General features: G+C 45.4%; 2 protein-coding genes across 12 annotated transcripts in view; both read left to right on the top strand.

The window, feature by feature from the left end:
* The first annotated feature begins 868 nt into the window (after positions 1 to 868).
* DENND2A (DENN domain containing 2A) lies at positions 869 to 94,125 on the top strand. 7 transcript variants are annotated; one of them, XM_070617972.1, is made up of 21 exons: positions 1,148 to 1,243; positions 1,413 to 1,604; positions 25,459 to 25,560; positions 28,447 to 29,610; positions 43,788 to 43,915; positions 45,185 to 45,306; positions 52,520 to 52,717; positions 58,087 to 58,180; positions 58,671 to 58,721; positions 59,865 to 60,052; positions 64,411 to 64,520; positions 65,510 to 65,579; positions 66,684 to 66,761; positions 71,196 to 71,336; positions 72,782 to 72,930; positions 83,932 to 84,109; positions 85,779 to 85,820; positions 88,870 to 88,987; positions 89,354 to 89,599; positions 91,258 to 91,344; positions 92,238 to 94,125. In XM_070617972.1, coding segments are annotated over exons 2-21 (3,300 nt in total). In that variant the 5' UTR covers positions 1,148 to 1,243; positions 1,413 to 1,602; the 3' UTR covers positions 92,270 to 94,125. The 7 variants fall into 7 exon arrangements, with proteins under 7 accessions (XP_070474070.1, XP_070474071.1, XP_070474073.1 ...); XM_070617969.1 differs by lacking the exon at positions 1,413 to 1,604 and having other exon boundaries at positions 869 to 1,243; positions 52,517 to 52,717; XM_008526796.2 differs by lacking the exon at positions 1,148 to 1,243 and having other exon boundaries at positions 52,517 to 52,717.
* A 22,956-nt stretch (positions 94,126 to 117,081) lies between these two features.
* The window catches only part of MKRN1 (makorin ring finger protein 1), a 22,047-nt gene continuing 17,232 nt past the window's right edge, over positions 117,082 to 121,896 (top strand). The window contains exons 1-2 of one of the 5 annotated variants that reach the window (XM_070616629.1): positions 117,089 to 117,355; positions 117,426 to 117,474. Coding sequence is in view for 1 of the 5 variants with exons in the window: in XM_070616625.1 (XP_070472726.1) it covers positions 117,290 to 117,474 (185 nt within the window). In the remaining 4 variants the exon portion in view is untranslated. Of the gene's footprint in view, positions 117,475 to 121,896 lie in introns of all 5 variants that reach the window. The other 4 variants (XM_070616628.1, XM_070616626.1, XM_070616627.1 and 1 more) reach the window with 4 other exon arrangements.

Raw genomic sequence — 121,896 nt, 5'->3', positions numbered from 1 at the left:
CATCAGGGAACTCCTCTGCTCAAAAACCTTCTGTCACTCCCCATTGCTCTCAGCATAAAATCCAAATCCTGTCAAAGCCTTTTAAACTCGGGGCAGGCCTACCTCCCTGACCTCATTCACCTCTCACTCCTTAGCTGTTCCTCAAGTACTCGTTGTCCAACCTCCCCGGCAGGCCTCTGCTTGAGCTCTTCCCACCCTGGGAACCGGCTTTCCCCGTCCTCTCCACTTATCCAAATCTAGTCGATGGTCTCGGCCTATCAAAGTTCCAGGGAAGCTTCCTCAAATACCCTGGCCTGTATTTAAGACTCTTTTCCCTGCGGCCCGCGGCATTTTCACGTGCACTTTTTATTTGGCAGTCCTAATGGCGTAGTCTGTGTTCCTTGATTGTTTGTCCTATGCGAGCGGGGGCAGCGGGCATTATAAAGTCATTCCTCCTCTGGGATGCTTTTTCAGCACCCACTCTCCGCCCGGTTTGGGAGCCCCAGTGCTCCGCGCGGGGCCCCTGGGCCCTTTCCCAGCCCTTGTCACTTTCACTGCCAGTCTCGTGGCTGTCAGTGCCCCAGCCAGACTGCAAGCGGCAAGGGACAAGGGTGGCGGCTGACTCATTGCCTAGGGTGTCCCAGCCCCCAGTCCCGAGCCTGACCCGTAGTAGATGCCCCCAAATGCATTAAATGACTAGAGTGAACTGAGGGCAGGGAGTGTCGCCGCCACTTCCGTTGCATCTGTCTCAAGTTCTCAGCCCCGGGCTGCGCGCATCCCGCGAATCAATCCCGGGCCCGGTGGAGACGGACAATGCCGCGCGGTCGTCTCCAGCACAGAAAGGGTTAAGCCTTCGTATCCCCACCCCCCAAAAAAGGCGAGGGGAAGAGTCCGGCAGAAGGTCCTGTTTACGGGAGCTGCTCGAGCCCGCGCGGCCCTGGGAGAGGCGTTGCCGTGGCAACGGGCCGGGCGCCCGCCAGCTGCGGATGAGCTCACTGGAGCGGCGGCGGGCGGGGGGCGGCGGGCGCGCGGCCCGGCCCAGAGCCGCCGCGCCGCCGGGGAGGGAAGGGGCAGCCGGCCGGCCCGCCTGCACGCGCCCGCAGCGGAGGGCGCGCGGCTCGCCGGGAGCCGGGAGAGGCCCGCCGACGCCGGGGCGGAGGGCTGCGGGCCATGGCGCCCCGGGCCCCCGCCGCCCGCCGCCCACGCCCTCCTGGGCGCCCCCGAGCTGCGCCTCGGAGCCCGCGGAGCCACGGCCCGCCAGGAGGTAGGGCCGGGCGGGGGGACGCCGGGGGTACCGAGGAGGGGACTTGCGGGGAGGGGGGGGGACCGAGTCGGGGACGTGCGGGGGAGAAGGGAGAAGACGGCTGGAGTTGCCCCGACCCGGAGCTGGGAAGTGGCTCTTGCAGACTGAAGACTGGGTTTCCCGTGTTCAGACGTGGGGACCGAACCGCTTCTCGGGACCTGTGGGACTTGAGCAAAGTGGTGTCCAGACTTCCTTCCGGGGCTCGGGGCTCGGGATGACTTCCAGAGCCGAGCCGGGGAAGCCGTCGTCCCGCGCCTCGGAAACCTGCAGAAACCGGACAGAGCCCCCGCCCTGCGCTTGCTGGGTCCCAGGGGGCGTGAATGTGAGTGTGTGTGTGTGTGTGTGTCTCTGTAGAGAAAGAATCGAGAGGGGCTGACCGCCCTCACTGTGGTCAGAATTTGCCGTCTTGGAAAAGCAGGGAGATAAAGATGCTTGACTGATCTTCTTTTTCCCCTAAGGATGGAACTGGTGGCAGAGCCCAGGGGGGAGTTTGTCAACAAGACAGGATACAATGAAGTTTAGCAGGGTCATGGAGAACTGGATTCAAACCAGTGAGGAGAACCAGACCTGAGCGGTGGAACCCTGTCCTTGAGGGGACCGGGTGGAGAAGGGGGGCAGTGCCCTCCAGGAGCATAGACTGGGGCAAGGGAAGTACTCTGACTCCCTTTAGCCGGCTGGTGCTGGGGAAGGAGCGGGCACACTTCTGGCTGGTGCTGAGACGTGCTTCAGAGATGGGGCTTCTCTAATGCTCCAAATGACACGGGGTAATAATGGCCCTGGGGAATGGGGTTATAATAGGCACTCTGCAGTGATTTTGTTATTAACACTCTCGGTGGTTACTACATAAAACAAAAGAAGAAAGTCCTTTCTGCTTGCATCATCAAATATCAAACACACCAAAGTAGTGGAGTAGAAAGTCTTGGAGCCGGCTGCTTAGGATGGAGCAGAATTCTGTGAGAAGTCAAGGGCAAACAGTGACTGTTTTTGAGTAAGGGTAGTGAAAAGGCTGGTGGAGATGCTGGCCTCCGGTCCTTTCCTTCGCGAAGATTTGAACCCTGCCTGTGTTGTGTGTTCGTTCACTCCTCAGCTCTGTGTGCTAGGTATTAGGGACACAGTGGTGAGTAAGATTTCTCCCTTCCTTCCTATCCTAGTTGGGTAGTCAAATAAAAAATTAAAACCGGTTCTGGTCTGGCTGGGCTGAGTGCTGTGTGGTAGGGAACCCAGAGCAGGGCCACCAGCTCAGGGGAGGCCCACAGAGTACACCATGCTGGGGCCCAGCCCTGAAAACCTCTTCACCAAGAACACAAAGCGAGGAAGGTTGTTTCAGGCAGAGAGAAAGGCCTGTGCAGAGTCACAAGGAGGGAGAAAGGGGACAGGCAAGTGTGGGGAGAATCATGGTGGCAGTGTGCCCCCAGAGGGGAGCAGGAGCTCGCTGAGGCAGGAGTGATGGGATCAGCTTGGTATCTTAGCACGCTCACCCTGGTGGTTGGCTGGAGGCTGGAGGAGGACAAGACCAAGGCCTGGCAGTCCCCAGGCCAGAATTACTGACGTGCAGGATGACAGCAGTGATGGGTGGGATGGGAAGATCTGGAAGATAAAGACATAGGACCTGGTGACAGGCTTGGGCACACGGTGAGATAATGCAGACCAAAACTGAGTGCAGAAAAGCTCAGGAGAAAACAAAGCAAAGCAAAAGGAGTGGATATTTTGAATGGCCTGAATTTAGCAGATTACGACACTTGGACAATGAGTTTGGCTCTCAATTTTCTGGCAGCTTAGAGACAAATAAAAATACACTGGATTGCATGGTTTTGGATTTTGGACAACAGAAATCATACAAATTAATTTTCAGAACAGAATTTTTCTTGGAATTGAATGCAACTGGGAATTTGTCACGTGGATCTTTATGTAAAGACTAAAGAGTGGCACAGGAAAAAAATCTTCATTGTGGGTGTTACAAAAGGTGGGAAGATAAAATTCCGCATGGCATCTTCCTATACCGTGTTCCCCTTATGACTTGGGAATGTATTGCATTTCTGTGGGGGGCTGAGTGTCAGCTCAGCCTCAGACTGCTTGTGGGCAGTCATGGCACAGGGCAGCTAGGGCCAGGAGAGCCCTCTGTGGAGAAGCCCATGGTCCCTGTAATGTAGGAAGAGGTGACATGTACCTCTATGAGTGCAGAGAGCCACCACCCAGGGTGCCCAACCATGAAGGGGGAAGCAGGCACATCATGGTATGGCCTGTAGGTGGGTGGGCTGGGACTCTGGTCCAGAGAAGAGGCCAGGTAGGGCAGAGTGTATTGGGAGGGTCAGCAACCAGAAATCCTGACCAAAGGAAACGGGGAGAGTGGGAACAGCATTTGAGATTCCATCCTGATGGGCAAGCCCACTTCCCCGAGTGGTCCAGGTCTTTCTGCCCTCAGACCTAGGGAGTAGGGAAGTGTGGGACTCAGGAGGCCAGAGATCCTCTCCAAGTGAGGCCAGGGAGGGTGGGAATCTTGTTGCTGCAACACAAGGAATGCTGCAGAGGAACAGGGACTGCGAGCTGAGAGCTGGGAGGGTCTACAGACTCAGTCACATCTCGGCCAGGCCCTTCCCATTGGTTTCTGCAGAAGAGACAGAACCTGCAGAATCTGTGTCAGTGCATTGCTAATGTGCCCCCTAAAGTTTGAACCATTCCTTGCCAACTATAGATGGCTTAAATTTTAAATTGAGTAAGTATGAGATTCTGCTCCCCCCTCAGCACATTTCTTAACCTTTTTAAGAAGGAATGCACATTGGAATACACCTTTAAATGTCCTGGGGTCGGGGAGGGGGATTTTTTAAACAACTGATGCTGGCCCCCCACCCCCTACCAATTAAACCAACATCTCTGAGAGTGGGCCCTCAACATCAGTATTAGTTAAAGGCCCCAGGTGATTTGAAGGTGCAGCCAAGGTTGAGAGTGGCTGCTTTAACAATCACCCACAGAAACCTCAGATTCCAAGAGCAGGGACACCATAGAATTTAAAATTAGGAAGGCTGTCACTCGTAATGAGTCAACTGGTTAATCAGCCTTCAACATCAAGATCTAAAGACATCTAAAACAGATCCAGATGAGGAGGCTAGTGACAAACACATTTATGTGAAGCTTGTGCGTGTGTGTGTGAAGCATTTTTCTGCGGTTAGGTCTGTCTGGTCTACTACTATTGTATGCGGTGCTGCATGTTAGCCAGAAGTGAAAAGCTTTGGCACCTTTCTCTTTCCGCCTGGAACCCACATAGGTCTCCCTTTCTTGAGTGCTGAGCCTCTGAGCTCGGTTCTTTTTACTGCCCTCCTGATTTTCATGTGTATTTATTCTCTGATCCATATCTTCTAGATTGGAAAGAAGCCAGGAGAATTAGTTTGCAATTTAATATGCATGAAGTCTCGATCAAAAGGAATGAGTCTCTAAGGGCTGAATTTCAGCAACTCTGACAGGATAATAGGGGAGAGATTTGAGGCTCGATGGCTTTCCCAGCAACCCTCAAGTACACCTTGTAGGCAGTCACTTCTTTGGCTACAGACAAAATTGATAGCCTCCTGCACTATCTCTGGAACCCCAGCCCCTTCTTTTCTGCTTGCCGAGGGCCCATAGAATGTCTCACAGGTAGTCCCCAGTGACCAAGGCTGACCCCTGCTTTGCCTTGTGTCCCACACAGCCTCCTGTGTCCAGGCATGGACCCTTCTTCCTCCACCAGGACTAGGGGGCCACCACAGGTTCCCAGGATCTCTTTGAATCCCCGGCACTGGCCACCCAGCAGAAGGACTGACAGGCACATCAGCCCCTTTAATTATAGGAGGCAGATGGTTAACTCGATTCTCTACATTTGATGTTCAAAAGACAGCAACATGTCGGGAAATCAGAGTCAGACCAGCTTTTACCCTTGTGGTAGAATCATTCTCTGATTTGGGCAAAAATGTATTCCGACTATCCGTTTGCCTGGAAGTTAAGCCCTTTGCCAGCTGGAGCCCTGAATTGCTTTCTCTTTGGCTTCCCTTTGACACGATCGTCCCTGGATCGTCCCTGGCCTGCAGTCGGCTAAAAGAGGTGAGCCCTAGAGATCCCCTTTTCTCACTGGCCCAACTACCAAAAACCAAGTTAGGGGTTATCCCCCTGGCCTTGGGGAAGGAAGGGGTGAGTGAGCCTCTAGCAAGCTTACGGAAGAGATTAGCCCCCCTCGGTGGGGGGGGGGGACCCGGAGCTTCCATGTTTCCCTTCAGAAGGAAATGAGAGCAGGATGGAGCCAGAGAGTGGGGTCGGGACAGGAAGCCGTGACCGCGAGCGCGACTGTTCTTCCCGTGGTACCCAGGCCTTCCCTGGGCTGCGTGTCTTATCAGGAGGCTTGTCAGACCAGTTCAAGCAGAGTGTCAAATGCATTTCCTCTTGTCTTTGTTTTCTTAAAAAATATACTTAAAAATCTTAAGGTTCCTTTTGTACACATACTTTTATATATGCATATATATGTTGTATATAAACTATGAAAATTATGCGTCTTGTAAAACATTTAAGCGGTACATAAAAATAATACAATGAAAAATGAAAGTTTATCCCATACTGTCTCCCTTCTCAGAGGCAATCCCTGAGTGGCAGATATACCAAATCCTCCTAGGTGTTTTTTTTCTTTGCATGTAATATATTATGTTTGTTTGTTACAAAAATGGAAGCACGCTATCATAGTGGAACAGTATTTTGTGAGAATGATTCCATGTGGGATGTACATAGTCCTCTCTTTCTACACAGCTGGCTTGTGTTCCTTTGTATGGATTGACTTCCTTTGTTTAACAAATGATCTATTTGTGAGCAATTGGTTGTTTCTGGGTTTAGTCACTACAAACACTCTCCAGCACTTGTTACAATATTTCTATATGATAAATTCATAGAAGTGGAATCGCTAGATTAGAAGAGATTTCAAAGCCAAATGCATCTTGAATATATTTGTGTCCAGTGATGGGCATTTTAAAAATGAGATTTCAATACTCAGTCTTTGAAAAATTGTAAAATGTATTACCTCTCTCTCCCTTAACCCAAGCGTCCCCACTGAATTTACTATGAGTTTCTATATGTTAATATGAAAATTAAAATTCATAGTGCAGTGCATTCAAAGAGGCAATCTACTATTTTGAGTTTTGTTAAATTAAAAAAGGCAACATATTAAAATTACAGTTTCTAAGAAAAGTTTTACGTTTTGTAGATTGTCATCAAACAAATTGTCCCAATTTTGTCTCTTGCTGTTGGTTTCGTGTTCCTATAACCTGGATCCCACATAACCAGGATTGCACATGTTGTTCAGGCTGAAACCTGGGATGGGTGGAGTGGGTTACACAAGAGCCAACCCAGTGAATAATCCAAAGTGCCTCCGTCATTCTCCCTCATACTTCCTTGCTTCTCGGAAGAGAAGATGGCGTAAGGGCTGAAATTGAGCACTGAGTTCTCTGCAAATCCACCATGGGTAATGGATAGGGTAACTGGATATACAAACTGGGACGCTTGGAAAGTCAAAAGGGAAGAAGAGGGAAGTCATTAACTGATGTACAAGAGGCCTCCCCTGGGACTGTCCCTGCAAACTGCTACTGTGGCCGCCCAGGTAAAGGGTGAGAACTGGACACGTCCATCCACTCTCCTTGCTGGTCCAGGTGCATTGACATAGGCAGACATGATTTTGTACCATCCCTCCACCCCTCAGCCTTTCTTAACCCCCCTAGAGCAGAGGTCCGAGTCCAGGGAAGGGGAGGGGGTCAGGTGGATGACCTGGTGCTGCGTGTTGACTTCTCGTTCCCACTAAATGAGTCAGAGGAGATGAGTGCTACCATCCCTGCCCTCCCCCACACACCATAGGAAAAAGAATAACTGACTGCTTTTTCCCAGCAAATTGGAGTCATGAAAGCAGGACACTTCTGTAATTTTATTGGTGCTTCTCACGTCCCTGGGAAATGCAGGCTCAACCCCCCTAGATGACCAAGCAGAGGCATTTGTATGGGATGATGCAGCCAATCAGGATTAAAACTGCCCTTGCCTGGTCAGGGGAGAAGTTAGTTGGGGGGGAAGCTGCAGGGCACTGATTTGGTCACTAGACAGGACAGATGGGGCAGTCTGAGACGTAGAACTTGCGTCCCCTGCAGCTGGGGTGGGACCAGTTTCTCAGCCACACAGTTGGTCAAGGTGAAGGCTAGGAAGACACAGAGGAGCTGGCCGGTGCTCTGGACTTCTGCCAGGGAGATGTCTCCAGCCCTCTGGGGGATCAGGGGGATTCTCTACTTAATACTCTGAGCTGCAGGTGAGATCTGTTCATTTGGAATGACGTATGGTCATCTAAGCCCAAGTATAACTCCTTGGCATCTTGTGGCAACTGTCATCTTTCACATCTGGTCCATTTCATCATCTGTTTGTGACAATCAACAAACATAGAAAAGCTCCCAGGACATCAAAAGGGGACCAGTGCTCTCTGTTTACCCTCCAGCTGAACTGATGCGTCTTATGGGGTGGAAAAACATCAGAGAGGAGAGAGCTCCTTGGTGCTTCCCAAAACAATGAGACTTGGAGAATCCGGCACCGCAGAGACAGGGCCGAGAGAGGCTCTTATTCCAGGCTCTCCTTTCACCTGAACACAGGACGGCCAAGGTCCCTGGCCTAGGACAGAGATGTGGAAACGGTCAAAGAGGCTGCTTCTAGGTATACACACAGCCCCCTGGTTCGGGCTGCCAGTTGCCTGGGGGGAAAGAGAAGGAGAATGCTGCTTTCAGGATGGGGAGACAGAGCAACTGGAAGAGCCCCTGAGGCAGGTCCACAAACTCCTCCCCACGTCCCTGAAATCTGGCTTCCTTCCCTAACCATCTGCTGAAACCTCATCCCAGGTTACTTGTGATGCACCCAACAGCCATTTCACTCTTCTCATTGTTCTTGAGCTGCCTAATGTACATGACAACTGGTGTGCACTGATGCATCTGTGCCACTTGTCAAAATGCTGAAATGCTTCTGTACTGGTTGGTAAACAGTTGCTGCCCTGAGCCCCCGAGTGTCCCACATTCCTGGGACCCCCTAGTTCCCCACCCATCTAGCCATTAAAGGGTTAACAATAAGGCCATTCTGATTGGCTGGTGTCCATGCCACACCTTTGTTAAGTATTTTGAATCTTGTCTCTTCACCTGAGACACCATACTGTTTTGGTTGTCCTAAATGTCTTTTGAGAAAGAGATCACTGATTTCTTTTCTTCTTCTCATTCAACAAGCATTTACACTGCACCCGCAACAGACCAAGATCTGGGCTAGACATAGTAGGGGAATAAAAAGGAGCTTAATGCACTTGTTCTGCCATCAGACCTTCCTGGTTGGAAGGCCCAGATAAAGAAACATAAAAAGAAACCGAGTCAAGAGTTGAGTAAGCAGGGCAATATAAGAGCACCACCCCCACCACCACCATGCCTCAGTTCTTCACTCTTCTTTTTCTTCTTTCTCCCTCAGAAGCTCATTCATGCTCACAGGTTCATCAGCTCCCTCCCAAATGTACACCTCCAGGGTTGTTCCTTTCAGTAGACCCTTAGATCTTTACTTCTGACTGCCTACTCTACATGTTTCCTCTTGAATGTACCATTTTAACCTTATCATGTCCAAAAGAGTGCATATCTTCAGTGTGTATCCTCTTTATTTTCTGAGGATAGCAAACCTTGACTCCTCTTTCTTAGTTTCAGAACATCTCCAAGTCTAGTCTGCCAACCCTCTTCTTCTTCATGGTTCCCCATCACCCATCCCAGTGCTCCGGTCCCCTCAGTCAGTCTTGTCCCCGGCAGGAGTACACCTTCTCCCTTTCTTCATGCTCTTGCCTCACTCTCCTTTCCCAACTATCGAACCCAGTCTAGTCTTTAAGGGCCACCAGATTCAACCTCTTCTTTGAAGCAGTCCATGAATGACTCCTCTGACTTTCATTGCCCGTCTCCAAATTCCTCCAGTTTCTATCTGTTTCACAACATTTACCACTGTAGTTCAAATTTAGTCCTTAGGCCAATCTCACGTTGTGACTTCTGTTAAACATGTGTCAGCATTCCCTGGACTGATCTAGTCTTTTTGTCTTGGATAATTGCGCCTTTTATTGCCCTTTGGTTGATTGGTTTGTATCTTTTATCCCTAGCTCTAGGGCAGGGACTGAATATTTTTGTATTTCCCAACAGCACCTCACACAGAGTACTGTGTTCAGCTCGTTGATTAGTCGTATTGATTCATTTCAAAGCCATCCACGCTGGCTCCGATTAGCTAAATAAAATCAGAGGGGAAAGACCATTTCCCATATCTCAGAACTTAGCTAAAATGAACACATTCCCAGGCATTGCACAACTTCTGAGTACAAAACACCAGGCACAGATAGTAAACAAACAGAAACAGGGCCTCAGATTATGAGGAGCGAGAAAACAGGGTGGGAGGGGAGGCAAGCCGGGATGAGCAGGCTGCACTGAGCAGGGTGGGCTCCTCCTTACCCTCTAGCGTCTGGCACTGAGGCTGAGCACTAGTACCACCCGGCTTCTACTCAAAAGGGAAGAGGGTCAGCTCCCCTTCCAATTCCAAAACCAACTTTTACAGATTACGTCATAAAAGCAATTCATGTTTGAGAGTGTTTTACAGCTTTATCACACTTGCTAACAGTTGAGGCTGGGTAAGCCGCCCTGGAGATGAGTTGAGGAGGTGGTATTATTATTATTAAAACAAAGTCCTGTATTATTACTCTTATCAGTATTATTTGGCAGAGTTAAGTTCAGCTTATAATGACAGAAGAGGTGTTGAGTGCTTTTTACAGGACACGCACCATACCGAATGCTTTACAGGTGCAGTCCTTACCGCCGCCTTTCCAAGTAGGTGCCACTACCATCGCCACTTTACAGAGAGACTAAGGCTTAGAAAGGTAACGTGCCCAAGGTCTCCCAGCTCTCAGGTAGCAGAGCTGGAATTTGAACCTGGGTCTGTCTTGTTTCCAAACCCTTTGCTTTTAACCCCCACCAGACACCTTCTCTCAAACCCTTTCCCAGAACTGGGGGCAGGCGGGGCAGCCTCAGCCCACTTCTGTCTCTCTGGGCGTGTGGAGCCACGGTGCTGGCCCCGGAAAGGGGATGGGAGGTGACGTCTCCCTCTAAGATTGCTGCCTTCTGTCCAAATGTGCTGGCCGGGAGCCAGGCTGGAAACTCTCTGCTCATGGAAAGAAAGAGAACAGAAGCCAGCAAAAGAGAGTGGGAAAGGGTCTGAGGGGGAGGAAAGGAAGAGGAGGGCAGGAAGGCGAGAGGAGAGAGGAGGTGGGAAAGCGAGGAGTGTGGGGCAGCACAGCTGGAGCCAGAGATGTCGTGCCAGGAAGCGGACAGAACTCAGCCTTCAGGTGCATTCCCTTCAAGGGGCTACTTCTGGTGTGGTGCGAGCACCCAGCCCTGGGAGGCACGGGCCTGGGGCTCTCCAGGTGCTCAGAGGCTGGGATAGATCACACAGGGGGGCCTTCCTCCCTTCCTCGGCATTACTGTTAGGTGAGGTCTGGTTAAAATGAACATCAGGAAAGCCTTCAGAGGGAAAAACTAGTCACAGAATGGCAGCCTGAGTGCTGCCTCGTAACAATTTTCTGAGTAGCTCCTCTGTATCCAGGAAGGGAAGGCCTGTACCTCGTGGGCGTTAGGCACTGGACTCTTGAGTCTGACAGCCTGGATTCCTTCAGCATCCTTGTGGCCTTGGGAAAAGTTAATCCCTCCAGGCCTTCATTTCTGCATCTGTAAAGGAGAGGCGATAGAAGGGCCGGTGTGAGGATTCAATGAAATAATCTGTGCAGAATCTTGCCTAGAGAATAGTAAGTGCTCAATAAATGTTAGCCATTCATTCACTATTGCAATTTAATTTGAAGTGTCAAACATTAATATGTGAAATCTTGAATAAAAAATATATAAATCACAACTAAAGCCAACTGTGGAAGAAATAACACGAGGTTATGCACATTTAGATTATCTAGTGTAGATATGTTAAGAAGTGCTGTAGAAATTCAGAGGAGGGGAGAAGATCTTCAGTTTGGGGTGCCCGGGGTAGGTTTTATGGAAATTGGGATTTAAGATAGATTTTGGAGGATGCATGGGAATATAATAACAAGGAAGAAGTAGGATGACAACTGAGTAAAAAAGTATGAACAGATATGTGGGGGCGGAGAATTCTAATTCACAGAAGCCCAGGCGTATTTGCCAATAGAACATTCTAGCTATTCTCTTGCCCACGATATGCGCTTGGACATAGTATTTAATTTCTATGCATTCCAGCTGCACAAAAGTTCATCCCGGCATGCTGCATCAAATGGAGAGGCATCCGGACATGACCGATGTAAGCTCCTGCTCAGTCGGTGTCTTGGGATTTTTGGTGGGTCTCTCCTTCTCTGTGGCTCTGACTGTTTAAGTACCATTTTCTCCCTGTTTCTTTGGTTTTCAGTCTCTGTGTCTTTTTTGATTCTCTGTCTTACCCTCAGTCTCCAGTTCATTTCCTCTAACTTGCTAACACTGAGTCTCTTTTCCTCTCTGGTATAGGGTAGAGAAGCTCTGAACACTGTATTTATTTTTTTATAAAAGAAAAGAAGAAAAAGTATTCAGTAGGAGCCAGTGGCTAGTATTACCTGGTAGCTGTGGGGCAAATTTTTTTTTTTTTTTTTTTTTAATTTCTCAACATCCTAATAAGGAAGAACATTTCCATTCCTTAAAAAAACCAAAGGACACTAACCCCGGGGATCTCTTTGGGTTTCTGGAGGTGGACTTCTCAGCTGACTTAAAAAAAAGAAAAGGAAAATAACCGTCTCATCAAGAATACGGAACTAGTAGACCCAGGCTCTCCTGGGACAGCTTCTCCATAGAAACATGAGTCACCAGGGGAAGGGAAAGGAGTGTGGAGGAGGTGAATGAGCCCTAGATGGGGTGACAGGAACAGTCCTGCTTCTGCCTGTGACCCAAGTTAGGTGAGTCGCAAAACTCCTGGGCCACTGTGGTGTCATTTCTAGCTCTGACTTCCTTCTTGTCACTTGCTGTGTTCATATTTGGGAGCTTCTCCATCACAGGGGCTTTTCTAGCTTCATTAGCTATCTTTTTTTTCTTTCCTCTGTCAGTTTGCTCACTAGACTGGGGCCTCTAAGAAGCACTGTCATTTACAGGCTGGGTTCCCAGTGACTGGCTGGGTCACGAGGGGAGAGCTGCTGAGGCCAGGAGGAGGATGTGGAAGGCTGGGTCAGCCAGTGCAGGCGTCATTCCCAACAGGGTCCTGGGAGAAGGGGCTCAGCATTTCCTGAAGGGAAATGACTCCCATAAATAGAGGGATGGGAAAAGGATTCATCCATCCTTTTCCTCCTATCAACTCAGCTCTTCTTCTGGTGTTCAGATTATGCAGCCTGTTGTAAATGTTTTTCATTCAAGTGTGTCTCTGCCTGTGTGTGTGTGTGGCTGACGGAGATGCTTTCTGGTGTATTGGAGATGCTTTCTGGTGTATTGGAGATCCAAAATAAGAGCTGAAGACAACACACGTGCCTTCTATTTGTTCGTTTACCCACAGTAACCTCTCATTGGTCTGTTCCAATATAAGGCCAGAGTTTTTTCAGTGGAGTTTTGTTGGGAAGGAAGGAAACTGTACACCTTCTGATGTACACCATGTCCTGTTTAATTTCATCCAAGGGTTCAGCAAATCTTTCTGTACTGATGTTTATAATCTGCTGTTCAGGTCCTTAGAAAGTTTAGGTCTCATGACATCAGCCTTACTAAGACTTCAGATGTTCCCCGCACCTCCTGTGTCGTAAAGAGTCTCCTCAGGGAAGGGAAGGGGCTTCTTGATCCTCAGCATTGTAATGGGAATGATCGGAGCACACCCAGCCTCCTGTTCCAGGCTGGAAGCAAACCTAACGAGGGCTTTAGTTTCCTTGGTAGCTCAAGTTTGCTCAGATTCAGCTATGTGGATGCAGATTCAGGTTTAAAACTCACACGCAATAGCTTTCCTTTTTCACTTTGGGAAAGTAGTTGAGCATAGTAGTTGAACACGAATTGAACGTGACTCTGTGTGTTAGTGGGGATTTTTTTGGTTGCTTAAGCAAACAAGGGTGTAAAGGTATCTTGTGGAACCTGCGGGCAGGAGTGTAGCCCAGCCTCAAGAGTGGATTGGATCCAGGGAGTACAAAGCCATCTTTCCACTGGCATCATTCTTCTCCCCCACAGCCCAGCACCCTCTATTCCTTAGTCCACAGGGCGGAAAATGTCTGCCTCACAAGGCCGTGTTTCCTTGTTCCGGCCACACAGATTGACGCAACTCCCTAGGATGGAATCTGATTGGCCTGACTTGAGTTACACCTCCTCTAGAGCCAATCAGCTGTGGCTGGGGGTGGGATCATAGTTCAAACATGGCTGCCCATGGATAAGCGAAGAGGCTGTTTGCAGAAAAAGGGGCCCCTTTGTGAGGTAGGGAAGCTCTGTGTAGTGCGGCGTATCTACTACCTGTGTTTTGTTTCTTTAACGATTTTGTGTTCTTTTATCCTAACCACTGTATTTATAAGAATCTTGGTTCGTCAGATTCACTCACTAAATAGTTTGACATGGTCATTACTAGTGAAGGAGGTAATAGCATCCTAGAACGAGGGCTTTGGGGCTAGACACATGTCTTAAGAACCCCGCGATGCTATTTTGACCTGGTATGTGGTACAAGGTGCTTAGCTTTTCTCTCTCTCCTTTCTCTCCTTCCTTCTTCTCCTTCCTCTTTCCCTCCCTCCCTCCTCTCTCTCCTCCCTTCTTTCTTTCTTTCCTTCTTTTTTTGCTAACAACTTTATTGATGTATAATTCACATTCCGTAGATATTCATCCGTTTAAAATTTAATGGTTTTTAGTATACTCACAAAGTTGTGCAACCATCGCCACAGTCAATTTTAGAACATTTTCATCACATCAAAGAAGAAATCCATACCCTTTAGCTATCACCTCCCAATCGCCCACATCCTCTTCAGCCCTAAGCAACCACTAATTTACTTTCTGTCTCTATAGATTTCCCTGTCCTAGACATTTCATAGAAATGGATTCATACAATATGTGAACTTTCATGATTGGCATTTATTCACTTAGCATAAAGTTTCCAAGGTTCATCCATGTTGTAGCATGTGTCAGTACTTCATTCCTTTTATGGCTGAATAATATTCCATTCTGTGGATATACCATATTTTATCTATTCATCAGTTGATGGCGTTTGGATTGTTTTTACTTTATGGCCGTCATGAATAATGCTCCTCTGAATATTAGTGTAGAAGAATATATGTGGACTGTGTTTTCATCTCTCTTGGGAGATACATTATTTCTATGACTGTGCTTGTAAAGTGCTTAATGCAATGCCTGACAGATTGTAGGATGGAACAGTGTTAATTTCCTTACCCTGACCCTCCCAAAGGTTATGAATGAAAGCTATTTCCTGCTTGCTGCCCTTGGAAGAAAGTCAGGCTCCCCCTAAAGAGCCTGACCCCTGTGGGTCAGACTCTGAGGTTACTGCCCCCCGGGGTCCTGGCATCACGGAGTAGCAGATTCTTGCATCGGGCTTGTGAGAGGTGTCTGTCTGGGGTAGTTCTAGTCGAAGGTACTGAGAGAGCAGATAATGAGGTTTGAGGGGTGAAATAGAGAATTTGGGATAGAAAAATAAGAATTAGATTCCCTAAGCTGCTGCTTGAACACTGTGATCCTGGGCAAGTCTCTGCCCCTTGATCTTCTCCCCTTCAAAATGAGGATAATAATAATTACATCTGGATATCAGAGAGAGGGAGGGGGCTTATGTATTGTATAATGTGTGTATAATATGGAAATCAGGTGCTATACAAATATATTTTAAGCTCTAGGGCTGCCATAGGAAAAGAATCAGACTTTGGAACTCCATTCAGATCACAGCAGGTTGAGAGGACAGTCGCAGCTCTTCAGGAACACTTGTCAGATCCTTCAGCGGTTGCTGTTAACCCCCTTGGGGCTGCGGCCCCTTTGTCAAACTAGTTCTTGCCTGCAGTTTTCTGGCTCTGAGAAAGACCAAAGTCATCCTCAGTTCACCAGGACTGCAAACATATCAGATCTGCAGTGTGATCTTACTTGAACACCTTTGGGCTGCTCATTTATTCCCCACCATTTATTAACAAGCCTGTCTTTGCCCTAGTGATGTAAGATGCCAACTTTATCAAATAAAAAGTTCTATGTGTACTTGGGTCTATGTCTAGACTTTTTCTTCTGTTCCACTGGTATATTTATCTATTCTCGCGGCAGTACCACACTGTTCTAATTATCAAGGCTTTATAGTATGTTTTCATAACTGGTAGGGCTAGTTGCCCCACACTCCTCTCCCCTATCTTTTTTATGTTTCAGTGTTTTCCTACTCTTCTTGCATGTTTGGAAATCTGGCATTAAAGTATTCAGTGTCCTCCTGGGAGGTCCTGGTGGAGGGTTGCGGGTGGGATGGGGGTTGAGCTGTCTTTTGGACCTGATGTGCTTACTTACTTCAGTAAACTGGATTTGTAAGATTCTGTTTTCTTTTTGGTTTATGAGCACTGAAGCCTTCTAGTGGCTGGATAGCATTCATTTTCCTTGAATCTCCAAAAGAACCTTTTAAAACAATCTTTAATTGAGAGAGAATGTCAAAACTTGGTAAATTTGGATAAAAGGTATAGAAGAGTTTTCTGTACTATTCTTGCAGTTGTTCCACAAGCTGGAAATTATTTCAAAATATAACATTTAAGGTTGTCATGCTTCTGGTAACATCTTGGTACAAACTTTCAGAAAATCTCCACAAGTTGTTTTCGCAGATTCTGCCTTGGTTCACTTATTGATTGACCCCTGCAGAGAACGCCAGCCAGTCAGTTAGCTGTCGTCTCCTTACAGAGTCCGTGCTGCTTTTTCCTTTAGTGGTTTGTGCTTCTGGAAGCGCTTAGTCATCCTGAGATTGTGGAAATATCTGTGCCTTCACTTTTACACCCCAAAGGAAATTCAGCCCATCCTTCAAGCCCAGATCCGCTAAGGGATCTCGCCTTCGCCTATTGCTTGTCATATTGTGTTTCGTATTGGAGACATTCATGTGCGCTTTTTTCCCCAGCTTCATTGAGATATAATTGACGTATAACATTGTGTAGGTTTAAGGTGTACAATGTGATGATTTGATATACGTGTACATTGCAAAATGGTTACCACAATAAGGTTAGTTAACATATCCATCACCTCACACAGTTAACTTGTGTGTGTGTGTGTGTGTGTGTGTGGTAAGAACATTTAAAATTTACTGTCTTAGCAGTTTTCAAATATGTAATACAGCCTTGTCATGTGCATCTATTTCCTGTACGAGAATGAAAACTCTTGAAGGGCACATAAATCTATTTGTTTTACATTTCTCCCAGGCTTCAGTCAGTCCCCTGTGTGAAGTAGACACAACTATTAGTTGGAAGAATGAATTACATGACTGTTTGCCTCTTGGCCGTAGGTCCCATATAATCTCTGTTTGGACCCATTGTAGCATCTGTACTGGGAAGTGGTTACTGGAGACCAGGATCCGAGTCTTGGTGGTCACTGGGGAAAGGAGGTGATAACAATAAAGCACCACTTACCCTTCCGCTCAGGAAATACTGTGGCAAAGCCAAACAAGTAGTGGAGTGATGGGCTCGGCTGAGCCCGGTGCCCTGCACGTGTGCTTGTGGCTGCGAGGCCTGTTTGGGGCGCCTCAGGGCAGCCCAGACACCCACAGACAACAGCAGGGTTTACATTTCCCCCTGTTAATTGTAATAGTAATAATAATACATGCTTGTTATAGAAAATTTGGAAATCTGGTATTTTTGTTGCTGAAAACATAGATAAGTGGAACGGAAAAAATTATGCAAAGTTGCTTACCCAATGACAAGTACTGTTAATCCTTTGTTATATTTCCTCCTACATTTTCTTATGTGTACAATTTTGAATAGATTCCTCTCTGCCTCCTTTGTTAAACACTGTTTTATTCATATTGGGCAAAAGTTTTTGGATCCTGTTTCTTTCCGCTAATATTACAACATGAGCATTTTTTCCATTTAGTAATAGTCTTTTTACCTTGACTTTTTAATTTACTTTTTTTAAATAACAGCTTTATTGAGATATAATCCACATACACTACAACTCACCCACTTAACGTATACAGTTTACTGGGGTTTAGTATATTCAGAATTGTGCAACCATCACCACAAGCAATTTTAGAACATTTTCATCACCCCAGAGAGAAATCCTGTACTCCTTAGCAGTCACGCCCTATTCCTCATGCCCTCCCGCTCCCAACCTAAGCAACCACAACCACTAGTCTTTCTGTCTCTATAGAATTGTAGTCCTCTTAAACATAATTTAATTTGCTTATAAAATTCCATTGAATAGTTGTATCATAGTTTACATTACCATTATATTGCTTGACATTTGAGTTATTTTTAATTTTTTAATGTTATAGATAATATAGGTATGAACATTTATACATACTTTTTTTCCATATTTAGGATTATGTCTTAGGATTGATTCCCAAAGCATAGAAATATATAATCACAGAACCATAAAAAGAGAAATCCACAAAAAACCTTTGCTCTCCCTCCCAGCTCGCAAGTGTGTATGAAATTTGGTGTGGTGTGAAAGAAGGCTGCAACAGTTGCTGATCTTGAAGAGCTGAACAAGACAGACACTCAAAATACTGAGCTCGAGGCTAGTTCTCATCTAGATTAGAGAATGTGATATGAGGCCACAGGGACATTGAATACAGAGTGACCAGATTTGGATATGAAACATATCCTCATTCCTGGCTCTGTCACTTAGGAGTTGTAACAACTTAAACAAGTGCCCTAACTTCCCTGTGCCTCTCTTTCCTTATTAGAAACATGGTAGGAGCACTGACATTGGTATCTGTAGAAGTTAGAAATAAGAAGTGGTTTATAGCCTAGCCAAAACAAAGAGAAAGAAGAGCAAGTTGAAGTGTTTGAGAGTTGAAAGAGGTTAGAATCTGAGTCCTCCTGGTTCGGTGACCTATAATACACAAAAGAAACTAAAGGAAATGTACTTTTTTACTTAAAAGAAAATAGATTTACCTAAATTCAGATTTTCAAACCACATTTTGGCAGTATTAGCATATTTCATAACTTTTATTACTCATACTTTCATGATTTATGGCAGACTCATACTAACTTGTTCCAGAGAGGTGACACTCGTAGTTATCGAGCATTAACTTAGGGCTGACACCACTAAAGCCTTACCCACACTGTAGTTTAGTATTCATCTGCAAGATGGCCACCTAACTGTACTTTTTCTTTTCTTACCTTCCACAAAATGGTGAACCTAAAGGCAACATATGGAAGTATTTTGACATTGCAAATGAATGAGGGAAAAAGCATGATTTGCAAATATTGTCAAGTGAAAAATGTGTTTCCATCCTACTAAGGTGGCCAAAAACATCTCTATATGTAGGAATGTTCTGCAGATGTGAAAAAATCCTTCCTGGATTTACGAAAGTGAGAACAATAAAAATCTTTAGTTGGCTCTGGCCTCAGGAGCATCACAAAGTGTGGTCCAGCCTGCACTCAGGCTGCTGTAGCCACAGATTCCCGGTGGCTTCATTTGTCAGACAAACTGACAGGTGTAGGTCAGGAAAATACTGATCAAGTTGTTAAAAGAAAATATTATTGTCAGTAACTGGGTATTCATACCGACAGAAAGTGTTAGAATTACTCAGGGTATACTCTTGGTCTTGAGACCTCGTTTAGAGTGAAAACAAGCCTTGATATTGAAGCCTGTGTAGGGAGGGATGTGTGAACAGCATCTTGGAGCGTTTATTCCTGGGTTCAGGGGACAGGAGCAACTCACTGTGTGCCGATAACACCTCCATCAGATTTCAAAGATGCTCTGAAAAAAAGGAGCAAAGAGACAGACTGCAGTAAAAGGTTGCCTTACAAAGGAGAGGGTGAAGCAGAGTATTTCTGTGGCTGACCCTGACACTGCAAGTGACAGGAAAATGAACTCCGTGGTTCTACTCATGAAGTCAGCCTATGAGTTCCCTGGGGAACGTAGAAATATAGATTCCTAGGCCCTCCTCGGGCAATCTGAGTCACTCAGTTTGGGGTGGGGCCAGGACTCCTCACTTTAGCAGTTGTCCCTGCTGATTCTTTTTTTTTTTTTTAAATAACAGCTTTATTGAGATATAATTCACATACCATAGAATTCACGCTTTTAAAGTGTACGGTTGTTTTTTAGCATAATCAGTTTTATGCACCATCACCTCTATCTAATTATAGCACATTTTCATCATTCCCCTCCCCCTAAAAACCCTGTACCTATTAGCAGTCTCTCCCCATTCCGCCTGCCCCAGCCCCTGGTGACCACTGATCTGCTTTCTATCTCTATGGATTTGCCTATTCTGGACATTTCATATAAATGGAATCAACAATGTGTGGTCTTTTGTTACTGGTTTCTTTCACTTAGCATGATATTTTCAAGGCTTATCCATGTTGTAGCTTGTACTTGTCCTTCATTCCTTTTTATGGCTGTATGATATTCCACAGTATGACTAGACCACACTTTGTTTATCCGGTCATCTGTTGATGGACATGTTAAGTGTAAGAAAATGGTATGTGTTCATTCATTCAACCAGCATTTCTTGAGCAATCTTATTTGGTGGGAGAATCTTCTGGGCTCAAAAGCAGAACTCTTGGAAACAGGAAGACTTTGGCTGTCAGCAGAAAAGTCATCCCTTGGCCCTACCGCTGTCTTTACCCAGCATAGTCTACTGAGGGCCTGGTGTCTGGTCCTGGTGTGTGGTGTTTTTGCGCAGGCCTGGGTTAACCATTTGGTTCAAGAGTGCAGGCTGCCATTTTGCCAAACGTGGCCCCTGGGTGTGGCTCTGAGGCCTCCCTCATTCTTCACCCACTCCACAGTCCTCCATCTTCCTCCAAGTGGGAGAAAATTGGTTCGTTTTTGAAAATACTCCAAAAACAAAAAAATAAAGCTATTATATAAAAAACTAGAGCAATCCATTTTAATTTTTTAGAAAACACTTTTGTTTAAAGAAGATGAAAAAAAGCATCAAGAGACTCAGGAGTGAGCTTCGCTAACCAGACACAGCAAGAGTTGTATAATGTGATTTCTGCTTTGTTTTTTCCCTTCTCAACGTATTTTCTGAAAACAAACACCTTCTCGATATGCTTGCTAATAAGAAGATTGCTCAGTTGAGAAAACAGCTTTTTGTTCTACTGTAATTGTTATGGTTTCTTCTCAGTTGTGTTGCCTACTCTTTATAAACTGATAAAACTAAGAGTTATTAGAATCATTAAAGTTGAACAGCTTGCAGCTTTATTTGCAACACAAATAAAAATTATTTAAAATTTAACTTTATTATTATGTAATCATTTATGATCTAAATTGTATTTTTTTATTCAGTATATCAAGTATGACCATTTTAGGAATCATTATATATGATATGTATTTACCTATATTTCAGAATTAACATACCAACTTTAGAGCAATAAAAGACACAGGAAATGTATTATAATTGTGTATGTTTTATTCCTCACTTCACCTCCTCCCCTGCCAAAATTTCTTATTTTTTTCTCTGAATATGCTTTTAATGTATTTTTTAGTTGAGATATAATTCATGTTAAATTCACCATTTAGAAGTGTACAATTTAGTGACATAGTATATTCACTATGTTGTACAACTATCACCACTATCTAATTCCAGAACTTCTCTATTTTCCCAAAAAGAAACCCTTACCTGTTAGCAGTCAATCCCAGTTCCCCCGCCCTATATGGATTTGCCTGTTCTGTACATTTCATGTAAATGGAATCATACAGTCTGTGGCCTTTTATATCTAGCTCTTTTACTTAGTATGCTTTCAAGCTTCATCCATCTTGTAGCATGTAATAGTACTTCATTCGTTTTTATGGCTGCATAATATTCCATTGTATGCATCATTTTGTTTATTCAGTTGTAAGTTGATCAACATTTCCAGATTTCACTTTTTATTTAAATCACTGTTTTTATTTTAAGATTTGGGGGAAATCATTTTTCCCCCCTGTGGCTTAAACATATCCAGATTATTTTTCTAGGAATTTCTAAAACAGTAATATCTGAACTGTTTTTGTAAGTGAGTTTGACAGCAAAATTTCTGTAGACAATGTATCACCTCCCCTGTTGCCACCATGAAAACCCACCGGAGTTAATAGGAAGGTTACTGCTGTTGGTGAGAGCTCAATGGCATCCTGTATGATTTATTGATTTATTATTTGTGTGTGTGTGTGAGGATGGTCGGCTCTGAGCTAACATCTGTGCCAGTCTTCCTCTATTTTATGTGGGACACTACTACATGGCTTGATAAGTGGTGCTAGGTCTGCACCAAGGATCCAAACCTGTGAACCCTGGGCCACTGAAGCAGAGTGCATGAACTTAACCACTACGCCACCAGGCTGGCCCCCCATATGATTTTTAATATAAAAAATGGATAGTTAATTAATGAACGATGCTCTAATGTAGGTAGAAGCACTCTGAGAGGCCAGGCCTGAGACCACGAGTACCGTCTCCCTGGGCTCCTAGCACTGTGACCATGCTGGCTTCATCAGACTGGCGTTTCTAGATTGCCTTTGCTGGTTCCCCATATGGCAGTGGAGGAAAGAGAGCAGGTAGGCAGGCCGGCGAGGGTGGGGTGTGAGGGAGCTGCCAGCTCCCCAGCTGGCTGCTCCCCTCCCTCCTTCAGGTTCACTCAGCCTCTCCTGTAAGAACTGCTCTCAGGGAAAGATCTGCTCTGTCGCTTCCTCCTTTCTGCCTGTGGGAAAACACTATATCTGTTTTAAAATCTTGCCCCTTTTGGGGGGAGGTATTTGTTTTTTAATTAATAATTTCACATTTTAGTGCTTAATAAAAGAAAAATAGTGTTTTCAGAGGTCATGCTGAAATTTTAAGCAGGTGAACTTACAGGGATTTAAAATCAATACAGGTTTTTTGATCTGGTAATCTCCGTCTGGAGCAGTTGTGTTTTCCGTAGGCTTTTGAGACCAACCAGAAGCATCTCACTATGACTTTCTCTCTCTCCCTCTTGAAAAATTAATGGTAATTCAGAGAGGTAATTAGGAGTAAGAGGTTTTCTCAGCACCAGGAGATCGAGACAGCAGAAGGCAGTTCCTAACAGTAAAAGCTGAGAAGACTCACCCACCGGGCTTCTTAACTTCGTCTGAGCCCTACAATCAACTTGACGTTGATGCCCAAAGAGAACCTTTGAATCAAGAACAGATTTTACAGTATTCACTTTAGCAGGAAGAAAAACGGGATTAGATTACGGACTTGATGGGTAAACATAATCTGCTACAGGTGTTGGCGTTTAAAAAATATTTTTCTTCAATTCGAAAGACAGTTTTAAAAACTTATGGAAATGTTCAAATGTACAAAAAATATGAACTTTCATGTACACATCATCTAGCTTCAAAATTTTGTATAACATTTTAATTCTAATTAAAATTATTAGTACTAATTAAGCCCATCTGGTGAATGGGAAGTTATACTTTTATGGAAAGCAGTTGAGGGGAAAACGTGTTACTACTAGTCATGCATTCATGATACCTCCTGGAAAACAGTCTGTTTGGATCACAAGGCCAAACTGCCTAGGAGAAATAAAGAACCTTGGGTTGTGTAAAAATCACCTGAGCCCTTGATTTACGATATTTAAATGCAGATTCCAGGCCAGCCCCCAGTCCGTTTTGGTGCATCGGAGAGGTGCCCAGGAATCTACATGTCTGACGAGGTCCCCAAGTGGACTGGGACAGATCCCCATTGGTCCACACTTTGGGAAATAGCTCCATCTTGCAATCCAAGACCTATTAAGTGACAGTGGAATTTATTATGGTAATTTAAGTGACAGAGTACTCCCAACTATCAAATTAGGCTAGGCTTGTCACCTAATTAATGACTTTTAAATATCAGAGACAAAAAGGGGTCAGTTTTGTGGGAGCAGCATTTTCCATTCCTCTTTGAATTCAGAAATGCTAGTGGGCTGATTCCTGAGTGTGCAGGAGGTTCTGTGCTCCCTCAATTCCAGTCCCTGAAGCACACTTGAACTTGCTTCTCAGAATATGGTATCAGCTGTTTCTCTGGGGACCGTGATTTTAGTATGGGATGTTATTACTGCCCGATAAGAAGCGAGTTCACTTAAGTACCATATTGTTTAAATGTTTCTTGGTATCTTTAACCTGAAAGTCCATACTTGGTTCTCTGTGCGTTAGACACAGTGGGCTTTGTCCCCTTTGGAAAAGCTATGGCTTCCTGGAAAGTATAGAAAAACTGTTCCCTTGGGGAGAGAGCTAGGATACAGGGCTGGTCATGACCCAAGCACAATCCTGCATGCTCTTCGTGAGGGCAGACACCATGTCTTACTCATCTTTGAGTCCCCAGAGCATCCTGCACAGGGTCTGGCACCTATTCATAGTCAGTGAAAGAGGAAGCCAGCTTGAAAGAAGAGGGTGGGTGGAAAGAGTTGCTGCTCACATGGAACAAGGCTGCATCACTGTGGGTTTGGTCTGTGTGGAGGCAGAGGGCAGGCAGGAGGAGGGCGGCAGGGAGTGGCCACTATCCTTGACGTCCGATGGGGCCCTCTGCCAGATGCAGGACAGAAGAGCAGTGTCTGTGAGCCCAGCCAAATGGAGAGGCTCCAGAAGCTTTGCAGAGCATTATGAGAGGGGCAGTGAGTTCCTTCCTGTCCGTGAAAGGTCTTTCAGGGCTCTCTTCCATGACAGGAGGGAGAGCCCTGGGGCCTGGCTTATTTAGACAACTGGGCTTGCTTTCAGCACTGACATACCCCAGAATGTAGGGTGCTGTGTCTCTGGGTAAGAGGACAACTGAGCTGCGTGGGCAGGCCCTAGCTCCATCCCCCTCCCCAAGTACACACAGTCCTGGAGCTGTCTGTTCCCTTCCTCGATTTTCAACTCCCTCTTTTTAATTTGTTGCCCATGTTCACTCTCCTTTTTTCTCTTTCTCTCTCTGCTTGTTCTTGAGAGTCATATGCAAGTCTTGAAGCCCAGCCCTTTGATTTCTTGGGGGAAGAGATGCCCAGGCCAGATCTTGGGCAGCCACCCTGTCACCTGGCAGGTAAACCGTCCTGGGAGGCGGGTAGGAGTCATGGAAACATGATATGGAGTTGGGAGAGGGATTCCCTGGAAGTCAGTAGAAAAGAACTGTGAGTCTCCAGTATCTCAGTACTTCTTGAACCTCTAGTCAAGGAGATACCTCCTCTCCATCAGGAGGGACCAGTCATGTGGTGTTTATGCTTTTCAGAAGAATTGCACAGCCTGTCCGGTTGGCGTTCTCTGGTGGGTCTGTTCTTCTTAGCTACGTCCACTTGACCAATGTCCATTTGTTTTCATGTTGAGAGATAGAGTTCTGTAGGGACTTGCTATTGAAATAGTACATTTTAATCAGTTACTTTAGTTCATTTGGATGTCAGGCACGGGAGTTTTATAAAACTGCTGCTTCCGCACTAAGGCCCCTGCTTTGGTGTCCACATGATCCTTGTTATCTTTCAGGTTTGAGAGGCTCAGTGGGATTCCTGGGTTTCCTGGGACCATCCCCTAGTTTTCCTGAGACCAGACAGATGACCTAGGGGTTAGGCCTCTCTTCCTCCTGGGTTTGGAGCCACTGGGAAAGGTTCTCAGTGCAGGGCCCTGAACCCAAGGACAGTGGGGGTTTACGCCCACCTTAAGGCCAGCGGAAGAGTAGAGTATCTCTGTGTATATTTCAGCTTTGGTGTATGGTTTATTTCTTGTTTCAAATAAAGTAACAACTCTTCTCTTCTTCGGGGATTATTCATCACAGGTTCTTGGAGAGCCTGAAAAAATGTTGGGCTGTGCTGGGATTTATGTTTTGCTTTCTAGGGGTATATGTTTTCTTAAAATTTTTGGTGACCTTAGCTAAAGAATATAAAGATACACACACACACACACACACACACACAAGAAGAGGTTGGCATGGAGTCTGAACCTCAGGATTTTGTGCCCTTGCCTCACTCGTGGGTCAGGGATTCCGAATGGTGCATTCCTGTCACACACCCCTACTCTTGGATGGACCCTCTCAGGGATAAATAGTTTGGGGTGTGGGCCCTAGATTTGCTGTCATGGCTCACTGAGTGTGCATCCCTGTTCTCCCAGGCGACTTGGAGCTCCTCTCGGTGCTGACATGATGACAGTGTGCAGGCGGGCCAAGGGCAGCCACAGCCAGCCTGAAAACCTGTGCTACAAATTGGCTGACAAGTAAGAACTTTTCTCCCCTGAGAGTGTAGAAGTTGGCCCAGATTCTCAGTCTCCTTCCTTTCTCTCTGGCCTTTCCCTCCTCACTAACCCCACTTCCTTGAACTAAAGAGGCATTCTTTTCTGAGTCATTGTGATACACCTCCTGTAAATCATCTCCACGCACTGTGCTCAGTTAAGAACTTGAGACCAAAGTGGTCCAGGGAAAGTCTGACTCGTGCCCAGTGTGTTGAGAAGATGATCCCAGGGCGACTTCAGGCCATATTCCCATTGATGCTTTCCAGTCCAGGGTTTGTTTTTCTAACTACTAAGATGCACAGATATTTTAATTATCATTGAGCCCTAAATCTTTGCAGCTGCATCTGTCCACATGGCCAGCTTTACCCATCTTTTATTAGCAGGGCTGTCTTCTCCCCAGATGGAGCCCTTTCCTCTGATTCTCTCTCTCATTCTGCAAAGGAGTTGGCGATCGCTGAGCTGTTCACGGCTCTGCGCCCAGTCCAGAGCCCCTGCTGGGGCCATAGAATCCCAGAAACAGGAACTCAAGAAACTCTTGGATGCAACAACCATGTGGAGAAGGCACTCTGTCCCTGGTTTTATCATTCTTACCTCTCTTGCTTGAGCTTTGTAAATCCAGCGTGGTCTTCCAGCAAGCTATCCTTTTTTCTTTTTCAGTTTTTAGATAGGGGATCAGTGATTGTGAAGTCACCCCAGATGATTGGGATCTTGGTCAATAACTGTAATCATTACAATAACGCTAGTTACCATTTATTAATATCAAGACATAATATGTGCTGTACTCTGGTTACATTACATATATTAACTCATCCATTCATTCATTTAATAAATATTTATTGACTGCCTACTATGTACTGGGCACAGCAAACAAGATAAATTTAGTCTCTGCACCAATAAATTTCTAGTCTAGAAAAGGGAGATAGGGTTCTTATTTTAAGGTGAAAAAAAGGGAGCCAAGCTTCAAACCCAGGTCCCTCTGAATCTAAAGCCATGTTTATCTACTGTCAATATTGTTTAACAGTACTTTTGGTATAAATGATTTTATACTATATCATCAATTGTCACGAAGCATGAACTAACCTGAATTGTGTTTTCCTGTGTCTGTCCTGTCTCTTTATCTTTCTTCTAGCACCGTGAGACCAATGGCTTTAACTTCTGCCTTTGAACTCTCAGTAGAATATCCACAAACTGATTCTGATTCTGACTAAAATCTGAATTCATGCTAATGTCCTCAGTGGTGACAGAACAATTGAAAAATGTATTTCTCTTTGGAAGCACTCTGTTATGAATGCTAATCATTTATTTAAGTAAAGAATTCTGCTTTGATAGCCATATTTAACATATGAAAATGTGTTTGCAATTTCACAAGTTTCTAATTTACGCTGAGCAACCAAGAACAGCAACACAGTTTACATGCTCGTGTCCCCATCCAGGGGCAAGTCTACGTAAACAACTGTTAGTCTTTGGAAGAGAGAGCTAAATTCTAACAGCGTGCATGAAACTGCTGAGGTTCATCCCTCAGGTGAACCTTAACTGGAGGTTCAGAATTTATGGGCTAATGTCATGTAAATTCCTGTATAGTCAGATCTATATACTCAGGAAATGTGCACCATGAGGTTGGTCTGTGCACATTTGCTGATCTTGGGACATCTGAGGTCACTGTGCTCAGTCATGACCTTTGCTGGTGGAAGAATGTTTTGCGTTTCAAAACACAGATACTCCCATTCTCATTAGACTAGCTTAAAATGTTTTTCTATTTTTCTTTCAAAATAATTTTTAACATCTTCATGGCACTAACTGATCTTCTAAAATCATATTTGGAGGTATATATCCTCACGTGTATATTCTAGGCCAGAACTTTCTGCAGTGATGGAAATGTTTTTCTACTCCATCCAATAAAGTGACCATTAGCCGGCAACTGACCATTAGTGGGCTACTGAGTACTCAACATGGGACTGGTGCCACTGAGGAACTGAGGCTTTAATTTAATTTGATTTCAGTTTAAAAAGCCACATGTGGCTAGTGGCCACTACATTGGACAGTGCAGTTGTAGGCCATGCCTGAAATCTGAACCTGCTTGTTTATTCACTCATTCATTCGTGCCACACATGTTTACTGGCCACCCACTCCACCAGGTCTTAGTGTAGGTGCTGGGGATGCAGCAGTAGTCAAAACATGCCAAAATTCAAAAGAATCCCTGTCCTCCTGGAGAGACCAGTCTAGCAGGGTTCACGTTCTAGAGAATTTTCAGTTCAAATGCAGCCAATCATGTGGCTTTTCCCACTCAAATCAGGACAACTTATCAAGCCCAGAATTAGCAAAAACTTCATGACTTATGGCATTGTTTTAATTTTTAAATAGTCATTCCAAAGGACCATCTGTTGATAACAGAAGCAGAGGAAACTTAGACTACGTAAGCTTTTATCTCATGAAATTTCTCCTATTTTCATCAGGGAAGAGAGCTAATAATAACGATAACCACCATTTATTGTATACCATGACATACTAGATGCTTTACTTGGGTTGGCTCATTAAATGTTTATAACCACCCTGTTAGATGTGTATTATTATTATTCCCTTTTCACAGAAGAGGAAACTGAGGTTTAGAGAGGTTAAACAACTTGCCCAAGGTCACACAGGTGGTCAGTGGTCTAATTAGGATTTAAACCCAAGTCTCTTGGGCTCTAAAATCCAGTAGCTCCTTTCGTTCCATCGTGCTATCTCCCCAAGAAAACCAAATTATTTTTTAAATGGTATTTTCAATGTTTGTGGTTTGCAATTATTATTATATCTAAGTTTTAGTAAATCTCTATGACCAGCCAGGAGCAGTAACCAAGAATCCCTCACCCAGTGTTTGTCTTTGTTGTTCAGGGTCAAGGTGGAAGGCCCAAAGGCTGGGGAAGACCCTCGAAGGCAGCCACTTAGGTCCTCCATCCCTTTCCTAGAGACTAATCAGGCTTCAGCCTTCGGAAGAAGCCCGCTGGAAAGCCTCAATAACCTGATGCTAGAGTCAAGAGTGGACTGTATTCAGCAGAACATGTTCAGCTCAGATATGACCATCAGCGACCCAGCTTCAGATGTCAGTGCTAAAGAAGCCAGCAGGGCTGGCAAGAGGCAGCTCACGGGCGTTCAGAACCCCTGCCCTCCTGGCCGAGGCGGGGCCCGGCACAAGTCCCTCAGCATAAAGGACAAGATATCAGAATGGGAAGGGAAAAAGGAGTTGCCCACTACTGCAGCTGGCAGGAAAGCAGATGAGCAAGAGGATTACCTGACGTCCTGTGTGATGGAGAGGAGAAGTAGTGATGGTGTGAGGACTCTGGTCACAGAGGCTCAGAATGGAACGAGGCTGGAAACAGAGAGCAAAGAGGATGAGAGGAATAAAGGAGTAGTGAGAGTCGAGGGACAGGATGCAGAGCGGAGGCAAGACCTAAGCCAGCCAGCCAGGGAGCCAGCTCCCAGCTTGGGCAAAGGCCGAGAGCGGAGGCTTGGCCAACAGCGCTTTCAGAATGATAGCCTCTCTGTGCTGAAGCAGGTCAAGAAACTTGAGCAGGCTCTGAAGGATGGGTCGGCAGGGCTGGATCCCCAGTTACCAGGGACTTGTTATTCCCCACACTGCCTACCGGACAAGGCTGAGGAGGGGCCCACCCTTCCTGAGAACCGTGGAGGCAGGAGTGGCTCAGAATTCAGGCCACACCGCTTCGACCTGGAAGCCAAGGAGCCTGCCCCTGAGGCTGGGGAGGAAAGGAAAGGCTCATGTGGGAGGCCCTGCAACCAGAGCCTGGAGAGTGTGTACAAGGGCTCGGAGGACTCCACCACAAAACCCTTCATCAACCCCCTGCCCAAACCCCGGAGAACGTTCAAACATGATGGAGAAGGGGACAAGAATGGGAACCCAGGCAGCAGCTTCAGAAAAGATAAAAGGAACCTGCCTCCTCTACCCTCTCTACCTCCCCCGCCTCTGCCCTCCTCTCCCCCACCTTCCACCGTGAACAGAAGACTGTGGAACGGGAGACCGAAACCCAGTGCTGACCACAGGTAGGTGACGGTGACTGTCTGCTTGAGTAGTTCACGCCGCATCACAACTGTCTGTTCTCAACCTATTTGTTTTCTTAAACTGATGGTTCTTGTGGTTAGTTGAGACTGTTCATAGTTTAAGAGAGTTTATTGATTAAACCTGGAAACATGGTAACTGATGCATGTGTTTTGTGTTCTCAGTCCTCAAAAAAGAGTATTTGCTCTTAAAAATTACCCTTTGGATGTGATAAGTACTTGTAATTCAGCTAGTAACCAAGAGTTACACGAAAATTTGTGTTAACACTGGCAGTCTACTAACTGGTGCTAATTGATGCTAATTCTGCTGTTACCATCCCCTACGGTGCGTGGCACCTTGAATCTTTCCTGGCTCTTCTTTGCGTGTTTTTCTGGGTATGGGTTCTAGAAACATGCGTGGGTCTACCCTGGCCCTGTCACAGTCTATCACTGTGACCCTGAACAAGTTACTTAACCCCTCGAAGCCACCGTTTCCTCATTTATATATAGATGTACACACTCTGAATATTTTATAGTATTAAAATAATACGTTAGATAATAAAGCCTGTGAATGCTTGAAAATCAAATCTGTGCTTTGGAAACAATTTATTTTCTGGTTTGAAATCTAATTTCTAGTTCACTTCTGTAGTGTGCTGATTGGTTTGGTACCCACTAATCTGGAAACCAGCCTTAGAGCAACGCTCCTCAAAGCAGTTGTCTCTACTTACTGTCATCACTTCTTTACCTCTGATTTTTGCCGCGACCCACTGCATTGGGGCTTTGGCCACTTATCCTGAAAGTACTCTTGATCAAGGCCACCTCTGATCTCCGTCTTGCTAAATCCCATTGCCAGTTCTCTGTTCTTTTCTTGATTGGCCTCCTGGCAGTTGAGAAACAACTTGACTCGCTCCACTTTGACAGACTGTGTTCGCTGGACTTCTCATGACTTTCCTGGTAGTTCTGCTTCACCAGTTTGTTTTCCTCTCCCTCTCCATGTCAGAATAACACTCCCCGCTAACCCATCCACACCGTATCCAAGGATGAGAGCAGAACTTCTCTCTTCCATCTATATACACTCCCCAAATGACCTCATCCAGTCCCGTGGCTTTAAATGTCAGTTACATGCTTATGCTTCCCAAATGTATGTCTCTAGCCCTGACTCCCTCCCCCAGCTTCAGGTTTGTATAGTCATCTCCTGCTTGGGTCTCTCTTTGGTTATCTAATAGTTTGGACGTAACATGTCCAAACCTAAATTCTCAATCCAGGCCACCACTAACTGTCTCACTAACTGTCTCCTCCCAGAATAATTGCCATCTTGTTAAATGGCATCACCCTTCATTTTGCTTCGGCCGAAAACCTAGGAGTCATCTCTGATTCTTCTCTTTTCGCATACCCCAATCTAATTCGTCAGCAAGTCCTTCGGTTGTAGTTTTAAATGTTATCTTGAATCTGACTACATCTCCACTGCTACCACCTTGGTCATCTTGTTCCAATCCCCACCCCCAGTATATTCCTCTGCAGCAGCTTGAGGAGTCTTCTAGAAATACAGATTTGATCATGTAACTCGCCTGCTCAACATGGTTTATCAGGTAGGATTCTTTTGGCTGCAAAAAACACAATTTGTTATGTTCTCTTCCAGGAAAAAAAAGTTTGTGTATTTCAGAATTATATAAATTGTATAAATATTATAATTATAATTATAATTATATATTATGTCCTTTTAAAAATGAAATCATGGGGCCGGCCCCATGGCAGAGTGGTTGAGTTCTTGCACTCTGCTTCGGCAGCGCAGGGTTTCGCTGGTTTGGATCCTGGGTGCAGACGTGGCACCACTCGTCAGGCCATGCTGAAGCGGCGTCCCACATAGCCCAGCCAGGACCTACAACTGGAATATACAACTGTTTACTGGGGGGCTTTCAGGAGAAGAAGAAGAAAAAAAAAAAAAGAGGATTGGAAAAAAATGAAATATATATATACTGTTTTTTGCTTAGGATATGATTGAGATCTTTCAATTTTACCACCTTCCTTTTTTTTTCACCTTCCTTTTTTAACTGCCACATTTTTTACATCCTGTGGATAAACCGTATGTTATTTAACCATTCCCCTACTTATAGACACTTAGGTTGTTTCCAGTTTACAAATAATGCTGTGGTGAGCAGTATACAGCATTAGAGAAGACTCTAGAGCCAGAGTACTTACTAGCTCTGTTACTTACTGCCTGTATGACATTAGATAAGCTACTCAATTTGTCTTGGCCTCATTTTACTTATCTGTAAAATGGTGATAATTATATTAAACATTTCATAGCTTTGTTGTGAAGACTGGATGAGTAAATATGTGTAAACATAAGTTAAAACAGGGCTTGGCATATAGGCAATGCTCAATGAATGTTAGCTGTTATTTTTTTCTGGCTCTATTCTGTTTAATTAATTAGGTTATCTATTTCTTTTCCAGTACCAAACTGCTTTAATTATTTTAACCTCATAATATGTTTTAATGTCTAGTAGAGCTTACAGAAATTTCTTGTTGTTGCTAATAATCTGTCAGGTGATTCTTTTGGACATCCTACATATACTATCATGTCAAACACATACACGAAAATGATCGTTTGGTCTCCTTTTTAATGATTATAAACCTCTTGTTTATTTCTTTATTCTCATTTTTCAAGAATGTCTTGACTATTCTTGCATGTATTTCTCTAAATCTTCTGTATATCACTATCAAATTTCACACATACAAATTATGTTAGTTTTTAATTGGGATTCTATGTGTTTGCTAAGTTTATTCCTAAGTATTTTATCTTTTTGTTGCCATTGTTAGTTTATCTTTTTTCTCACCATATGGTCTTTGTATGTAAGAAAACTATTTATTTTTGTATATTATTCTTTTAGAAGACCCCTTAAAGAAATTTCTTATTGTTTCTAATAGTCTGTCAGTGGATTCTCTTGGACTTTCTATATATATAATCATATTGTCTACAAAGAATTCTCATTTTACCTTTTCTTTTTAATTTATACCTCATAATTCTTTCTCTAACTGAATTGCACTGGCTACTACTCTCCGAGCAGTGTTAAATAATAGTGCTGAGGGACCGGCCCGGTGACAAAGCACTTAAGTTTACACGTTCTGCTTCGGCGGCCTGGGGTTCACCGGTTCGTATCCCGGGTGCGGACATGGCACTGCTTGGCAAGCCATGCTGTGGCAGGCATCCCACAAATAAAGTAGAGGAAGATGGGCACCGATGTTAGCTCAGAGCCGGTCTTCCTCAGCAAAAAGAGGAGGATTACCAGCAGATGTTAGCTCAGGGCTAATCTTCCTCAAAAAAAAAAAAATAGTGCTGATAGCAGTGGGCAGCTTTATCTCCCCCCTGACTTTACTGGTACTGCTTCTTGTGTGCCCCTCTCAAGCACTCTTGTTTGAGGGGTGTTTTTATGGTATCAAGGTAGTGTTCATTTATGTTCCCTTTTTTACTAAGAGTTTAAAAAATTAGGATTAGATGTTAGATTTTGTCAAATTACTTCTCAGCCACTTTATATGATCATATGGCCCTTCTCCTTTGATCTATTAATAGTGAATTTATGTTCCAATGTTAACCCATCCTTACATTTTGGGATGAACTCTCATTTGGTCATGGTTTATTGTTCTTTTAATGTACTGTTGAATTCTATTTGCTAATATTTTGTGTAAGATTTTTGTATCAGTATTCTGTAGATGAGTCTAGTCTCTCCTTGGCTTTTATTGCACTCTTTGCCAGGCTTTGACATCAGTGTTATGTGAGAGCTACAGAAGAATTCAGAGGCTTCCTTCTTTATGTTCTGAGAAAGTTTGTATCGATCTCCAATTCTAAATCCTTTCCCAACCCCAGGGCCCCAGTGCCAACCCCAGGGCCCTAAATACTCTCATGACTTTTCTGCTCCTGTCCCCATTGCTCCCCAAAAGCAGCCCTTCTAAGCCCGTTCTGGGCTGTTCCTCCAAAGAGGCCCCCTCTTCCACGGGCAGGTTGGTTCTGGGAAATGGGAGTCTTTCATCTGTGTCATCATTGGGCAGATAGATAAACGTGGTGAACAGTTATTCCCATTATCTTTTCTCTCTTAGCTACCATCTGCTCTTTTTAGTCTTCCAGCATTTTCTTTAAAACCGGCTAAAGTTACTTAATTTCAGTCCAAAGATGAAATTTTTCTTGGCGAGTTTGAATATGGTTGCATCAGCTGTGTTTTAAGAATTTTGGCTTTGGATTTTTCGTTCTGTTTAAAATAGAACAATGGGGGTGATTAGGGCAAGATGTTCCCTTTCTGCTCTTAAAAAATAAAGCAGGTTCTTTATTGTGGTCCTATCGCCTAAGAAAAAAAAAAGAAAGAAAAGGCTCAACTCTGAATTTGGCAGACTTACTGCCCTCTCTGAGGCAAGAAAGCCAAGCCAAGGCTGAAGAAAGAAATGATTAAGGATTTTGAAGTTCTGAGGGTTTAGAATTACACGGCCAGGCTGTGCGCTTTGGAGAATGTATTCAGCTTATTTTCATAGGCCGATTAGTCCACCTGAGCAAGAGCCAAACCAGTGGATTCAGATCCTCAGTTTAAGAAAATGTGTCTTCTTCGTTTCTTTTTCTCTTCTTAGTCTTCCTTTCCCTTTTTTCTCTTTCTTCTTTTCTCTTGTCTTCCTCCTTTCCTCCTTCTCTTCTTTCTTCCCTTTCTTCTCTCTTTCTAAAGCCTCAGGAAATTAAATACAAGGACTTATGCCTTCAATCCTAAAATGGAAAATGAGAAACCCTCAAATGTCAGGAAATTCCAAAGATAAGGTTCCTATAGCAGCATTAACTTGGTTATCTATGTTTTATGGCATACATTTAATATCTTTGGCAGAAATGCTATAAGGCCGACATTTAGCAAGAAAAGTTACTAGTTTTTAAGTGTGAGCAGCATCCTGAATTCACATCTATCTATGTGCCCAAAATGTTTTAACTTGAATACAGATTTTTTATTTTACTTTAATTTGGTCATATGACAGAGTTTTTAGATCTTTATGAAACAAGTAACTATGTTGACCGAAATTTCAACTTTTCAACTGATTGTTTTGGCGTCATATAGATTCAGCCTTTCCTTGGGGCTTTTAATGTAAGACTTTCAGAATTTTTGAGGACATGAAACCTCGGTCATTATATAGCTGCCAAATCATAGTGTGCTGTTATTGATTCCATAATTTCCATCTTCTATAGAACTGATAGGGATCCCCATAGCTCTCTGGCTGGGCAGCAACCCTTAGCTTTCATCGATTTAATGGTTAAGGTTAACTTACCAGCCACACTGTGGTCAGTCTCTGTCATTATGAGTCTGTCTCAGTCAACATGACATCCGTGAGGCAAATCTAACTACCATGTCTAAAAACTGAATGTTTAAAATCTTTAAAGGGGCAAGTTGTGTGATTAATTTTTGATATTTAGAGCAAATGTTACTTGGAAAGTGTCTGAGAAGCTTGATTTTATAAAATTATTTATTTCAATGGTAGTTGCATTGGAAAACAAAGAGACGAGAGTAGAGAGGGTGGTGCTTATTCTATATTAGAAGAGTGGTCATCATGTCTTATTTCTCATCGGAATGTGGAAATGGTTGGATTTTAGACACAGTGGTGGATAGAGAGAGTTGTTCTTCTGATATTCTATTTTGGATCCAGGATAGAGATAAGCAGAAACACAACGTATGACAAGGTAGTCATAGTACTCCATGGGGGAGATACCCGATAACAGAGTGCGAGCTAGGAGCTAACATAAGCGTTCTCCTGCTCTGCCCCTACTCTCTTCGCCTGGTTGTATGAATGGCCTTCTGGGGTGGGGGTGGGGGGCCATGGGGAAGAGCTGCCTGTGGCCACTCAGGATGGAGGCAAGAAGAGACGCTAGGGCAGCTGGAGGTGGAGGAGGGAGTCAGAGCCCAGCATCCCTGGTTTCTAGCCTGTGGGAATGGTGTTTTAAGTGGTGGCTAGGTCCCAGACTATCCAGGCTTGTTTAACCCATAGCTAAAAATAATTCTAGGGGAAATGTGATCAGAACAATTGACTAAAAATTAGCTCTAAGAATACAGCTACTTTATTTTTTTTATTCTAACGTAAGGATAAATTAGAAGCATTATATGTGGCCATTAAAACCGGCTTTTGGAATATTCTCTCACGTATTCAACCAACAAATATTTACCAGGCACCTCTGTAGTGTTAGAATGTAGCAACGAACAAGACAGACTGAGACCCTGCCCTCATGGAACTTACACACTAGTAATAGTTAGAATTACACAACTAGTTATGTAATTATATGTAATTATAACCATGCTCAGTGCTGTGAGGAAGCCCATGAGCTATGGGAATTGTTAGCGGGGATCTCTAGCATGTCATGGAAACAGGGCCAGCTCTGAGAGGAAGTGACACTCAGACTGAGGCCTGACCTTCCCAGGCAAGGGGAGGGTGGGGGATGGGTGTTCAGTTTGAGCCTACAAATGGGTGAAGGCCCTGGGGCAAGAAAGACTTTAGCATGCTGGAGGACCTGAAAGGCACGAGTGTGGCCAGAGCGGAATGGTGTGGCTGAGGCCTAGAGGTCTTCTGGAGCCAGCTCCGGAAGAGCCCTACAGACCAGCCAAGGATTTTGGCCTATTACCTAGGCGGGATGGGAAGCATTTGAAAGATTTTAAGAAGGGGAGAGACACAATCCAATTTGCATTTTTAAAAGCTCACCCCCCACAGTAGTGTGGAGGCTGGCAGGGGCACCAGTGGACAGGGTGGGTGGTTGTGGGGATGGGAGGAAGAGCGAGGAGGTATTGGGGTTACCCTCTGATCTAACTGCCATGGGCATTGAGAGAAGTGGGTGATGGTCTTTGCTGAGATGGCAGCACTGATGAGGGGTTGGTCCTCGTCGGGAGGGGAAATAAGAATAAGAGTTCAATTTTAGCCTTGTTAATTTTGAGATTAGGCAGCCCTCATGGTCTGGTGGTTAAGATTCAGCACTCTTACCACCACAGCCCAGGGTTCATTTCCTGGTCAGGGAACCACACCACCTGTCTGTTGGTTGTTATATTGTGGTGGATGCGTGTTGCTGTGATACTGAGTTGCTATGCCACTCATATGGACCACCCAAGGTGGACAGGTTTCAGCAGAACTTCCAAACTAACGCAGACTAGGAAAAGGACCTGGCTGCTCACTTCCCCCAAAATTGGCTATGAAAACCCAGGAATAGCAGTGGAGCATTGTCTGATACAGCGCTGGAAGGTACGAGGATGGCGCAAAAAGACCTGACAGGGTTCCACTCTGCTGTACACAGGGTCACTAGGTCAGAATTGATGGTACTAACAACTAAAATTTTGAGATTCCTGCGTGTCATCCAAATGGAGATGTGGGATGAGCTCTTGTTAGTATGTCATTTACAAAACTATGGAAAAATCACAAATAACATTCAAAATACTATTGAAATGACAGTATTTGGCGTTAGTTGTTGAAATGTGTTAGTTGTTATAAGTTATAACCCACTTCGGCAAACTTCAGTGGACCAATCAGATCAATCCAGCGTCTCTGAAACAAAACAGCAGCAAAATCACATGGTAATTTGAGGACCCAGGAAGCAAACTCAGGCAAAGGAAGTGACCCGCCTTCCCCAGGCTGTGGGCTCCCCGAAGGTGGGGACTTCTTGTCTTTGAATCACCAGCTATGAGCTCAACTTGACCCTCAGAAAGTGCTTATTAAACATGTGGGCTGGGTGTGGAATGAATGTGGAAATGTTTAAGTGAGAGAGAAGCCAATTTGGATGTGGTTATCATTAGCCCTTTGAAATTTCCTTTCTCTCAAAGCTAATATGTAAATAAAGGTATTAAAACATTTTTTCAAGTTAAAAAAATATTTTCCTAGAAAAGACTTAGCTGGATGACTGGATAATGAGTTTAATCCTATTTCTCCTCTTCGGGGAGCCTGTCACCTACGTGAGTCCCGGAACCAGAGGACTGCAGTCCCTGGAGGCTTCGTGTGGGTTATAAAACAAGTGCTTAGAATGAACTCGCCGCCTCAAACCATTGCTTGCTAATATGTTACCAACACATGAGGCGATAAATCAGACTGGAATTGGAATTCTGTTTTCCCACTGGCTTTAGAAATTGGGCGTGTGAAGATTTCCAGTTTCTCCTTGGTCTCCTATGGACAGTGGCTTCATGGTGATGTAAAAGTTTCTTTGTCTTGCAGGATTCCTGCATAGGAATTAGTCAACTGAAAACTGACATTTTAATACAGCAATGAAGCTGCCCGTTTGAGAAATCTTGTGATGAATTCTTTTGCAAATTAAACACGAGTTTTGCAATATGAATAACTGTCCCCTAATCAGTTTATTTTTTATTTTTTGATGAGGAAGATTCACCCTGAGCTAACATCTATTGCCAGTCCTCCCCTTTTTTTTCTTGAGGAAGACTAGCCCTGAGTTAACATTCATTGCCAGTCTTCCTCTACTTTGTATGTGGGATGCCTGCACAGCATGGCCTGCAAGTGGAGTAGGTCCAGGCCCAGATCCAAACCTGCAAACTCAGGCCACTGAAGCTGAGTGTTCAGAACTTTAAGCAGTCAGCCATGGGGCCGGCCCCTAATCATTTTTTTAAAGGAAATTTTTTTTTTTGAGGAAGATTAGCCGTGAGCTAACATCTGCTGCCAATCCTTCTCTTTTTGCTGAAGAAGACTGGCCCTGAGCTAACATCTGTGCCCATCTTCCTCTACTTTATATGTGGGATGCCTACCACAGCATGGCCTTCTGAGTGATGCCATGTCCGCTCCTGGGATCCGAACCAGCGAACCCTGGGCTAGCAAAGTGGAACGTGCATACTTAACCACTGCACCACTGGGTAGCCCCTAAAGGAAGTTTGTAATATTTTAAAATTGAGCTTTTCTAATACTATTTAGACTGCTGGAAACTTTTATGTGTTGGGAATCAATTGCAAAATACAGCTGAACTCTTGTATTAGCATCGTGCTCTTGGAAATATGAAAGGATCATAAAAAACATTCAAACTATGGCCTGAAATCCCAGGGTGTCTGACAGCAGCCATTTGGATACAGGCTAATCTCGTCCTGACAAACCCCAACAGACGATCCAGGTTCTCCGTTGTGTTCCATATGCTCTAAATAAGCGGGCCACTCGCTGGGACTTGGAGAGACTTTAACATGCAAACATCTTTATTGTTAGGGCATTTATTATTAAAACATTTGAACTATGCAGATATTATTTTATAGATACTTTATAATAATTTTATTATTTTAAAATTTGACTTATACAAACATTGCTTCATAGGTACTTCAAAAGAGATTTTTAAAAATCAAAACAATTAGAGAACTCTCTCCATGGTAGAGCAAGGCACAACTGCTGCCCCTTCCTGCAGCCAAAGCAGAGGCCAAACTTGGCTAGGGTCGTGCTTGAATCCCAGGCCGTGGAGGCTTGACCTGTAAGTGCTGGCTGCCACCCTCTCCCTCTGCTGCCAGGAGTGGGCTTCCTGACGTTGTGGCAGAAACTGCTTAGCTCCCAGTGAAGCAACCCTCACCTGTCCCGTTTTCCCTCTGAGGGTTCATAGCTTCTCTTCCTAGCGTAGGTTAGTTATATTATAAGGGAAATAGAGGGCTTGCCTGGGTAATGCTCGGTTATGTGTAATTTTGTATGGTTTTGTATGGAAAATTAGTTCAAGTTCCTAACAACAAACTTTGGAAACTCTACCTGTTTTAATTTGGGGACTGACTGCAGCTTTCATCCCGCGTTGCCTTACTTGCACGCTCTGCTTAATGCCCGGGTCATTAAGAGCAGCAGTCTCCAACCATGTGTCCTGGGTTCACACCCTGGCTCCACCACTTTCTCCCAGTGTGACCTTGAGCAATTTATCAAACCTCTCTATGCCTCTGTTTTCTCATATATAAAATGTGTATAGTAGTAGTAATTCGTCAAGGTTGTTGCAAAGTTTGAAAGTGCTAATCCAAGTGAGGCATCTGGTCAGTACTCAGTAAATGTTGTTGAATGAATGATTCTATGGTCTCTTTGAACAGCTTACATCTTCTCAACCAAATCTCTGTAGTGTGCGTGCTGAGGACTCCAGCTAACCTAATCTGATTAGCTCACTGGGGGAAACCCAGGAGTTGTGGCCCACTCCAGGCCAACTTCACTCTGCTCTCGGCCACAGACCACCACCCCTCCATCCCGAGTCAGCTGCCTGGCTAATGGCAGCCTGGGCTAATGGCAGTTCAGACTAGAGATGTTTGGAGTGGGCTCCCAGCACAGGCCATTCCCATCATAGAGAAAAAAGCTCAGATCTGCTCCCGCCTCCAGACCCCATCTCCTAGAACTCTGAAGCTTGCTCCTTCCTCTCCTGGCTGGACACCTCAAGGGGAGGAAGGAGGGGCTCATGGATTGGTAGCCCCTCCTTTTGGCATGATCTTCTGTTAGTAAGCCAGGCTCCCTGGGGCACGGGTGACAGTTTTAGCCCCATGGCCTGACTCAAGGTCACAGAGACCCAGCCTGGAAGCTTGCAGCTTGGCCTTTCTTTGTGCTTCTGCCCCAAGTGCCAAGTTCAAGTTCATGAAGGAGCGAGGGTGGGATGGAGGTAGATGAGGATGAATTCAGATGTGGAAATGTTAAAGTTTAGAGCCTAAAAAGGAAAAGACTTGGGAAATGCTCAGTGCCCAGAAAGAGGAAGAGGAAGAGGAAGAGAGCTTCACTGAAGGCACCAGAAGAGTTGTCTGCAAGGGGAAGTAGATTAGGGCCAAATGGCGCCAGGCTTCTCGAACCATCAGGAGGGCATGTATGTGTGTATTTCCAATCCTTTGCCCGACAGTCCTATTGTAAGATATAGTAAAAAATAATTACTAAAGGAATGAAATTTAAAAAGACAACAATATACAAGCCTCAGTTTTGTTTTTTAAAAATCTATCCTGTCAAATGGCTTGAAAAGTTTCTAAATGCTTACTGTGAATTTCTGTACTTAGCTCATCAAGGGCAAGTAACAAACAGTTGGCACCCAGCTCTGGCCCACAGATTGCACCCCGAGTGCCGCTGCCCACACTGTGGAAACCAAGAGGTATCACGTAGAGAAAGGACGGAGAAGGTGGTTAGGTTTTACCAGAAACTCACCGTGACCTTTAGGGGGCAGTTTCAGAAAAGGGATGTGTAGAGACACCAGGTTGAGAGGGTAAAGGAAAGAAAAACCAGGGAACTTCTGTAAACTAATAGACAGAATAGTCTGTGCTCCTCCTCCTCCCCTCCCCCCAGTTAAAAATGTGGGCGAGGAAGGTGAGAAATAGCAGAACAAGGGTCACTGCTTCAAATGAAAGTTTTTCAAGACAGAGGAAACCTGTGCATGTTTTTTTTGGTTGTTTTTTTTGAGGAAGATTAGCCCTGAGCTAACATCTGCCGTCCTCCTCTTTTTTTGCTGAGGAAGACTGGCCCTGAGCTAACATCCGTGCCCATCTTCCTCTACTATATACGTGGGATGCCTACCACAGCATGACTTGCCAAGCGGTGCCATGTCCGCACCTGGGATCCGAACCGGCGAACCCCAGGCCGCCAAAAAGTGCAATGTGCGAACTTAACCACTGCGCCATCAGGCCGGCCCCCGGTGCATGTTTGAAAAATGAGAAAAAGAAGCTAGTGGAAAGAGAAAGATTTAAAATGTGAGGAATCCCCCAAAGTTTGGAAAGCAGGCAAATGGCCTCTGCCTGGTTCTACCAGCTCACACTTGACATTTACCACCCTGTTCCCTGCAGTCCAGCCGTGCTGAATGTCTGTCTTTGTCATTTCCTCAAATGCACCAAACTCTCTGCACCCTCAGGACCTTCACACATGCCCTTCCCCTTTCTTGGAACACTCTTCCCTCCACCAAGGTCTTTTTATCCTTCAGATCTCAGCTTCAATGAGTGACTTTCTCAGCGAGGCCTTTCCTGATGCATCCTCCAACCTAAATGAGTCCTCCTTGATGTACTCGCTTGTAGCAACCTATACTTTTCCATCTTTGAACTTAACACAGTTTATAATTCTATTTGTTTGTGCATGTGCTGGTCGAATGTCTATCTTCCTAAAGTGTAAGCTCCTTGAGGCAGGGACACTGACCGTTTTAGCCACTCCTTGTTTATTGAACCTGGGGCACAGTGCCTCCTACACAGTAAATGTTCAATGTAAAACACTGGCTACATAAATAGTAACAGCACTGTGACAGTAATAGTAATATCTTACATTTGGTGAGCGCTTGTTAGGTGCCAATGACTTTACAAACATTCTCTTTTCTATTCTTTGAACAATCCTGTGAGATAATTACTATTTTACAATTCAAGACACTGAGTTTCAGCCCAGTTAAGTAGTTCATCCAAGGTTAAAAGGCTTCTGAATGGAGGATCTGGGATCTGTATCCAGGTTTGCTTAATCCTACAGCCACCAGAGGGGCCCCTTCCCCAGGGGCTGGAGAGAGATTGGAAGTTTGGGTGAAGAAACAGAGACCCTCTACATTTCTATTTATTTTTATTATTTTTTTTCTTTTTTCCTTTTTCTCCCCAAAGCCCCCGGTGCATAGTTGTGTATTCTTCGTTGTGGGTTCCTCTAGTTGTGGCATGTGGGACGCTGCCTCAGCGTGGTCTGACGAGCAGTGCCATGTCCACGCCCAGGATTCGAACCGACGAAACACTGGGCCGCCTGCAGCGGAGCGCGCGAACTTAACCACTCGGCCACGGGGCCAGCCCCAGACCCTCTACATTTCTAAGTAGTCGCCATCTAGCATGTGCAGAACACTGTGCTAGACATATGTGAACAAAATAAGAGAGAAGAGTGATGATTCCTGACCCATAGCAGGGTTGTGATCATCTGGACCCTGTAGGAGGAGGAGTGAAGGGCCAGGATCAAGTCAAGGCCAGCTCGGGGATGTGCCCTGTTTAATGTGGGTGGACTGCGTGTTCACCTAGATTCTATTCCAGGAAGGCCCAGGTGTGTTCAGCAGAAATTCCTAACCATTCTGCTCAGGGGTAGAAGGTGAGCCTCTGGAACCTGAGTGGGCAGGGCCGTTCTGCTCCAGACGCGGGGAAAGTTGTGGGTTACTTTGCAGAAGGATAGGGAGAGAGAGAAGAAAAAGAGGGGAGGTGGAGTGAACCTGTGCGATGGCTGATGTTTTGTGTGTTTCATGATATGACCCACCTCGTGATATTCCAACGTTCAGTAAAGTTCAAAAATCACAGAAACTCAAGGCAGGTTGGTGTGTGTGTGTGTGAGAGAGAGAGAGAAAGAGGAAGAGAGAGAGAGAGAGAGAGAGTGTTGGGAGAAGGGGCTGCACTTCCCATTAAAATCAACATGAGCAGCACAAGGACAGCCCATGTGGATGTAGGATGGGGGCTGGGGGTAGAAAGTAGAAAGCCATAGAATGTGCCAGGCCACAGACTGAGACCCAGCCACATTTGCACAGATCTCTGAGGGGCAGGGTAGGGTGTCTCAACCCTAAACCTCTGAGTTTCATTCTGGTAATAAGCACTTGGGTGAGAGAAAGAGGGAGGTGCCCAGGCCTCTGGTCTGCTCTCAACTGGCCATGACTGCTCCTTTCTGATGATTAATGTGGACTCTGGAAACACTGTAGGACATTTGAAAAGTCCCGAGAAGTAAACGTGAAGAGAAGCCACCAGCCATTCCTCAGTCCTGAGATAGCAGCTGTGTATTTCATTTCCTTCCTTTCTTTTTATTTTCTATGTATATGTTTGTTTACAAAGCTGGGACTGTATTTTATTTGTATACTGTCTTTACTTGGTTTAAGTAAAAGCCACAGCTCTTTTTTTTTTTTTTAAAGATTTTATTTTTTTCCTTTTTCTCCCCAAAGCCCCCCAGTACATAGTTGTATATTCTTCATTGTGGGTCCTTCCATTTGTGGCATGTGGGACGCTGCCTCAGCGTGGTTTGATGAGCAGTGCCATGTCCGTGTCCAGGATTCGAACTGACGAAACACTGGGCCGCCTGCAGCGGAGTGCGCGAACTTAACCACTTGGCCACGGGGCCAGCCCCAAAAGCCACATCTCTTATTCAAGGATTTTTGTACCTTCTTGCAAAAAACATAGTTGATTTCAGTTATAGATATTATTGCAAGAAAAATAATTTTTTTGGTGTGTAATCTCTGAACCAGCCTAATTTGATTCAAGTTCTTGTTTTTTTCCGTCCCATCTTGTACAACCCAGAAAGTCCTATGAGTTTGAAGACTTACTGCAGTCTTCCTCTGAGAACAGCAGGGTGGACTGGTATGCACAGACCAAGTTGGGGCTCACACGCACTTTATCGGAGGAGAACGTCTATGAAGACATTCTGGGTAAGAGGCCATGTATCTGTGAACAGGTATATGTGTGTCTGTGAGAAAGCGGAGAGGAAATGGGGCTGGCTGCTTGAAACACACACACAAACACGCAAAGACATACATGTAGTCAAATAAATGAGAAAGCAGTGGGTGAGTGGAAGATGTGAGCGACAGTGGGGCTGCAGGGGAGGAGAAGCACTAGTGACGAACAGCCATGGAGGCAGCGTGGTGCAGCGGGACACACATGGACCTGGAGCCTCTGTAGCCATGATGGAATCTTGGCTCTGTTACTTATTAGCTGGATGACATTGAGCCGATGACTTAACGTCTCTGAACTTCAATTCTCTCATCAGTATACTAAGGGTGATGATAGCTCCCTTGCAGGGTTGTTTGAGGACTGGAGAAAATGGCGTGCGAAATATCTTGTTTATAACAGATGTTCAGTAAATCATAGGGATTGCTGAATGATAGGAAACTAAAGACCACCCTACTCTTTCTGAAACTGTAGGAGTGTGGTGGTAAGAAGGCATCAAAATTCAGACTAAAATGAATGTCTACTATTAAAAAAGTAACTTTAGCCTAGCTCTAAAGAATTCTCTCTGATTCCAAAGTAGGGCTTAGAGTCACAGAGTTTGTATAAAGCATTTAAATTTGGTAAGTTAAATAATCTTCTGGGAAGATCAGTTTCAGTGAGGTGTAAGCTCAGACCAGAGTCTGCACATGTTGGGGGTGGGAGCGGGAGTAGGGGAAGAAATGCGCTGGTAAGAGGCAGAAATGAGTTTGTTGACTCATGTGACCAGAACTGGTTTTGTTGTCTTCATTTCCTCTCTCTCAGGTTAGCTCCATTCTCAGTAGGTTTCCTGGGATGGCTGCCATCAGCTCCCTGGAATCCGTACCTTGTCGGGGAGAGCCTATGTCCAGCAAGTCCCAGCAAAAATCCTGAGGCTCTGACTGGACCAGTTTAGGCCCCTTGTTCACCTTCAGTGCCCAGGAGTGCCATGCCGTGACTGGCTTAGGCTTGGGATGTGAGGCCTTCCCAGAACTGCTCACTGAGGCAGGGGTTCAGGATACTCAACTGGCTAAAGCCATGAAACTGAGGGCGGAGTTAATCTCATACTAAGTCTAAGAATGGGGACACAGGGAGTTACCACAGTGAAAATCAAGGTAAATGGATAGCAAGACAACAGACATCTCCACAACGAGAGGCCAACATGTTGGGTAGAGATCCAGTAAGGAAAACTTTCTTAACGTTTCCAGTTTCTGACCCATTGTCTTTGACCACAGATCCCCCAGTGAAGGAAAACCCTTATGAGGATGTTGAATTACATGGTCGCTGCCTGGGGAAGAAGTGTGTCTTGAACTTTCCAGGTTCTCCCACCTCTTCCATCCCTGACACGCCCACCAAGGTATGAGTCCCGGCGGGGGGGTCTGGGGGGTGGGGGGGTGCTCCCCAGCGCTGTGGTCTTGTGCAGCCTGGAGTTCTGGGTTACACTGGAATGCCAGGCCACCCTCACTGCCAGGCTCCTGGATTTGTCCATCAGCTGCCTGCCTGCTCTTCCTGCCTCTGGTTCTCCCGGAACCCCTCTGCTCAACAAAGCTTCCTAAAGTATCACTTTAGCTTCTGGGTCAGAACCCTCCCCGACTAGGTGAATAAGATAGTATATCCGTATCATTCAGCTGTAAAGAAGAATGTCTGACATAAAACAAACTCTAAAATGTAAGACTGAAAGGCATGGTGCGGAAATAGTATTTTTATACTATGCCACCATTTGTGGGGTTTTTAATGAAAGAATATACACTTTTGTAAGCTCATATATGTTTGGGCACATAGAAGAATATCTCTGTGAAGATACTAAGAGTGAGTAAGTGGGCACCTCTGTGGGGTTGTCTGAGTATCTGAGTACCTGGAAGTCAGGGTAGAAGACTGACTTTTTTTGCAGAATATCCTTTGAACCTTTTGGACTTTTGTACTATATGTATGTAGACAATATAACTGTATTCACATACATGATAATTTCAACCCATTGCCTACAGGACTGAGTTCCTATTCCTTAGCTTAGCATTAAGTATCCTCCATAATTGATCCCTGGGTACTCATTAGTACCTAATTTCCCACACTCCCTGCGTACAAAAGCTCCCCTTCAGCCAAAGCCTGCTGACTGCCCCTCTAATACTATAGGCCTGGGATCGGCCAGAGAGTAAAGATACAGTTTATGTTGTCACTACTCAGCGCTGCCATCGTAGTGCAGAGCAGATAGGCAATATGCAAACAAATCAGTGTGGCTGTGTTCCAACAAAACTTTATTTATGGACACTGAAATTTGAATTTTTTATAATTCTCATGTGTCATGAAATATTATTTTTTCAGCCATTTAAAAAATGTATAACCTATTCTTAGCTCATGGCCTGTACAAAAACAGGTGGTGGGCGAGATGAGGCCCACAGGCTGTAATTTGCACACTCCCGCGCTAGGTCATTTCCACCTCTGCCCTTGGCTCCTCCCATCCTTTAAGGCCCAGCTTAGTCATGTCTCCTTCAGGAAGCTTACAGGCCCTCCCAGCCCCTGGGATTTTTCCCCCCTCCTTGCCTCAGTGGGCTAAGAATTCTTTTCACACCAAATTGTGTAAGTTGCCTTATGACATCTCTTACTTCCATGATTTGGATTCGCATGTAAGTCATATGATACAGTCGTGCATTGCATAACGACGGATACCCATTCTGAGAAATTTATCATTAGGTGATTTTGTCATTGTGCGAACTTACACAAACCTGGACAGTATAGCCTAATACACACCTAGGCTATATGGTACTAATCTTATGGGACCACCATCGTATATGTGGTCCATGTTGACCAAAACATCGTTATGCGGCACATGACTGTATGTCTTAAAAATAGCTCCCCAACTAGATTGTAAATTCTTCAAGGTCAGAAAGGATATATTCTGTTTGTGTCTCCTATAAGTAGTTGTTATACAATGTTTAGTTGTGGAAGAAATTAAATAAAAGAAGGCCAAATTCAGGCTGCAAGAGTCCATTTGAATCCCATTGCGAGGATCTGTTTCCAGCCTGAGAAAAGAAGCCACCTTCCTCTCTGGGCTCCGTGTGAGGTCAGCATTTGCTGGCGGCTGGGGGATTCCGGACACGAAGCGTGCCTTTTGTGCTTGATGGGGGTCACAAAGGGACTCGTTCTGCCAGCAGTCTTCCTGAAGAGAATTGAAGGTAGAACCTATCTTGTAGGGTGGATCTTACCAGCCCAGGTCAATTGCTACAATACTGACCGAAACCAATTAACTGCTGTTTTCTCCTCTGCAGGAGTGTCATCATGATTATCCATGACAACTGGTAATTAGAAAATAGTTTCTACTTGTCTTTGAAATGTGTTGTTTTTGTTCCCATTGAAATATGGATGTCTTTAACATTTAATGGATAAGCCTGGCTTAGAAGAAGATGGAAGGCTGTCACCCCAAGTCTGTCCCCTTCACGTCCTACCCCGCTCTCCACTTCATGTGGGGAGTACACTACGTCACCTCTTAGGAACAATGAAAAACATCTGCCCAAATCAGCGCTGCATTCAGAGCCAGTTGCTCCTCCCTAATTCCAGAAAACAAAGGCTCCACAGCCCTTTTCTTCCCCTTCCTGCCAGGCTAGAGAAATCCTAGGTCCTCTGTCTCCAAAACAGCTAAACATAGTAGGTAATCAGGTCAATGGGATCTTGAAGTCCAGAGGCAGCTATCCTGCAGAAAGATAATCCAGTGGCCCAGTGCACGTGTCTGATTGCTTCTGATACTTCTAGGCTGTTTTGGACCTTTGCACGTCATCAGCAAGACTCTGTGTCCATGCTTGTTCCTCTGCTCTGCCACCTCTGGGTGTCTGGTTTGTGCTCCCACTCTGAGGGACAGCAGTGGACTTCTCCGCTTCCTCTGTTTAGCTCAGCAAATGTTCCTGGAGCATCTGCCACATGTGGGCTGCATCTGGGACCTTAGAGCTTGCTGAAGCAGTCCCTCTGTGGCAACTGTCTCTGCCAGCCACAGAAAGGTCCTAAGACTTCTTTGGGGATTTTCATTTCATTACATCGTGCCTGGTCCCAGTAGAGAGGTAAGGGTCAGTGAGACAGACTTTCCTCAGAAGGGAGTAGACACGCATCCAGGGCAGATGCTAATGCTTAGAAACGCGCAATGCAAGCTCCCGAGAAGGGGCCGTTTTCTTTTCTTGTTAACACTTGTAGCCCACTTAGACTAGTGCCTGCAACATAAGTACTATTTATTTATGTTTGTTAAATATATAGAATTATGCCTTTCAGTATGTGTTCTTTTAAAAAATAACCTTATTTTCTGAAAATAGAACATTCTCGTAAAAAATTTAGAAATACCGAAAAGTGTAATGAAGAAAATAAAACATCCATAATTGAGGGTTTTAATTTTTTCTTTATGCTCACCTGTATTTTTTTCTGTAATAGATTGTTATTGTGTCTGTGTGTATATGTGTGTGTGTGCTTTAAAGGTCTTTTTAAAAGTTGCATGTAATCCCAACACCTAAAGATAACCACTGTTAACACTGGTTTATTTCTCATACAGGCTGCCTCACACTGTATGTTTGTGTGTGTGTGTTTGTGCATCTGTGTGTATAAAAAAAAGATTTGGGATGATATTGTTAAACAGTTTTGCTGTTCTTTTTTATTTATCATGAATATTTCTCCATGTCATTAATTTCTTTTTAAATACAATTTTATTGCCTGCATGATTTTCCATCATTTTAGTGTAATGTCCCAATTGTTGGAATGTGTGTGTATGCCTGTCTCTATATTTCTATATATGTATATTTAAGGGAGTGTCTGTGTATTTACATAAATATGTGTACCTGTGGGCATAATGAACAAATGTGTACGTTTGTGTGAAAGATATCTGAGTACTTCTTGGAGGAGGCCTCTGTAGAAGAGAATAGGAATGAGGTTGAGACAGGTAAGGAGAAGATGGGATATTTTATATTAAGGACCTTTTTAGTCTCCGGCTGTCAGTGTCTCTTGAGGCAGTAGGATAGGGACAGTAGAGGACAGGAGAGCGCTACCATTCACAGATAAGAAGGGTGACTCAACCCCCCGCTTGAGTCCAGGTCATTTCCCTCTGGGGAGGCACGCAGCTTCCTTGCAGCCTCTTCGTCCCCACCAAGATGTCCCCTGGCCAGGGCCCATCACACTTGGTCTCCTGAAATAACTCCAGAGGCTTCAACAGAAGGTCTTTGTCCGCTTTTCCACTCTTGGACACTACAGATCTTTGGTTGTGTCCGTTGTGAATCCAGTATCTCTAAGATTAGGGAGACTCTGTGAGCCTCTGTGACAGAGCTGGGCCCCAGAGGTTACTCCATAGAGACGCAGTGCGACTGGGCGTGTTATCATCAGGGCATGTTGGTGAGGCTCTCTGATCAAAAGCTGGAATCTTCTCTGGACCACAGGCTGACACAGTCATCCATAGGGTCCTGTAGTGACTCCCCTGTTATACTGTAGTTCAGGTTTGGCAAACTACTGGTCACCTGATATTTGATTTTATAAATCAACTTTTATGCTCACTCGTTTACGTATTGTCCATGGCTGCTTTTGTACTATAATGGCAGAGTTGAGAGTTGTGACAGAGAGAGTATGGGCCACAAAACCTAAAATTTTTACTTGTCTGGCCTTAAAGAAAAAGCTTGCTGACCCCTGCTAAGATTCCAAGATTCATACCCTCACTATCAAAGTCCTTCCAGACAATTAGGTGTCTTCATTGTTTTGTTGTCTCTTCTATCTATTTCACTGCACCTACTCAAAGCCGCGACGACTTGGGTCAAATGGGCCTTCGTCACCTCTGTGCCTCTTCTGAGATTGTGCTGTATGCTTGATAATGCTCTCCCCACAGCCCACTAAGTCTTCTCCTTTTATCAGTTAAGTAGCTACTGAAATTCCACTCCCTCATGAAAGCTCCCTGGACATTTGGTGGCTTATTTTGGGCGCTCCAGAACATTCCCAGAGCCCCTTTCTCCAGCAGTGTGACCACTGGGAGATGCAGCCCCTGCACAACCTCCACCAGGTCTCTTGACACCCTTTAGAAAGTTGTGTGCCGTGTTTTGCTTCCTTCTCTGTTTTCTTTCTTCTCAGAACTTTTCATAGGTAAAATAGTTGAACAAACACTATCACAATCTAAATCTCTAATGAAAACAGATACCTGCTTTTTGCCAACAATTTGGTGAGATTCCAATGCAGTGAAAGAATTGGAGCCATTTCCTTGGACTTCATTGCAAATAGAATTTGGTCTTTAAGAAGGGTCATCGTTATTCCTTCTTCTTGTGCCAGTTTAATTATTAGGATGCCCACAGTGAGCAAACCATGTTGGCTGCTTCTTCTCGGGGCTTGTGGTACTAAGCAGTTGCTCCCTGTGGGCCCACGATACAACATTGGATCAGGCCACTTAGAAGGCTAGAAGTCTTTATTCCTGGAAGTCTTTAAAAAGGCTCCAAAGTTATTGTTACAAACTCCTTGGAACTAAACAAGAATATATAAATGACTGGCACAAAATAAGACTATCCTATGAGAGTTTAAGATATTGTAAATGTGGGCTTGTTGATAGAGAAAGAAAGGCTCATTCATTAAATGGAATAGAAATATATTAGCTTGGAAAAAATCAATTTAGAGTAACATACAATAAAATAACTTACTGATGGATTAATGAATAAAACATGTTCAAAATAAACTAATAAAAGAAGAACATGGAATTAAATATTTATTAAACCCCTAAGAAGATATAGATTTTCTAGGCAAAGATGAAATCACTCACAAAGGAAACGGTGAGCAGATTTTCATATATAAAAATGTTATGTGAAAAATTCCACATAACCAAGATAAAAATACAAACAAACCACACAGAAAAACACACCTGCAGCAAAACTGACAAATAGTTCATATCTGTTCTGTCTAGAGAGCTCATCCAAATTCATAAGAAAGACGCTAAGATCCCAAAAGATAAATAGGCGAAGAACATAAACAATATACTTGAGAAAAATTCAGTTAGCACATCAAAGTGTGAAAAATGTCAATGTCATAAGAGGAAGGAAGAGAAATAACTTACATTGAATGTCTAGTGTATCCCAGGCACTCTGCTAGGTGCTTTATGCACCCGTACCTCGTCTAATTCAGTAATTAACTTTGAAAAAGAGACTTTACATCTATATTTATAGTATGTAAAATGTGAGTCCTGGATGTACCTTTAGAAAACATATAGTCCAAGTAGTTCTTTTATTTTATCAATATTTCTTATTTTAGTGAATAGTTAATACATTCATATAGTTCAAAATTTAAGGAGTATGAAAGGTATTTAGTGAAAAGTCTTCCTCTCACCACGTCCCTCTATTTCTCTCTCCTAGAGCAACCACTGTCAGTTTCTTGTGTATCCTTCCAGAACTCTCCTACGCATATACCAGCAGAATAGCTCCTTAAAACACACACACAAACACACACAAATATCAGCATACTGTATCAATTATTCTACACCTTGCTTTTTATGCTTAACAATATGTATCTGAAAGAAGCTTCCATATCAGTACATTGAGGTTTTTTTTACACCTGCATTGTATTCTACTGGATGGATGTACCATAATTTATTTGACCAGCCTCTACTAATGGATATATTTTGTGTTTAAAAGGCGTGACAGTATTCAATATACTTTGCACGATGTAACTTTCCTTATACGATATAACTTTGCACAAGTATGAGTATATCAGTAGGGTAAATTCCTAGAGGTGGGCTTGCTGGATCAAAGGGTATATGCCTTTGTAATTTTGTTGGTACTGCTAGATTGCCCCCCTTAGAGTTGGACCAATTTCCAGACCCACCAAGTTTTAGTCCCAGCAACTGTATATGAAAGTGTGAAAGTCACATTTTCCCCTTACTTTCACTAACACAGTGAGTTATCAAATTTTTTATCTTTGCCAATCTTTGAGTAAAAAATATTTCTTCAGTGGAGTCTTAATTTTCTTTTCTCTTATGAGTGAAGCTAAGAATCTTTTTATATATCTAAGAACCAGTGTATCTCCCTTTCTATAAACTCTCTATATTCTTACCTTCTGCCAGTTTTTCTTTTGAATTGTTAGTCTTTTTCTCATTAATTTGCAGTATATCTTTTCTATGTTGTAAGTTGTAAATTGTTTTTACCACTTTTTTGTTTGCCTTTGACCTTAAAGCACCTCACTTTTAGAATAAGACCCTAAAGCCCAGAGAGGTGACTTCCTTGTGTAGGGGACATGCAGCTTGCCAGCAGTAGGGTCAAAGCTAGGCTCAGGTCTTGTAACTCCCAGTCCAGCATGTCTTGGATTACTAGAAAGCCTCATCCATAAAGGTAAGAGGTTGAGCCAGGTGAATTCCCACTTATCCAAAAAGAGAGATGAATTAGATCTACATGTTATGTCATACTAATTTTCCATAATTAGATGATGTTTACTGAGCACTTACTAGTGTAGGTAAACTCAACATACCCTGGGAACGTAGACCGCTTCCCTTCTCAACCTCATGGCCTCCGGCACTGGCACCACCAGTATCTCCCAGTTAGTCCCTCTGTAGTTATTTACTCTTCTTTTCTCACTTCCCTTCACAGCAGTCATTGTCCAAACCTGCTTTTTTCCGGCAAAATTCAGAGAGGAGGAACTTCAAACTGCTGGACACTAGGAAGCTGAGTCGGGATGGAACTGGGTCCCCTTACAAAATCAGCCCCCCGTCCACTCCCAGCAGCCCTGATGACACTTTCTTCAACCTTGGAGATCCACAGAATGGCAGGAAGAAGAGAAAGATACCCAAGGTAAGGCTTGCAACCAGCTTCGTGTTCAGATATATACTCCCCCTGCCCTGCAGAGGAAGGCTGCAGAGGAGCCTGGGCAGAGAACCAATCACTGGGCCCTTGTCTGCCTGCTTCGTCTCAGGCCAGGGGAAAGCCAGCAGGCTCGGATGTCCAGGCCTTTGTCATAATAATTCTTGTGGTCCTGTAGCCTTCCTCTTAGTCAGCCTTCTCCCAGCCTAATCTCCTCTTCTGATCCTAGACTGTGTTTCCAATGCCCAGGCTCCAAAGGCCACGTCCTCCTCATTCATGGCCTCAAAAAGTAGAGTTCTATCCATCGTGCTCTAACTCAGACTCTGTCAGTGCCCGCTGCAGAGGTCCATGTGGAGCCTGTGCTCTGAGGAAGTACTTGTCAAAAATATAATTTCCAGGCTCTTTTCAGTCCCAAAGGTGAAATGTGCCCAGTGGCTTGGATATGCATCCTCGTGTGTCTGCTAGTGATTAAATGGCCTTTTGCCCGGTTCCAGCCCTGCAGTGCCGCTCGTTCTTTATTGGCCAGTTTGGTACAGGAAGTTTTAGAGCAGGGATTCTTACTTTCAGAGTCCAAGATGGGCTTTAGGGGGGTCACGAAACCCATAAAATTGTGTATAACCTTATGTGGATGGATTTAGGGGGATGGGAGGAAGGCGAGGAGACTGCATATAGGATTTCATCAGATTTCTCAAAGTGGCCCATTGACCTGAAAACAAGTCAAGGGACATCTTCACAAGCTGGTTCCTCCTGACACCGTTTGGTTAATCAGTGTTTTGAGCTTCACCACCTCTGCCCCCAACCTTCTTATTCAAGTGAATTTAAGTTACCTTGAGCATCAGAATGCATTCTGAAGGGTAAGGGCCGTTAGGGTCAGGTGGTTGGGAAAAGACCTAAAACTCTGGTGGGGGTTGTAAGTGGAACAAGCCTTGTTTTGTGGATGGAGAGCAGAGAGGGGCCAAGGTGGGAGCCAGGCCTCATTCCCTCCATGCTGCCCTGGTTCTTCCTTGCCCTGCCCAGGGCGCAGTGCGGGTTGCTTAGCGATTATTGGAAGTTTGCTGACTGAGCTCCCTCTAACACGTGGACCCCAGTCTCTTTCTGTCCTGGCAGAGTCACTCCCGTATCTCCCTTTGGCTGCCTTCTAGTCACTGTCCTGCACTGTCATTATAGCTGCTCATGAGGACCCCACAGTGAGTTCTCAAGCCACTCCCTTAACTCCCCATCTGCTTGTTCTGGCATGGTTCATACGTGTGTGTAATGTCGAAAACCTACAGTTGTAGAAGAATGAAGGTGGCTATTAACGTCTATACAGCCTCACTATTATTTTAGCAAGTTAAACAGGAATCATCAAATGAATTAGCTGTTAGGTTAAAAGAGCTTTGATACAATTCGAAGTTTGAGTGTGTGATCCCTTACTAAGCATTGAACCTCTATCTCCGGCCCCCACACTTTCGCCCATCACTGCCCTTATACTATGTAAATATTTTTGAAAGATTTTTTTAGATTAAGGGAAAAAGAATATATGTGCGCGTTTTGTGTGAAAGTAGAGAGGTGACGAGAAAGGTGGAACTCTGTTTCTGTATATGTGTTGTGTCTGCACATTCAGCAGTCTATCCCTTTCAGTTTATTGCCTGGAATTAAAGTGAGTTGCCACCGCTTAAGTAATACACAGTGGCCTTAGCAAATAGGTTTTGCCAGGCATAACCAAACCAAGAGAAAAATCAGCATGTTTTATCTGTCACTTTTACAACAACAACAAAATCTTATTAAAACTTTAATCATAAAGATAAAATACACAATTCTTTAAAGAAATGTTTGAAAAGAAAGCAAATCACTAATTACCATTAGTCTCATTAATCCTCAGTTTTGTCACTTGTTCCTTAATCTTAACCCTGGTTTATCCCCACTCTTGAGTACTGTGTTTCTTTCTTTCAAAATGCTCTGAATCCTTTACTTGAAGTCAAAGCTTCTTTACTGGGTACCTTCATGACTTTATGTTCTGGAACCCCAAACCATTTGCTATCCAAACCTTGCTTGTGTGTTTTTATCTAGCAAGGAGGATTTAATGGTCTAATCACAGCTCGTCAGACAATGGGTTGCCTGGTTTTCCTTAAGCTGCCTCTACTGTAAGTGTCCCTTCTGGCCATGTGGATGTTTCCCTTGCTCTCTCCCTGCTTCAGCTCTGAGAGGAGTCAGGGTCCCAGTGGGGGAGAGGAGAAAGGACAAGACAGCCCTTCTCTGTGTTTTTCTAGCAACTGTGTACTTTCACTAATCTGGCAACTGAAGCAGAGCTGTTAATCACCAGCAGTGTGCTGTCCTCAGGGTTCATGAAACACTGAGACATCTTTTATAGTGGGAAGCGGCTGCTGCGCTGTCTCGCTTCCTGCCTTTCTCAGCGCGCTTTAGCAGGTCTGTGTGAAATCCATTGCTTTTCTTCAGCAACACCACAGGCGGAATTAGATACCAGATGATTCTTTGTCTGAAACAGACTATCTTTCTTTTCATTCTAAATTGAGGTTTAATTGGCATACAGTATATTAGTTTCAGGTATACACATAATGATTCGATATTTGTGTATATTGCGAAATGATCACCACAATTACTCTAGTTAGCATCCGTCACCATACTTAGTTACAAAAATTTTTCTTGTGATGAGAACTTTTAAGATTTATTCTCTTATCAATTTTCAAATATGCAATACAATATTATTAATGATAGTCCCCATGCTTGAAACAGACTATCTTCCAAATGAGCTTATAGTTAAAAATATTTTTTTCAACTTAAAAATAAGTTTCTAAAAAGGCCAATGCGTCTAGTACAGAACACTTTTAAAAGAACAAAACTTATTTCCTGTTAAAGTACAATTATGTGAAAGCATGTTTAAAGTTTTTCTCTCTGGGGAAAATTTTTTTAAATAAAAAGGAACGAAGATTTATTGGCTGAAGTATATATGGCTTCCCACATATTCCATAACCTGATTTAAAGTGAGAAAACCCTTCTCTGTCACATTCTCGCTGCTACTCACATAGCGCTCATGAATGGTCTTGTGTGATAGTTACAAATGCTTCTTGGCCCTCCCTGTTAGCTTGTAAATGCCCTGAGAAGGAGTGCCATGTCCATCTGTCTTCTTATCCCCCACGGCTTCTAGCAAAATCCCTTGCACATAGGAGATGCTTAGTATTCATTCAACAAATTCACAACCAACAAATATTTATTGAGTACCTCCTGTGTGCCAGGCACTGTTCTATCCCGTACGGGTACTGTTACAGCAGTAAACAAAAGTGACAAAAATCCCTGCCCCCGAAGCTCACAGTCTAGTGTTCATTGTAGTTGAATAAACAGAAGGATGTTAACTATGGTAACTGTCTTCTTTCTAGTTATTTTTAGATATTTTGGGGGGAGATTTTGAATGAGTTTAAAGATTTCTTTCTCCCCAAAAAGCACTTTGACCTAGGAACTCATTTGTTTATTTATGTTTTTTAAATTGTGGTAAAATACACATCTAATTTACCATGTCAACCATTTTTAAGTGTGCGATTCAGTGGCATTAAGTAGATTCACATTGTTGCACAACCATCACCATCATCCATCTCCAGAACTTTTTCATCTCCCCAGCTGAAACTGTGCACCCGTTAAACACTAACTCCCCATTTCCTCTACCCCAGCCCCTGGCAACCACCGTTTCACTTTCCGTCTCTATGAATTTGCGTATTCTAGGTACCTCCCATAAATGGAATCATACAGTATTTGTTTTTTGGGGACTGGCTTATCTCACTTCATATAATGTCCTCAAGGTTCATCTATGTTGGAGCATATGACAGGATTTCCTTCCTTTTTAAGGCTGAATAGTATTCCATTATATATATGTATCACATTTTGTTTATCCGTTCATCCATTGATGGACATTTGGGTTGTTTCCACATCTTGGCTGTTGTGAATACTAGCAACTCATTTATATGGTGTCTTCTTCCAGGGGAAATGGGGTTAGCATTAATATCCCAATGGTTAGAACACATGCAAAAAGACGAGAAGGCCGGTTCAGGGACGTGAGCTCTGAAGGAAAAGGGGGGTTTGTAAGAGCAAATATAAATGCCACATGGCAGGGATTTGGTGGTGAAAGCAGAGACCTCGTTCAGGTTAGATTCATGGTTAGAGATGGGGAGTTCACAAAGAGAGCAGGCACAGCCAGGGCCGGGCCGCCCATTAGGAGCCAGAGTGCGCAGGTGTCCGAGATACGGCAGGGCAGTGTCAGTAACAGTCTGCAGAGCCAGAGGGACAGGGCCCAGGCCCACCACAAGGAGACCTTGAGAATAAGCTACCCTCCTCTCTGGGCGGGCCAGTGCTCCAGCTTGTGAAGAGGAGCTAGTGAGCTATGTTGGGGAGGGGATCAGAGGAGTGGAGGGCAGAGATGGGGATTGGCAACACCTTGTCCACTGCACCCACCTGGGTACCTACCATCCAGTTTACCGTAGCACATCCCTTCTTCTGTTCTTCCCAATGCATAAAATAACGTAAAACTTTTCAAGTCAGCTTAAAAACACAGTTCCCCTTTAAAATCGCTAGTTTGCCTCAACTGTGCATGGGTAGACTTGCCTTTCTCCCAACTTGGTGGAACCCAGGAAGCTCCCACCTTTGACAGTTGCAGGGGGTGCTGTGAATCCTGGTGGGAAGTAACCCAGGGCTTCCATCACCAGACTGTTCTGCCATAGTCAGCTGGAAAATGTGCCTCTGAGTAGTGGTGTCTGTTGACTTGGCACGAGGAGAGGTCGTGAAAGGCCCCAGCAAGTCTGGAGTGAGTGCTCCTCTGTGGAAAGGGCAGCGTGTCGGGTACATGGCACCACTCCATGCAGTCTCCAGCTAGGACTCAAGATCCACCGTAATCCCTGCTCCCTTCCCACTCGGGGCTTCTCAGACGTTCCTTGGCATGGTTCCCATGGAAGGGGCTCTGCCTGGGAACATTTTTTTTTTTTTTTTTTTTTGGTGTCTCTCTTTTCTTTTGTTTTGGGAGCAAAAGCTCCTTCCCAAACCACAGGGACATCGCTGTATCACACGAGAGCAGCCATCGCACCATTAGCCAATGAAATCTTCTCCCTCTGTGTCTCAGCTGGATGTGTTAGCATATTTAGACAACACCCGCCCACACATCAGTGAGGCTGGCAGCCTCCTTTAGTGTTCTTGACAGCCATGTTCCCATCTGACAGAAAAGAGTGATTGAAAGACACCGGTAGGCTGGTGGGAGATGTCTCCTCCAGCCCCGTTTCCCTGGCCCTCCATCATCCTAGCAGCAAACGGGCAGCGGAGGAATCCCAGCTGCACGTGGGGAGGAGGCTGCTAACACTGGCTTGTCTTCTGGTATCTGGCAGCTTGTATTGCGAATCAATGCCGTTTATGAGGCACGGAGAGGAAAGAAGCGGGTGAAGAGGCTGTCCCAGTCAACAGAGAGCAACTCAGGAAAAGGTAGGACCCCCCACAAGAATCTGAAAACACATTCTTCCTGCAAGTGGCTTCCTGTTGTTCGGAGTCGGCTCACTAAGGAGGACAACAAGTTGGTGCTTTAAATGTCTCCCACTGTCCTCGGGCCAGTTGAAGAGCCCAGAGCCCAGCCTGGTGGCATGTCTTCTGGGCCTCTTTCCCTGTCCATCCATCAAGTCAGTCCAGTGCTGCATGCGCTGACCTCACCATGGGCACAATCTCCTTTGCTCAGCATGCATAAAAGGGGCCAGTATCTTTTGCTGTAATTTTTAATATAGGTACCATCTGAACTAGAACCAAATTAATTTGGAAATACATTTAGTTGGACAAATGACATGGTTTGTCCATTTTTTTTTAAATAGACAAAAAGAAAACACCCCCTCTGAACTAGAAATCTTTGATTTGTGTTACCGCATGGAAAAAGTTTCCTGCATTCGAACTCACATTTGCAACATTTTTTTTTTTTTTGGTCTAGTGACAGATGAGAACAGTGAATCTGACAGTGACACCGAGGAGAAGCTGAAAGGTGAGAAGAGCAGTTGCTGTGCAGGGTGCATGCAGGTGACTAGGAAGCTACAAGGATGGCCCTTCCTGCTTAGTGTAATGGACGAGACAGAAGCCTCCTTGGGCAAGCTTGTTAGGCAAGGCGTGGATGTCTGAGGGGATGGGGACCGGTGTGGGGGGCGGTGTGCGGCTGTCTCAGGAACGACAGTCCTGAGCATGACCAGAATGGGCCTGGTCGTTCACCAAGCCTAGCGCTCCACCTGGAGACCCAGAGTGGCTACCCTGCAGCACACCCCTGTTCCCATGTCCTCCAGTTATGTCATAGGTGTTTTCCTTACCTATGTAAGGTACATCACTGCTGGCCAGGGACTCCTGAGACCTGGGGCTCTTGCCCATTCCTATTAAAATTGCTATATGATCTGGAGGAAATCCCTTAAGATTTCAGGGCCCCTAGTTCCTCATCTGTCAAAAGAAGTTGCTGAAATAATTGGTCCTTGTGGCTCTAAACTTGGTGATGTAGGTCTAGGCTGTAGTGAGTTTCGCACAATCTCTCAGACTCCGGGATGGGGATCCCGTGATGGGACACCCACCCTCACTGGCCCTGCCTCGTTCACCTCTAATGCCTCACTTCTCCCCAGCGGCCTCTAGAATGAAGCAAGTCCACGTCCATTGCATCAAATGGTGGCAGGAGAGAAGGTCCCTGGGAGTTCCAGAGTTAGGTCACTGCCAGCTGAGTCACGTGGGGTGTTTACAAAGCTCCCAGCTCCAAAAGCTCTTTAGGTCTGGATTTTTTCACATCCCACAAACTGAAAGATGAAGGAAATGAGTGAAGGAAGGAATCAGTGTCCCCTCCCCATCTGACAGAAGAAGGCAAGGACTTCTTGAGCCACTGCCCCAGGTCCAGACAGCAAATTCATGGAGGAGCAGACGCCCCACATTCCAGGCTCCTGCACCCCAATTAGCCTAGCAGCCTGTCAAATGTTGCTCCTCACAGAACTTTGGCAAGGATCCCAAATAAAGAGTTTTGTATTAATATGTTAAATGTGGGACACTTTTTTAGGATTAGAAAAAGTACTTGAGCTGAGAATTACACAGCCTGTTGTAGTTCTGTGCAATTCCACATTGGAAAGTGAGTCATTTTCAGACTCGCTCTCTCTGTCTCCAGCTCATAGCCAACGCCTGGTCAATGTGAAGTCACGCCTGAAGCAGGCTCCAAGATACCCGTCACTAGACCGGGAGCTCATCGAGTACCAGGAGAGGCAGCTCTTCGAGTACTTTGTGGTCGTGTCATTGCACAAGAAGCAGGCCGGGGCTGCGTATGTGCCAGAACTCACCCAGCAGTTCCCTCTGAAGGTACAGGGCGGGCCAGGCCTCTGCAGCCTACCAGGGGACTACTACGGCATTCTTGCCAAAATCTTGGTGGAGCTCGTGGTTTCAGGGAGGTGTGGGAGTCTGAGGAAAGCTTAGTGGCTAGAATCTCAAAAATGGGTCCTAATTAGGGTATATCAAATGGAAAACACTGCTGCTGGAGAATTTGGGAGGTCCCAGGAAGTGAGATTCAAGGACTCAAAGTATGGACAAAAATACTTACTCATTTCCTGTGGTCAGTCACTATGCTGACCGTACCATCCTCTTCGTCCTCCGAGTCTCCTTATCCAGCCACATCTCTTCCCAGCCTATCCTAGAAACCTCTTTCCTGTCAAGCCACACAGCTCTGCCTAAGGGGTGTCATGTTTGTGTCCATGCTAAACATCTGTACATGCACTGTACGGTGTATGTGTGCGTGCATGAGAATCCTATTCTATTCTAACATGGTTCTTGGCTATGTGGATTTGGCTTACCATATATTAAATCATGGCAGCTAAAATGAAATGGCATTCAATAAAGCCTAAAATGGCATGGCCAATAGTATGTAAATTATTCTCAGGCTTTGACATCAATATTAAAGATGTTTCACCACATTCTAATTCAGTTCAACCAGAATTTACTGAGATCCTATTACATTCAAGCTGTTTTCTTCTTGGTCCTTGGGGATTACAAAGTTGAGCAAGATGTGTTTCCTGTCCTCAGGGAGCTTACACTCTGACAGGAGGGCATAAGGTAAGCATATAATGACTCACAAGGTAGAACGTGACACTCTTCCTTCAGTTCATACAATGAGGATGCTCAGAGGTGGGAAGAGAGGGGGGAGCTCATGTTCTGGTCCTCTCAGAGCCTCCCTTTGCTGCCACCACTGAGGCATAAACCCAGCATGTACTAAGGCCTAGGTCTCAGCTGTCCGCTCCTTTCCTGGGCCAGCCTTCCTTCCATTCTGCCCACAGTGGTCTAGCACAGCAATCAAGTCCTGTCCTTGGAGTTTAGGGTGGCAACTGTACATAAGTGAAGTAAACCGTAGCAGCAGCCCTCCAAACTGGCGTGTATTCACCTTCCTCCTGCTGACCTCTGGGGCTGATCCCCTGAAAACGCCAGTGCTGTGGATGTGCCCCCGTTTAGTTGAGAACCACACAGAGCGTGCACCAAGGCGCAAAGGACTGACCTAGTATCCTGTTTACTCCCCTAAGGGCCTCGCACAGTGGCACACATGGCAATACTTAATCAGTGTTCCAGAAATAAAGGCATTAATTCATGAATTAATGAATCACCTTATCTATTGAATGTTTGTAGTTTCCAGCCTAGAATCTCCAGGCTCCTAGACATCTACATTAAAACTTTGTTTGAGTAGAAATTTGCATTGTCACTGTTGAAAAGGGGACTAATCCAGAAATATATAAAGAAAAAGGTCTATAAATCCCACTATACAGAGATCATCACTGTTAGCATTTTGTTGTGTTTTCTTTTCTCATAGCATAATTTTCTTACAAAACTGGGATTGTACATTGTATAATTTTTGTATCATGTTTTGTAAACCTATCATTATTTATAAACATATTTAATACAAATTCTAAAACACCATTTTTTAAATTACACGATGCTCCCTTATGTGGATATACCCTATCTATTTAACCACTCTTCTGTTGGAAATGTATCTTGCTGCCAGTGTTTCTTTAGACACATATTTTTAATACTATGGTGATCATTCTGTGTATGTGGTTTTGCATACCAGGCTATTTTATATCTCCTTGCCTTCACTCACTCTGTCTGTCAGAAGACCTTTTTTCCTCCTCCTTTCTCTTTTTCATGAGTTTTATCTCCCACTCCTACATTCACCTTAGTCAAGGTTTATACTCCATATTCACACACAAGATCATGCCTGCCATGTTCCATTAAAATGTTTGCTGTCGCACAGTTCTCTTTATGGCAGTTCATGGAGACTAGGGTACTTTCCAGCCATCTATGATTGGTTGTATTGGTAAGAGATTTCTATGTGCTGCTTCGTGCATGCATGTATGTGCACATGTGGCTTGATAAGTCATATGCTGATGACTGTGTGTAGGCATGTGTGTGTACACACATATTGTGTTTATCATGCATGTGATCTGAGGGTGGTGCATCCAAATGATAACGGGGCGATGCTGAAAAGTGCTGGAACTCACTTTCCTACAAGGCCTGCTCTTTAGTTCTCTAAGGCTGTTTCCACTGTGGAAAGCTGTCATTAGTCCTTCCTTTGGTATTCTTTATAGTTGGGGGTCCCTCACTCGGTGGTGATTAATGACTTCTTCCAACAACTATGCCCAGCTGGTATTTGCTTCTCTGTGAGGCTCTCCAAGGGTAGTCAAAAATTAGTGCTTTGGCAACAGTCTGAGCTAGCGAATTATCAACTCAAAAACTGTTCCAGGATCAGTTGGAATCTTCTGGGTCATGGATGGAAGAGAGAACCGTTATACAGAAAAGAAATAATGACCATTTATTCCGAAGAAGAAAAACTAAAGGACGATGAATGACTGGCTTTGAGTCTATAAATGGTGACCATGTTTCATTCATTGATAGTTGTCTCAACCATTAATATTACTGGCAGCTTTAATTAAATTTGATCTAGCCTAAAGGGAATCATACTGGAAGTGAGTTTTAAAGTTGAAAACAATCAGCACGGGGCTTTATTCATTTGGACACTGTCTTTGGAGACCTCCTGTCTCTGATATTTGGTGGCCTTGGGAAGGCTTGAAGATCCTCTCTGAAGCGGTTGATGATACTGCTGGCCTGCAAACTTCGGAAACTGTCTGCCAGGCTGGTTTAAAGTGGAGGTCAGTGGCAAGCTTTGAGAAACAAAATAAGAAATTGGTGGAAAATATTACAGAAAGAAGTTAGATTAGACATTACGATTTCCTAACTTCAGAAATTCAGATTCCACTTGCTTCAGGTATCTGATATTTAAATTACTAAAAGTTGCTTTAGCATAATTTATTTTTCCTTAACTGTTTATATAGGAAATTTAACAAACTTAAACCTATCAAGAAACCTATCAACAAAAAAAAGCCAACAATTTTTCCCAACACTTTAGAAGTACCAATTTATAAGCAAACTATGCTAATTATAAACTATTGCTTTTTTTGTTTCACAAACTTATATCTAGAGTACCTTTTTTTTAATTGTGGCAAAAACACATATAACCTAAAATTCACCATCCCAACATTTCCAGGTATGCCGTACAGTATTGTCAACTACTTGCATATTGATGTGCAACAGATCCCCAGAATGGAGTGCTTTTTGAAAGCACAGGTTCCTGTTCATAAACAAAATAAGCAAACTCTTGGCTTATTTTCTAAATCTCTAAATCAGACTTTATTAATTTGCTCTGTTTTTAAGTAAGATGATATTCATTCAGTCTCGGATGTGTCAGATAAATCAGAGACAGAAAAACAGGCAGACTAGAGATTAAGATCATTTTTATTTCTAGCTAGATTCCATACTAGTTTTGTGATCATGGGCAAATTGCTTAACTTCTCAGGGCTTATTTCCTTATCTCTAAAATAAGAATGTCAGGCTGGCTGATGTCTGGTTTTCTTCTAGTTCTGACATTCAAGGACTCTGAAATGAGTTGAATTTCACTGTATAATATAATTTAACTGGATGTATTCGCTAAGAAGTGTTGTAAAATATCTTTGCCTGGATCAAGGAGAGGCAGCCTTGCCTGGACCCAGAGGTTGGAAGACTGAATTTGAGTGTCTGCCTTGCAGATTCATGAGTTTCCTATTTGGAAGGGATTGCCATGACCATATTTCCTTATTTGATTAAAATACTCATATTCTGGGCCAGCCCAGTGGCACAGTAGTTAAGTTCACACATTCCGCTTCAGCGGCCCAGGGTTTGCCGGTTCAGATCCCAGGTGCGGACCTACGCACTGCTTGTCAACCATACTGTGGCAGGCGTCCCACATATAAAGTAGAGGAAGATGGACACGGATGTTAGCTCAGGGCCAATGTTCCTCAGCAAAAAGAGGAGGATTGGCGGCAGATGGTAGCTCAAGGCTAATCTTCCTCAAAAAAAAAAAAAGGAAAGAAAGAAAATACTTATATTCCAGAATGTTAAATGTAGAGAACATTTCTCTAAAGCACGTTATTTTTTTCTCCTGTCTTACCCCACAAGACTATGGTTGGAACTGCCTGGGGAAAAAAAGGCCCCAGCAGACTGAGCGGCAGCCCCCTCCCATGAGAGAAGGTCAAGGTGGTGGTCACGACTGTGGGAAGATGGGAGTTGGGGTCTTACCAAGCATCTGCCTCACTCTTCTATGCAGAGGTTTATTCTCCAGCCTTCTCTTGCCCTTCTCCCTGCAGTTGGAAAGGTCTTTCAAGTTCATGAGAGAGGCTGAGGACCAGCTGAAGGCTATCCCCCAGTTCTGTTTCCCCGATGCCAAGGATTGGACTCCTGTCCAGCAGTTTACCAGGTATGTGCTGGTATCTCCCCTTCCTACCCCTAAAGACTAAGACGAGAACTAGAGAGGGGGTCATAGATGGCAGACCCTTTAAGTCAATCTTACTGTTAAGCAATCCTGATGGATCTGAGCCTGGAGATTTCTCCTACCAGTGTTTTTAAAACTTCCCTGAAGATAAGAATCACCTTGCTAAGTAGGCAGATTCCAAGGCCTCCCACTCAGTCTGAAAACATATCTGTTTCATAAGCCATCATGAAGGGCAATAAGGTAATTCTAGGTCTAGGAAAAATCAGGGAAATATTGCCCGTCACCCATCCTTGTCCAGTGCTCCTGACACATTTCTTCAATAGCCCATCCAGCGCTTACTCGGAGTAGAGAAAGTTTACATTTCTGCTTTAACCCTTTTTGTTAGAAACCAACATTTTTCTTATCAGATGTTTCAGCAATTGACCACACTCAGTAGGCTGCAACTCCTAAGTGTTTGAGGGACACTGTGTTCCTTGAAGTTGGCCCAGCAGTCTTTAAGGATAGTCTAAGCCTCAAGGTGGCTCTGAACAGACTGTTTCCCTGGAGAGCCGTACCAGGGACAGTTCTGAGAGGGGTACAGAACTGTCCCACTCTTCGACTGCTCCCTCACTGAGTCACATCCCTAGATCAGCCACCTCACCCTCAAGCTCAGTGAAAGCAGCAGCCACAATAGATGCCCAATGAATGACTGCTGTTTTGTGCAATGGGATGGCTCAGGTGACAGACTTATATGAGAACTCAGGATGAAAAAAAATTCCCCTTTCCTCTCGGGACACAGTGACACTTCAGATCTCCCTCTCCCTGACATAGACTCTGAAGCTCTAGGCCACCAGAGTCCCAGCACAGAGACGGACAAGCAGGACAGGGAGCAGCCGTGTTCGACAGCCTCCTCCAGAATGTCTCCTGATTGCTCACCACAATGTGTCCTTCATTTTGTTTTGCTTTGTAATGCACTTTTGTTTTCCCAACCACAGTGAAACATTCTCATTTGTCTTAACTGGAGAAGACGGGAGCAGAAGGTTCGGTTACTGCCGAAGACTGCTGGTTAGTACATTGTGCTCTCAGTCAGCACAAGCGCCGTGCAGAGCCAGCACTGGCGTCCTAAGGTTTTGTTCACCACGTACCATGAGGGAAGGGACAGGAGGTGTGGCAGGTCATCAGGGTAGTTAAAACATGGAGGATTGGGGGGCCCTCCTGAGTCTTACTGGTAGATGGGAACGATATCTCTGTCTCCTTTGGAAAGAAAATACTTTCTCCATTGTTTTCCCTGCCAAATAAAAGACTTTGCTCTCCTTAGGCCAAATGTCCTTTCTAATAAACTACCCTAAACAGACTTTTTAATAGCTTAGAGAGAACGTTCATAATAGTTGCTCAGGGCAGAAGAAGGATAGTTTTATTGTTCCTGATGCAAGTAATTCAAGTGTCTCCTTCAGAACAATCACCTTTAAAAGTCAGAAACTTATTCCAATAAAATGACCGTGACAAGACATTTTAGAACTTGTCTTTTTGAGGCCCATTCTTTTGAACATTTGCAGTCATGGCAAATCATTTTCTCTGAGAATGTGTTTTAGTCTTAGAAATAGGTTAATATAGTTTAGAGTCAAGAATAATGCATGGCACATATAGGTGTTCAATAAATATTTGTTGAATTAGTGAATAAAAAGTATGGATAATAATTGAAAAAGTTAAGTGGCCTAATTTTTGTTGATAAAATTACTTTAGAGTTTAAGAATTGAGATTGATTTTCTTTTTTGTTTTGAAAATTAGCTTAAATTCAGTTTCCAAAAAGGATTTTCAGAAATGATTTCTCATCTGGAATTATGTGGTAACTCCTTAGAAGGAACTACAGTGATTTGGGTAAACAAGTTAGGCCTCCTTACTTATGGTCCATAGGCCATATTGAGCACCTACTGTGTACGCAACACCCTTGATTTGGTTCTTTCAGGAAAATAAAAAAATACATACCACATGGCCAGGAGTGCCTTCCACCTATAAGATGGAGTATTGGTAACTTCTTACCTCATTGGGTTGTCCAAAGATCTGGTATGTGGACACAGCAGGCACCCAGTAGGCACTCCAAAGCATTTGGGTTCTATCCTTCCCTGAGGTTGGTAACACTCCTGATTTCCTTGTGTTTCACTCCAAAAGCCTGGTGGCAAAGGAAAGCGTCTCCCTGAAGTTTACTGCATTGTGAGCCGCCTGGGATGTTTCAGCCTCTTTTCCAAGGTGAGGACTTGGGCCTCAGAGAACGGAGGAAGGGAAGGGAAGGCAGGGCCCAGGAGGACCCAGCAAACACTCCAACTCTGGGCACTTTTATAATCTTATTCTCTACCTCTTTTCCTTCCCACTTCCTCCTCCTCCGCTCATCACCTCCTCTCTTCTCTTATCATTGGGATAGGAAAGAAGAGCTGATGAAAGGCAGGGCCCAGAAGCTGGGGAAGAGGAGGGAGTCAAAGTAATTGTAGTCGAGGATGGGAGGGGAAGAGGATCTTCCCAGAATGTTCCATATGTTTTATTTTCCTTCCTCTAAGCTTTTTTTTGTCATACTAGCTTTTGTTGAACAAAAAAGGCCACTATGATGGATGGATGGATGTGTATCTATGTATCTGTATGTTCTGTGTGTGTATATGTTGTGTGCTTATGTGAGATTTATTATTATAATAGTGCTCTAAGTCTATCAAAATCTTAATATAATTTGGCCCTCTTTTTGGGAAAATGAGCCAGTACATTAAGACATAGGAATTGCCATATTGAATTGGCCCATCCACCCCAGTATTTTGGATTGGTGTATAGGAGATAACTACTATCCTACATGATGCTAATCTCAAAAATTAGGTATAATCCAATATTTGTTTCCTATATTAACCAGACATGAGTATCCACAAATTTATTTTAAATCCTTCTTGAGCGTCTATTTCAGTCTAGCTTTCTTTTGGAGAACTGACATCCTACATCTAGTGTCCGTGGATGTAAAGCAGCACTTCCTAAAAGCATTCTGAAACAAAAGCCTGCCTCCTGCCCACCCTTCACCTGAACTCAGAGGAAGCCTGAACTATACTGATGGAGAGTGACCTCTTGCCGTGGTAGAACTTGTAACTTCTACGCAAGTCTGTTTGAAATAATTAACGGTATCAACGTAATCTGAGACACAGTCTTACATCCACTCCACCTGAGGTGGTAACCGTTCTACATTAAAGGTGGTCATTTACAAGCTCTAGCACAGGTGTGCCTTGCTGCTCATGCCAGTCTTTCACACAAGTTTGTTTAAAGGTGGCCGTGTCGTTGTGAGAATGCTTATGGAAGCTAGAAGTAAAACAGCCCGTGTGAGTTAGCCCAGCATCCAGTGGCGGCTTCGGAGTTCAGAAGCTTCTTTGCTATGTCATGGACAGGGCACACAGAGCAAGTAAACATGCTGACTTACTTGTGTGGTGCACAGTCCTGTGATTTCCTGCAAGTTGTGTGGCTGGGGATATTTTAGGAGTGTAGCATGCTGACTTGCCAAAGACCACACAGCAAATACTCAGGAGAGAACCAGAAACGGAGCTTAGCTAACTGATCCTTAGGATTCAAGCTGTTTCCAGGTGTGGGACAGGATGACTAAAATGGCAACTTGTCCTTTAGTAAGAACAGCTCTCAGAATCTCTGAAGAAGGGTGTATCATTAAATATGGCCGCAATAATGCTGTGTAACAAGCCACAGTGGCTTAAAGCGGCAATCATTTACTCTCAAAGACGAGCAGGTCAGGTGGGGTTCAACTCTCCTCGTCTCGGCTGGGCCCATTTATGTGCTGCAGGCAGGCTGAGGTTGGCTGATCTAGGCTGGCTGATCTCTGCTTTAGGCTGCACGGCTGGGGCTCGTCCACATCTGTGTCATCCTCCTTAGACAGTGAGCTGGCCCATGTGTGCCCTTCTTGTGGCGAGGGCACAGGCACAAGAGGGCAAGCAGACACACATAAGGCAGGCCTCCTAAGGCCTGGGCTTAGAACTGGCACACTGTCACTTCTGTCTCAGTGTTCCTCAACCTTTTTTTCATTATTGCTCCCCTAAGCAGCCCTGTCAGACTTTTTCCCCTCAATTGCCTCCCCAGACCTCATAAAATTCTTTTAAACTTTTTGTCATATTATTTTTTATTGTGCTAAAATGTGCATAAAATTTACCATTTTTAAGTGTACCGTTCAGTGGCATTATGTTCATTCACACTGTTGTGCAACCATCCCCACCGTCCACCTACAGAACCGAAACTCGGCACCCATCCAACACTAACTCCCTATCCCCTCCTCACCCAGCCCCTGGCAGCCACCATTCTTCTTTCTGTCTCTATGAATTCGACTACTCTAGGAGCTCATGTAGGTGGAATCATACAATATTTGTCCTTTTGTGTCCGGCTTACTTCACTTATCATAATTTCCTCAAAGTTTATCAATGCTGTAGATTGTGTCAGAATTTCCTTCTTTTTAAGGCTGAATAATATTCCATTGTATGTATATACTACATTTTGTTTATCCATTTATCCATTGATGGACATTTGGTTTGTTTCTACCTTTTGGCTACTGTGAATTATGCTACTTTTAACGTGGGTGTACAAATATCTGTTTGAGCCCCTGCTTTCAATTCTTTTGGGTAAATACCCAGAAGTGGAATTGCTGGACATGTGGTAATTCTATGTTTAATGTTTTCAGCACCTTCCATACTCTCTTTGGTTTATTTTAAGATTGGCACCTGAGCTAACATCTGTTGCCAATCTTTTTTTCTTCTCCTCCCTAAAGCCCCCCAATATGTAGTTGTATATTCTAGTTGTAGGTCCCTCTGATTGTGCTATGTGGGACGTCCCCTCAGCACAGCATGATGAGCAGTGCCATGTCCACACCCACGATCTGAACCGGTGAAACCCTGGGCCGCCAAAGCGGAGCACGCAAACCCAACCACTTGGCCACGGGGCCAGCCCCTTCCATACTATCTTTTTAATAATAAATTTTATTTAACCCAATACATGCAAAATATTATCAACATATAATGTTGAAATATGAAAAGTGGTTGATATTTTACATTCTTAATTTTGTATTTTGAAATCTGCTGAGTATTTTATACTTACAACACATCTCAATTCAGACTAGCCGTATTTCAAGGGCTCTATAGCTACATGTGCTATTATTATAAATGGCATTTTTATTTAAGCTCTTTGATTACTAGGTTGTGGAGGGTCTTGCATTTGGATATGTTTGTGTGTGTGAGGAAGATTGGCCCCGAACTAACACCTGTTGCCAATCTTCCTCTTTTTGCTTGAGGAGGAGTGTCCCTGAGCTAATATCTTTGCCAGTCTTTCTCTATTTTGTATGTGGGATGCCGCCACAGCATGGCTTGATGATTGGTGTGTAGGTCCACGCCAGGATCCGAACCCACAAACCCTGGGCCACCGAAGCAGAGTGCAGGAACTTAATCACTACGCCATCAGGCCAGTCCCTTGGATTTTTTTTTTAGTAAGAATTTTATTGAGAGAAATTCACATACCATACAATTCACCCATTTAAAATATATAATTCAGTGACTTTTAGCATGTTCACAGAGTTGTGCAATCATTACCACAATTTTGGGACATTTTCATCACCCCAACAAGAAACTGTACCCATTAAGAGTCACTTCCCAACCCTAGACAACCTCTAGTCTGCTTTCTGTCTCAATGGATTTGACTATTTTGATTGTTTCATCTAAGTGGAATCTTATAATATATAGCCTTTTGTCACTGGCTTCTTTCACTTACCATAATATTTTCAAGGTTCATCCATGTTGTATATGTCAGTATTTCATTCCTTTTTATGGTTGAATAATATTCCATTATATGGATATCACATTTTGTTTATCAGTTCACCAGTTGATGGACATTTAGGTTGTTTCCACTTTTTGGCTGTTATGAATAATGCTGCTGTGAACATTAATGTACAAGTTTTTGTGTGAACATATGTTTTCATTTCTCTTGGGTGAATATCTAGGAATGGAATTGCAGAGTCATATGGTAACTCTGTTTAACCTTTAGAGGAACTGCCAGACTGTCTTCCAAAGGGGCTTCACTATTTTACATTCTCACCTGCAGTGTATGAGGGCTCCAATTCCGCCACTTCCTCACCAACACCTGTTATCTGTTTTTTTATTATAGCCCTCATAATGGGTGTGAGGTGGTATCTCATTGTGGTTTTGCTTTGCATTTCCTTAATGGCTACCCCCTGCCTTAATGGTTATCCATGGATACACTGTGTATCTGTTTATGTACTGTGGCCCGTTAGAAGGCTACAAACCATTATAATATCTAAATTTTTTTCACCAACACCCCAAAAAGCAATTTTTCCCCATTGGAGGTGGTATTGCTCCCATGGAGAATGTACATGGCCAAACCCATGTGACAAATAGGACCGTTTTCAAAGTCAAGGGGGCAAGGAACTATACTTCACCCTTTAGTAGGAGAAACTGCAAAGTCCCATCGCAAAGAGAGTGGATACATAGAGGAGAGAATGGGGTGATGACACTTAGGGCAAAAGAGACTATAAGCTTGGCCTGATGAAGACAGCAGGACTTCCCCATAATTCTTCGATCATCCTGGCAGGCCCACTTCATCTGGAAGGGTGTGACCCCTTGGTGACCTGACTTCAGAGTTTTCTGATCCTCACAGATCTTGGATGAGGTGGAAAAACGACGAGGCATCTCTCCTGCCCTGGTGCAGCCCCTCATGAGGAGTGTTATGGAAGCCCCTTTCCCAGCCCTGGGCAAAACCATCATTGTCAAGAACTTCTTGCCAGGATCAGGAACTGAGGTAAGCCATCAGGTTCCTATCCTGTCCTAGGTGGGGATGGCCCAGACAGCCAAGTCCCAATGGTCCGAGGGACTGGCTTGCAATGGGCTGTCACATTTAGTGATGTCCTCTTGCTCCTCAGGCTGGCCCAGATCACTCATCTTATGAGAGCATCATAAATTCCACTCTAAGTCCAGTCCATCCAGCTCAGGATTCTGGGCCAAGGAGCAACCCCCAGACCTATGCCATGGCAGTGCGTGGTGTTTCTTCACGTGATGTTGGCGTTGCACGTTAGGGACCTACACTGAAGATATTTAGCTTGTCTTACTAGCTCATTACCTTCCTAAATTGTATTTGAACCTGTTTATGTTTTTGGTCTGCATCACCTCTATAACCTTATAGTGTAAAACAGATTCTTTTCAGGGAAGACAAGCTCAGGTATTACTTTGTTTTCATCCTAGACTTTGAAGCATGTCCCTTTCCTTGGCTGGGCTGGGATTTGATGCAGGGGCTTGTTTTCGACCTTCCTATTCCCATCATGTGACTCTCTGGACCTCAGAAGGCAGATCCCATTGAGCCTTGAGTCTCTAGTTCCAAAGGCCCTTGGAAAAGCAGGTCACCTCTGGAGAGAGGGGAGGGATGAGGATGGGTCTGGGATATTCTGGAACAACCCAATTTCCCAGCACGGAGAGGAGCAGTCTCCCTGTTGCTGGAGAATCCTAAGCCATCCCATGCCAGACACAGGTGGCATGGCCATGGGGATGTTACTGTTAGCCCCACAGTGTGGGCAGCACTGGGCAGGTGCTGTGCTGAGAGTAAAAGCCAGACTCGAGGCTCACTGCGAAGGAGGCAGCTATTGAAAGAGAAAAATGTGCATGTGAGTAGTGACTTGAGATGAATTTAGGAACATTTCAACAAGTGCAGAACGAGAAGATATGCACACTAAACATAAAGCTGAAAACACATCATCAGGAAGGGACTGGAATGGGGTTGGGTTCATTAAGAAAAGCCTTCTAGAGGAGGTGAGTCTTGCAAGTGCTGCCGGGATCTGCTGGTCCTCCTGCATGAGCCTGTGATTCCGTTGCAGTAAGAATATTCCCTTGTGAGACAGAGATGCTTTCCTGTGGGGCTGTACTGGATAGGACACTTTCATGGTCATAGAACTCCCTTAGGGTGTCCAGATACGTCATTGCCAAGGAGAGCCTCCGGCCACTTGGGGCCAAGGGCCATTGATTCTTTCACCCTCTCTCCCCACCTCCATCTGAACTGTCCTCACACTCAGCCATGAGACTGAGTCCCTACCACCGCTTCCCCAGGATCTCTTTTCCCCAGTCCTTTTTTTCTTTCCCTTTTCCCCTACCAGTGGGCCACCCCTGCTGAGGACCTCAGAGCCCCAGGCCTGCGATGTCTGTGAGAGGCCTGGCCAGGCAGGACGGGCCCCTCATGGCTGCTCCTGTTCCCCACAGGTCATTGAACTGTGCCGCCCACTGGACTCCCGGCTCGAACACGTGGACTTCGAGTCTCTTTTCTCCTCTCTCAGCGTGCGCCACCTCCTCTGTGTTTTTGCCTCCCTGCTTCTGGAAAGGAGGGTCATCTTCATTGCAGACAAGCTCAGGTACCAACCTTGGCTACTTTTGCTCAGGTGTTTGAAGGACAGTCTTGGACTGTCTGGAGTCCGTAGGCAGGTGACTGCCTAGGATTGTGGAGGAAGCTCCTCTGAGGTAAGATGTGAGTCAGTGGGCCACTAAAACTGGAGGTTTGTAAGCCACACCTGTTATGTGAAACGAGGTAAGCCTGCACTTCTGTGCACTACTTACCTGGTATTTGGCCTACTTCTCACTCCTTCTGCTTTGTGCTGGGCAGTCTACCATGTGCTGGGAACAGAGGAGTAAAGACAGAGCTGTCCTCAGAGAGTTCTCAGTCCAGTGAGGGGAACCCCACTGACTGCCCAGTACCACGTTGTAAAGGCTTACTAGAGGCAATGCGCTCTGGAAACTGAGGGGAGTGCTCATTCCAAGGGGAGGTGAGTACCCCCTGAGGGTTTTTGGGGTTTTCCCCCCCGATCTTAAAACAAAGAGCAAGTAGGAAGCACATTCCAGGCAAAAGGAGCTGTCAGTACAAAGACAAGGAGAAGGGGAGGCCGAGAGCGTCACCTTCAGGAACTTGAAAGCCATTCACTGTGGCTAAGCAAGAAAGGAAAGCAGAGTGGGAAGCCAGGAGCTGGCAGAGGTGGACAGGCCGGTTCACGGGAGGGCTGCGGGGCCATGCTAGAGGGCACAGACGTATCCCGAAGGCATCCCTTCCTCTCAGTATTAAAATCAATCACACAGAATCTCCCATACACACACTGCCACCCACATCCTCATGGTCACATTCAGTGATTTGCAAAGCCCAGGTCACAAATCAGAGAAGATCTGGACGGAGATACAGATAGGGATTTGGCTTAATTCTGAACTTAAAAAAAAAAAAGAATTCCTGGCATTTTCATCATTTCCAAATACTGAATCAGTGCCTCCTGCACTTTGGAACTGAGGGCACAGAAGCGTGAGTGGTGGCTGCAACTCCAGGAAGAGCTGAGATGTGGGGCCCGACCCGAGAAGGGCCAGCCAACCAGGAGAAGCAGTGAGGCCAACTGAGAAGGCCAACTGGAAAGAAGAAATGCCAAAAACATGAAAATCGAGGAACTGTGGTTTGGAGAAGACTATGACCTCAACTCTGGAAAACAAAAGGGAGGCGGAAGAAAAGGGAAAGAGTGGAAAGGACAGTATGTATGAATGTGGAGCTCATCAGGAGGCGTGGTAGGAAATGGAACCCAGCCCTCTCCTCTGGCTGCAGCCCATCTGGTCACCTTGATGGTGCTCCTCTCTGGCCAGCAGCCACTTGGCCATTCCCAGCCTGCTCCCACCCTGTTTTTTAGTTGGCCGTTCACTTTTCATGTCTTAGTTATTGTGCTCCTCGTGCACTTCAGTCAGCTCAGGAAGCAGGCCCTGTCCCTTCGCCTGCAGCTGGTCTGGGCGCTGGGCAGCTCTCCAAGCTCCCTGGGCACTGGGGAATTTGGAGGAGAGAGTTCTCAAGGCTGGGGCCCTGGAAGCTAAGGATGAGTAATAATCCTTCAGTGACCAGGCTCGGATTTCATCAGCACTCTAGTAACTGTCTGTGTTCTCTGGGAGCCCCACTCCGCCCCCCGCCCCCCACCGTCATATGCTGTACAATTCTCAGGCCTGACTTTGGGGGAGGGGAAGATGATGCACGTCAGAAAGGCCTAGGTGAGAAGTGAAGGCCAGGTCGAGGAAACCTAGGGCCCCCAGGAGCAGAGAGGGGCAAACAGTCCCTGAGGAGCTTGCTTCTGGGTTAAAGCTGTGAGGCTCAGGGAGGGTCCAGCCTGAGAAAACGTCTGAGGAGATGCGTGTGGCTGGAGAGAAGTGAGCCAATCAGGGGCTGTGCCCCATCCGACCCCACAGAGAAGGAGAACAGAAAGTATCGTCTATTTATCTCATCAAAGTACAGTGAAGGAGAAGGTGGGAACAGAAAGGGAGGGGAGCCTGTTGAAGACAAACGCATCCCTGAAGGGCAGCAGAGGGGATGTGTCAGAGGCTCAGGGCGCCAGAACACCTGGAAGTGCCTACAACAGAGATGTCCAGGAGGGGACTTGGCCACCTCTACCTTGTCCCTGGACAGATTTCTAGGTTGACAGGTGGGAGGCTGGGGCAGCCCTTCCCCCAGAGCTGCTGTAATGAGAGGCAAAGGAAACTGATGGGGCCCCAGCCCTGTGAATGGCCCTGCCCCCTCCTCCTTCTGCTCTGGGGCAGCTTTGTCACCCATGTGGTCTGACTGAGGGGACTTTGCAGTTTCGCTCCTCACCCCACCTTCCATGGTGCCTGGCACTCCACCCTTAGAGATTTAGTCTTTCCAAACAGCAAACACCCACAAGAGGGGTAAAATGCCAGCTGGGGCTGCTGTGAGTCGTTCTCACTGTGGGACTCATAGAGCTCCCTGGGTGTTTTCTTTTGCAGCATCGGCCAGATGTGAGGCACTGAGATGGGATTTTAGTAGGCAGAAGAGGCACCAGGAATGTGGGTAACTTTGGTGCTCTCCTTAGGTCCCGAGCCAGGCTGTGCTACAGTAATTTCACTGTGTGTGCATGCGCGCACAGGCACATGTACGTCTGTGAGTGAAATACCTTAATTACGTTTTTAGAGCCTTTACCCTTTCAGACTTGCATGTCCCTCTCTATCACACAGAGGAGGCCTTCCCAGAGTAGGCAGGAAGCCCGCACATCCTTAGCTGTTGGCCCCGGGTCTCCTCAGGTATGAGGCAAGGGCTGTCTGCACCCAGGCCTCTTGTAGCTCTGACTTTCTAGAGCTCTGATGTCTCATTGTCCCCAAAGGCAGCTCATTCTTTTCCTGTAACAAATGGCTCCAAGTATTCTCTCTCTTGCCCAATAAATTATCTTTCCACCCAACAGTAGTTCCATGCAGACCTGAAGAGGTGGGAAAATAAATAAAGGCCTGTGGAGCTCTGAGGCAGGAAAAGAAGGAAACAGCGTAAGGGAACCTGATGAGAATAACAACGGTGCAGGAGCAGGGAGCACTGGAATGTCGCCTCCGGGCCAGGTTCCTCCATGGGTTTGACCTGTATTCTTTCAGGCTCTTGACAACTCAATCAGACAGGTTCTATTATTAGGAAACAAAAAAGCACACAGAGGTGAAGTCACTTTGCTCAAAGAAGCAGTTCGAGGGAGAGCTGGGACTCTGACGCAGGCAGCCTGGCTCCAGAAAAGAGGAGAGGGAAGGAGGAGCAGGCCGCAGTGGGCTGCACTGGGGTGAAGGGCAGCGTCCGTGGCCCTGTCTGGCTATGGAAAGTCTTTTTAAAGACGTGCCTTTAAGACCCCCTTCGTGTTTGGCAGTCACAAACGCAAGGTCAGAATTGTCTCCTGAAGAAGCGAAGATGTGTGTGCTTTTCTCCCTCGCTTCATCTTCCAGCCGGGCCCCCAGTGAGGCAGGCGGAACTGGGTGACCCCCGGCTCTGAACTTCTCTGACTCCGTGGGCCAGAGTGCTCTGGGCCTCCTGGGACTGTGCTCCTCGGTGCCTGCCCTCCCAGCAATCCTGGTCCAGAACTGCTAAGCGCCCCCATTCCTGACTCAGGACTCATCTCCTCAGGCATCCTGTGCTTAACAAAGGGTCCACCCTCCCCCCACCACACAATTTATTTGCTTATTGCTAGTGAGTCTGCCCACTGCAAGAGGAAATAGCAGGGAGTTGTGGCAAATATTGTATGAGTTATAAAATGGTTTTAAGTTGAGCCAAAAATCTATCAGATTTAGAATAACATTTTCGCTCTGTTTCATCTTTAGGGTGGACATTGAGTGTTTCTTAAGACTCTGTCAAGTCAAAGTTTGACAGATGGAACAGAAAGAATGTTGTTGTGATGGCTTGTTCTGTTGTCATAACAACTCAAATAAATATTTCCCTATACCCCTTTCATTTCCCTGATGATAAACATTTTGTTTTTTGGTTTATTCATTTCATTTCCCAAAGTTGTGCTAAATCTACAGACCAGGCTTAATAATAAAGTCAGAGCTGCACATAAACAAATTCATACAAAAGTTTTAGATCAAAGTTTTTAATATTCAAAAATTTATTTATCTTTTTGTAGTGCGTTAAGACCATAAGCTGAATGACAGACTACTGGCTAATGATAAATAGGATTAGATGGCCAAATCTTGACAAATGCTGGAGTTTGAACCTTGGTTTTGACGTTTGTGTAACTACACAGATAAGTTCCTATGTAGCTGTGCACCTGCATCCTTTTCTGTGCTTCTTTTGGTTCATTTTTAATCAGTTTCTGTAAGCTGAAATGGAGGTCCCGTATCCTGTCTGGAATCTGTTACAATGTTTACCATCTCAGTGGCAGGTTGGGTTTGTGTGCATGCCCTCTCTAGGCAGATGGCTTTGCCCAGGGCCTACCTGAAAGTGTGAGTAGCTGCCATCTTGATGGTCTGACATCCAAAACACAACTTCAGAGGTCCTCAGAGTGGCTGACGGAATCTTAGAGACACATACATTTAATTCAGCGAAGTCCGATGAAAAATGCAGTTTTAATAACACAATGGCATCAGTCTGATTAAATATTAAGTATTAATAACCTATTTTTGCATATGAACATCAAGAAGATAGCATTTGGAGCAAGATTTAGAGAATAGCGTAGCCACAGATTGTTGTCGTCTACTCCAAATCCATCACTAAAGCATCTTGGGCTGGAAACTTATTCCAGTTGTTCTCTTGGAGTCAGATCCCTCCTAGGCTGTGCTGGCTTCATATTGTGATCTTTTGGGGGGCTTACTGCAAGGGCCCAAAACTTCTCACTTTTTTTTTTTTTTGAGGAAGATTAGCCCTGAGCTAACATCTGCTGCCAATCCTCTTTTTGCTGAGGAAGACTGGCCCTGAGCTAACATCGTGCCCATCTTCCTCTACTTTATATATGGGACGCCTACCACAGCATGGCTTGCCAAGCAGTGCCATGTCCACACCTGGGATCCGAACCAGCGAACCCCGGGCCGCCAAAGTGGAATGTGTGCACTTCACTGCTGTGCCACCAGGCGGCCCCTCAAACACTTTTATCTATTCGTTTCTCAGAGTGAGATGTCACCATTTCTCTTTTGTCCTATCTCCACTAATGAGCCCTGGAATTACCTTCGGATGACAAGCCTTCATTCTTTTCCATTTCCAGCTATTTCTAGCTCCTGGCTTTCTCTTTTATAGATTTATAGTTTGTAGAGATGCTAAAGCTAGAAACATTAGAAATTATCTAGTCCACTTTCCTTATTTTACAGATGAGGAATCTGAGGCCTAGAGAAGTTAAGGGCTTTACCTGAGGTCGCACAGGGAGTAGCAGACCCAATTTTCTTGAGGCCCAGCTTGTGTTCTGTTTAAACTTAGTGACACAGTAATTCGGAGTTTGAAAGTACAGTAAAGGAAATACAGCAGCCACTGTGTGGTGATAGCCACATCCTAGTAGGTCTCACCAGGCACCAGACCAGAGTATACCTTTCACTCATGTTCCTGGGAATGATGTACAGTAGGAGAGACATTTTACTTGGAATACTAAAGGATGCTGACAGGATCATCCTTCAGATTCCTGAAGTGTCTGTCTAACTCAGGAAACGTGTTCACTTTTCTGGTAGCATCTTACAGGAAGCTCTATGCCTAATTCTTACTGGTTCCTAGATGAGTTGGAAGCTGCTGAGCTTTGTAACCCCACATATGGCCCAGAGGCTTGGTAGCAACCAGAATCAATGTATCTTCTCCAGGAGAACTGGAGCACTCCCAAGTGTATCCTGATAACTTTGGACTAATGCTTCAACCTTCAGGAACCAGCACCAAATAGCAAAGCACTCTGGGACCTCACCCTTCCCACCTGTGCCCACCTTTAACCCTGTGGCCCAGCCAACCTCCCCCTGGGGCTTTCTCCTCCCTCCCCTACTTTTGTACAAATTGGTCACAGCTGCAGGCTGTGGCATTTGTTTCCTCCACCCTCACTGTAATGCAAGCCAGCTGTAAGGGCTCTCTTCCTAGGATTTCCTTCAGAACACTCCCACTCCTCTAGTCAGCAGATGCTCGGGAAGGCTGTGCCACAAGCGTACTTAAAGAGTCATCCTTAGCCTCCCCAGAACCATAGACTGATCTTTGCATATTCCTAAGAGACCACCAGTCCTAGCAGTGCGCAGCACCCGCCATGGAAGGCTCCTCCCGCCTTCATGAGGTGGGGTATAAAATTTCATTAGCACTTGCAGGAGGCATTGAGAAAAACACTCAAGCTACACTCAAAATAATCCCTTCTTTTCTCCTCTACCATTTATTTGTTGGGAACAGCTGTCACTAAGTGCATTACTTGCAGAATTTGACTTTCCTTCTAGTGTTTCAAGAGGCAGCACTTTTTTAGAATATTGACGTGGGCTAGCGAGCAAGAGGAATGAGAATCTCCTCACTACTGCCCCCCTGTTGTCATATTGTTCCAGAGCCACCCCGCCCCCCAACCCGCAGCTCCATATGCACCAGCTAACGAGGTGTTAATGATAACCAGGTGTGGAAACATTTGGCTCTAGCTGCAACTGCAGTCAGACTACTTAAAGCACAATCAAAAACCACTTGTTAGGGAAAATAGTCAACAGCGGCAGCACCTACCTACGTGGCCAACAGGTTACCTAGTTGAGTTGTCCTCATTTATCCCCATCTAAATTGAATCCAATTGTCCATCAGCTCACTGCATTCCAGTTAAATGAATGAGTTTTATCCTTCTTTCTGTAACATTCCTTCACCGGCCCTATGTATCTAGCACTGGCATTGCTTATCATTTATTTCAAAACTTGTTCCAACTGCCTTCCTCATCCAGTTGGTTCACCTTCACTGCAGCTGACCCAGGGTCTCCCTGGGCCCTGGGGGCCTCCCCTAAACTGCATAGGCGGCATGAGGCTTCAACCGGACGACACACCATGCTGGAACAGCAGAGAAAAGGAAGTAACCAATTATACTTTCTTCTGAGGATGAGGCCACAAGAAAGCAAAAGGGCAGGAGGCCTTTTCTTTGAATTGAGAGAAAAAAACAGACTTATTTTTCTATTGCAGTGAATGAGAAAAACACAAGCAGTGTCCTTACTGTGCCTCTTCATGCCTCCCTTCCTCTCTGTCCCTCTTTTACCTCCTCCAGTCTGCAGAATCCTCTCCCACCCTGCCCCCACCCTGAAGTCAGAGGTTTCTTTAGCTATAAAATTCAAGAGAAAATGAACTCTCTCTCTAAGATTGCTTCCAGGTCTAAAATTCTGTGATTCTCTCAGTTCCCTGGAATCAAAAGGACTTAAACCACAACTCTGAAATATAAAAGGACTCTTAAACATGAGTACTGCATTTTTATTCTCCTTTAGTGAGTTGGCTAGAGTGAGAGTTTCAAAGACTGCTGAAGTGGGCCGTGGATGACAGCTCTACCACCTAGACCGTCACATGATCCACTTCTTTCTCCAAGTAATATTTAGGAGCTTACAACCAATGTGCTGTAAAAAGAGATGGGTTTCACACACAATGCTTCCTTCAGGGAATTCCTCCTTAGGGTCTCTTTTAAGGGACTCTCTCTAGTCACTTGGAAATGAAAGCCAACATCCCAGTAAAACATAACGTATCAAAATTCCAAGGCAACCATTGCTCTCTCCCTGCCTCCACCCCTCAGTTCACTAGTCCAAATCATTGGCTTCAAACCCTTCTTACTGCTGTCCACAAAGAGAAATACATTACATTCAGACCCAATACATACACCACATACATACACACAGATAGTTATCACAACTGGAAAAAAATGCAGCACACTCTCTGATTTTCTATTCTTTTTGTTGTTGTTTTTAATGCTAATCACAGCCCACTAAAATCATTTCAGGACCCACTAATGGGCGGCAAACTGTAGTCTGAAAAAACCTGTGCTAGACACAGCTATCCTTGTTTATATTTTAACATCCTTCTAGTTTTCTAAGTTGTGTACTTGAGCAGATCAGCTTTGTAGACTGGCCACACACGAACACAGATTAGCCCTAAAATCAAAATATTTTAGAACAAAGTGAATTCAACATATTCAGTGATCTATAGATCAAGAAAATTAAACACAAATGGTAAGCAATTCAATAAAAGTATTAACTTCTTGAATACCTGGGAGAAAGTGATGCCTTAGGAAAAAAGTTTCTCTACTTTGAGAGAAGATCCTTTGAAAGACAGAAGTTGATCTAGACCAAGGCTGCCCCAGGTAGAGAAGCCCAAGGTGTTCTGGCCTACATGCCTATCTATATGACCTGATGGATTTTATGGTATGAATTAGGGCTGCCCCAGGGAGAGAAGCCCAGGGCATCCTGGCCTACATGCCAATCTATGTGACCAGATTCATATCTAAAGTTATATGACCACACAATAACCAGACCCCATCTACACTGAAACCGTTTAATGACTTTTTACATCATCTTTTCTTTGTCTAGTAAAAATAAGTCACGTACCCATGCCTTATAAATTTAGCCCCAACTCTCAAGACACGGCAGCAGCTCTTCATTGCCCCTGGGTCCTGTCGCCATGCTATTCCATACTATTCTCTGAATAAAAGAGCGCTACTGCCAGACCTTCAGAGTCCAAGAAATCTTTCTTTCGACTCCTTGACTCACTGAGCCCGCATCAAAGTCACTTCACCCCCAAGCTGCTGGCTGAATTACTGGTGTTGCTTTCCTTGGTATAAGTCCTACCTTAATTATTCTGTCTCACTCCTTCTCAGCTAATAAACGTATTATAGTGGTAAGAACAAAATCTTGGGGTAGCATCTTTCTCATTTGGGGTGTGATCACTTGAAAGAAAATACAAGGACCAAATATGAGGAAAATGTGTGGATGCTACGCTACTAAGAGGCATTTCATGACTCCAGTGAGTATTAGGAAGATGATTATTTGCAAAGATAGGGAACAGAAAGGTGAGGAGACTTATGCTGATAAATGAACAAGATTCAACACTACCCTTATTAAGTTTGGGGGTCCCCAAATGCAGGAGGGCTGGAAAAGAGGGCTAGTGTATATTTAAAAGATGTTTCAGGAGGTGCTAATTCAGAGGAACTCACTTGGAAGCTAAGTGACTTCCTTTTTCTTTTTCTAAAATAGGGGCCGGCCCTATTTTAATCATCTTTAAGTGTACAATTTGGTGGCATTAAGTGCATTCATAATGTTTGTAATCATCACTTCTGGGGCTGGCCCCGTGGCCGAGTGGTTAAGTTCGCACACTCTGCTTTGGCAGCCTGGAGTTTCACTGGTTCAGATCCTGGGCACGGGCATGGCACTGCTCATGAGGCCATGCTGAGGCGGGGTCCCACGTAGCACAACCAGAAGAACCTACAACTATATACCTGGGGGCTTTGGGGAGAAGAAGAAGGACAAAAAAGGATTGGCAACAGATGTTAGCTCAGGTGCCAATCTTTAAAAAAAAAATCACCACTATCCATTTCCAGAGCTTTTTAATCATCCCAGACTGAATTCTGTACCCAATAAGCAAGAATTCCCCATTCTCCAGCCCCTGGTAACCTCTATTCCACTCCGTCTCTATGAATTTGCCCATTCTAAGTCCCTCATGTACGTGGAATCATACAATATTTGTCTTTTTCTGTCTGCCTTATTTCCCTTGCTCGCAATACCTTTTAATCCACATCTTTTCTCCTTAGGTAAGCCAGAGCTAAGTGATTTTTTTAAAGGGGCTCAGGAAAGCTTTATGACAATGAGATTATAGGTGCCTGACGTCATGGGAACCAAGTAAAGGAGCATTCATCTCTCCAGAACTCAGCTTCCTGCAACCTACCTAAACAGAGCATAGCCGAGAACCAGGGCCAGCGTTCAAAAGGCGGCCTGACATCCCACAACTAGAAGGACGCGCAACTAAGATATACAACTGTGTAAGGGGGGTGGGGGGGTTGGGGAGATTGGCAACAGTTGTTAGCCCAGGTGCCAATCTTTAAAAAAAAAAAAAAAAAAGGTGGCCTGACAAACAAAATGCTGGTTCCAGGGCCATGCCCTGAGGAGGACGCAGCACACTCACAGGAGGACTGACCAGGCCCTCACTTTTATTCTTACATTACACATACTTCTAACAAGCTCCTGAAGTTTCCAATCTCGTAGCATTTTCGAAACAGCGTATTAGAATGAGAGGAACTAGGAGCTGCTATAAGCAGGCTCGCTGGCAGCAAGAAGTGATTGCAAGGAAGAGGAAAAAGCTCTCACTCACCTCGGAAGGCCATCAGCCGTCACTGCCTTGCAGCATGGTAGAACTGATACTCAAAATGATAATCTCGAATAATCCATCCATTTATTCAACACGCTGCGCATGAATCCAGGCACTGTGCGAAGCACTGTGGAGAGTGCTTAATACAGCTCAGTGCTTGCCAGGCAAGGGCTCCATTAGGATTGTAATTCTTTAAGAGAGACTCCCACTATTTCTCCCAATGTTGATGTTCTTTTAAGTTTTGAATTCTGGGTAAGGGGTAACTGTACGTGAATTTCACTTTTACAAAACAGCCACTTGGAGCTGCCTGCTGCCCGGTGAATACCGAAGACATCCTGTTTTCCCTGATTCCACCCAGGTGTTCATGCTTGGCTGAGAGCATGTGTGGGAGAGAACAAAGAAAAAGCTACAGTGTTAGAATATAAAGCATCTTCAATAAGAGAATGAGCATCCAGAGAAAAGAGGTTTCGTTGTTCAGGGGGTGGGGGCTGGGAAAGAGGGCTGGGAGCGAACCATTTGGTCAGAATCTTACAAGAAAGTAGCTCACGTGTGAAAGCACGCTGGCAGAAGTTAGCCAGGGCATTAAATTCGTCCCTCTAGCTGTGTCTCAGAGCCTCACAGAGGCTCCATGTGCCTCTTATAACCTGCACTGGGACTCTGTTACTTGACATACCTAATAGTGGGTGATGCCTTTTCTGACCAACATGCCTTTGGGATCGGGTGCAAACATTTCTCTCTGGCTTCTGCATGGAGGCTGCCCACCCTGTGAGGCTGAGCAGGCCCGGTTCTCCATGCCCTCCCTGAACTGGCCCCTTTTTTTTTCTCCCCGGCTATAGCACACTGTCCAAGTGCTGCCACGCAATGGTGGCAGTCATCTACCCCTTCACCTGGCAGCACACCTACATCCCCGTGCTCCCGCCCGCCATGATTGACATCGTGTGCTCGCCAACCCCTTTCCTCATCGGGCTGCTCACCAGCTCACTGCCACTGCTCAGGGAGCTGCCACTGGAAGAGGTGAGCTCCAGGGATGTCCCTGTTCCCTCCCTGTTGGGGGCAGAGGGCAAAGGGGAGGTGCCGGCTAAGTCTCTGCAAGCAAGCAGTGTCAGGGGAGTGCCCCGGGGTGGGGAGCCCACAGCTTTGTGTATGAGATAGCCCCCGCCCCCAACCCGGAGCCGGCCTCAACTAACCCTTGGGACTGCAAACACGGTTTTCCCCTCCAAATGAACCTACTGTTGTGAACGCCCATTGAGAAGGGCAGCAATCAACAACTTAACCAGATGTTAAAATACTTAATCCTTAAATAGCCATCCACCCTATCCTTCCTTCCCTCCCACTCACAACAGGGGAGAAAGCACACAAAGAGCTAACAATAACTGGAATTTATATTTGGACTAGTAACAAAGTTGATAAAGACTGCGCTCCTACAAATAGGTCCTTTTTCATAGCAATTAAAAAGACAACCACCAAAATGTTTTTCATGATCAAGTTCCAGGTTTTCAGGTTTGTATCCAAGTGGGAAAAGTCCTACTGGGCATTTCTGTAGGTATTTAGTCCCAGCTCCTAACTCTAAACAGTCTCTATGCCCGTGTACTGAGAACTCCAGCAGTCAGAGAGGGAACCAGGGGACTAAATCATGCCAGTTCCTCCTGAAGCCCTGGGGAGCACCTGTCCCTGAAATTCAACCCAGGACCCCCTCCAGATGGGGCTCAACTAATTGCCCAGGTGGTCCGAAGTCCCATTAAATATTAGCCAGCACACCCAGGTCTTTGAATGTGGGCTTGTGAACTGCAAGGAGTTTGTCTGGGTACCGCGTGATCCCTAAAACAGCTCAGTTCAACCCCAGGAGGGTTTGAGAAGGAAGGAGAGAGCCCCCTCAGCTCCTGGGCAGGGTCTCTGAGATGAGTTAGAGCCCCTGTTTCCAGCTGTTGGTAGAAACATGGTGGCCATCCAGGCCCCCTGCTCTTCGCCCGTCATAGCCAGTGGCCTGAGTGAGGGTCTTACACTCAGGTCTTGCAAGCAAAGGCCCAGCACTTGCCTGACCCCACAGTGAGTGCCTCCTAAGTTTTGCACCCTAGCATCTCACTTGCCCAACCCTGTGTCTTAGCCCCTCTCTGAAGAGGGAGGGGGCAGTTGCTGTAGCCTGAGAGCCTTGACCAATGAAAGCCCAGCACCTGCAGCTTGATTTACTCTCCAGGTGGATCCTGGTGATCACTCCTCTGAGTTTCTCCCCTTCTATCCTATTAAAAAAAATGCCAAGGCTGGGTGGGCGGCTGAGAGGAAGGAGCAAGAAGCCCTGGGGTTGAGGAGGGACAGAGTCACGTGGGACGGGAACAAGTGGGCCTCTAGCATCTTTCGCCCATCTCCGTAACCCACGCACTAGAACAGCAGTCTGAGAGGCTCTGCCTTAGCCAGTTCGGGACGGGGCAAGGAGTCCGGCCTGCAGCACACATGTGCCCAACCTGCTGTTTCAGTGTTGAATGCATGTAGTTCAGGAAAGTTCCTGCCCCCCACCTCTTCTCTTCATCATTTGTGGCTACAGTGGCAATGTCAGGAAACCAAAAGTGGCCCACTCCACCCCCACCCAGCTGGCTCTCTGGGTGACAAGAAGGACAAAGGCTAGGAGTCCATCACCATCTCCCAGAAACCCTGATGACAATAACAGTCCCTCTTCCTCGTCTTGTAGGTCCTTGTGGTCGACCTCGTCAACAGTCGGTTCCTCAGACAGGTGAGTAGGAAAGCCAACTTCCACCCGTGGCGCTCTCTCTGTTTGCACCTCTCTGTTGTTTGGGCCTCTGCTTTCTGGCTCTGGAAAGGCTCCTTGGTGGGCCTAAAAATGCAGGCCAGGCTTGGGCCAGGCTGAGGGTGAGACAGAAGGCAGGCCGAAGAGCAGGGGCTTGGGCAAAGGATTGATTCCCACGTGTTCTGTCACAAAATGGCTTGCCAGCAATTAGAATTTTTGTGTAGGTTATAACTATAGACATTTGTCTTTTTCAGTATGCTTTTAAAGAATATTTGATAACAAAGGTCATGATTATTAAGTAGAAAAGATCAGGATACAAAATTATATACATTATTTTGCTGATCTTGTTTTCTAAAAAAGAGAAAAAGAGAAAGAGGTGTGTGTATATATGTGTGTGTATATATATATATACACATACACACCTCTAAAAAAGATTGAAAGGGAAACTCACCAAAACATTAATGCTGGTTGTCTTGGGGCGGAAGACTGAAAGGGAGACAGATTATGAATGATTTTAAATTGTTTTAATACTTTCATGTAGTTTCCATAATGATCATAAACTAGAGCTTCCATGGTCAGAGAAAGGAATACACATTTGCTTTCCTGTTATCACTTGCAGAGAGGTCTAACTACTATCAGCTCTTGCAAAGAATCATCACAGAAAGGTTTTCTGGGCGCTCGGAAGGGCTGCTTTAAACTTGGAGTTGTCACACTGCTGAAAACTTCTGTCATGTTTTTTATCACTAGTTCCCTGGACTTTCACTTCCCCGAGGCACTCCTGCCCTGAGGCCCAGATCATAAAGCCAGTGTGATCACTCTAGTCCTCTGCCCTGACCAGAGTCCCCTGATTGGCACTAGCCACCCTACAGGGCGGGGGCAGTAGGAAACTTTTATTGAGTAACCACTACGTGCCAAGCCCTTTCCCAAAGTAATCGTATTGCATTTAATCTTTCCCCCCAGCTTTATTGAGATGTCATTGACAGATAACGCATGTAAGTTTAAGGTGTACATGATGATTTGATATACGTGTATACTGTGAAATGACTACACAATATAGTTAATTAACACCTCCATCCCCTCATATAATTACCGTTTTGTGTGGTGATGACATTTCAGATCTACTCTCTTAACAGCTTTCAAGAATATAATATAGTCTTGTTAAATATAGTCACCTTGCTGTACGTTAGATCCCCAGAATTTGGTCATTTTATAGCTTGACAGTTTGTACACTTTGACCGACATTTCTCCATTTCCCCCACCCCCCAGCCCCTGGCAGCCACCATTCTACTCTCTAGTTCTGGGAATTCGGCTTTTTTAGATTGCACATACAAGTGAAGACATACAGTATTTGTCTTTTTCTGTCTGACTTTTTCACTTCGCATAATGCCCTCAAGGTCCATCCATGTTGTCACAAAAGGCAGGATTTATTTTTTATGGCTGAATAATATTTCATTGTGTGTGTGTATGTATATATATAATCACGTTTTCTTTATCCATTCATCCATCGATGGACACTTAGGTTGTTTCCATGTCTTGGCTATTGTGAATAATGCTGCAATGAACATGAGGGTACAGAAATCTCTTCAAGGTAGTGATTTCACTTCTTTTGGACCCAAAAGTGGGATTACTGGATCCTATGGTAGTTCTATTTTTAATTTTAGGGGGAAATTTCTTACTGTTTTCCATAGTGGCTGCACCACTTTACATTTCCACTAACAGTGCACAAGGGTTCCCTTTGCTTCTGTGCCTCACCAGCACTTGTTATCTCCTGTCTTCTTGATAATAGTCATTATAACAGATGTGAGGTGATATCTCATTGTGGTTTTGATTTGTATTTCCCTGATGACTAGTGATGTTGAGCACCTTTTCATGCACCTGTTAGCCATTTGTATGTCTTCTTTGAAAAATGTTCTTTGCCTATGTTTAATCAGATTGTTTAGGCTTTTTTCTTTTGCTGTTGAGATGTATGAGTTCCTTATATATTTTGGTTATTAACCCCTTAGCAGATATATGGTTTGCAAATATTTCCTCCCCATCCATAGGTTGCCTTTTCATTTTGCTGACTGTTCCTTTCCCTGTGCAGTTTTTTAGTGTGATGTAGTCCTACTTGTTTATTTTTGCTTTAGTTGCTTGTGTGTTTGGTGTCGTATCCAAAAAAATTGTTGCCAAGACCAATGTCAAAGACATTTTATGTTTTCTTCTAGTAGTTTACAGTTTCTGGTCTTCCATTTAAGTCTTTAATCCATTTCAAATTAATTTTTGTGAGGTGTAAGATAGGGGTTTCATTCCTTAGCATGTGGATATCCAGTTTTCCAAAACCATTTATTGAAGAGGCCATCGTTTCCCCATTGAATATTCTTAGCTCCCTTATCAAATGTTAGTTGACTATATATGCATGGGTTTATTTCTGGGCTCTTGATTCTATTCCATTGATCTACTTGTCTGTTTTTATGCCTATGCCATACTGTTTTGATTACTATTGTTTGTAATAGAGTTTGAAATTAGGAATTGTGATGCCTCCAGCTTTGTTCTTCTTCCTCAGGATTGCTTTGGCTATTCAAGGTCTTTTGTGGTTCCATACGAACTTTAGGATTATTTTTTCTATTTCTGTGAAAATGCTATTGGAATTTTGATAGGGATTGCACTGAATCTATAGATGGCTTTAGGTAATATGGGCATTTTAACAATATTGATTCTTCCAGTCCATCAACACAGGTTATCTCTCCATTTATTTACATCTTCTTCAATTGCTTTCATCAGTGTGTAATATATTGCATTTAATCTTCACAATGAGGTAGGTATTGATTGGTAACCTATTTTACAAATGGGGAAACTGAGGCTCACATAGCTTGTAAAATGTAGAATCAAGATTCAAACCTCAGACCACCTGCTCTACGTCGAGTTCCTTCCACTAAATCGGGAACTGTGCCAGGCCCGCCCTGCGGTGGTCTATCCAGTGTGTCCTGCTGGCTGGGATGCAGCCACCATCTCAGAAGCACTGGGGTGATGGCCCAACTGTTTTTCTGCTTTACAGATGGATGATGAGGATTCCATTCTGCCCCGGAAGCTTCAGGTAGCCCTGGAACACATTCTGGAACAGAGGAATGACCTGGCTAGTGACCAGGATGAAGGGCTCCCGGACTACAAGCATGGTAAATGCTCAGCTACCTCCCAACCTGCATCTCCCTCTGCCATCATTCAAGTCAGCGAGCAAATGGACCATGGCCATCCATTCTACTTGGCATTGGGTTAAGTAGGAAAATGGGCAAGAGAGGCATGCAAGGAGAGAGACTGGGTGCTCAGTCTCTTTATTTGGATCTCATTCTAACTATTTTGGCCCTAAAATGTCTGTTTAAGGTGGGGGAGAAATGGTTCAATAACTGGGTAACCTTCTTCATGCATCATTACCGTTTGCCCTCGAGGGAGCTAGCAGTTACTTTTGTTACTCATTGGCTGTCTCAGAGGTGCTGCCTCAGCCCATTGCCCTCACCAGTCTGGCCCTTCCCCACTTTGCTCAGGCCCCAAGTCCAGCCCCTTGAACGAGGTGGTGTCTGAAGCCTTCGTCCGCTTCTTCGTGGAGATCGTGGGCCACTACTCCCTGTTCCTGACGGCAGGCGAGCGCGAGGAGAGGACCCTGCAGCGAGAAGCCTTCCGCAAAGCTGTCTCTTCCAAGAGCCTCCGTCGGTTCCTGGAGGTTTTCATGGAGACCCAGATGTTTCGAGGCTTCATCCAGGAGCGAGAGCTGCGCCGGCAGGATGTCAAAGGTTAGGGGGCATCTTCCATGTTGGGGGCTGAGGTGGCTATAGATGCCCAGACCCCCAGGGGCTGAGGAGCAGGGAGAAAGGTCACAGGGCCAAGGCACAGATGGGAGCAGCATTCTGGCCTCCTCTGGAGAATGTTCCTTCTTGCCACCTCTGAGCTGGTGAAAACTGCCCTTGATGTCCTGCCTGTTTCCTCGAGCTGTCTCTTTCCCATCTACTAGCCTCTCCCAGAACCACAGTCCAGGTTCTGGTGGCAGGTTTGACTTTTGTTCCATTCTTTCCAACTTGATGAAACTCTCAAGGACACCCTTTCCTTCCTCTCTCTGTGGCCCCTCTTCTCCTTTTCCTGAGACCTCCTCTCGTCCCTTCTGCCCTTCTTTCCTGCCCCTCTCCACCAGGGGGAGGCGGGGAAACTAGCAGGCAGGAGCCGGTTGGGATGGGATAGAAGAGGGGAGGATGGCCCTTGTCCTCTGCTTGGTGTGAGCGCCTTCTGACGCCCAGCTGGGCTGGCCATGGGGGAGGGAGGACAGCAGCAGACTCTCCCCAACCTGGGGGGCTTGTGGTTCGTGTCGCCATGGAGACCACCCATTCACCTCCCTCCCTGTCTCTTCTCTGAGTTCTTTTCTCTCCTACCTTCTCTCTGTCCCTATCTGCTGGGTTCCATTACACTTCTAGGGTCGGGGGGTGGGGGGGGGTGAGAAAGGAGGATGAAATCACTCCGGTCTCTTTCTTACAATACGTTAAGCCCTTTTGTGAATCTGAAAGCTAGAAATGTTGGTAAAGGCTGTTACAGATGGGAGTCAGATCTGGGAAGGGGAGAGATGCTTACCACTGAGGGGCGGCCACACAGCGACCAGGGAGGATCCCCAGGGAGCAGCGGGCCTCACGCCTTGGTGTTCTCTGGTGCTGTGATCGCAGACACTAAGTTAAGGAACCAAAGCCCTGCATTCCCAGAGCTCTTTACAAAGCAAAGCCAGAGGCTGGCCACGCCTCTGATGAGTGGTATCTGAAGAGACAGAAGAAAATTGGTTAGCAAGTTTGAGTCCCACAACTCCTGAGGATACACATAAATGTCTGTTTACAGATCCCTATTTGATAGCGAGGTCAGAGACATAAAGGCTTCAAAGTAGCCTGGAAGGAGCCCTCTGTCCATGGAAGATCAGTGAGAAATGAAGACAGAGTACCTGAGGCCCGGCCCCTAGGGCTTAGAGCTGAAGGCCCCTGAGAGGTGGCCTGTCCAGCCTTCCTGAGTGCACAGACAGCAGACAGATTCCCAGGAAGCTAAACCACTTGGCCAGGGTCCCTCTTATGGGAGAATGTGAGGAAAAGGGAGAGTGAAGGAGCTCCTAAGAGCCAGGACTGTCTGGTTCGTTTTTGAAACTGCGTGCCTGGCACAGTGTAGGCTCTTGGAAGGTGTTTGTTGAATAAAAACAGGATTTTGTGTGCAGGCTAGCTTTACAGCTTTCCAAAGACAGTTACTGCAAAGGTTGGGCAATTATAAGGGCAATAAAAACTCTTATAAACCTTATGATTCAGGGTGTGTTTATAGGAGCAGCTCGTCTCAGAAGCAAGGGTTCCCTTTTCTGTGGCAGTAAGGAAATGGATCTGTTTAGAAGCGCAAAGAGAAGGAACTCAAATAGCTGGGATTTCCTTGTCCGCAGGTCTATTTGAGGTCCGAGCCCAAGAGTACCTGGAAACACTCCCCAGCGGAGAACACAGTGGTGTCAACAAGTTCCTCAAGGGACTAGGTAAGGCCCAGGGGTCTTGGGCCCCGTCAGCAGCCTCTGGTCCGTGGGGTCTTGGCCAGTTCCCTCCACTGGATCAGGGGCCTAAATAGCAGAGCTCTGCGGCCTGCACTGGGCCGGCTAAATGGGCATTTTAACCTCCTGTTCTAATCTGTCCCCAAAGTGTAAACAAAGGACACAGCTTCCCTGGGCCCCTCGGTTATCTTGCTGTCTTCTTTCACTATTATCTCCCCAACACTTAACTCTTCTGGGGAATTGAGTTTAGGAAGCATAGTGAATGGAACCAGAGGAGAGTGTTGGGCAATAAAGATCTGGACCAGCCTCCAAATGCCCCTGAAAAGGGGAAATGTAAGAATTCTAAGGACTAAAGTTCAATCAGTGAAAAGGCCATGCCTGGAGAAGAGAGGAGGAGAAGAAGAAAGCAAAGGAGGAATGAGGGAGCAGGTCCCGGTGAGGAGGAGCCTGCGGCGGGGAGGAGGGCTCGGAGAACCTGCAGGGGGCACCCTTGTGCCTCACGCAGGAGGGGGGCCGCTTGGGAAGGGCCCTCCTATCCACCCTGCTGGGACTTCTCTCCTCGCTTGGCTCCTCCGGGACGTGTTACATCTGTGCGTCCTGTATCACCGTTTCAGAAGCAATGTCCACAGCTCTGTCAGTCTTCCTTTCAAAATTCCCAAGTCTGAGGAAGATCCCTCTTCACTGGGGAGGTGCATGAGGAGGGCAGGGGGCAACGCTAGGAGGGCAAATTTCACCCCTGCCCCCGGTTTCTCCTGAGCACTAGGATGAGGCTCCAGGGGTGGCCTGGGAGGCCACAGTTGTCCACACCACATCTGGGGTGAAAAGGGCAGAATTTAACTCAGCCCTCTGCCTGGTGAAATGTTCTCATTTTCTTTTTTTAGGCAATAAAATGAAGTTTCTCCACAAGAAATAACCCTCAGCTCAGCCTCAAGGAAAACTTCCTCCTAATGCAACCACATGTCTTAAAAACAGTCCTGGTGGCCTTTCTGAAACGTTGGGTCCTTGGTTGTCCCAGGTGCTGGGATGAAGGGCAAGATGGTTTCCGACCACCACTGGGCCCTCCCAGGACCCAGGGCCCCAGAGCTGCCCAGAAGGTGCCGCTTCTTCAGAACAGCACTGGAAAGGGGACCAAGACCAGGCATGTCACTGACACCCAAATGGATTGTTTTGATTGTTGGTTTTTGAATTTTCAATTTTTTTAACCTTAGATATTAAAAAAAAGAAAAGTATTTGGGTTTTCTTTTTATTATGACAGAGATAAGAACACTCTCTCCTGCCCTATGTCATCTTTCTCTGGTTCATCCTGCCTGGCAGTTGGGCTCTGGATCCAAGAGGAGCTGGGGAGATGGGAAGAAGTGGCAACCAGGGACTTAGAACTGTGGCACTGCCCTGGGCAGAACTGGGCACAAATGCGGCGGGTGTGAGGGGAGGAGGGTATGGCGGCTCCTGCAGACACTCGTGCCCACAGGTTTCTGGGCGTGAGTCCTCTTGGGGAAAGGATTGGCCCAGACGTGGAGTGAAGTCAGATCTGGGCTGAAAGGAAGAACAGGAACATTAGAAGGATTTGACTTCCTGGGATGAGCTGTGCTTCCAGACTGGCCAGTGATGCCACCTGGTGGCCAAGGCCATTTGTTGTCCTGCCACAGACTCCTCTCTCCCAAATGGACCTGACTCTTCTGGGCTGCCTCTTTTCTCTTAGAAGCCATAGAACCATCCACTGCCCAAGCAGTCCGTGACTTTTAGAGGTACGCACAAAAAGAGGAAATCTCCTTGTAAGATTTGTTCATAAAATATTCTTGGGGTCCTAAAGTTTATGATGATGCCCCGAGCCCACCTTGAAACATGTAAGCCACTGCTTTGACCCCATTCCCATTTATACCATCTGAAATATTCCATCTCATTGTAGGGACCTAGAGCTGCATAAATGAACTAGTACACATGCCGATTAAACGGAGGGGCTTTAGTTGTTGATGTTAACAAGAGGGAGCATCAAGAGAGGACAGCTTCCTTCATTCGACTTGTGCAGACAGCAAGGTGGCTCACCTCCTCTGGGCCGGAAGCAGGGGGTGCAGGAGAAGGCTGCACTCTGAGCGCTGTCCTGCAAGGGGCGCAGTGGGAGGAGGAAGAGAATGGTGGGCAGCACAGGCGAGTTCTCGGAGCAAGCCTCGGGCCACCACGGCGGCCGAACCGCTGCCTCATGTTCACTGGTCCCTCCGGATGGCACCAGCAACCCCGACCAAAACACACTAAAGGATGTGCTCTGACCTTGGCAATGGCCCAGCAGTTATGCCTTCTGGAAGCAGTTCTCAACCTTTAAGGGGGTTGGGAGCAAGGGGATCTTCTGAGGAAAAAGCAGAAAATGAAGAAGAGGTTGACCTTTTTAATTGGAGTCATGGACCCCCCATCCCACTTCCCGCCAAATTGTGTCCAAGATTTGGGGAGAGGATCTATCGTTTACATCAGATTCTCAAAGGGGTCCGAGACCCTCCAAAATAGTAAGAACCAGACTGTGCCTAAAAATTAACCTGGGTAGGTGTTTGTGTTTGGGGATTGGGAATGAAGACTGAATGAAAATCTCTGAGTGTCAGGACTCAGGAATTTGTACCCAATAAGCTCCTCAGATTAGTTGACTTTACTAGTACCAGTATTCTGCATATTTTTATATTGCCCAGAGATGGTCACTTTTAATATTTTGGAATGTACTTTCTCTTCTAACTTATTTCATATTGTTAACACCTCCAAGTGAATAAATGTGCATCTTTATCAATATTTCTAACAGTTGTATAATATTCTATTTTATAGATATACTAAAAGTTATTTTACCAATCTTCTACTCTTATGCATGCAGGATATTTACAATTTTTAATATCATAAAGAGCATTGAGAAAAGAATCTTTGCACAAGTATCTTAGCACATTTGCCCTACTTTAATTTTTGTTCACAGTAATATATAGATACAGAAAATTGCTCAGATCGTGAGTATACAGGCCGATAAACTTTCACAAATGACCACGTCTGTGGAACCAGCACCCAGGGCAAGAAACATAACATCGTTGGATCCAGCCTGCCTTCCCAACCTCCCTCCCATCCTACTTTGTGGATGTTTTCGCTAAATGAACTAACAAATTGTCTACAGCTTGCCTAGTGGTAAGTTAGGCTGGGGAGGGGCAGAGGCAAGAGGAAAACGTAGAGTTGAGGTCCCTGCTCACGGTCTAGGGCACATTCTTGATGCTCGTGCTGTTTGGGCTCAGAAACAAAGTGTGGCTCTAAAGCTTGGGTGTGCTAGACCAGATCGGGCCACTCAGCCTCTGTGTCTTGCCTCACACCAACCACTCTGTCCAAGAACCAAGTCCCGTAATTCCAACAAAAAGCACCCATTCCCCATAAAGAAAGTACATGTTTAGACTTCCGTCCCTGTGTTTCACTTCATGGTGAATCACATGGTCATGAAACACGGTTGGAGCGGTGTCGTTGAGTGGATTTTATTGCTGTGGAAGATGGGAGACACTGGGGGGGCAGGGAAGGGGTGAGTGGGAGCAGGTACGGCAGGCGTATCTTGGTAAGGGCCACAGGTAGCGAATCTGAGGGAGGGGGCAGCCATCACCACTGCTGGAACGAGGAAGAATGAATTCTTAGAAATTATCACAAAAACCTCTTAGCACTCACACAAAGAATAGCGATAAGAGCTGTTGTTTATTGAGCATTTCTTTTACCCATCACTGTGTTGAGTTTAAGACGTGTGCTATTTGATCACCAGAATGTAAGCTCCATGAGGGCGGGGACTGTGTCCATCACGTTCACTCCTGAATTCCCAGAGCCTAAAACCAGTGCCCAGCACAGAGTAGCCTCTAACTAAATGTTTGTTGACCAAAGAATTCCCACGACAGCACTACGAGTGGCACTGTGTCTGTCGCGGGCAGCGGGTTCACTGGGGATGGATGCAGACCCCACAAAGTCGAAGGAATACTTTATCGAGGGGAGCCGGCCTGTCTGTTGACTGTAACAGCCATTCCTGGCATCTCAGAAGGTTTGTTCTCAGCACCAAGCACCTACCTAGAAGACACATTAATAATCAGAAGGTTGCTTGGTGAGTCTGAAGTGAGAGCAAACGGCATTGGAAAGTCTGAGGGGACATCTCCCCAGGAGGGGCGGGAAGCCCGACAGACTTCACCCACCCAGGAGGGCCTGTGTCCCCGGGGAGTGCTCGATAACCCTGCTGGCTCCTCCATCCTTGGCACCCCCTGCCCCATTTCTTTTCTTTTCCTTTTTATTTTATTGGGGTGAAATTCAAATAACATAAAAATCATTTTAAAGTAAACCATTCAGTGGCATTTAGTCCATTCACAGTGTTGTGCAACCACCAAAAACATTTTCATCACCCCAAAAGGAAACCCCAAACCCATTAAGCAGTTACTCCCATTCCCTCCTCCCCCCAGCCCCTGGCAACCCCTATCTGTTTGCTATCTCTATGGGTTTACCTATTGTGGGTATTTCATATTAACAAAGTCACAATGTGTCACCTTTTTTGAGTGTGTGTGAGGAACACTGGCCCTGAGCTAACATCTGTTGCCTATCTTCCTCTTTTTTTTTTTCCTCTTCTCCCCAAAGCCCCAGTAGAATAGTTGTGTATTCTAGTTGCAAGTCATTGTAGTTCCTCCATGTGGGAGGCTGCCACAGCATGGCTTGATGAGCGGTGTGTAGGTCCCCACCTGGGATCTGAACCCGCGAACTCTGGGCCACTGAAGCAGAGCACATGAACTTCACCACTCGGCCCCAGGGCTGGCCCCTACAATGTGTCGCCTTTTGTGTCTGGTTTCTTTCACTTAGCATAGTGTTGTCAAGGGGCTGGTTTCTTTCACTTAGCATAGTGTTGTCAAGGTTCGTCCCCATCAGTAGCCGTGTATGAGTACTTTGTTCCTTCTCTGTCTGCATGACATTCCATTGTATGGATATACCGCACCTTGTTTGTCCAGTCATCCCGCAGGGGACAGGTTGGTTACGCCTTTTGGCTATCATGAACAGCGCTGCTAGAAACATATGTGCATGTATTTGAGTAACTGTTTTCAGTTTCTTTGAGTATATACCTAGGAGTGGAATTGCTGGGTCATATGGTAATTTCTACATTTAAATTTCTGAGGAACCATCAAACTGTTTTCCACAGTGGCTGCACCATTTTACACTCCCACCTGCAATGTATGAGGGGCAACCCCTTTCTTATCCTCCCTTCCTTTCTTCTGACAGGTTCCAGCTTTCTTAGCTCTATGCATCACCTCCCAGCCCCACCTCTCAGAGAGGACCCCATGTTGCCACCACCTGCATCAGATTGGCCTGGGATACCAGTGTGAAATGCAGATTCCTGGCATTCACTTTGACTTCTCTGGGGCTAAGGCCCTAGGACCTTGATTGGCTTGGAGTTCCCCGAATGTCTCCAAACCTTTACAGGCCTCTGTCTTAGGTGACTCACTTCTTCAGGTGATCTCCTCCCTCATATGCAAATTCTCCCGTTTCACTGACAGACAGTCATCTTAGGGCAGAGTTTTGGAAATAAGACTTTTGCACGCATGCCCTGAGTTCAGCATTACTTAAGAGCTTCCAAAATGCTTTGAAGAATACAAACATCGATGAAGTGGGTGTAAGCTTGCAAGGGGCCACACCCGTTTGAGCAGATCAAAACTGGTGAATTCAGGTTTTTTGATAAAAGGACCCATTACTCTAGTTTCCTTGGATAGGCTTGAAAGGAAACCCAAGGCAATATAGGTTAGACCCCAAAAAGTCCTGAGGAGAGATTGCTGTGGGGCAAAGTCAGAGGGGGCAAGGTGGGCGGGAGCTGGAGGCAGGCTCAGACTTCCTAGGGAGTTGCTGTGAGCTGAGAGTTCAGAGCCAGACTTAGGCGGACAGGAGGGGCTGAAACAGGCAGAGGAGGAAGGCCCAGCACAGGTTAGTAAGAAAAGCAACAGGCAGGTGCGAGGGGCCATTTAACAGCTGGCACCTGTTAAGGCCAATGACCTTCACTTCCTGGCTTCCAGTGACCACACCTTGTCCTCACCCCACTCCTGTGTGGGGTTCAGCTGCCAACCTCTACCTTCTTTCTGGCTACAATTCACAGCAGCCTGTTGCTAACGTCCCGGCAACAGGCCAGAGAGCAGAGTCTCTCCCTGTTGATCCACCCCAGGCTCCTTCCCTGCCCCTCTTACTCATCTCTGCCTGCAGCCTTCACCCCTCTCCACCCACCCTACTCTTAAGAGCACACAGGCCCTGCAACCAAACCCCGGGGCAGCTTGTCCTCTCCCCTAAAGCTAATTTCCTTACCCCCATGGGCGGAATGTGGACTGGGTGGTTTTTCTGGCAGATTGCTCCAGATTCACAGCAGACCCACGCTTCACTCTCACCAGGCCCTGGACAGGTGTGAAAGGGCTTATCCGGTGGGGCTCCGGGTGGCAGCAGGACCTAACAAGCCGGGAGGCAGCAGGACCTAACAAGCTGGGAGGCAGCAGGCCAGGAGTCCAGTGGAGGGGCAGTGCCTGCGGGCAGAGCGAGCAGACCGAGTCCCGAGCCCCAGGACCTGGAGCTTAGCTTGGGTCTCGGGGCAGAGGCTGCTTTTCTCCCCTCTCTGCCTTGGTGTATCGGGCCTGGGGAAGCTCTGGGCAAGAACAGAGGCAGCACAGCAGCCCTGCCCCCAGGTGAGGGTTAGCTGCTGGGGGAGGTAAGTCAGTGCCCTTCTCAGCAGCGTGAGGTCCATCGGGCCCACGTCCTTGCTTCTGGCCAGCCAGATAGCCCCTCGAGGCCAGTCAAGCCCTTGCTCTGTGAAGAGATGGGGCTGTGGAAGCAGAGTGAAGCCAAAGGCTGCCCCATATCTCAAGATAGGGGCACTCGCTCTCTGGGGGAACAAGTCAGGTAAGGGCTGGGGCAAGCCAAGCCGGGCCAGCACCGTCCTGCACTTTCTAGCCGTGTCAAAATACTGCTCTTTAAAAACGAAAAACGGGTGACGGTTGCACAACAATGTGAATGTACTTAATGCCATTGAACCGTGGTTTAAATGATTCATTTTGCTTTAAGTACCTGTTACCACACACACGCGTGCGCACACACAAAAACCTCACAGCAATAGTGTTGCAGTGCCTTTATATTCCAGTGCGATTATTTTAACCTTGGGCATATATGATGCACACGTGGATTTCTATAGGATAAATGCCAGCTTCTTCCTCCGTGCAGTTGTTTCCTCCCATTCCACGGGTATCCATCGTAAAAGTACTTCCTACTAAATCTACTGCTAAAGTTATATATATTCCTCTTAAAACTTTGTTTCCTTACTATTCCAGGGCTGGTCCGGGAAATTGTGAAGGAATTCTTTGATGCCTTCCTCCAAGGTTTAGGAATGACAAATGGAGCCTTAGGACAACGCTGGCCCGACAGAAGTTTGCTAAACCTGGTCTTCCCTCTCCCGTCTGCTCTCTCTGACTCAGCTCCAGCTCCTCTCTCCTTCTGGCCCCCGAACTCAGCCTTCCCTTCCCTCGGGGCCTTGAGACAAGCTACCTGGCTGTGGCAATGACCGTTTAAGGAGTGACCCCTACAAGGCGTTTCTGTTTCAACGGCTGACTCTTGAGCTGTAACCCCCAAAAGTGTGGATGGCAGTGCCGAGACTGGCGGTTAGGGGGTGCTATCACTCAGATGGGGCCTGCCCTGAATATTAGCCCTTGATTTGCCACCCCGCTCCCTGCCTGACCCCAGCAGGTTCCCCGCCACCCAAACCCTCCAGCGTCTGAGAAACACAACTTGCCCTGGTCACCCATCCCCCCACACACACACAGACAGTGCTGACCTTCAGGGTAACATTGAAACCTCTTCACTGTAAGGTGTGTGTGGAAAAGAAACTGAGCATCTGAAACCCCAGCTCCTGCACTCCACCCATTGCCCAAGCGGCCGCCCACAGCAGTTACAAAGAGGTGAGATGTTTTTGAAATGACGAGAATGTTCTGTAATTAGATAGCGGTGATGGTTGCACAACTTTGTGACCATACTAAAAACCACTGAATTGTACACTTTGAAAGGGTGAACTTCATGATATGTGAATTATACTTCGATTAAAAATAAAAGACGAGCCACTGGGGGACAAGAAGTAAAGCTTGTCATATGGGATATACCCATATCCCACGTGATGTATGGTGTGTCAGCCTGTAGCCACCCCAGGTCAGGGGACCAAAGGAGCTGCCGAAAGTGGAAGCAGCACCCACGCCCCAGCACCAGGAGAGAGAAAGGCCCCAGCTTGGAGTTGGGCTCTGAGGCCTGGGGGTTGGGGCTATGGTCACAGCAACCCCCGTGACGGTGACCTAACACCACCAGTGTGCACTTACAAGGCCCTCACGATTGTTAAAGACCCTGCTTGTTAGGGAGGCATGTTTTCACCGCGACAGCTAACAGCACCATCCCAAACAACCCTTCACTCCCTCCCCGAGTGATCACTGCGCGTTCTGTGTACGCGACTCCCAAAGCGTCTCCCTGACTCATCCTCTTCCCAGACACACGTCCACTGGCTGCATCCAGACTTCGAACAGTTCCTTGAATCTTGGCCTGCCTTCCAGCCGTGAATCCTGAAGCAGCTCAAGCATTCTGTCTGGGGCCACACCCTCCCTTCCTTGGCAGGGTCTCCACTCCCCCAACTTCCACAGGCCCCTCAGCCTCCCCACACGGGGGTTTTATTGACAGTCACTCGACAGTGGACAAGGCCCTTGACAAAGGAGACCAGGATGGCCCATCGGCCTCGCTCTCCTGAAAGAGGATTGAGGAAGCCAGAGTGTTTCCGTCAATGTTTTCCCAACTCAAGCCCGGACTAACCGTGTGGCTGAGGAAGGGCGTTTGGGGTGGTTTTGCACTGCATTGGAAAGGGAAGACCAGGGCCCATGACAGCAGGGAGAGGCTCCCTCCCGCCCTTGAAGACCTGCAGGGCCGAGGACAGGAGGACTGGGTGCTTCGGAGGGAGCACGGACTTGGCCTCTTTGTGTTTTTTAATGCTGAAGGAACAGTGATTTGTTCTGAAGCTGCTTCCAAGTATCCATGAATCACACCGTCATCTGGTGATGGGAAAAGTGGTTTTCCATATGGAAAAAGGAGAAAATTGGTCCCCCACCTCAAACCACACATACAAATTAATGCCAGGTATCCAACAAGCACATCCATTGTCAGAGCAGGATTCTAGACTCTGCATGGTTTGAATCCTGGCGCCCCTCTCACTGGCTGTGGGACTTGGAGCAAGTTACTTCTTAACGGCTCTGCCTCAGTTTCCTCATCTATAAAACGGAAAGGATAGAGCTCATACAAGGTTTAAAGTAGTTAATATCTTCAAGTGTTTATAACTTGGTAAGCACAATTTAACTGCTTGTTAAATCAAAATGTAAAAAGCTAAATCCAATACTTTTAGAAGACAATATGGGAGAATGTCTTTCTGACCTCAAGGTGGGGAAGGAGTTCTTTAACAAGACAGAAAAAGAGCCAACTAGGGGCCGGCCCCGTGGCCGAGTGGTTAAGTTTGCAGGCTCCACTTCAGCGGCCCGGGGTTTTGTGGGTTCAGATCCTGGGCGCGGACGTGGCACTGCTCATCAGGCCACGCTGAGGCGGCATCCCACATAGCACAGCCAGAAGGAGCTACAACTAGAATATACAACTATGTACTGGGCACTTTGGGAAGAAGAAGAAGAAGAAGGAAAAAAAGAAGATTGGCAACAGATGAACAGATGTTAGCTCAGGTGCCAATCTTCAAAAAAAAAAAAGAGCAAACTACAAAGCAAAAGACTGATAAATTTGAATATACTGGAAATAAGAATTAATGCAGGGAGAAGAATGGATAAACAAATTATGGTTTATACATACAATGGAATACTACTTCCCAAGAAGAAGGAATGGGCTATTGACACAGGGAATGACTTGAAAGAACCTTGCTGACAGCATGTGAAAGAAGAAAGAAGTGAAAAAAGCCAGACACAAAACAGTACATACTGCATGAGTCCTTTTATATAAAGATCCAAAAATGACCAAACTAATCTATGGTAATAGGATTCAGAGAGTGATTGTGGTGTTGGGATGAGAGAATCGACTATAAAGGAGCAGGAAGAGACTTTCTGGGGTGTTGGAAGTCTTCTATATCTTGCTTTGGGTGGTGATCACATGGGTGTATACAATTGTCAAAATTTATTGAACACGAGATCTGTGCCTGTCATTGTATGTAAATAATATCTCAATTTCAAAAATGTAATTTAACAAAAAGAAATACAGGGGGGAGAAAACTTCACCTTATCAAAAGATACCATCTAGAGTGAAAAGATAAGCCACACACTGGGAGAAAGTATTTATAACACATATAACCAACAAAGGGTTAGTACTAAAATATATAAAGAGCTACTAGGAATCAATAAGAAAAAGACAAAAATTTCAACAGAAAAACAGGCAAAAGAAATGTACTATAATTTCATAGAAGAGGAAGTATAAGTGGTCTATAAACATACAAGAGGATTTTCAAACATAATATTAATCAGGAAAATGCAAGTTAAAACCACATGTTACCATTTCAAACCTCCCAGATGATCAAAAATTAAAGTCAGACAATTTTAAAACTTGAGATATAACTCACTTCACATACCATAAAATTCACTCTTTTAAAGTGTACAGTTTGATGGTTTTTAGTATAGTCGGAAAGTTATGCAGCTATCACCATTATTTAATTCCAGAACATTTTCTTTCTTTCTTTTTTGGTGAGGAAGATTTGCTCTGAGCTAACATCTGTGCCAATCTTCCTCTATTTCGTATGGGGGTCACCACTGCAACATGGCTTGACAAGTGGTGTAGGTCACTGCCCAGGATCTGAACCTGTGAACTTGGGCCACTGAAACAGAGTGTACTGACTTAACCCCTATGCCATGGGGCCGGCTCCGCTTTTTTTTGTTTTAAAGTGATTTTTTTTTTTTCTGGGAAAGATTCGCCCTCAGCTAACATCTGTTGCCAATCTTCCTCTCTCTTTTGTTTTTGGTTTTCTTTGGTCTCCTGAAAGCCCCAACACATAGTTGTATATTCCAGTTGTAGGTCCTTCTAGTTCTTCTATGTGAGATGCTGCCACAGCATGGCTACTGACAGACAAGTGGTGTGGTTCTGTGCCCGAGAACCAAACCCAGGCTGCCAAAGTGGAGTGCACCAAACTTTAACCACTAGGCCCTAGCTACTGGCTCCAGAAAACTTTCATCACCTTAAAAAGAGCTCATCTCTTGTTTTTTTGTTTTTTGTTTTTTTTCAGGAAGACTAACCCTGAACTAACATCTGCCAATCCTCCTCTTTTTACTGAGGAAGACTGGCCCTGAGCTAACATCCGTGCCCATCTTCCTCTACTTTATATGTGGGATGCCTGCCACAGCATGGCTTGCCAAGTAGTACCGTGTCCACACCTGGGATTCGAACTGGCGAACCCCAGGCCACCAAAGCGGAACATGTGCACTTAACTGCTGCGCCACTGGGCCGGCCCCGAGCTCATCTCTTAAACTGCTGTGGGGAGCATCTTGGGTGATGGCCTGAAGTAAGAAGAGCAGGTGCTTGGGAACACCACGTTCCTTTTGGATACACAGTTTAAAGTGTGAGAATCTGGAGCAACAGGAGATGATAGGAGTAAATAGCATAGCCACTTTGGAAAACTGACATTACCAAGTAAAGTTGAACATACATATACCCAGTGACCCAGTAATTCCATCCCCAAGTAAATACCCAACAAAACTGCATGTATATGTGCACCAAAAGACATGTATAGGAATATTCATAGCAGCATTATTTGTAAAAGCCAAAAACTGGAAGTAATGAAATATTCATCAACTGTAAAATGTATAAAGTAAGGGGTGGTACTTGGAATACTATGGAATGGAATACTATGCAGCACTGAAAATGAATGAGCCACAGCTACATGCAGCAATATAGAGCCATCTCACAAACACAATAAGCTAAAGCAGCAGGAAACAGAGGATATAAATATGATTCCATTTAAATAAAATTTTAAAACAGGCAAACCTAACAATGTATGTTTAGGAATCCGTATGTAGATAGAAAAAAATGTAAAGAAAACCAAAGGAAAGAATAACACAACATTTAGGACAAAAGCTTACTTGGGATCAGGATGTGTTACAGAAGGGGCACACAGGGCAGGGCTTCTAGGATATGATGATATTCTACTTCTTGATATGGGTGGTAGGCTCTTGGATGTGTTGTTGGAGAGCAAAAACTTCCTCTACCCTCTTAGGTTCAGTCCTTGGAGGTGTGTGAATTAAACTAACAAAAGGTAAAGTAACAGGAGAAAAGGCACACAATTTTTATTATTTATGTGCACAGGAGTTCACAGACAGAAGTGAAAATTAAAGAAGCGGTTGAACTTGGGGGCTTATACAGTCGGCTTTCTGCATCCACAAGTTCCACATCCATGGAGTCAACCATCAGCAGATTGAAAGGCCTAGGATGGTTGCACCTGCACTGAACATATGCGGACTTTTTTTTCTTGTCATTATTCCCTAAACAATATAGTGTAACAACTATTTACATAGCATTTACATTGTATTAGGTATCACAAGTAATCTAGAGATGATTTGAAGTATACGGGAGGATGGGCATCCATTATGTGCGTATCCTGCGCCATTTCACATAAGGGACTTGAGCATCCATGGATTCTGGTATCAGCAAGATGTCCGGGAACCAATCCCCCTTGGATTCCGAGGGACGACTGTACACCATTTTAACAAAGGAAAGGGGGTTTGGGCATCAAGGAAACATAAAACTGTGGAGGTGACTAGGAAATATATGGGGGAGACTAATGACAGAAGGAGTTCTGTTAGGAAGATCTGGGTTTGCAGACACATCTTGAGCTGACTGCATCTCCGGTGATAGGTGCGCTCCTCTTTCTGACATGGGAGAAGCGGCACCTTTACAAGCGAAATTTATGCCCTGCTTTTAGGAGGACGGGGGAGGGAAGACAGAGCATTCTTCCTGCATCTGTTGATTCTCAATTGCCTGCCGCTCAAAATACTCCTTATGCCTAAGAGGCATTTTGGGGGTGGCATATTCTGATCCCCTTCAGTTTAGACTGTGCACAGTGGTTTTACACTCTTCTATTCGTAGGCTCACGCACACTCACCCCTCACGGAAAGAAAAAGGAGATGTCATCATGCCTCCTCCATGTTATGTGCCGAGCCCAGCAGATCGGCTTCTCACAGGTGTAACAATAATGTCCTGGCCTCACATGGGGGAGGGAGAGAGATTCGTTTCAGCCACCACTCCAGATTCTCACCTGTTCCCCAGGGAGGCCCTGGCACCCAGGGGCAGAGGGGTACGGGAGGGAGTGAGGCACAGAGCATGGGGCCACACCTCCTCACCTCCTGTCCTTCTGTTCCCCCACCTGTAAAACAGGAGAAGGGGTGCCTTCTGACCCCAGACTTGAGTGACTCCTGGAGCACCTGCGGCCACACCCAGGAAGTGTGGCCTAGGAGCCTGATTAGGGCCATCAGGCACATGTGAGAGGGAGGAAGGAGCTGGAGCCCTTGGCAGGACAAGCGGTATGTCAGGAGGGAGGAGACAAAGAGTGAGTAACTGCCCCAGTGTCTCCTGGCAGTGGACAGCTGAGCTGATCTTAAAGTCAGGGCATGCCTCAGCTCGTCCGAACAGCTATTTATAGCTCACAGCCCTCCTGATTTGGTAGCCGAGTGCACCGCGGGCGCTGCGTCTCTCTCCTGGAGATGCAGCCTTCCTGATGAGCACTCTGGGCTCCTGGTGCAGCCCTGGCTCATGCAGGGCTTTCTGCAAAACAGGCACTCAACCCTGTGTGTGTTATCCATCCCAAATGCCCCTAAATCCACTTACATTTTTTAAATTTTTAATTGTGTTAAAATACATATAACATAAAACTTACCACCCTAACCATTTCTAAGTGTGCAGTTCAGTGACATCAAGTACATTCACATGGTTGTGCAACCATCACCATCATCCACCTCCAGAACTTTTTCATCCTCCCCCGCTGAAACTCCATCCCCATTAAACTCTGTCCCCATTCTCCCCTCCCTCTGCCTGGTCCCTGACAACCTCTGTTCTTCTTTCTGTCTCTACGAGTTTGACTACTGTAGCCACCTCATATAAGTAGAATCACGAGGTATTTGTCCTTTTGTGACTGGCTTATTTCACTTAGCATAATGTCCTCAAGGTTCCTCCACGTTGGAGCACGTGTCAGAATTTCATTTTGTTTTAGGCTAAATAATATTCATTCCATTGTATGTATATACCACACTGTGTTATCCACCCATCTGGGTCCCTCTATGCATTTTCACATTTCAAGGGCAGTGTTGAAACCAGAACCTCTACTGCCAGATCATGGTCAAATGGCATCGGCCAGCTTTCTATTGAAAGCCTGCAGCCTCTCATTGATTTAGGGGAGAATCTGGTGACCAAGAAAGATTTTAAGACAAATGGCATTTTCTCGGGGGCTCACAAGACAATTGTCCCTGAAACCCCTACCAGGTGGAGAGTTTCAAAGAAGGGATGGAGGTTGTGGTCAGAGAAGGGGCTCTGAGAGCAGTGGGTGGAGGCAGAGCAATTACGTTGACTGAGAGGGCCTGACTGTAAACGCTAGAGAGGGTATGGAAAAAAAAAAAAGAAAACAGAAAAAGGCCACTGAGGATGAGGGTGTGGAACCCCGGAGGTCAGGGTGGTTCCAATTTTAAAGACACCTGGCATTATGATCTGGCTTGAGGGAGAGAGACTGCAGGGCAGGTGACAAAGTCCCTGATGAATGACCAGGACCTGTTTACTTGACTCATTCAAGAGGCTTGAACTGTTTTTCAGAACAGCTTGTGTGTGGAAACCCTGCCCGGGTCTTGGAAACATCCCAGGTAGACGGGTGGATAACAGAGGCAAAGCTGGCGGCGTCAGCTCTCAGAGCTACCTTTCCGGCACAGCGTGATGTGATCTGACCGACCGGGCCAGTCTCTGCCCAAAATCTTCTAGGGGCGCCCCATCGCCTGCAGGACATAGTGCAACTCCTCCCTGAGCTCCCTGCCCCCCAAGCTGGCTGCAGCCTGCCCCTTCCTGCCTGAGACGTTACGTTCCAACAATGAGTGCAGAACGGCTTGCAGCTTCCCTCCTACATCATCCCGTCCCTGAGCTTCATGCCTGTGCTTCCGCAATCTGTGGCAAGGGTACACCCGCGAGCCCAGCTCATCAAAAACTCAGCTCATGTTGCACCTCCCCTGCTACCCTCACTCCCAACCAGGCCAGCTCAAAGGCTGCTCCTCTGAGTTCTGATGGCACCTTGCAGGTGCCTCCACCACAGCACGTTCCCCAATAAAATGCTCTGCTCTGGAGTCTGCTTCCTCTCTTAGCTTCTGAGCTCCTTGAGTACAGGTGCTATTTCGTTTCGTCTTTGTATCCCCCATCCATTCATTCATTTACTCATTAGACACATGTTAAATTTTTAATCATTTAGAATCACAGTGATGTGCCAGACACTGTGCCAGTCTGAATGAGTGCATGCCTTGGGGTTGGGCCTTTTTGACATTCATTCATTCTACACATATTCATTCATTCATTCTAGTGACAGACACTAGAGGTCCAACAGTGAACAAATACAGAGTTGGTCTCTGATCTCAAGAGCTTCTGGGGGGAGAAAGACGTTCAAATAATCGCACACAAACCAACGTAATGTTGCCATCATGAGAGGTGTTATGAAGGATGGGGATCTGGAGTATGACTGTGGATCAGAGGGGGGTTGGCCATGGTCAGGAGCCTAGAGAATGCTTCCCCAAGAAAGTGACACTTGAGCTGAGATCTGAAGGTTGAGGAGAGGAGGGAACAACATTGCAGAACGAGGGAACGCAGACGTGCAAAGCCTTGAGCCCTATACTGGTTAGAAATGCTTTTGGCTCCCAGAAACAGAAAATCTGATGCCTGGTGGCTTACACCAAATGAGTTTATATTTTTCCATACAATAAGAAACACGCAGGTGGTGGCTGCTGGCACTGGTCCAACTGCTCCACAACGTCATTAAGGAGCCAGGCTTTCTGCTCTCTGCTCTGCCATCTTCCATGCATTACTTCTTATTCTCAGGCTTGTCCTCTTATCAGCCCAGATCCAGACATCAGAGGATGGTTTTCAAAGGCAGGAAGCAGGGAGGACCAAGCTGGAGCCTGTCTTTTATCCAGGAAATCTAGGATATCTTTCCCAGAAGCCTCGCTGCAGTCTTCCCCTCACAGCTCATTGGCCAAAGCTGATCATATGGCCGTCCCTTGCTGCAAGGGATGCTGAGAAAGCCACTGTTTCCCTTCTACAGTGGGAATGGGCAAGGGAGAGAAGATTGGGAATGGCTTGGGATAGCCACACGGTGGGAGGGAGCAAGGCAAGTTCCAGAATTTGAGAAAAGGGAGCTTTGTAGAGACATGGAACTGGAGGGGTAAGTAGGGGCCTGGACTGGGTTGCTAGCACTGCCATAACAAAGTGCCACAGACCAGGGGGCTTAAACAACAGAAATTTATTGTCTCCCAGTTGTGAGGGCGGGAAGTCCAAGGGTTGGTTTCTTGTGAGGCCGTCTTCTCCCTGTGTCTTCACATCATCTTCCTTCTGTGCATGTCTGTGTCCTAATCTTCTCTTGTTATAAGGACAACAGTCATATTGGATTGGGGGCCACTCCAATGAATTCATTTAACCTTAATTACCTCTTGAAAGGCTCTATTTCCAAATACAGTCATATTCTGAGGTCCTGGGGGTTGGGGCTTCATCACAGGAATTTGGAACGGGAGAAAAATCAGTCCACAACAGGGCCAAACTTCGTAAGGCTTTATAGATCATATTTGGAATTTTAATTTTTACTCTAAAAGTTGCCAGAAACTATGAAAAGGTTTTAAGCACGAGAATGGACGTAAGCATCTTTAGATTTGGAAGATCCCTGGCTGCGATGCCAAGAAGGCGATGGAGGAAGCCAGAGCGGATGCCCACAGACCAATTATGAAGCCACTGAAATAGCCCAGCAAGAAACCACAGTTTCTTGGCTTAGCGGGGTGGTGGTGGAAATGAGAGAAGTGGGCAAATTTAAGATCGATTTCAGAAGTAAAGAAACCAAGACTTAGGTACAGGGGGGCTGTGGGGCGAGGGGGAGGGGAGGCATCGTGAGCCTCTGGGTCCTGCTGGTGGTTCCTGTGTAGGGAAGCAATGCTCAGGAGCTGGGCCAGTGCCGTGAGAGGCCCCAGGGGCCTGCAGGCACCAGGCTGAGGGAGGTGAGCGAGGTGAGGTCTCTCCTGCAGGCTGAGGGCAGGTGGTCTGGTACTGCTCTTCAGGGGTGGGTTCTGGGAGCTCAGATCCCAGTCCTATCAGGACCTATACATGCAGGTCTTCTCTGCCCAGCATTCTGATCCAAGGGCATTGGTTTCACCCATCAATTTCATGTGCATTTTTAATTTTTGAACAGTAGGCTCAAGATGCTGCAAGATACATTAGATAAAGTGGGGACCCACTCAGAACTCCACAGTTGACATAAAGATTATTTTAAGCTGAAGACATCTGAGATTCAACAGATGCAGAAAAAACCCTTTTCAGGGGTTCCCTTATCTCACCAAAAGCAGCAACTTCTGGAAAATGAGGCTACCATAAATCCCCTTCATGGTCCTTAAAAAGACAGAAAAACCCCCCATTCCTGTATAGACAAACATTATCACAAACTTTCTTATCTCTCGTCTATTCTAAAAACACATTTTTCTTCCCTAAAGAAACATACTTGTTTTTCCTAGAAGTCTTTTCTCCTCCCTCTCTTTCCCCCTAGATTAGATATATAAGCCTTTAACTATAACCGTTTAAGGAGCCAGGTACTTCTTTTGTTCACCCCCCATATGCATATGAAATAAGCCTTTTTCACCGATCCGTCTTTTTTCAGTTTAATTCACAGCCCTCAGGTACTGAACATAAAAGGGTAGAGGAAAAGTTTTTTTCCTCTCCTACAATAACTACCAAATCCAAAATGTATCGCTGTAATCTTTCAGATCAAAGCTCCCTGAGAAATGTGAAGCCAGGGCCAGAAGCAGCCAGAAAGCTGGATAGATACTCTGCACCTTGATTATCCAAGAGCAAAAAAGGAGTCTGTGTTGCCCCTACCCATTTCACAATACCCCTTGCCACCTCCCTTCAAGTAGCCACCCCAGGATGCCCACTGCTTCAGTAGAGTCTTACTGGGTTTGATAACTTCTGCCTGGCCGGTAAAGTTACAACCAAATGATACCCCAAAGCAGGCTGTGAACCGAGGTGTTGTGAGGGATCCGCTCACTGGGGACACTGTCTCTCCCGGTCTCTCCCCACGGCTCTCTGGCTGGCCTGCCCTGTGTCTGGCTGTTCCAGCCTGGTCCCTCGGCTCTGGCACACTGGCAGCCCCAGCAGCTCCTGGATCACACCCGCACAGCCCCTGCAGGGCTTCTTCACCTGCCGCTCCCTCTGTCCTGTTCACTATTCCCTTAGGTTTTCTCACGGCTGTTCATTTGAATCTTTGAGGTCTCTGTGCAAATATCATCTTAGAAAAGCCTTCCTTGGCGACCCTATCTAAAGAAATGAATAAACGAATGCATTCACTGATGCCATTTCCCCCTAAGACTGTTGTCCATCTACACCGTCCCCAGAAGAGGCTTTTCTTAGAAAGACGAACAACAAGAACCGTGTATTTTAACCAAATAAGACTGGAGAATTCTTAAATTCTCTCTCGGCATCCCTTTCTTGGGGCTCAAGAACTCTTGAAATGGATCATTTCTATGTAGCTCAGGCGGCCCTCTCTCGCCTTCCTTTCCTGGAAAGCATGGTTTTACTATGGCAGTGGCATTTGCTCTAAAGCCTAAAACACACACACGCACACGCACACACACCCCTCATGACACAGGGCAATCAGGCTTTCTATCAAACTGCAGTGCAAGCACACATGCATGAACACGCGTAGTTTCATTTGCAACTTCTAAACAACAAGAACAACAAAAAATCGAGATAGTAAAAGTCAAAACAGATAAGATTTTTCTAAATATAACTTCTTCATATTTTAAATAGTTACTATGAACCCTTTTCAAAAAATCTACTTTATCTTTCTCCTACCCACAGGGGGCCCCAGGCTGGTTCTGAAGTTTTGGAGATTATCAGTTGATTTCAGCTCCCAGCTGGAGAAAAGAGAAGCTGGAAACATTATTAGCATTTTTTGCCCCTCCCTGAGAGAATGTCCTCAAACAGCAAACACTATGTGGTCAGCACAAAGGCTTTTGGGGTAGAAGGGCTGAGACACCCGGCCATTTAAAGAGGAGGTGCTGAGCCTGCTCCAAGCTGTCCTAAAACTTTGATTCCTAGCCTTTTGGAGCAGGAAGGGGAGATGGAGCCAGGGAAAGGCCCCACAAGTCTAAATTTGCATTCATTCCTGCATCCATCCATCAGCTTATCTATTCATTTGTTTACTCAACAAATATTTTGATCCCCTCCTCTGAGTCAGGCACTGAGCTAGATGCTGAGGAGAAAGAGCTTGCAGCATTGTGTGTGGATGGGGGTGGGGGTGGGTAGAGGTGGAGGTCCCTCCAAAATGTTCGATGTTAAAAATAAAAATGACAGGATTTTAAAAATTGGACAATCAGATTCTAAACTTAATATGTAAAAGTAAATAAGTGAGAACATTTCTGGAAAAAAAAGTAATATAGCCCTAACAGATATTATGTACCTTCAATAATAGTATGATCCTAGGATTTAAATAAAAAGAACAAAACAGGAAGTTCGCAAACAGACTCGAATACAAGAATTTCACATGCCATAAAGATGGCACCTCAAGCCCATGGAGAAACAATGAAGAACTCAATAAATGGTGCTGGGACAACTCGGTAACCATCTGGGAAAAATCAAAATTGTTGTCACACCTAACACCTTGTACCTGGACAAATTACAAAGGAATCACAAATTTAAATGTAATAAATCAAACCATGAAATTAATTAGGAAAAAACCACAAGTGAATACTTTAATAACCTCAGAACAGTGAAGACTTTTATGATACAAAATTCCGAAACTATAGAATTAGGCTGCATTAACAAAAATAATTTCCACATGGCAAAAATCACAAGAAGAATCAAAACACCAACAGCGAGCTGAGAAACATATTTGCAGTTCTTGAGAAACAAAATAATAATTTCCCTAATTCCACGTGTAGGGGAGGAAGACCATTTCCTCTACTGGCTCTAGGTCGTTCTGGCTGGGCTACAAATTAAATTGACATGCGACAGAATAACAGGAGAAAAATCAAACAAAGCTTTAGAACATGTATAGATGGGAGACACTCAGGAAAACTGAGTAACTCGCTGAAATGGCGGAGCTGCCAGCTTAAATATCATCTTCAGCTAAAGACAAAGGAGGACGTTGGGGGTAGTGGTTTGGGACTTCAAAGAGGAGGAAAGCAGTTCACATGGAAATGGAAAAGTAAATGTTTGGTAGACAGAACTTTGATAAGGATGGGCTTAGCAAGGACCCTCACAGTCTACTGATACCCAGAGTTATCTATGGTGATGGCCTGTCCTGGGGACAGATCTTCTATCTTTAATTCTTTTAGGCAATTAGGGGGAAGGTCAAAGTTTCTTTCAGAGTCCCTTGTCCTTAAAAATAATCAAGCCAAAGAGACACATTTTGAGGTGGCCATTCTGATCCCCCCACACCTATAATGTGCTCCTACAAACTGATAAAGACCAATGACCTAATAGAAAAATGCACAAAGGATATGAATACATAGAAAAGGAAATGAAATATCTCTCAAACTTGGGAAGAATAAGAGAAATGGCAAAGAAACTATACTGAAATGTTATTTTCCCCATCAGATTGGTAAATATCCAGAAGTTTGGAGGCTCATTGGGTTGGTGAGGTTGTTTGCAAATGGGTGCTCTCATGCGTTGCTGGTGGGACTATATATTGGAACAACCTGTAGGGAGGATGTTTTCATAAAATTTAATGTGACTAACGCCCATACTCTTTGATCCAGCAATGCCAATTCTAGGAGTTTATCCTACAGATATAATCTCACATGTGCAATATATCATACATACAATGTTATTCATTGAAGAACAATTTATTATGACAAAAGACTGAAACAAACCATTGTCCATAATAGGGAACTGGTCATATAAATTATGGTACAGCCACACAACAGAGAGCTATGCAACTATAAAAAGAATGAAGATTTCCTTTGGGTTCTGATATGGAAAGAGGTCCAAAATACATTGGTTGTTAAGTGGGATGCGGGCAAGTGTATAGTATGCCACTAGTTTTACTTAAAAGAGGAAAAAATACATAGACATATTTGTTTGAATATGCATAAAATAATCTCTGGAGGGGTATACAAATTAACTACTAACAGTAGTTGGCTATGGGGAAAGAAGTTGGGTGGCTGGGAAGAAGAATTTTTACAGTGTCCCTGTTACAGAAAAAATAATAGTTTAGCTGTCAAAGAAAAAACTATGCAATGACCTTTGTGAAAGCATGGCAAGACAGACTTTATTTAAGGGGCACCATCACAATGGGTATAGGGACCACTGCGGTGGGGTCTTGCAGTGGGGAAGAATACAGCTTGGGTAAGTGGGAATTCATAGCCAAGGAGCAGGATGGAGGGTCGGGGGCGGCTGGGGAGGCGGGGTGGGGGGGGGTGGGGGGGGTGGCGGTCAGTGGATGGCAAATTCCAAGAGGAGACGTCAGGGGTAAGGGAAGATTCTGGCTAAACCGTCCTAACAGGATTCTTGCTGAAGACAGGCCAGGATGATCAGACATCATGTGAGGGATAGGTCGGTGGAAGATAACGAGCCCCATCAGATATGGAGGGTGATCAGATATGGGGGATGGAGGAATCTGGCTAAACCAATTTAGCAGGATTTTTGCTAAAACTGGAAAATGCGGAGATGAGCACAGAAGTCCAAAAAACGAGGCCTAGATGAAAATTCAGGGAAGTCTGAGTAGAATTTGGTCAAGGAGAAAATCTTTGTCATGCCGTTTTCTATTTTTAAAAATATTTAACTCACATGACTGCATTGTTATGAAAAAATGTTTTATACAAACCAAAAATTAACTCAACATTTAATACAAAATGATTCATAAATTGTGGGAGATAATATTTATACTTAAAAAGGCAGAGAACCCCTGACCCACATGAGAATACGAACTGTTTTTACAGGGACCAAATCATTATTTAAACCCCCTGTGGAAAGAAAATAACACACAGATTAACGTTGTATTTATCGTGTCTCTCCAACTTCATCTTCTCAGATTTAATGGGGCAAGGTAATCTCTGCTTGTCCTACCTCCAAAGCTTGTTGTGAGGCTCGAACCAGAGAAGGCAGGGGGAAGGCCTTTGACAACCATGCATGGCTCTAATGTAGGGTTGCCACATAAGATATAGGATGCCTTGTTATCTTTGAAGTTCAGACAAACAATGAATACTCTTTAAGTATAAGTACATCCTACGCGATATTTGGGATATACTTATTTTAAAAGCCAATTTGTTGTTTAGCTGAAGTCCAAATTTAACTGGCCACCCTGTATTTTTATTTGCTAATTTAGCAACCCTATTTTACTATCATATAACAACAGTAATGGAAACAGTACTTATCTAGCAGTTACTAAGTCCAGTGACTGTATATATGAAGTTAATTGATACTTATAAGGAAAGTATATTATTAGCCGTATTTCACCAATGAGGAAACTGAGGCGGTACCTTGCCCGATGTCACACAGCTACTGTGTTCAGGCACTCAGGTTCTCTCATGATTCCTATATAACTGGGATTTTCTGCTCAGGCCTGACGTTAACCCTCCTTTCAGTTCCCTGATGAGTTTACTGCACCCTCGCTGTCAACCATGCAACATTTTTGTTTTAATAAATATGATCTCTATACACAGGAAGGAACTAAAGCCTTGCACAAAATTGTGAAGGAGATCCCCCCACCCCCTTTCTTGTTAGTTCTCCTTTCTCCCCTTCCCTTGTCTCTGCCACGTGTTCCTAAGCTGGCCTGGTCCCCCAGTCAGCAGAGGTGGATAAAGGGAGGGCTCTCGGGGGGTCCTCTCCAGAATATGGGCATCCCTGTCTGGACTTGGGCATCTGAGAAGGCCTTAATAATCGGAGAAAGTTCTTGATGCCCTCACTTCACACCACGTGGGTGGCTGTTACTCTGCTTATAATTAAGAACCGGGCTGGTTGGGCAGCCCAGTACAGCAGAATCACTAATAAATATTTCATGAGTGAAGAAATGCATTAATTGCTCTTGTGCTGACCTTTTCTCCTAGTAATCTAAAACAGAGATGACTCTTTGTTTAGTTTATTTTGTTTCCCTGTAATACAAAACATCATTATTCCTATTGGTGTGGATGGTGAGCCAAGGCATAGTAATTTTTATAACATCAGTAATTTTTACAACGTTTTTATAACATTGCCCAATGAATGAAACCTACCCTATGCCAGGCACCATTCTAGGGGCTCGGGGTACATCTGAAGGAAACAGGTAAAGATCGCTGCCTCCTAGAGTTTATATTCTAGCTAGGAGAGATGGGCAATAAATAAACATAACAAATATGCAAATTGTATAGTAAGTTAGGAGGTAAATACTATAGAATAAAGAAAAAATAGAGTCGAGTCGGGATCAGGAGGGTAGGGGCTGAGGAAACAGCTTGCAATTTTTAAAAAGCAGTCAGAGGAGAAATTGAGATTTGAGAGTTTCTTGTTAAGATTTGGCAAAAGCTGGGAGGTGCTTGCCAAGGACATAACTGCGTGATGAGGTTGTGTGAGAGGGTGACTCCTGTGTTCGGGTTAGCACGAGCCCAGAGTTCCTGGAGAGAAGTGAGACAGGGGCAGAATAGCAATGAGATCTGAGAAGGGGAGAGGCCACATCACACATGACCTAGTAAGGATTTACCTTGATTGAAACCCTACTTGGACTACTGAGCAGAGTGACACATCACTCTGGATGCAGGGGCGACTGGGAAGATCCATAATTCAGAACTCACGCTGATTGGGCATGTGCGGGCTTAGGGACATCCCTGGGTCCCATCCTCCCTCCATCTTAAAGTTCAGGCCCAGGGCCTTTCCAGGTGTGTCGTTGAGACTCAGATCTTTCATGATCTCATATGATCGCACTGAGGGCTCTGAGCTGGGTGCCACTGCTTTCAGCTGAGGGCAGCAGTAAAGTGACAAAAAGAATCCATAGTTTACAGGAGGATTTTCCTAAATTGAAGATTTAAGTGACCATTTTTCTTAACATAAAGTTTAAGTGCTTGCATCCACCCACCAACATTACTTAACTGATAAAGCCTAACAGATACAGACTACCAGGAATACACCTGTAGTCCAACAAAGTTAAACTTATTAACTTGCCACAGCGGGGGAGACCAGACAGCCGAGCAATGGTGGGCATCTTGGAAGGGCAGTAGGGAGGGGCCTCTTATAGGGCTGAAGCTGGTGCTGGGTGATTCTGGGGAAGAGACAAGCAGGAGAGACCAGCTCTGGACCGGGTGCTGTCAGGAGGTGGAGTGTCTGGGAACTGGGTGTCTCAGCAATCTTTGTTTGGGAGGTTGGAGGGAAAAATGAAGTGGGGTTGGAAGATATTAGTAAAAAAAGCTGTAATTATTCAAAAGAAGGGGATTGTTAGTCTTTTTGCTGAATGGTGTGGCCTTGGGAGAAACATTGTTTTCTGTTGGTTTTGCCACTGTCCTTGTTTGTGTCTCTTGGGTACATCGTAGACTGATTATCAGTGGGACGGATTTTCACTTTCTCAAGGTAGACAGACTATAGAAAAGCAAATTGAGGGCTTATGAAAAGTGCCTGTGGAAGCTCAGGATTCAGTATGCACCATCTGAGAGGACGGTGGGCATTAATGGGGAAATAGGATTAAACACATTTTAATTTTCATAGTTTTACAAATAACTCAGAAGCTGGGATATCCTAGACACCTTTTGTTATTTAGTCTCTTTAATGAAGAAGTGTTAACTGTAGTATGAAAGCACAGTGTTAAGAGTTTTCCATGGACTCTCATTTAACTTTCTGAACGACCTCTGGGATAGGTACTATTATTATTTAAACGTTACTATTATTAGTATCATTATTATTTTTGCAGATGGAGAAAGCAAGAGCACGAAGAGGTAAGTTAATTTGCTCAAAGACACATAAATAGGAACGGGAGAAGCCGGGAGATAAGGAAGGCAAGCTGATCCAGAGCCTTGCGAAGCCCCCGCATTCTTCTCTTGGGGGGCTTCGAGATCACACCTCTGATCAGAGGAATGGGAACATTTATTGTTTCCTATGTACGAGGCACTAAACTCAGTGATCGCCACGCATATCGTATAATCCTCACAGCAACCCTGTGAGGTAGGGCCTGCTATCATCCCCATTTTAGAGATGAGGAAACTGAGGCTCCGAGATAATGGGTGTCCAGGCTGAGTTCCTACAGCTAGTAATTGATAGAGCCACTAAATGGGTAAGCCTGGATTCAAGCCCAGGTCCCAAACTCCCTCCTCCTCGCCCTCCACTGCATCAGCCTCTGCTGGGAAGTCCTCCTCCGGGTCAGCGCTCTGGAAATTCGTACTTTGGTTCCCAGGAGGTGGAGCCCAAAGGGGGAGCCCCGAGGGGGGCGTGTCCACCTGGCGGAGACCAGCCGCGCCCCGCCCCTCGCCGGCGGAGCTGCCTCGTCCGCCAATCAGAGGGCGCGGGGGGCGGGCCGCGGGCGCCCGGGCTCCGGCCCGCAGATCCGGCGGCCAGAGCGCTGGGAGACGCGACGCGGGGCCGAAGGGAGCGAGCGGGCGCCGCGGTCTCCCTCCCCTCCCCTCCCCTGGCCTCGCCGCCTTCTCCCCGCAGCCGGCCCGGAACTATGTGATCCCGGAAGTTCCGGTGCCACTGCTGTGTGGGATAAACAGTAATGGCGGAGGCTGCAGCTCCCGGAACAACAGCCACACCATCAGGAGCAGGAGCGGCAGCGGCGGCGGCGGCGGCGGCCTCCCCCACCCCTATCCCCGCGGTCACCTCCCCGTCCCCGGGGGCGGGGGGCGGGGGAGGCGGCAGCGACGGCAGCGGCGGCGGCTGGACTAAACAGGTCACCTGCAGGTGAGACGCGGCGCGGCCGTGCGCCGGGGCGGGGAGGGGGCCGCGGCCGCGGAGGAAGGGGCGGGCGGCGGCCGGGGGCGGGCGGAGCCGGCGGGCAGCCGGCGTGTCGCCGCTGCCGCCGCCGTCCCCGTCCCGGTCCCCGCAGCCGCCGGCCTCCCCGCCCGCGCTGCGTCAACCCCCGCCGGCCGCCGGGCCCCGACGCGCGCAGCCTCGCTGCGGGGCCGCCGCCCTCCCCGCGCCGGCCGGGCGGCGCGCACTGGGAGAGGTGGGCTGGCTCCTCCCTCCTTATTGTCGCCGGGTCCCCCCCGCCTCCGGCTGCGCAGGTTCCGGAAGCGGTGGATGGTGTCGCCGGGAGCCGGCCACCCCGCCGGGCCGGGGTTGCCGCCGAGGGTCCCGGCGAGGTGGCCTGGCCCCGGGCCTCGCCGCGGGGTCATCCGTTTGTAACGTCTTCTCGCGGCTCCCCGCCCCACCCCCCCCGGACAAGTAGCTTTGTTATTTCTTCTTTGTACGTTTATCCGGGTGGGCGGCTCTGAGCTTTGTCTTAGCACCCGGGGCCGGCCCGGGGTCCCCGCCTCCGCCTTACGTTTTCTGGGCTGCCGTTCCCCTCCCCCGGCGAAATGTGTCTCTTTTGAAATCCACGCATCTTGCTTCTGGGGGGAGTCAAAGACCTCCCCGCTCCCAGAGGAGAGAGGTTTTATTTTGACGTGACCTGTCAGATGAAAATATTTGAAAAAATAAATGATGAGTAGATGGCGGTTATACGGCGGTGTGCACGCATGTAAAAAATAATCGAGCTGTACGTGTAAGATGAGGGCATTTAACTAGATGTGATAGGTGGATTTTTAAAAAGTGATCAGTAGCGGCTGGAAGCCTTTCTTTTTCTTTCGGTTGCAAAAATCCAAGCGAAACGCCCGTTTTCACCTGGGTGGCATAATTTATGTGCAAACACTTAAAAACATTCCTAATATACACAACTCACTGTCGTAGTATTAACAGCGAGATCCAAGCTTTCCCAGTCTTTAATATGATACCTTTAAGGTATGAATGATAAGCTTAAATAAGTTGATTTTCAATAGCCGGGTGGAGAAAGCGTAAAAGCTATTTCAGGTAGCTTCTCTTACCGGTCATCTGTAAATCCTAAGAATGGAATCAAACGCACTATCCCAAGGAATGAGAATTTTAAAATTAGTACTCATGCGTTGCTTGAGTGCATTATTCCTATTCATTACTTGAGTCTCAGTTTCTCTTTTCTCTACGATGCTGCAGTTGATTTATATGTGCTAGTTGAATCTTTTAAAACTAAAAGTACCAGTGAAACCTTTATATTCCTGAACTTTCTAGCCATTCACCCTGCAGTCCTAGTCTACCTCCATACACTGAAAATAATATTCCTGGAATATGTGAGTTCTTTAAGAACTCCATACAGTGCCTGGATTTTACCCACCGTCTCCAGTCTAAATATAGTCTGGCCTTGAATACCCATCTCCAACCTGATGATACTGTCCTTATCTCATTCTTATCCTGTTGTGTCTGTAACTGGAGCACAACTTTACTTCTCTGGGCAGAATTCATAGTCACTTCTACACTCTCCTTTCCCCTTGGAGGTACTGTTCCCTGTTCTGTTTCCCCATTTCTAGTTCCTCACCAGTATCATCAGAATTCAAAACATAGCTACCAAACTAATCATTCGTCTTTGCCTACCTAAATCTTTGAGTTAATGTAATATTCTAGATCTTTTATGGACCAGTGGGAATTCTTTGCCCGTGAACCTATAGATATATGTATTTAAGAAATTTACATAGCTGAGTAATCTAATATTTTGCAAAAGCATTATGTAAAAGCTACAGGCTTAGATATGCTAGTTTTTGTTCCTTTTTTATTTTTTTTAATAAACCTGTCTAGGTTTTGCTTGAGACAGTTATCTTAAAAACAGTGCTGGTCAGTTGATGTGTTTGACATTGTTTTCAGTTGTTCTAGGTACCAGCATGATCTCCTCTCTTGAAAAAATCTTTCTTGTTTAATAGAGGAGTATCAAATATGCTATCTTCATTTATTCTAGACTTGAGCTCTCTGAAAGCAGGGACCCTATTTTGTGTATCATTGTCTCTGTGGGGCTTTACTCAGTACCTGGTATACTCAGTAAATGCTTGAATTGATGTTGATAAATCCACACTCAAATTACCCAGTTTAATGTGTACTAGTAAGATTCCTCTGCCTCCATTTTTAAAAACACTCTTGTAAAGACAAAGGACTTACTAGAATGCGTGTTTGTCTTTTTGGGACTCTCTCGTTCAGTTATTCAGTCAGTAAGCATTAGTACCCACAACTTGAGGCATGGTGCTAGATGTTAAAGGGGGTGCAGAAGTGTACTGTAGTATAAATAAGTATTTGCAGTGTGTTTGATAGCTACACCTCCTTTGAAGAGAATTCAAGATAGTGAGTTGGTTCTAGTGTTTGTGGCTGTTTCCCCCTCATATCTAGGAGTTGGGCTAAGGCTATTTTTTTCACTTAGGGTATAATCCTCTTAGAAGTCAGAAGTTGTTCCGATGATGGGTGTTTGTTTTTAATTGTTCAGAATCATCTGTATTTTCTCGTTGGTTAATATTTCTCTTGAAATCCTGTCTCAGTGTGTTTCACTTCTGCGGCTTAAGAAAAGCCTGAGTGGACCTTTCCTGAAGAGCTGTATTGTGCTGCCCTCACCAGGCCAGTTTTCATATCTTTTATTAGAGGAACACCATGAAATAGAAATGCTACTGTTGCTTCTTCTGGTTTCCTTGAGTGTGTGGGATTAAAACAATTGATACTTAAAGAAAAGTTGTAACTTAAAAATTGTAATTTTGAGTTTAGATGCTGCTTCATTAGAGTGCTTTTGCAATGGCAGACGAGTGTTCTGGCTGTTTAAATAATAGGCAAAAACCAAGCGTTCTTTCATTTTGATTTTTCAAAAGCTTTTTTTATACGTGTAGTACAGATTGCTTAACAACGAAGGAAGTCCTCCCCGAAAGTCTTTAGCCAAGTGCTGTGATATCCATAGTGACATTTATTACTTGCAAACTATATAGTATTTTTTGAAAGGATGGCATTGAAAAAGTTACCCAGCCCAGGGAAAGAAAAATTAATTTGCTAACGGCACTGTCATATACCAGGACACCTGGCTGTCTTATACAATTTTTATTAAACAAATACGTACGTATTATGTGTATAGGTACTGTAGGAGATAAAGAGCAGAATAAATCATGGTCCTTAACCACTAGGAATTTACAATCTAGTTTGAGAAACGGTACATGTGCTCATCAGAAATTAAATATCAGGGGCTGGCCCGGTGGCACAGCGGTTAAGTGCGCACGTTCCACTTTGGCGGCCTGGAGTTCACCAGTTCAGATCCTGGGTGTGGACGTGGCACTGCTTGGCAAGCCATGCTGTGGTAGGCGTCCCACCTATAAAGCAGAGGAAGATGGGCACGGATGTGGGCTCAGGGCCAGTCTTCCTCAGCAAAAAGAGGAGGATTGGCAGCAGATGTTAGCTCAGGGCTAATATTCCTCGGGAAAAAAAAAAAAAAAGAAATATCAAAGTAAGAAATGTCATAGCAGATTGAGTAATTAAATGCCAAATTAATTAATACTCCGTGATTTCTATAAATCCCCAGGGAGGTTGTTATGGTGCCTAGAGGTACTGTGAGGCTGTTGTTTGCTTCTGTTGCACCCTCACAACCTACTATTGGGGTTTCTTGTATCTCGGCGACCTTGCTTAGGTTTCCAAGAGGTACAGCAGTGGAGGGATTCTAGTCAGTTGTATTTGTCTTTATTATTGGACAATGTCTGCTTGGAGTCATAGAATCTTCAAGGTGGAAGGAACCTCAGAAATCATACGGCCCAGCCTTTCACGAAAGGCAGGTTCAGCCTGGGCACTGGCATCAAAGTGAATTGGGTGGTGACATTTAAAAACAAAACAAAAGCACCTATTTTGATTGGTTTTGTTTGGGGAAGAAAGTCTTGGGAGTGGGTTGCCTTTTTTCCTCTTTCTGTTACATGTTATAACCTACACTAGCATGTCGTAATCTCTTAGACTTACACAGAGATGGGTTGGCAAGAAGGGCTTTCACTGTGAGGACTGTTTGTATTTCTGGGTCTACCAACAGTATTAGTATCACTGAGAGACAAAAGGCAGGTAAAACAAACCAAAGGCCCAAACCATCCATACCAAACCACCACGGAAACTAATGCTTAGCATTTGGCAGCAACTAATTAGGCCTCGTATTCTCGTGTTTCTGTTGAGTGTGCAGTATCAGGTGATTTTGTGTCTACTTGAGCTCCTTCACTGATGCTCATTCTGGACCTCAGGAACTAATTTCATTGCTGGGTAGTTGTCTCTCTCAGTCCTCACGTTGAGCCAGCTCTGGGATGCAGCTTCCCGCACATGATC

This window comes from Equus przewalskii, chromosome 4 (genome assembly GCF_037783145.1).
Source record: "Equus przewalskii isolate Varuska chromosome 4, EquPr2, whole genome shotgun sequence".
In the NCBI taxonomy this organism is placed as follows: domain Eukaryota; kingdom Metazoa; phylum Chordata; class Mammalia; order Perissodactyla; family Equidae; genus Equus; species Equus przewalskii.
Note: the sequence above shows the minus strand (reverse complement) of the source record. Positions and strands in the feature narration are given on the sequence as shown.

What these genes read in the sequence shown, in the direction of transcription:
- DENND2A (XM_070617969.1), top strand. Translation starts at nt 966, where the DNA reads ATGAGCTCACTGGAGCGGCGGCGGGCGGGGGGCGGCGGGCGCGCGGCC. An exon ending in CCCAGCAGTTCCCTCTGAAG is followed by an intron (nt 60,053 to 64,410) that starts GTACAGGGCGGG and finishes TTCTCCCTGCAG; the next exon opens with TTGGAAAGGTCTTTCAAGTT. An exon ending in GTTTCAGCCTCTTTTCCAAG is followed by an intron (nt 66,762 to 71,195) that starts GTGAGGACTTGG and finishes TGATCCTCACAG; the next exon opens with ATCTTGGATGAGGTGGAAAA.